Source organism: Gouania willdenowi, chromosome 15, assembly GCF_900634775.1.
Source record: "Gouania willdenowi chromosome 15, fGouWil2.1, whole genome shotgun sequence".
NCBI classification, from domain to species: domain Eukaryota; kingdom Metazoa; phylum Chordata; class Actinopteri; order Blenniiformes; family Gobiesocidae; genus Gouania; species Gouania willdenowi.
In genome coordinates, this window is record NC_041058.1 from 26,766,317 (window position 1) to 26,910,495 (window position 144,179).

Below are 144,179 nucleotides of genomic sequence, written 5' to 3' on the forward strand. Positions count from 1 at the left end.
GCAGTCTCATATCCAAATGGGTTTGTAGTGATCAGTCCTTTTGTCATCGGATTCATGTTAGGAATGTCAATTTGTCTGGACATTTTGATAGCTGATGTTTACTTTACAAACCCACTGAGCAATAGACGGATATTAGATGTCTAGTTTTTTTTTAGACCTAATTTCAACAGTCTAGATTCCATCTCTTTTTAGACGAAATTTAGACATTGCACTTTAATTCATTATTCGATAATTATTTATGTAAAAAAAACAACTGTAAGGTGCATAACTGATCTCCAAATACTGAACTTAAATAATTAAGATAGCCGTTGAGTGATATACAGGATAATATAGAGCCAAGACTTAGACGTCTACATCTCTAATGCATTTCAACGTCTAGATATAGACCAAATCTAGACAATTCAATAGTTGTTTAAATAAAATAATAACTGCACGTTGCCAAATGTAGATCAGTGTTAAATTATGAATAAGCATGACATTAGTATGTTAGTCAGAACATCCTGGGAGTACATGTATCAAGGTAAGCATTGAGGGTAAAGTTTTGTGTCTTTGTAAAGAATCTGGGTCTACAGTACTTTCGACTATTAGATTATGAAAAAATGCATTAATGATATTTTGTCAATTTATTAAAATATTGACAAGAAATCATTGAGCTTTTTTTAATTTTTTTTTTTCAGGTCTAATAGACGTCTAATCTAAAAATGGTCTAACAGTGGTATAGAGTTTTTTATACGTCTAATTTTAGACTAAACCTCTAATAGCTGTCTAATCAACATCTAAGTTTATACCTGGGCTTATATTTGGTATAAGCAGGAACGTCAGGTGAACGTCTAAAATGTAGACGTCTAAAAATATATGTCTATTGTACGTTATTTAAACGTCTTAGATGTTTATACTGTATATATACGTTGTTTGGACATCTAATATACATCCAGTCTACATTTAGACGCCTAAAAAACTTTCATTTCTATACCTCTGGTAGACTAGACATCTAAGGAACATTTAGACATCTATTAGATCTATAATAAACCTAAAAATGCTCGGTGGGAAGGTATATCTATAAATAAAACTATTTTCTTGGAATGGATAATAAGGGCACCATTTGACTGTGTCGTTGTGTGAGTGTGAAGTCATGCACATACAGTATAATATTAGAGCTGCCTTCGTTCACATGTCTGTGGGCCTGTGCTGCGAGCCAGTGTCTTTGTTTATGTCTGTCTGCTGTTTATTAGAGGAAGCATTGGGCTTTACTCTTTTGGAGTTTTTCTCCATAGAGCCTCTGCCTGGCAACTCCAGGTTGATCTGGGAAAGCATCTGAAGTTCCCACGGCACATTGTGGAATCATATCTCTCCGGCCAGACATGATCATTATCTCTCAGGTTTCAAAATACCTGGGGCTTCATTTATAAAACTGTGCCTAGGTAAGATCACTTCAGCTGACGTACTCTAAAAATGAGGAAGTGCATACACAAAAAAACTGTCAGACTTATAAACGAGGGCGCCTATTTCCATTTATAAATAAAAATGAGCTTATAAAACAAATTTCACTCAATGCGAGGTGGAGGTATTATTTGTTGAGGTGGACACACGCAGAAGAGCATAATTTGGTCACACAGTGCGCATTATGAATGCCAGAAAGGTAGATTGTGTTGCGTTGCCTCAGAGCGTCAGACTGTGACTCAGGTGAAAAATAAGTGGTCAGAAAATGTGTGTCACTCTCCATAGGAAGAGCGTCTGTTCAACAGGTGGAGGAAAGAGCGCACTGGAGCTCAGCCTCACATGCAAAAAGCTGGAGGATCATTGGGGAATATCTATAACAATCTATTATAACGGAGGCTGACGGGGACACAGAGGCATATAAGTGCCAGAAGCATGGGATTAAATTGTATTTCTTTGTTTGAAATAATATAAATGAACAGGTAGTAAAACACCTTTAGAACTATATGTAATTCACAATATTGAATTTTAAGTAAAACCATATTTTTAATCAGGGTGTTTACTGTGGTGCTGTGGCTGCAGGGTGAGTGAGACCGGGGGCTCCGCAGCCTCGTCCTCCCTCCTACCGCAGCACCTTGTCCTCACGGCTGGGCCCTGCCAATAGGTCTTGCTGGTCTCTGAAGATCCTCTCCATCCGGAGTCTCTTGTGTGCCACATCCTCCAGCAGTCCTAGATAAGCCACTGTGCATCTTTACGCATAGTGAATGCAATCCTTTTTAAAATAGCTACAGGTGTTGCAACCAATTGATCAGCAGTTTTGCGCAATGATCATGTGATTTTAATTACAATTATTAACATAACACTGTATTTATAGGCGCACACGTCACACACTCGATTATTTCACACAAATGTATCAATTTCACAGAGCAGTCTTTAATTTCATCCTTCTCCTGTTGGGGTCGAAGTTTCCCATTTCTCATGATTTTGTACGCACGGCAGGGTCAGGACTGCCGTGGAAGTGGGCACATTATCTCGCTAAGTTTGTTTTTTAAAAGTTCCAAACATTGCTTATAAGTGGCGTACGCTTTCTGTATGCAGCATTTATAAATGTTGAAACTCACAGTACTCTGGGAAGAGCGCATTGAGGAGGCAAATAAGCGCAAACGCACTAAGTACCAGGAACTTGTAGAGACGTGCAGGAACAGAGGCTGGAGGATGCACAGGCATTGCAGGCCGTTCTCTTTGCAACGTCCTCAGTCGACTGGAGATTTCATGGATAAGCAAAAACAGGGCCATTAGATCAGCAACAGAAGCCACTGAGAAAGCCACAAGGTGGCTTTGGCTCAAGAAGGCTGATCCCTGGGTTGCTACTGGGACGCAAGTCGGGGCCTGATCAACCCCGGCTGGGTCCCCTCAGTAATGGTGTCTGATGTTGAGAGACACAAAACACCCAATAACCCCAGGCCACATCACTGACGATGTGTTCCAGTGCATCTATTTGATGTTTCTTGTGAATGTGCACAGGCAGTGGTTTAAGTGGGCCAGTACTCACCGGTACAAAGTTCCAGGACTTTTAAAAATGTCAATTTAGCATCCTGGCACTTCTCCAAGCGCCAACAACGTAGTTTCAGCGTTCCGGTACGCTCACCAGCACGTCTATTTGAATCCTTCAAATAGCTGCTCTGTCGCTTCTCAGCGCCTCTGTTTAATAGCATTACTATTCTTCTGAAAAGGGTGCCGACCAGCTGGTATGTTGTAAAATTTAAGTCCTGGATTGTTTGTACTCCTATTTGTGCTTCAATTGCGTGGAATGCAAGTACAATGCAGTTCTCCGGTTGTTTTGCACCAAGCCTGCATATGTCACACCAAATGGGTCTATTCATCACCTGGCTTATAAAAATCTAGCTGTAGCGTTATTTTATACACCAGATTCCAGTGAGCATGGTTGCTTCTATTGTGAATGCTGTTACAAAATTTCAATGTTACACACAGGCTGTGAAACTAGAGATCGATATGGTTGGCAGTTTATTGTAAATACCAGATTTGTTCCCACCAATTCCTCATTATCCAGTAGGCTATTCATTCCACTGCACAAGGATACATGTTTAACCTGCTGGGCCGCTGTAATAATGCCTTAACGTAAGATGGATGTGTTGTGCATTTGTTATAAATCAGTGGTTGTACATCCTATTTCCATGTGTGCTACACAGAGTGAGATAAATGACATTGGAAAGTAGGGTATATATCACAACATTTTTAATCTACAAAATGAATTAGAAAAAAAAAAAATCTGGTTATTCATCTTGCTCTTTCAATGACAAGTGGAGTGATCGTGACTCATTGACTTGACTAGTACAGTGCCTGTCGGAAGTATGTATTCATGTGGGAGCATAAGGGGTATATTTGTGGGTGCAAAATGTGGGTGCAATTTTGCTGGTTTAATTCAATGGGACATGTGCATGACTTCATCATCACTTTTATATTTTTTGTATGCTGTATTTTTCTGTAACGTATGTTTTTTGGAGTCATGTGTACTTTTGTATAAATATTGTTTTTGTTGCTATTGTAGTGTGAATCAGGAGTAATTGTGTGTATTTTTCTGTAAATGTATGTTTTTTTTAAGTCGAGTACAGTGCGGAAGTATGTATTCATATAGTTGGAGCTTAAGAAGAGTTGTAGCATTATAAATGGGTATATTTGCTGGTGCAAAGTAAAATAGCGTGTGCAATTTCCCTGGTTTAATTCTATGAGACATGCCCATGATAAATGTGTTGTTTTTTTTTAACTCATTTTTATATATTTTTTTGTTTGGTGTTTTTTTCTGTAATGTACAGTGCCCGTCGGAAGTATGCATTCATGTGGGATTGTAAGTATTTAATTTAGTGTATTTTGAGTCATTTTCATGTTTTTGTTGTCGTTTGGTGTATTTTTCAATGTTGTCTTTTGTGTCATTTTTGTATAAATATTTAGTTTTGTGTATTTTGAGTCATTTTCATATGTTTTGTTGTCGTTTAGTGTGTGTCACTGTCTAACTTTCACTAAACTATCTATTTTCAGTAGTTATGTGTAGTGGCAGGTGTATATTGAGTGAAGCTGCAGTAATCATCAGGCAGGCTTCACTATGTAGCACCGTTTACTGATCTGACTCAACACTGCAGTCACTACCACCCAATGGACGGGTGTCGTGACACAGACTGTAACCGGACTAAATGGTGGTCCGTTACACACACGTAGACGGTGATCGATAGTGAAGCGCACCTGATCGGTGTGTGTGTGTGTGTGTGTGTGTGTGTGTGTGTGTGTGTGGACTCTCATCTCCTCCGTTGGTCACAAACGCGCGCTGCTGAGAAATTCAACACAGCAGCCATTGCCGTCAATAACTTCCGGGTGAGGTCTGTCCGGTCTAAATATCGAACGGTCAAACTAACATGAAAAGAAACGTTTCGAAATGTCATCACCAAATAAAGAACAGTAAAAAAGTATTTTTTCCTCAAAAGAGAAAAGAGAAGTCCACTGGAGCTCATGCATCCACCGGGAGTGAGTTGTGCTGTGAAATGGATATAGATGGTGCGCTAGCGCCCCCCTCACACCCTGAGGTCAAAAGTTAAATAGGTTTCATTTCAGGGCCGTCCAGAAGTGAAATAAAATTAAAATAAACATTTGGAAATGACCAAATTACTCCAAATGAACAGATACACGCACTCGGGGTATTTGGAACCCGTCAACCGAGTTTCAGGTCGAACTCGCACCGCATCGGGGAGATATTTGCTCCACACGTGCACGCACACAGACCTTTCCGTCATTAGTCAGAAGTATGCATTCATGTGGGAGCATAAGGGGTATATTTGCGGGTCCAATTTTGCTGGTTTAATTCTATGGGACATGTGCATGACTTCATCATCACTTCTATATTTTTTTGTTTGGTGTATTTTTCTGTAACGTATGTTTTTTGGAGTCATGTGTATTTTTGTATAAATATTGTTTTTGTTGCTATTGTAGTGTGAATCAGGAGTAATTGTGTGTATTTTTCTGTAAATGTATGTTTTTTTGAAGTCGAGTACAGTGCGGAAGTATGTATTCATATAGTGGGAGCTTAAGAAGAGGTGTAGCATAATAAATGGGTATATTTGCTGGTGCAAAGTAAAATAGCGTGTGCAATTTCCCTGGTTTAATTCTATGAGACATGCCCATGATAAATGTGTGATTTTGGGCATTTTTTTGTATAACTATTGTTTTTGTTACTCATTTTTATATTTTTTCATTTGGTGTATTTTTCTGTAATGTATGTTTTTGGAGTCATTATGTGTATTTTTGTATCTTTCTGTTGTCTTTTTGTGCATTTTTTGTATAATTATTGTTTTTTGTTGCCATGGCAGTGTGATTCTGGAATCTTTTTGTGTATATTTTTATATGTTTTTTGTTGTTTGGTGTATTTTTCTGTAACGTATTTTTTTTGGAGTAATTTTGTGTGTTTTTGGAGCCTTTTTGTATATTTGTATTCATTTCTGTTGTCATTTTGTGTACTTTTTGTATAAGTATTGTTTAGTTTTTAGTTTTATTTTACTCATTTAGTGTATTTTTATTATAAAAACTGTGTGTGTGTGTGTGTGTGTGTGTGTGTGTCAGCCGACTCCTCCGTGCGTTGTCTATCACACATGCACGCGCTTCTTGCACATAATCCGTCGCAGGTTGTTAAGAGAGACACGGTAACTACGATAGCCAGTTAAGTCTATGCTGTACAACCCCTCGACTAACAGAGAAAGTTTGTCACACCAGTGCCACCACTGGATAAGTTTGTGTAGAGCCCTGATAATAATAAATATGTTGATAGGGATATAATATTAATAGTGAAAGTAGTAATAGTAATAAAAGTAATGTTGTAATATTAATGTTAATAATTGCAATAACAAAATAATGCACTAAAAACAATATTAATAATAAACAATATTAAATAATTATAAGGTAATATAATGATAATATAGCAATGCTAATAATACAATGAGAACACCAGTAACTATAATAAAAATATGAATTAATAATAAAAAAGAATATATTGGTAATTATAAGAATGTCAATAACTTTAATACAATAGTAAAATTATACAATAACAATAACAAAATAATATAATGAAAATCCAGTAACTATAATACAATAAAAACAATAACAACATAAAATAAGAAGGTAATAGCAATAAAAACAATACAATGAGAAGACCAGTAACTATAAGATGAAAGAATAATACAAAAAATATATATATATAAGAATAACAATAACAATAATACGGTAGTAGTACGATTAGATAGAGATAATATAATACTGTGTGTGTGTGTGTGTGCATGTTTGTGTGTGCCGATGTAGTGCACGCACGCACGTGCGCATCAGCTGTGTGTGTGTGGTTGTTTACATTGTAGCTGCTAGCATCTTTCTTAGCACATTGAAGAATAGAAGAAGAAACACTCACCTTTGTGCAGAACAAACAATAATCATAGTGGACCCATCTGCTCACAATAACGTTACATTCCTCTGTTTGAAGAATCAGAAAGTTTGTGATATAATCGGCTAACGACCGTCAGCACAGCCACCGCCCACACTCATGGAGATGAAGGAGGAAGTGAAGTCTGTGACCCGAGATTTAAAGTAAGTTTGGAATCACGGGAATAATATTAAATAACCATGAAATATTAACATAAATGACTTTTAGCGGTACAAAAACGTTTTTAATATTGACCTTATTAACCCAACCTGCGACACGGTCACGCCATGAACCCGGAACTGTTTTTTTTTATTTTTACAGAAAAGCTGTACTTCAATTAACTTAGTAGTAGCATAACCAACTTAGCATCTGCATTGTTTCACCCCCTGCTATTAAATTCAGAGGGTCCAGCTCTTATAGTGGGGTCTCCTAACCCTCTTCCCCTGGTCATGGGTCTGCAGTCTACTCTACAAGGAACCATTTAGCCTCATCTCACCTGGATTAAAGTCCTCCTGGAGCCAAAAAAAAATGAAATTGGCATCAAGAAATAAAACAGTATCTTGCATCTTGAAATTCTTATACATCTCAGTTTACATGAACAGTTTACATTTACATGATTTTTTTAGTTAATGTATTTGAAAGGTTACAAAAAGAAACTTGAATTTGATAACACATGCTAATTTCTATATTTAACTGGCACATTGGTAGTTAAATGAATCTGTTCCCACACAATAAAATCTCTATTTTCTTCTAGAATAGTGTTTTTGTTGGGTTAGTTATCTTACCAGGGATTTAAAACTTAAGGTTAGCCACAGGTACAGGAAAGTTGATGGTCTGTAGATGTTGCAGGTGGTGAAGTAGGAAGGTGCTGAGTCATTGCACAACGTGATTTAATTTAGGTTAACAAATTGTTATATCTTTATTTTATTTGTCATTAATCATTAATAGCTTCTGTAAAAAAAATAACTTTATTTCAATAGTTTTTTGTTGTTGTTGTTTTTTTAAGCTATAGGGAGCCATTGCAAAAGAGTCAAAGGGCCACATTAGGCCCCAGAGCCGCGGGGTGCAGACCCCTGCCCTGGGAGAACCACAGCTCAACATCTGGCCTGGCATCATAATCCATCAGTTCTGGTCCCTCCATGCTGGTTTGATGAGCGTGTACGTTCTATCTCTTCTCTCGGCACGTTCTTCCTTCCTTTACTGCTGCACTCAGTGAAGGGCTCGTTATGCCTGGCTCCGTTCGTGGACCGTGCACACTCCAAAGGAGCACATTGGGGGTTATACTCTGCGCATTCACCGTTGCATTACCCGCAGCAAAGTTACGTGAGCGCGCACCGTCTCCTCATCTGCAGCGAGAGAGAGAGAGAAACGTGCACTCTGTGGGACGTAACGAAGCGCTCAGCCACTCCGTCTAAACTAAGGTCACCCATACGCACTCGCACAGATGCGACAAGATAAAATTTTCACTCACACACACTGAAAATATACTCGCATATACAACCATTTTGGTCGCAGTCTCAAGCCCTGAGATGGCAAAATTATTATTATTTTGCAATCTGGCTCACAGTTGAATATTTGCTTTCTGTAATTTGTATCTGCTCCCTCCATCAATCACACAGACATAACTTCCTCTTCCTCCTGACACGCAGAGATGACCCGTTTGGCCCAGTTAGTAGATGGTTTTATCTCACCACTGCAACATTATCGATAATCCAGTCAGGTCCACATATAATCTCCCTCATCCCTGCTTCTACCTCCTTAGCTAATGGTAGCATCAGTGGCTAATCTCACATCTAAAGGTGCGCTGCTGCCACCTTCAGGGCACAGTTGGTTACTACATCACACTACAGCTTAGATATTGATGAGGGACCTCTGCTCGAGTGTATTCGAGTAATCTCCATAATGAAACGCAATTGACAAGTTTTTTTTTAACTAAGGTTAAGCCCAGTACAATTTTCCCCGTGTGTCAATTTCAAATCATCCAACCCTGCATGTTTTAGAAGTGTCTTCTTGTCACCACACCTGTTGGAAATGTAGTTAACATCATCTAAAGAACAGCTTGATGACAAATTAGTACAATCTGCAGGATAGGAGCCACTACTTTTTAATCTATAGACTATAGCTCTTATAAGTGCAATAGGATTATTGTGTCGTCTTTGGTGCATGTTAAATACAATTCTTCAATTAAATTGTAATTCTAAAATTGGTTTTGTAGTTGTCTCTTCGAAATATTTCCTTTGTCACGAGAGTGCTATTTACCAAAAAGTAATGACATAATAGTTTTCACCCCTCCTCCTTTATCAGCTGATACATTTGCTTGCAAACACAATTGCACACTGTCAAGAAAAAAAGGCCCAAAATGTACTATTTTAAAGAATCCAAAGTGTAGGTTTCCTTTTATACTTAAATAAATGGTGCCAAATCCTTTCCCTTCACCCTTTCTGGGAATACCGTAATTACCAAAAGCCACACAACCAAACGGTTTGACTGCTTTTTTAAGGTTTGTTGCAATAAAGCACATGCCACACATTTGACTGTCACATTAAAGCATTTATTTTTCTGCCCCTTATATATTTGGAGGTAAAAAATCATACCGATTGCATCAGGAATGTAAACTTTTTAGATACCGCTGCAATTAACAAAATTTTAAAAAAAAGAACCTTTATATCTAACATAGATTTATATGTAAAGTATTAATATGCTCTATTGATCTGACGGTCAAGTAAAGTTGCTGTACTTGTTGCAATTTTTTATTAGTTACATTTTCACACTGGTGAAGATATAATTGCATTTTTTCCAGATAGGCTCATCAAGAATGTCTTTAGCCTTGGTAAAAAATATAAATGTTTTCTGGTGATTAAAGCAAGGATGTAAGCAGAATATGTACATCCTGGAAATGATTTATGAAAAATTAACTAACAATAGAAGAAGTAATTTATTGAAACTCAACAGACTCTTCATAAAGCATTAAAGAATGTCACTTTTGAGAGTGAAAAGCAAAACTAAATGTTTCAAGAAAGAACTCAGTCGTAAATAGTCTCTGCTCTGGTTGATGTGAGCCTTTCCAGGCAGCTAGAAGTATTGATGCTCCATGTGATGAAAACAGCCACTCGAAAGTAATCCAATATCTTGAATTGACATCTGTTTTTGTAAACTTTCTTTGTTATCCAACGTCATCCTGTTGAAAAACCTTGGCCCCTATTTTCATCACCTAAAACGCAGCTTTGCTCTGCATTTTGATAACAGTGCCTGATTTCATTGAGTACATCAAGAATGTATTTAGCAGGGCACCTTTGGATGAGAGATCATCCATGCTCAGCAGAGCTCAGAAGGAGAGAAAAGGAAAGGCGTTTACGAGACAGAAAATGGCGCTACGTACAGAGTTGACGTTCACAGCAGTGCATACTCGACCAGAGCATGTGTGAAACTCATGGATAATGTGGCGATGGTGAGATAAAACAATAAAAAAAACAGGAAACGCAGTGACACTCTGCATGTCGAGGAGGAAGAGGAAGTTGTGTGTGTGCAGACTGAAGGGAGAGAAAGTTGGAGGAATGCCAAAATACAGTAAGAAATACATTCAACTCTGAACCAGATAACAAAATAATGATAATAATTTTGTTATCAAAAGCCCGGTCTCAGTGTTTTTTTTAAATTATATATATAAGGAAACAATGTTAGAGTTGTCACTAAAGCAAAAAATAGCTTTAAAGTCACTGACAGGGTTTTTTTTTACATAAAGGCTGTTTTCTCAGCTTTTTGCTCTGAAACTGAAGATTTGTGTAAAACTTGCTCTATTCAACGGCTGATTACAAAAGAACGAAATGAGCCAGAAACAAAAGTTGTTTTTTTTTTTTTTTTTTTTTTTTTTTTAAATGAAAGTAGAGGCTTCAATCTTTCAGAATCTGGTGTCAAAATCAGATTTCAGATAGACATCGTGGAAAATATTCTGTGGGTCTTTAAATTCAGTCAAAATGCTCAAAAATGGCTGGCACTGAGGGGTTAGAAAATCTGAAAATGGCTGGCACTGAATGAGTTAATGTAGGCTCAACCAAAGCCTGGATCAACTCATTTATTCGACTTAGATAACCTCAGCATAAATTTAAACATACAATTTCAGAGCACAGCATTGTGTCTGACTTCTCTCGTTCCTCACGTACTTTTTGTATGTTAAAGCTAGGGTAGGCGATTTCCTCCAGATACACTTTTCAAGTTTTTGGTTGAAATTGTCTTTATGTCTTGACAGAAATTAAGAACTTATGTGCTCTGAAAAAGAAATGAAGAAAATCTGTCAACTGTAGCAGCTGTAAACCTGTAAAAACTTCGACCAATGGAAAAAAGACGAACCGTTTTTTTTTTAACCAATCACGTCTCCCTGCTCGTTCTCGACCTCTCGCATACACGAGCTCACACTCAAAGCATGTCACCGCTGACAGAGTTTTTGGTGATGTTTTTTTAACATATATAATGGTAAAGTTTATTGTTTACTTAATGCTGAATGAGACATGAAACAACAATTTTTCTACACAATACAAGCGATGAGCTAAGGTCTGCTTCTGCAGCAGCTTGTGAGCATGCATGTGAGTGAGACAGAGCACAGAGGGGAGGGGCGAGGGGGTAAAGGCGGAGCCATCAGGGAGGCTACATTCAAAATCATGCTAGCTTTTGAAAATCGCCTACCCTACCTTTAATTCTGGTCAAAATCAGATGTTAACATAAAAATATTTAATATACCTTTTAAATAAAAATCATAAAGGGATTCTTCACACTAACAGTACCTGCCTCTCCTTCAAGGAGAATGGCCGTTCGGTCCTCACCTTGAATAATTACCTACCTTCAACTATGGGGGGCGGATTCACTAAGACCTGAAATAAAGGGTGCTACTGTAAACCAGGTGTGTCCCTAAATCCTTTGGTGGCGCTGTTTCCTCACGTGCTGTGGGGAATTCACTAACATTGCGGCACCCACCCTATTTAAATGAATGTTTTGCTCGTTCAACATGGAGAGGTGAGTGCACAGGAGCACAAAATAACATTTGAAGATGTTCATTTGGAGGCTGGTGGACTTCTCCGTCTGCTGCACAAGCATTTAATAATGTAGAAAACAAAATAAACAAAGAAAAAAGTAAAAAAACAAAAAAAACTTGTCAGTCGTACTATTTTCCGGCGCTAAAACAATCACCGCAAACAGTTCCAGGTTTGATGAATTGCATTGCGCCCACCGCATAAATTTAGTTGCATTTTATCTTCCCATTTTTTTTGTGCCCCTAATGAGATCTGCCTACTTTACATATTCATCAGAGGGAAACGCGCTAAATGGATTGTGGGTGCATTGTCCAAATTCCCTGGGGTTTGTACCCCTTATTAGCGCGTGGAGTGATGTTTGCACACGTTTTAATATCTCTAAATCTTTAGTGAAATGTTCATGGCTAGTATGTCCAACTTTAAGACAAGCAACGTGAAATTAACAGTAAATATGAAATGCGCTGAACTGTAAGTTAAATAAACAACTGTGCTTCATATACCCATTTATGTTTTAATTTAGGCTGTATTATTATTACTATTACATTATTAGCAGCGCTAGCCTAGCATAGCCACATCGTGTAACAAGCCAATTATCACGATGACACAGGCCTATGTAGACACAAAAACACATACATAAGCCAACCTTAAAGAAAATATATGCATCCAAGCTTTTGTAAGTCCTCATCTTCTCCATTGTGTAGACGCTAGGGCTGTTAATGAGCTACTCGTGAATAGTTATAATGTTATCAGGTCGTTTTGCTATGAACCTTGAGGTGCTTGGTATGGACATGATTCTAAACCAACCAGATGTAACTTCCCTTCATATCGGTGCTTGGTTTTTAGCTCTAATCTGCTGAAATATTCATACAACATTGAGTAAAACCTTCATGTTGTCCGCGGTAAAATAGCGGTTGTCAGGCAAATGTAAACCCCTCTTAAGGGCGTTGATAAGGCAAATGTCCCAATTGATGATGTCACCGTGAAAAGGTGTATTAACTGTGAGGCTGGTGTGAGGAACAATAGATGTTAGAACTTCTACCACTTTTGCAAAAAAAATTACAGCTTTTTTTAGGGTGATAAAAAAATATATTTTGCACGTTATAAATACCGCTAACAGCATTAGTCAACACACATGGAAGTTGATCATAAGAAATGAGACACAACAGTAGATTTATTACACCAATTTATTAAACCACATATGTGCATGTTTTACATAACATCCATTCTTTTGTTTTGATTTATTTATGTATTAATAACATCTCAATTCACCACTAATGTGATTTATGCAAAAGTCACCAGATTATCTGGATACTATTTGGACCATAACACTGTTCGATAAAGTTGGCAGATATTCACAGATTCAGATTTCCAGCATCAATAACTCTTTAACAAAATGTCATCAACACACAAAGGATACCTCTGCCTCAGTGTGAGGAGGACAACATGATACAAAATCATTAAAATCGGGATAATGAAGTAAAACACAAATGCAAGAATACATTCAAACAAAGACAATAAAAATTTGTTTTAATTTCAAGTTACAGTACAGACAATTGCACATTTTATGAAATTATAAAATGCCTGTCCAAATATAAGCTGCTATGAGAACATACCTGAAAAGAGGGGGCAGGGGGTTCCACAGCTGTAAGGCTCTTCCACCTTCAGTGACAGAATTGTTTAGATAAGCGTGTGCGTGTTCTGTATATTGCACCTTTTAACCGCTAGGTGGCACTGTTTACCTACATTTGTGAATAAGCTTTGTTTTACACAAAGACGAAGAAGGATTTTTTCAGTCTCTAGATTAGAATGTTCCATACAATGTGCCTTGTTATTGCTGCTGTAACTGTTAAAATACAGTGTTTCTGAGTTAAGTAAACTTTTAGTTAAAGCCATTTCTTGCTTACTTGTTGCAAACACCATACAGTGAGTAGTAATTTTTGGAGCAATAAGGATGTAAAAGTCAATAATACACTGTTTTAGAACCTAGGATACAGTACCTTCTTTCTTAGCTTTTATATTTTCATATCTTTGCTAGATGTTAAGTTACCTTAAATGCAGAGTGTTGGCCTAGTGGTCAGAGTAGTGGGTTGGTGGACTGGAGGTCTTGTGATAGAATCCAGCAGTGAGAAAGCATGTCCGCCACCCCACTATGGGTCTCTTTGGCAGATCCTTACCCGGGGTTTCCACTGGATACGTCTCCGCTGCGCCACGGCACCGATCCGGTTTTCCCCGCTGTCCGACGTCTGGTAATCCCAACCGGTTGCATTTTGAGTGTGCCACGGTGCACTCCGGTTGGACGACTGTGACGTCACGAGACAGAGGAGTTCTCACGATATTTATATAATCATGCGAGAACGTCGTTAAATGTATGTGTTATAAACGCAACAATAAACAGATAAACAGGTCAGTGTTCCTAACGAAGGACTACAAGAAGGTTGGACTCTGGATTTGTCATAGACACATTTAGCAACAGCCAACAGAGAAGAGATAAAACTGCACCAGTAAAACATGAACTAAATCAAAGTTGCTGCAGTTTACAGTGTAGTTACAGTATGAGAGGAAACAATATAGTGAATGTGATTTTGTTTTTACACATTATGACATTTTGGTGATGTGGTTACTTGAAACTTGAAGTGTTTTATTTTGAAAAGTCACCGGATATTTTATTGCGGAGTACGTGCTTAACGTCTTGTTTTGCTCTGTGGTGATTGATGCGTCGTGCTCCGGTGTCCGTAGTGGACCTGGTGGAAATAAACACATAGACTAAAGTGGAAACCTATCAGCTCCGGTGGAGTGGCAGAGACGTAACGCAGTGGAGCCGCATCCAGTGGAAATTGGGGGTTAGTCCCTAAGCTTGATCCCTGGTGCCTCCAAAGTGGTACACCACTGTCACCCTTTAGGGAAAATGCAGACTAAGACTTTTATTAATCACTAAGGTAATTTAAAAGTTGTGCACATATTTTCATATGTTTTTTTATTTATTTACTTTATTACTATAGTATTATTCATAATTATTTGTTGTCAGTTTTGGCAACCAATACCATAAATGTGAGTCTCATTTATTGTACATAGCTGTTTGAAAGGAGCTGTGATAATTTTCCCTACATGTTAAAAAAACAAAGCAGAAAAGATGGAGAAGTAAGTATAACCAAGACTGTCGTTTTCACAGCAGCAGCTAAAGGAACTCAGTATTCACTGTCATGCTGTCACGGCTTTGTGAACAGAACAGCGATTGTTAATGTGATTAGGCTCACCTATGCCGTTTCCAAAGTCAAAAGCTGCGCTTCATAAAATTTACAGGTTAAAGTGAAACTCTTTAAGTGGACAAGAGACTTTTTGGGTTAATTCAAATTTCACAACCAACTTCTAGCCACACACACGCACGGCTGATGACGTCACAGGTAACAACGGGGACAGTGTCTCTGAAGGTCCATTTATGTAAACAAAGGCTAAACAAAAGCTTTACCATTTAAATACTTAACAATAAGTGCAGCTGTACTTTTGGTGAATATATTCTTTTTTACATAATAGTTATTTGTTTTATGTCTGAATTAGTTTTGGTTCAAGTTGTTCAAGTTCAAAAGGAACACTATAAATATTCTCAAATGTTCGTAGCCAAAATGTGTCATATGTTGTAATAGTAATAATAATAATATATTAATTTTATATAGCACTTTTGTATTTATTATTATCCAGTCAAAATAATCTATACCTGGTGGATTAAAAAGAGCTGATATTTCTGCAGGAAATTAAAGAGACAAAGATAATGTAAATAAGAGTTAAAACAAACAAATACATTTGTATTATTTCATTCCCTCACCCAATGAGAATCGATAAGAGAATCTGTAAGGAATCGAATTGATAAGCAGTATCGATAATGCAATCGGAATTGCTAAATTCTTATCAATTCCCACCTTGGCACCTTTATCTCTATGGCCGCTACTTCACCATCCGGACTGACCACAAGGCCATGACTGCACTACTCTTGACATCTAGGGCGCACCACACAATTCGGATAGGTTGCATCGCTGGGCTGACTGCCTCCGTCAGTTCAATTTTGACTTGCAGTTCACTCCTGGCAGAGAGAATGTGGTAGCTGGCCTTCTTTCTTTTCCTAGTCACTGTTCCAGCTCCACGTGTGAACTCAAAATGTGCTGAAAAGGACACAATTCAGATGCTGCATTCACCCCTCCAGGCAACCGTGTCACTGCAGGAGCTAAAAGAAGCTTCTGGAACGGACTCTGTCCTTTCACAGGTACGCTCCTATATCCAGAATCACTGGCAAGCAAACAATGGTTTATTTTGTTAATGATATATTGTTATATTTCTGCCCTAGGCTCAGCATTAGGAACAGTCAGCACTGTTCCTATGTGCTGTAATCGTGTGATGCCTGGTAGGAGAAGTTCTGAAGTTAAGTGAGTGAGTGAGAGTTTGTTGTGATGAGTGTGAAAGACGGATGTCTCCCCATAAGTCCACTTTCCTCTACTCACCAGTGTCACACAGATAAATCTCCATTATGTCTTGTATGAGTTTTAAAAGTATAAAAATAATATACGAAAACCAACCAGCTAGTTGATGGTTTCTGGTGCCAGTTATGGCAGCCAATGAGATATCAAAGCCAATATTGTGACGACAATCTTCAAATTGTATCTATCTCATTAAAATTATAACAGCAACGAGTGCTGACATGAAAAAATGAGAAATGAGGTGAGTAAATGAGTCACTATCAGTATTAATACATTGTTTAAAATTAAACACAAATGGTTTAGTATCATCAATGTTGCTTAGAAAACAAGGTGGTGCTGCAGGAACACATGGACTTTTAAAATAGTCCAACCCACAACAGAGGTTGAACAAACATGTTTTGTTTGTCTCCCATTTGCTCTAAAAGCAGCAATGACCTACAATGGCGTTGTGAAGGTCACGGCAGTGGTTCATGTCAAAATGCTCAAGTGTTAAGCTATTCCTCCTTTCTAAATATTGTATGGTTCATATTGACAATAAAAGGTAATGTCGATGTAGTACAGTAACATGGTACGTGCATTAATACATGAATGTCATTGTTCGTTTTAATAAATAATCAAAAACTCAAAACCTTACATTTTGCACTCTAGAGAGTGATTTTGTTACATATTAACAATTTTATACATTGTCAGAGGAGCGGGGGAGGGTTATTCTCTCGACAAAATGAAAATATAGTTTAAGTAACTGAAACAAGGGGGAAATAACCAATCAATCAATATTCTGCCACACCCATGGCCGGGTCACAGGGGCAGCATCCTTAGCAGGGAGGCCCAGACTTCAACGTACAGGCACTGAGTTGGAAGGCAAGAAGTATTGCCACCCCAGCCCGGCGCCTCTCACCATTGGCAACTCAAGAGTGGATGAGAGTCCAACCCCTCTCAAGAAGACTGATTCCAGAGCCCTTGCTATGTGTCAAGGTGAGGTCGACTATATCTAGTTACACAAGTTCGGCATGCGCGTAGTTTGCGGGGGGGCAGGGGGAACACTAACCCCCTGCCCCCCACAGCGGTGGTCAAAAGTTTTCATTACAGTTTTCCCAATTCTTAATATACAAATATTTTAAGTGCTAAGAACACATTGACTAGGAAATGAAAAACGGCTACTTAAAATACAAAGGCTCACAAAATAAAACTAAGTAAAAGAAGTTCAGCAGCCGATGACATTTGACCCTCCTGCTTCCTGTAGCAGCTCAGAGTTTTGTTTACAACATGACGGACACTGCGGGTGCTGTAGACTCATGCACTGAGAAAACAAGCGGTTGAAACAGCAAACGTGCAAACACAGCGATCAGTGTGTGCTTGTCTGGATAAAAAGCGGTAGATTGAAAGGTGCTGTTCCAACCTACTCCCCCCTCCCCAACAAAATCAGCATCCCCTGGCCGCCACAGGAGCACACATGCATTTAGTGTTCAACGATGGCGGAGTAACGTTGTTTGAGACTTTTAATGCCATAATTTACGTTGGACTTTTAACTGCTTTTCATCCATATACAGTACCTGTTGTCTAACTTAGTCATTTAAAATTGCCTGCAAGTCTATCCCTCCATGTTAAAGCATTTATCCCATATTAAAGCACATGTATATTGTGTTGTATTATATATCATATAGAACATCATAAATAATAACACTGCTAAATCTGACCAACTTTACTCTGTCATTCTTTAAGCTACAGGAGTTGCTGAACATTTCAAGCTGCATTTTGCAGCAGTTCATGTATGGTGCTGGAACAAAAATGAAGTAGAAGTTGGCCACTGGCCTGATTTTATCATGAATTTACAACATTAAACGATGTGTCGACGCAACTATTTGTATTTAACATTATCGATTATGTTACTAATAATTTTTGCATTATTGTTTATGTTACACACATTGTGGTTGGCATGAATCTCGAGAGGTTCTATAGATTTAATTCTGTTTATTTATTTTTGCCCACCCTGGCAAGAATCTCAAACTCCACCTATGAAGTTCGGGCTCCTTCCCCTCCGGAGAGGTGACGTTCCACAGCCCTAAAACCAGCTTCCTTAGCTGGGGATCAGATCACCACCTGATCCAGATCGTAAGAGACCTATACGATCCCTCCTGCGGGTGGTGAGCCTATGGGAGGGTGGGCCCACGTCATCCTTTCAGGGCCCATGAGCAGAGACCTGATCACCAGGCGCTCGCAAGGGTGGGGCCCCGGTAGCGCCAAATTGGGCAACGTGCAAGTCCTTCATTGGTTTGTATTCATATGTGGCTTTCGAACAACTCTTGGTTGGACCCATCACCTGTTTGCCTATAAAATTAATGGCAAACAATAATATTTCCTACTTCGTCACATATTGACTATATGATCCCAAATTGTGACAAATGCCTGTGAGGATGATGCATTGAAAATATCTGCAGATTGACGTTTAAGAAGTCGTGAGCAGAAGCCACAAGTGGGAACATACCTACAAAATAAAAGACATTGTCAAATTGTTGATTAACTTAGTTGGGCCAGCATTTTAATATCTCTATGAAAACTAGTGGTGATTATACCATCTGATGTACCCCAGTATAATTTCACAAACTATTTCATTAAGCAAACCCACCTAATCAACAATCTTACCGATCCTTTAAGTATCCTATAAACAACCCACTCACACCGTCAGATTTCTAATACAGCCGTTTCATCACCTGAGCTGAACCTCATCTTTATTGGACATCATGTCTACCTGTAACTGTAACCCACAGCTCTGTGTGGACAAGCTCTGGTTGTATAACTCCATTCAACAAGAGACTCTTAAAGAGCTGCCTATGGTTTTTATGTAGTGCACCATGTTACAATAAATGACAATAACAGCTGATTTATCACTGTATCAACATGTGAGTGCACCTCATGCTGCTTGGTCAATGGTAACAGTGCAGTGCAGTTCTTTTTCACTGCAGTGGGTTTAATGTAAGGGACTGTGGTTTGACACTGCCATCTAGTGGCAGCTTTATCCAACACATCCATGAGTATTGAATAACATGATCGAAAAAAAAAAACACCCTGTTTTTTACACATTAGAAAGAAAACTTGACAAGCCTTAAGATGTGGCTAGTATTTCTCCAGACCTTAATACTCCCTGAGATCAGTCAGCTGCAATTGATCTCAATTAACTTTTTTTATTTTTCAAACTCACTAAAATTTTATTTCATATCAATAAAAGTGCTTTTTGCAGCTTTACACAGAAAATTTAAGGAAAAAGGGGTGAAATATTACATTTTTTTAGAGACAAAGGGAATGCAAACTCCATACATTATAGTCATTGTTTTTACTCTTAGTGTGATTGTTGGTTCGTTATCGGAGAAGTGAAACGAAATGAAAATGTAAAATTAGTTAGAAACAAACAAACAAACAAATGTGGAGATATTTATCACACAAAGATCGAGCAGCTACTGAGCATATGCAGAGTAGCACAGACTCCGAGGAGTTCACAAAAGATTAGATTTCACACTTTATCTTCATCATTTGTTCACCTTTAAAATGTGCACTACACAGTTTGGGGGAGTGGGATTTGTTAACATTTGAAGAGTATGCATGTTAATAAAACATTTTTCTGTACAGTACGTGTATTTCTTAGTACTGATTACTTATATTTTTTCTAACTTCAAACAGCTTCAAACAGTGTTCCAGGGTTTGTTTATTAAATAATGAGAATATACTTTATAAAAGGTTTACTTCTTCGGCACACCCAAAGTTCCATATTGCACCTTTTAGACATTGTTACAACATTGTTTTTAAATTAAATGTATATATTTTTACCATTTTAATGTGTTTAAACTAAAATAAAAAAATATATATATTTTAAAAAAACATGAATGCCTAAATCTATTCTGTGGCTCATAATGTAGTTTATTTTCACTGGAAAATTGGCTGGTGGAAAATGTGATTGACTGGTACATTTAAGAATCTACTAGCCATGCTGGCTGGTGATCTAAAAAGTTAATTTAAAGCCCTGAGAGTACAGATACAGACGGGCATTTATGTGGTTAATAGAGCCAGGGAAATAGATTGAATGACATATATAATTAAAAAAAAAGATAGAGAAAGAAAGGAAAGGAAACATAATAATAATGCATAAATTTTATATAGTGCTTTATCATAGACACTTTACAGAATGAAGGCATTATTCTTTCACTCCACACTTAGTGGTGGCAAACTACTGTTGTAGCCACAGCTGCCCTGGGGCAGACTGACGGAAGTGAGGCTGCCATAGTGCGCCATCGGACCATCCGACCACCACCAACACTCACTCACACACTACGTTCATACTAGGCAATGTAGGTGAAGTGCCTTGCCCAAGGACACAATGACAGATACCACTGCAGCGACTGCCACCCCACTGTGGCACCTGGAATTCTCAGTGGTCTCCCCTTGATCTACTAACCAGGCCCAGACCTGCTTAGCTTCCAAGATCTAACGGGATCGGGCAATGACAGGCTGGTATGGCCACATAAATTAATAAAGATAAATAAATAAAGTTAAAGGGGTGACAGGGAAACACATGAACACTTTTCAGACATATACTGTATGTATATATTACATTATTTACTTTCACAGCTTTTTTTGTTTGTTACATGTTTTAAGGTATTCAAACATAAAGTTTACTTTTTATTGTTGTTGTCCTAGCCACATTTTTTAGCTACAGCCAACAGAGAAGCGATAATATGATGAAATATGATCTGAAGTGTTTTTTTTTTGAAAGTAACCGGATGTTTTAATGTTTAGTATGTGCTTAACTTCCTGTTCCACTGTATTTGCTCTGTGCTGAGTTGTCCGCCAAAAATAGAAGTCCTGCATATTTCTGGCAGAGGGCTCCAGACTGTCGGACAAAGCAGATACGCAGTGCACCGGACCCGGTGGAAATGAACACATAGACTAAAGTGGAAACATATCAGTTCCGGTGGTGTGGCGGAGACGTAACGCAGTGGATCCGCATCCAGTGAATATTGGGTGCTCAGTAAACCCAAGTGTCGCACTGTGACATGTAGCCTCCTGTACATAAGCTAATTAGTGGATTTTTCTTGACATTAAATATTCCAGGGTCGACTGTGCTCTTGCAACAAAGTGGTGAGAGCTTCAAGCATCTGTTTCCCAGAAAGACTAAAACGAACAGGTTTCATTAATGAAGCTGTACAGTTAAAACTGTACTGGTAAAAAGTAGAGGTATTGGTTCAGGAGTACAATACTGGAGTGTGTTACGGTGAAATTTACGGTTACCTCGTCTTTGACTTGAAAACACACTCTGTGGTGATAAATGATGAAGACCAGACAGGAGAGATGATGAAGTAATAAAAAATGATTTAATCTAAACTAAATAAAAAGGTACAAAGCGGGATAGACAAAGAAGTGGTCTCCTCTGGCCAAAGGAGAGACGCGAAGAAGGGCCCAAATGTTCCTTTCACACACTATTATACCCCAATGTCCCACCTCCCCCCCTTCCACAGACAGCAAAGCAGAGACCAGGGGGGGAAGGTCAGTCTGCCGGAGGTGACACCTCCGATGTCGGGGTGAAAGTTAGATGTGTGTGTGTATGTGTATATGATGTGTATGTGTGTGTATGTGATGTCTGGGGTGGGTTTGGATGTGCTCTGGCCTTCGAAATTAAACTGAGGCCAACTGACATTCCTTTAGAGAAGCTGTATTATGGGAGTATCAATCAATCAATCAATCAATCAATCAATCTTTATTTCTATAGCGTCAAATCATAACCAATGGTATCTCAAGACACTTTACAGTAGAGCAGTCTTAAGGACGGACTCTTCATTTTATGGATACACACATATGCATATATACGTATATACACATACATATGTATCCCACACCCAACATGAATTCATCATGGCGGCAAGGAAAACCTTCTGTTAAGCAGCAGGAACCTTGTGTGGATCCCATTCCTATGATGAACAGCCATCCACGTGTATGAGCCCACTGACTTTGCAGGAAGAGGAAAAGACATCAGACAGGCGTGGAAAGTTACAAATTGGGGTATTAAGTTGAATGAGATCAAAAAGCAAATATATGAGTATACATAATTAATCAATTTTGCCACAAGTGCCAGGAAGTATCAAGAAGTGTTTAATTTGTCCTAAAAATCAACTGATACTGACTTAAAGATGATATCCGGAGATTCTGAGAAGCGTCTCGATGTCCCACCCTAAACAGCTCAATTTCCACCCACTGCCTCTGCCAATCTCACAGAAGCCATGCCTCTACTTTTCTGCATTCGCATTGAGGAACATAACAAGGTTGCATTGATATAGGCCAATGGGTCAAGTAAGAGCTGTTGTGATGCACAGCCTTGTTTCCGTCCACAGTTCAGCATTCACATGGATGTTGAGGAGCTTTCTTGTCTTGTTATCAGTGGTTTTATTATTAGTCTTTGACCAGTTTATGATCCGTGGTAGGTATCTGATGACCAGCAGAGTGTACATGTTGGTGGTTGTACGTACTGTATGTACTAAATGGTACTTTTAGAGACCATCCAGCCCCACTTGTCTAACCTGAATGACATCTTGATTTATGTCCTAGTATAGACACTTCCCAGTAAGGGGGTATAGGCCTATGCAGAACAGCAGTGGTGACACTGCATTTTTTTTTTTGGTATACTGTATGCTGCACTTGAGTTGGCCTCTCCACACCTTGTTAATCCAGGTGACATTGTAGTAAGTAAAGTTTGCCTTTTTGTTTGATAAATCATCTTGCACTGTTACCAACTTACCCCTCTTAGCCTCCTCTCTACAATTAAGTCTTACTGTAAATTGCTGCATTATACAATGCTAAGAAACAGGGACAGATAATCAATGTAATAAACTCACTAAATGACTCGCAGTAAACCGCTGTAACCCATAAGAAGAACATCTAAGCCCTGTACAGAACGACACAATTTAATGGAGCACTTTGTTTAAACAATTAGTTTGACATTTGTTAAACTTGGAACGAGATGTTAAATAATGTTAGTAGCTGTTTTCAGGTGTATGTATTAACCTTACTTTCAATCAGATCAAGGAATAACCCAAACAATTTGAGGTACTGTAGCATGTTAGCCCCCACCAGGCAATTTAGCTAATCCCAGGCTTTTTTGCTGTTTTTGAGGCAAAGTGTGGAACACCAACACCTTGGTCACTTCTCAAGGACAGTGATTAAGATGAATTAATTGGTGCAGTTCTAGTTTGGGAAGAACAAGACAAACTCATCTGAAGATTATTCCAGATAATATTTGAGATTGTGTACAATTATGTGCTTCCAAAAACGTGTTGATAATAAGAACATCACGGTGTAAACAGGGAGTTTCCCTGCCTGTCAAGAGCAAATCTGGATCTGGTGGCAGATGGTAAAACTCCACTTGGACAATTGCACCATCTGTCATTAAAATAGGGCTTTTTAACTTCAAATAAAATGAACGTCTGGCATCCAAACTGTTATTATTTTGTCTACTTACTAACAGAACTCTTGTTTCTGCTTCAGGTGATGAGCCAATGACTTTGCCCATAAACTGAGCAGCACACAAAAACAAACTTTCAGCTGAAACACCTTCTCTGTAAATTAGCATTTGTATTTTTTTTTTAAAAAAGTGAATGTTTCGGGACATTCTTACTTTTACTGAAAAAAGACTTTAGGTTTAACCACATTTTTTTGTGTGCAAATACTTTAAAGTCATTAAAAGTGCTATTAAAAGAATCCAAAGATCAAAATACCTGATACTATATGTCTTAAAAGCAAAGCATTTCATCCAATTTGCTCATTAAATGAATTGTGTACATCTCAGATGATCTCCTCTATCTGCACTCTGCTGACTAACAGCAAACTCCCACCCACTAAACCTTATATCATCACCATACTGTGTCTAAAACCAGTAATTCATAGACTTAAAAACATTGGAAGGTAAACAGTTGTCAGTGCACTACTGATATACCATTTTATTACATTTTCAAGCTGATTAAATGACCACCTTTATCCAAAATATTAACATTTTTCCACAACACACGTTAAACCTTTTTTTTTTATTGCTGTCATTCATAATTGTACACTGTTTAAACATGCATAGTGTTACAATTTACTTACAGTGGATTAAGCAAACAGCCTATATCACCGTGGTACTACAGTATTCAAATACAATTTACATACAGAGTTCCAGGGACTAGACTTACGCTTTCTACATCCCACAACATGAGAAGACTAAGCAGTTCATCATCTGCTGCTGGAAAGTTATTCTAAAAATGTTTGGGCATCCTTGAAAAATCTTCAGCGAGTATTTACAACTACCTAAAAGGGGAACCATTCCAGTGTGTGCAGCCAGGGACTGTTATCATACTTGCAATCATGGAGTCAGGCTGTAAAACTAGAGCGTGGTGTTTAATGCGTAAACACACAGGAAGCTTTATGTGGTTGCACCTATGGTTCTTTGGCTCTATACAGTCATTTATTTTACTCGAACATACTCTGAAAAGAGTTACACTATCCAAATTACTGCTGCAAAACTAAACTGTACAAAATCTAATGGTCTCTATATTGACCTTTTCTTTAGGTCACAACTTATTGACTTAAGCCACAAAGTATCTTACTGATCGCTCATTCACAAACTGGACATGGGGGTGGAAGTTCTAGTATACTGCTCTCTGGAAGCTGGGTGAGAGTACGGATCAAAGTAAAAACACATCAAAAGGCCAATCCATGTATTCCAGTTGTGGTTATGGGTTTCCAGATGGAGAACTTCAAAGTAGGGAAACATTGCAGTTTGAGTTTACATTACATTAGCATATGTACGCTATTGGGTTTACACTTCAGCATAGCTGAAAGTAACCAAAAACTAGTTTTGGTAGTGCTAATAAGTTGTTTTACTTAACAGACAAAATGCTGAAAGAACTTTACACTGCCATCAATATGTACTGTTTAACCTTCTTCAAATACAAAACTAGATAAAATGATGGGCACTGCACACTCAGACATCATATTTGTTTGATTGTACACATTCCCCATAAATCTGAAAAACAAACCCTTTCACAAACAAAACTGCAGCAAAATTGGTAGTAAAAAGTATAATTTAGTCACGTGCAATACTAAACTGCTGTTTAACAAGACAGAACAAAAGTGAAACTGTTGTTTTTAGGGTATGTCTAAATCTGTTCCCTGGCTGAAAGGCATGCACCAAAACTTTGCAGACTTAAAATATAGTTGGTCTCCATCAAGTTTCTCTTAGACAAACGGTTTATTGGTTTGGGGACTATACACCTCTTAGCTCATGTGACTGACATATTGATCCAAATCTGGCTTTTAAAGTTTCTCCAATAACAAATCAATTCAACAGAAGATAACAACAACAAAATGTTTCAATGTCTGGATTGACAGTGTATATAAAAGCAGACTTCATTGGGTATGTTAGCCCTCAAACAATTAGAGCTGCTAAGAAAAGCTTGATCCGGTTAACTCATTGTTCATCTCTAGTAACTAAACAACGTTACAGTATTAGTCCAAGTAGCCACAGTATTCTAGCTGTTTGCTTTGCACATATTGGTAGCACTATGAATAGATTTTGTCGATGGGAATTCATTCATTTGCATGGTTGGAAATGTTTCTCCTGTGGAAAACATGAATTGCACTACATTCTCTGTTCAGCTTCAGTTTAGCAGTTAGCCTTAAATCTGCTTTCACTCTAAGCTAAAACAATTGAATGTTGCATTGTATAATCATGCAGGAAGAACAAAGTCTTGCAAAAATAACAATCAATAATGTAGCCAGTAATATATATATTTTAAAAAAGTGGATATTAACATGGGAAGCAAGGAAATTGAAATGCTTGTGTGACTTAATATGCACTCAAGAGTTTATCTGATTCATACAAATTAAGACCAGGCTGTTAAAATGAACCTCTCTTATAATATGAGAGTGAGAGTATGTCACAGAAATATTAACTGCAGTAATTAAAAAAAACATGCATCTCTGTTGGAAACTGAATCCTGTTTAAGATCTGTTCACTGACTGCATGCTGATTAAAACGTTTAAAACAAGTGCTTTAAATCACAGAACAAACTGAAAAGAAGAGGAAAGTTTGATTCAAAGTTGAAATCTTTGGTTCTTTGATTACGCCATCATGATCAAGGTATTGCAATAATTAAAAGACCAGTGAACAGGAGCATAGCAAAGCTTTCTCCAGTTTGGACAATGCACAGATGACGACATCCTCCCGAAATGTTCAGGCTTTTCTTTCTTGTTTTAATCATTAAATTTAACACATCAAAGTCTGACTGCTGATGTCATACAGAATCATTGTGAAGCCCAAATTCCATATCTGTCTTGCTACAATTTGCTGGGCCACACACTGCAGAGCAGATAAGAACCTAACCTTGACAAATGCTCAAATTGCACTGCATGTGTCATGCAGGTCCGGCCCTGGACCCGCATGTACAAAGCATTGCTTAGAATCTGTTGTAAAAGTGTATTGGAAATCTGAAAATGTGCTACGCGATCAAAAGGTTGAGATTTATAAATCTGTGCTGATCATACCTGCAGGTACCTTTCTCTTTATAAACCCCAGTATTCCTAGACAATTCTGTAGGTAAATAACTTCATATCCAGACCCTCGACAAAGCCACATTCAACCTTAAATTGTCAATACCAAAAGACCTCATGAAGGGTTTTTGCAGATATAAAAAGCCTGTTGACAAAGGCATTTATGCTTGATCATAGAAAAGACAAGCAAAAATAATTTTAGAATGATGTACAGGTGCTTCTGGGCGAAGGAAGCCAGAAAAAAACATGAATAAATAAATAAATAAAAAAAACTGACAGCCTGTCGTCACTGAGGTAAAGAGTGTGAGCGCTTAACCAACTTGCATTTACTCAGTGTGAATGGATGATGTGTTAAGTGGGCCCACCGTGCAGGAAATTTGATAAATAATTGATTGTATGCACATTTTCACTGGTCATGTACATGAATTTACTTTCACTTTTCACAAAGCCTAATATGATGATATTAAACGTAGGAGATGTATCTGGCTTCAATTCACCACCTCACCACCAGTTTCCCATGTCTCTATAATGGTTCTACGCTATGTTCAAAGTTGGCGTACTGGTAGGCACATTCTCACGCCAAATTTATTTTTAGAGATCACAACATGCAGGAAATTACTTTTGCTACTTTCAGACCCTGTTTCCTATGTTTGGATTGCACCAAACGGGAATGGTTTGGTGCAACCCAATGATTGACTAGCGCTTTGCATGGCAGCTCTGTCCATTGATGTGTGAATGCGAGTGTGAATGCATGAATTAGCTGATATTGTAAAGCACTTTGAGACTACCTCGGTGGTTATAAAGCACTATATAAATCAAGTCCATTTACCATATATGGTGAAGTCATGACTGTGAAATCCCATTTTAAATAGGTCACATCCTGTTGCACAGTTACCACTGGGGGTACTGGGGATGATGAACTAAAAATCATATCTCAATAACTGATGGTGAAACTTTTTTTCCCCTCTTACCAGGAATGGGTCAAAATCAATGTGGCAAAATAGCACACAGGCACTTTCATTAACAAACAGCTGACAATAGCAAGCTGTGCTATATTTGGCTTTTTCTCTCATAAATGACATGGGTTTTCAAATGCCATTCTTTAGGCGCACTCAGTGCTTCCAACAATGGTTTACCTGAGAGAGTAATAAGATCAGTCGGCAAGAGTGAGCGATTGGGGGGCGGGGGGTCGTTGCGTTGCTCAGAGCGGAGTTTGTGTGAGATACTGGGAGGGCAGACCATTTATAATAAGACTATATCATCATAGGAAAGCTTAGTGGAGCAGATTGTGGAATTTGGGCTTCAGACACACATCATGTATCATCAGGTAAAGGAACCTGTTGCTACGCAGTATAGTCACAACCAGCCATCTTATCACAGAGGATCAAAGGTTCCAGGAGAAAAAGATAAAATATACAAAATTCATATGGAAAATATAAATAAATAAATAAAAAATCAAAATCAAAAATTACAAAATCATTAGTTCATGACAATGTCATGATACATCTGTTATTGTCAACATGCTCACAAATTTTGATTGGTTTCTACAGATTTACAATAGGTTTTGAGCCCATCAGCTGTAACATATAGGAGCACCTGACTTTGTTGAAAATCGTCCCGTATGCAATACACTGTATTTTGTCGTCTGACACATTGTGTTTAGAACAGTTTCATATTATTATGTCCACAGTTCAAATACACTGCACTTTTCAGATGCCAGATACCCTAAAGAACAATTTTGGGGGCTTGTTCATCACCATTTTCAAGCTGCATATTCTCAGCTGTTACTGGCAGCAGAGGTTATGATTTTCTCTCTTGGATTGCTTTTGGATAACATATAAATAATAAATACTAGTTTCATTTTCTTTAACTTATAAAATTGTGATAGCTTATGATTAAATACATTAATAGTTTTGGTTACGTTCATATAAGGGGTAGGGGTGATGTGGTAGGGGGCTATAATGGGGATTGTGTTACATTTAAATCTAACATTTGGTGAATAATATAAAACATAAGTAGAATTTGCTAGTTTTCAATTACCATATATACCCACATGAGTGTCTCTTGTTTTGATTTCCTTTTTTAACAAAAGTTGCCCAGAGTCTGCTGTAAAACATGCAACAGTAAATGTATTTGCTCAAACATGCTGAAATTGTTCCTTGTGGCCAGATTTTGATAATGCAACTAAAGGACACAAAGGCCACTACATTTTTAGCTGCAATGAAAAAGTAAAAAGTAGGCAAAGAGAAACAGCACAGCTCTATGAATCATAAATAACTCAGAGAGGCACAGAATAATAGGAGTTTGAACAGAAATCAAAGAGATTTTGTTGTTTTGAGACATGGTTTGTAGTTCTTGCTGTGCACAGCTCTGTAGCTATTTTTCCTCCTCAGTTATTTGTCTCTACCACCTACCCTTTACCATCTGTTCTTTTTCCAAAGTTATACTAAATGCATCATCTACTCACATATTTATTAGATTCAGTATCTATGATCTGTTGATTAGGACAGAGAAATGGTAACTTCTTTTCAGTTAACGCTACAGGTAAATTAAACAGCTCCATCTTTAAATGAAAATACTATAAAAGCTTTGATGAATTTCCATGATTAAAACTTTATTAAATTTTGAAGTTCATCCTATGATGATTAACGAAAAGGTTTACTGAACTAGTTTATACTTAAACGAATATGGGTCCTGGACATAAGAATATAAATTAAACTGTGATAATAATCAGCAACAATTTTATGTGTACAATCCCTGTATGAATTCAGACGTAAAAACTGTGAAAATCCCTCTTAAGACACACTTAAATAATACTTAATGTACACACTTATTCACTTAATATACACTTTTTCTCGACATACACTTCACCATGCTCACCTTCTCACAAATGCTAAAAGTACAAATAATATGTCCAGTAGAGTAAGTTGACCATGACAAATGACAAGGGGAAACTGACTCTGGAGTAGTTGTCTATGTGGTGAGGATTTTCCACATGACAGCAGTTTATAGATCGTAGAATTTTGCGAAGGGTAGCTAGAGCGGTGAGGCACCAGTGGGTGGGCTCCGGTGGAGACACCTCAGGCTTAGGTTCACTACCCGAGGGGCTTGAGGGGCTGATGGTAAGTTCTGTGGAGACAGGCGCCATAGAAGGAGCTGCTGCAGGCTCTTTGCGCCTCTTGGCTCTGTTATGCGCAGAAATGGTGGTGACGATTCCGTTGATCTCGTCATCTAAATCGTGTATTTGGTGGCCATACTGTGAGGAGTCAGAGAGAAATCAATGAGTTTGTTGGAAAAACGCAAAACAACAAAGGCCGAAAACTGGCTTTCCACTTACCCTGGCGTACTCATTAGGGTCACATGATGATGGAGATGATGACAAGGCAAACATCACTATGAACAAAATGATCTTGACCAACAACGATGAACCAGTGGTGGAACTAGAATCTTATTTATATGGTAGGCAAGGCTTTTCAAGAAGGATCATTAACTGGTAAGAGTTCAGGGTTCCCACGGATCCTTAAAAAGTCTTAAAAGGCTATAAATTCATGAATCTAAAAATAAGGCCTTAATTGTCTTAAAATGTCTTAAATCAATGTTTCAAAAGTCTTACATTTTAACACATAAGTATGATTTTATGATAAGTAACATTCTTTTTTTTTTTAAATATGTAATTTACAGCAGAACCAACTACAAAACAGTGACATGGTTGCAATGGGAAATGTAAATTAAACAAAAATGTGCTTGTCCAACAAAGATTTTTCTTATAGGCTCTTATGTTTTGTATTTTTGTAGTGGTTTTATAGATTTCTGGCTATATTTGTAGTCACATTGGGGAGTGGAGAGACATTTTTGGAGTGATTTTGATTATTTTAGTCTGTTTTATGTGTGCATTTTACAGTCATTTTGTGTATTTTTGTGTGTTTTCTTTGGTGGCCGCCAGATGCACATCTGCAGTAGACACTGGCAAAAAATTACCCTAACCCTATATAAATGATGGAGCTTTTTTTTTTTCTTTCTACTGTGAAGGTCGTCTTTAATTTAATTTCAAATAGCAATAAAAAAGTCTTAAAAAGTGTTGAATTTAATTTGATTAAAACTGTAGGAACCCTGGAGTTACACTTTACTATTTATTATGTAGCTTCAGACATCCGATAAGTTATCTTCACAAGCATCATCATAACTTATCTGTCATTCTGGTGTCCAATCAGGTTTCAAAGGTATCCGATAACACCCCAGCTACCTTTCTAGTTCCGCCCCATGGAGAAACACAAGCTACTTCCTATCTATTGGGTTCTTACCATGACAATGCGCGCATCACAGTGAGTGAGGGTACAGAAGTGGGCAACGGCATACTCAATGAGTGCTCCAAAGATGAAGCTGAAGCAGATTCCTAGGTAGACATCAATGGCCTTGATGAAGCAGTTGGCGTTGGGCAAAGATGTGCGAGCTCCCATCATCAGAGTGGTCATGGTCAGTACTGTGGTCACCCCTGGGAGCAGATGGTTGGTGATTTGTTCATTTGGCCATTAGAAACACTCAAAGAGTTAAGATAGATTGTGTTTGTTTATACAGACTTTTAAAATAATCATTCTACACTGCCTGTGTCAAAAAGGAAAAAAACTTAAGTCATTTGAAAATATATATATATATATTTAAATTTATTATAGTTTATATGTAATATAGTATATGAATCTAAGTCTAGTCAATGTCTTTAAGCTTTACAATGATTTTTAACAGCAAATAACCAGAAATCTCTCATTCCTGTTGTGTAAAATATATGTACATTTGATGTAAATTACCACTTTAATTGACAATTTAATGTAAATATGTCCATAAACAAACATTTGAAAGCAGATATTACCAAGAAACATTCAAATTGATTCATTTTGTTACCACCTTGGTGGTAGGCATAGGCAACAAATCTCAACATTTTTCAGGTTGATGCTAAATGCAAAAGACACCCTAAATATCTATCAATTTTCTGACCCGCTTGTTCCTTTTTTCAGGGGCACGGGGACACCGTAGTGCTCACAAAACATTTTCACCATCTTAACTCTTAAATACATATATGATGTGGAGGAGTGAACAAACGTTTGCATTTTCCTCATATGTTTCTTGCTGTTTTTACTGTTTCTACATACTGTATGTTTTGTGTTTTTATTTCCCAGTAGCACCTGTAGCACTTTGAGATTTTCAAGTGTAAAGTGCAATACATGTTATTATTATTATTATTATTATGCATGTAGTATAAACCTATGGACAGTTGTCAGTTTAATTCAAATTCACACACTTTTTAAAGTTGCTTGTTACTTGTTTGCACTATAAAGCAATGACTAGCTTTGGTGCAGATTTGAAAACATAACTTTTCCTCATACCTATGCAGATGCGTGCTGGAACTGAGGACAAAGAGATCCAAAATGAAACCCATGAAAGAACCACCAGCAAACTTGAGGGGACGTAAGTCTCCAAGATGAAGTACAAAATGCTCCTCCTCAGTTCAAAGTGGAAAACCAGCCTCGGGTAGTGGCCTTGAAAAAAGACAAGCTTGTAAGTTTTATTGAAGTTTCTCTAAAGAATTATTTTGGAATAATTGAAAGTTTTTAACACCTGTTTCATAGATGGCCTCTGAAACAGATGTGTAGTGGTCTTCGACTGTGTATTGTGCCAGCTGCAAAGTATCTAAACCACTGACGGACTCGTTTCCTCTGGTCCAGTAAAACATGACGTCATTGATGTTGTAACCCCCTGCAAAATAAGAAAGTGAAAAGTTATCTCATCTTTAAAGCAATACACAATGCAATAACATAGAATCTGTCTTTTGTCCTTTTGTGTTATGAAGCTTTTAAAAAATCCTTTAATAATTTATTTCAGTTATTGTGGTTGCCTAATGGCTAAAGAAGCAGACTTATTACTGGATGGTCATTGGTTTGAATCTGATGTGAGCCATTCCCAAAGATGACAAGTAGAGAAGTAAAGCTAGTCCATTAGTGTACTTCAGTTGTGGTTTTATTAGGGGGCCAAGCCCGCCGGGCCTGGGGACCACGTATGTAAGCACATGCGGTTCCTAGCACCAGCGGTGCTGGTGCCCTTTACAGGGTTGGTTCAAACCCCCCAGCTTACTTTGGATGCAAAAACTTGCATTGTCCACCAGCAGGTGGCGCTATGACCAAGGTCAACAAGTTTTGATCGAGTTTTGGCCTATAACTCCCACACCACGAGTTGATCAGATTTTCATGAAATTTGGCACATTTTGGCCTGTAACTTTCATATTTTAAATCACATCTTTATAAACTTTAAATCCACGTGTTCACTAAATAGAGTTACGTCTTCTGACATAGGCCACGCCCACTCCCATGGCATATTTCTCTTTGTAAGTCACTACACATCAAAAACCTACTTTTTCGAACTCCTCCGAGTATTTAAGCTCAATCTGCACCAAACTTTGCACTTATAAAACTTCAGACTCTCCTCATCGCCCCAAGCCCGTCATCCTTAGTGACATACTTCCATGGGTTCCACAACTGCTTGAGTTCTAGTTCTTATTACTTAGAATTCATTTTTAAGAAGACCTTTAAATTACTACATTTTTACACATTTTAAAAACTACCCTATTAGTGTCTTTAACTTTACAGAGGAAAAAAAAATAAAAATGTAGAGCAAAAGATGAGACTAAAGTAATGGAACACAGAGAGAAAAGAGGATTGTTAGACGCTGAGTTGCCAGGTTTTGTTTATTGCATCTGAACCATGCATTAATTCAATAAATTATAAGAAAACCTTTGGAAAAAAATATTTCAGGGGGCATGAGAAAAAACAAAAATGGAGGAAGAACACTATGTTAGCATGTTAAATCGTAATACTGTGTCTACATGTTTGATTAAATCTCTTTAGTATTGCTACTAACTGCCAAATTAGCTTACAATAGTTCAGCAGCTCTTGAAATGTTCTGTACCTTTAAATAATAATAAATATTTTTTTAAGGAACATCAGGTGCTTTTTATTTTTTTAAATTTACTTATCAGTGATTTTTGTGCATTTGCAAAAAATTGTTTGGTAGCCAGTTACACCACACTTTTTCCAGTTTTTTGCTGAAATGAAAGCATTGAACAAATAAGCAATTTGAGTTGAAAAAGAAATCTTGGAATCAATTTATAGACCAAAATGTATTCTAAATGTTTGACACATCAAAGTACAGTGTTCTAACACAAATTGTTGGAACATCTGTAGAGATTAGTAGCACCAGCTTTCAAGGCTGATTCGACCTTCATTGCTGCAGAATAGCTTTAAATTGTTAACCCACTTTTGTATAATTCTGAAATTTACATTATTTTTTAGTTTTGGGTGACCAAAGCTTTTTTGTTAATCTCTGGCTATTCAGTATTTAACATTGTAGCATTTCAAGCTGTTCATTGGACTTTTGACTGGCAGTGTGTGTGTGTGTGTGTGTGTGTGTGTGTGTGTGTGTGTGTTTATATACATCTACTTAAAAGCATTTTGCTTGACAATTATTTTCGAATCTGAATTGCTAGTTGCAAGTCACCATACGTCTATTATTATTATTATTATTATTATTATTATTATTATTATTATTAATAATAATAATAATAATAATAATAATAATAATAATAATAATATCACTATGATGGGCCTTACAGTCAGTGTTTTAATTTGTTGGAGGTAACAGTGAAAACAAAGTTAACATCATCCGAGTTATTAGAAACTTTCCCACATATAAACATTGCACTGATGGGAACAGCTGGCACTAGTAATTGCCAAAGCAATACAATTCTGTTACAGCTGACTTGTTTTGAATTGCAACCATAGTGGGTGGAAAAATCTCTCTAATGCTTAATGTCAGCACAAGAAAGGCATTTGGAGAGAATCAAAATGTGCACAGGGAGGCTGAGAAGGAATCCCTGCACAGCACCGACATCTTTTATTTTGCAGCAACTCTAATCCAATGTTAAAATAGTTAATAGTGATTGAGCTACATTCAGCACATTCTTGACCTTTTTGGTTCAACTTGTATTAAAATGCTCAGGAATTCCCAGTGCTTGATATTTCCTTAATTTGCAAAGCACCAGACATATGGAGAAGTGTCATCTTAGTAACAAGCTGTACATTAGCCTTATATCATAGCATAATAATAATAATAATAATAATAATAATAATAATAATAATAATAATAATAATGCACTGGGTCCAAAAGAGCAAAGATAACCCAAATAAAACCTAAATTAAAAGTCAAGCAAAATGAATAGTTGCACATTTAGTTGAGCTATAACTTATAGTAATGTCAGCCAGTAATAGTGGCTTTTTTTTCTTAAACTGAAGCAAAAACAAAGATCTGCAATTAGATGGTTTGGGTGCATTTATTTAATTTATCTGCAGAGGGAGCAAGAGAATAAGGAGCAGGAGAGCACAGATATCACTATAACCACAGATCTCTGTTATCTGCTGAGCAACTAATACTCATTCATTTGTGCTCAACATCTTTAAGTCCATATGGGGAAGATCAGAGCTGTAGTGATGGACGTCCGTGAAAGGTCTTTCCTGTTTTCTCTCATTGTCATTCTCAGAGTAACAATCACTCATTATTTTCCTGACCTCCAGCTCTGGCATTACTGTTCCCATTAGACACAAATGTGTTTTGACATAATGTGCAATAGCAGGGAAAGAATTACATGGAGGTACATTTGGCGTTCTGTTGCCCCGTGGCCCCCTTGAAAGCAAGCAGCCATATCCGCACAAAGAAGGATTTAGACGGGGCACTACTAATGCTTCACAAGGAGGCAAAGATCACAGAAGAACACTGCTGTCTTCTGATTCTTTTTGCTGTCAAGAAGGCATTTAATATTTTACCGCATTTGCAATCTGAACACTCCACTCCCTCCCACATTGCCACACTCTTTAGCCTTTTCCTGTGCAGAAGGATCCACTTTTGGAAGAGGAGGATGAGGAGGAGGAGGAGGAGTGAGACAACAAAAAAAATGAAGCAACATGGTGGAGAGATTGTAAAACAGGGTGGAAAAAAGAAGCTGACAGGAGGGATACAGAGATGCAGATATTAAGCCAGGTTTTACCAAAACACTGAAGGTAGCGTAGAATCCTTCATCCTCTCAGTAAGTTACATCTCCAGATGTCTTTTTTTTTCTTTAGTTGCATCGGACTTCAAGGTATATGTGTAATTTGGTGAGGAGGTTCTGATGGATACTGATAGAGACGAGACTTAGCGTCGCATGGCAAAGCATAAAAATACAAGCAAGCAGAGCTGGAATGTAATGAAAGAAAATAATGAAGGTAGGGAAGAGGGGGTTCTTCTACAAAAAACCCAAATCAAACCTCATTACATACACTCTCACTGCTTATTCTCTCAAAACCAATGCAAATTATGTAACTTGAAGCATGCTTTGAAGAAAAATTCCACTATTTCACATAAACATCAACAAACCCCTGGTACAGCAATTTTACAGTGCAAGGGGTTTGCATCAAATTAGTTTCAAGGATTTGCAGGATTAGCTCGAGGACAGGAGGAACCCTGGTTTGGACAAAAGCTTTATGAGAAGTTAGCAGAAGTATTTATGTTTACTATCTCAAGTCTTAATTGAGATGAACAAATTGAAAAACAATGGGCAGATATTCGGAGAGACAGAAATTATTTCTTTATTCGTATTTAAAATAGCTGAATTTTTTTTTTTTTTTTTTGTATTTTCCATGGCATCAGCAGGGTATTGAGTGCAGGCTGGTGGCAGTCTGACTGTGAGTGAAATGAATAATTTTGGTTCTCTATATCCAAAATGCAGATATATTGTTGCCGTTAAGAAACAAGGATAAAAATTAAAAGCCATGTTAAAAATAAGAAGCAAGACTGCAACCCAGTCTTTACGTCACTGCGAAATACAAAACTAAAAATGCAAGTGACACTCAGAAGTCCTCACTCATGATATTCTGAGGGGTATTTCATCAAACCCAGCTCAGGGTAAAGTCCAGGTTTAACCTGAGAGTCCGGCTCAGTTTAGCCGGGTTCTAACTGGAACAGTGGTTTTATCTAAGAGAAAACACCTTTGTTACCATAGTAACACAGTCCGTGGCGCAAACCTGCTCCTGACCAGGTTTAAGCAACTCAATGAAACCATGTCATCATGATTAAAGGAGTCATTTAGCGATGCTTTAAGACACTCAACAAAGATCTACAGAAAGAAAAAGGAGTAAAAAACACTTCTGTTATACTTTTAAATACCGCTTTAATGCAGTTTTTGAAAAGGAAATGAGACAGAATATCATGATAAATGCTTAATTAAGATTTTAAATTGACACAAATGACTATAGAATCATATTCATTATGCTTTTAATGTGTACCGTATTTTTAATGAGTTTAATTTTAATCAATCTTCATGTGTTTAAACCATCAGTAATAATAATGTGCCTATAGCCTCCGTTTACCGCATGATATTTATCCATATTCATTGATCAGAGATTAATAATTAGAAAGCGCAAAATATACAAAGAGGGAGGGGCTGTTCAGGGACAGTCAGAAGGCAGAGCATTAAGGGCTCCGCGATGACAAACTCCATGAACAGTATCGCTTTTCGGGAGGTGATCAGTGCGCACATCTCCAGTGCGTGCTGCTCACCTGCACCAGGAGCAGTACACAGCTGAGCTGCTCCCACCATTCTTTTGAATTTAATGTTTAGTGCTGAATTCTAAGAAACTATTCATCAAAACACTCACAAGTTTCATAAATTACATACTATTTAATTGTGAGTTACGCATTGTCTTTTATTAAATGCTGACAGGTGTTAAAAACTTATCGAACTCACAAAATCAAAGTGTGATAACAGACTTCAGTTGTTCTCAACGATAAATTGACTAAATAACACCATCTTTAATCCTTTACTCTATGTAAAATGTTCAAATCACAGAAACTTCTTCAACTTTATTCTCACTGCTCAGTAACAGATGATGTCACGTCCCGTTGGTGTCGGCATTGGTTTCTATTGACTGTATAATCAGTAAATGCTGGAGCTTATGCACCCTCACGTCTCTAATCATTAAATCTGTGATCAATCTCGTGGGTCTTATCAAGACGTTCACTTAATCTAAACACTGTCAGATGGCTTGGCTCAGCTGGGGAGCTCCAAGCTGAGAAGAGTTTGATGGAATGGGAAAAGCCAGCATGGTCACGGGCGGCTTTGCTAAACTAGGTTAAAACTGTAGGCCTGGCTCTACTAAGAACACTTTGATGAAATACTCCCCTGGTCTGTTGTTAACTCACTCACTGCCATTGACTTAAAAATACATAATTTTACGTCAGTTGTGTTTTTCGACACTGGTTGCTAGGAAACACTCTGTCGGAGGTCCCTCAACAATATCGGAGCTGTAGTGTGATGTAGTGACCAACTGGAGGCATATAGGTGGCAATCAATCAATCAATCAATCAATCTTCATTTGTATAGCGCCAAATCATAACCAATGGTATCTCAAGGCACTTTACAGTAGAGCAGTCTTAAGGACGGACTCTTCATTTTATGGATACACACATATGCATATATACGTATATACACATACATATGTATCCCACACCCAACACCCAACATGGCAGCAGCGCATCTTTGGATGAGAGATCAGCCACGATTAACTTTGATAAAATCTGCCAGCGACCAGGTTTAGTTCACGGACAATGTTGCCATGGAAACATACTCGAAGAAGAACATACCTCGCTTTTTGGAATGGGATACTCTGAGTTTCCCTCATTTGAGCCTGAACATACTCAGAGTTTGAACATAACCCGCTTTATGGAATACCCCTCTGGACTATTGAGAGTGTTTGGATCGTGAGAGAAAACGATCAACAAACTGGGGCAAGCGGGTCGACTCTGCATGTCCGGAAGTAGGAGGAAGTTGAGTCTGTGGAGACTGGCCTTCATCCAAGTCTCTCCCCCATCAAAATACAGTAAGAAAACCATCGAACTCTGACCTAGATAGCAAAATAATAATATTTTTTGCATGGTCTCAGTGTTGTTTTTGTAGTTTTATAAAAGAAAACCAATGTTGAGGTGTCACTAAAGCAACAAAAAAATAAATAGTTTCAAAGTCACTGAAAGGATTTTCAGAAAAAGGCTGTTTTCTCAGCTTTCTGTCGGAAACTGGTGATTAGTGTGAAACTTGCCTCTATTCAACTGCTGATTACGGAAGAACGAAACAAGCTATAAACCAAAAAAATTCTGAAGAAAGTAGAGACTAATCTTTCAGAATCGAGTTTCAGATTTCAGATAGTCATAGTACAAAATATTCTGTGGGTCTTTAAAAATCAGTCAAAATGCTCTAAAATGGCTGGCAGTGAGGGGGTAGCCGTTCTGAAAATGGCTAGCAGTGAATGATTTAATCAAAGAGGGATTTAAGATCTCCAGAGCTGAGCTGTTCATAGTCTGCAGCAAGGAAAGTGGGGCCAGATCAGGGAGGTGATAATGAAATAGCTATGCATGCAGGGTTTCAAAAATCTTCTAAATGGAAGACATACCCCTATAAGAGGACAGCAGTACTCCAACTACCAGACTGTATTGGTCTAACCAGATAGACAAGGATTAAAAAAGAAGTTGAGGGTTAACCTATTTTTTCCCTTCTGTTTTGAGCTGCATTTAAAGACAAAACATGAGGGAATATGCTATGAATGATGATGATGATGATGATGCTTTTCAATTCAGTCTGTTTCAGAAATGTATTACTTAGGAAAATTGTTTTTTTTTTTTTTTTTATGTGAACGAGAAACATTTCAGATTCAAGCTAATGAAACTATATTTATCACAAGCCTCAGATTTTGTGACAGTTCCTGTCTTGCGTTAATATTTTTTAATGAGCACACTTTCAGAGTAGAATAATACTGACCCCAGTTATCACTGTCTTACAGCCAGGCTTTGAAAATAAAAGGAAAAAGTGAGGTGTGGTGTTGGAGCCCATTGTCTGATCAGACTTGTTTGAAATCCCACCCACTATTTCTGCAGCACAGTTCAGATTTTCTTTATGAAGTAAGATGAGTTCTTACAGCTCTCCAGTTGTAGGGTGCAGGTCTGCTTGTCCATGGGATACTTGGTCAGATCCATGTTGCATGCTACGGTAGTGGTAATCCTAAAAATAGAAATGTTACTATGATTATTGAAGTCCTCAAAAGATGATGTTTCCAGTAAAAACACATGGCATTATTCAGCCAACTGAAATGGATGGAAAAAGCCATATCTTGGCATTGCTGTCATTAAAATTTCTTTGTTTTGTCTTCAGTACAAAGAACAAAGCTGTATGGCTCCTACATTTAAAAAAGTAGGACCAAGGTACACATTTCTTGGAGCTAAGTTTTGTCAGCTTCAAAATAGTCTCATTATATATGAGAACTCTTGATGTTTTGCTTCAGATTCCTGCCATTTATTCAGTACATTTGCATATGCTGAAGTCCAGACAGTCTCAGTACAACTGTGCACAGAAGGGATCCAAAGATGATGAGAAGAGTTTCACACTTATTCCTTGGAAACTTGTGATCTGAAAAGGTCACAAACTTCCCCGTTTAACGCCTTGCTAAAAATTACGATAAGGTTGTTAAATGTAGAAAAACTGATTTTTCCAATAGACACTTTCCTTATGTTGAACAACAGAAAAACAGTCATTTTAAATAAAATTATATTTTCATTACTTTAACCAAAGTTAGTTAATCAATCAGATATCTGCCCTAATAAATTGTCGACCATGAACTTATTCAGGTAAATTTGATGTAATTTATTTGCTTTTAAAGAAGTTACATCTTTTCAATAGCTACGTTACTTTTGTGCTGCCCTGGGAAACAACCTACCAGAAGAATTTTGATTGACTGACGTCGATTGTGTTCTTTATACTGAAAGTAAAGGTTTTGATCCTTTCATTTTGATAATGTTATACATAAAATCAGAACTTCTGTATACCATTAAATTGCCACCCAAAAATACATTAAACGTCCTATATTTATTTCAATGTTGTAACCTTTAGATACCTGCAGTAATTTTCCTCACAAGTTTGGCTTTAAAGCTGGAGTACCCAAATTATTTTCTTTAATAAAAAAAACAAAAGAAGAATTCTCGATAGCATCATATAATATAGCGTAAAAGTAATCATTTCTGAAAAAAATGTACGTCAACGTGCTGCCTGTGCCTTATAATTAATTATTTTAGTTAATAAAACCCCAGAAGACAAAGTCTTGGCGGTCACCCCCTCCACCTCCAATCACAGGATTTAGAGAAAGGAGGGATGAGCAGAACCCACGAAGGAGCCTCCTCATTGGCTGCCACAATATATAGTGAAGCGCGTGCACGGTGCAAACTTGTTTTCAGTCTTGGACAAACTTTGGACACGCAAGTGGCTGTTTTCCTTCTAGACAGGTAATCTAATGTTCCATTTTCCTATATTTTGTGTGCATCCTTTTGCTGGTAGTGCACTTTCAGTTCTCGTGCGCGATTTTGTGCACTTCCAGAGAGGAGGAGACACGGAGGGATTATCAGAGTGAGGGGCGGGACTTACAGTTCGAATTCAGCCATGCCCCTCTGTCATGGTTCAAGATTCAGGTAGTTTGGCTTTAAAGCATTTATCACAGCTGTTATTATCCTCCACCATCTTGCATGTTTCACTTCCTTTTCAGACAGCCTCCTATTCCCAGCAGTGGCCATTACTCTTCTGACAGTCCTTTTGGAGGGACTTGTTATATTCACTTGTCCTGCTCTTTGAACCAGTCTTTAGAGTTTCTTTGCAGCTGAAGCAAAGCTTCTGAGATGCTTTCTGTTCAAGGGTGAAGGTTTAAAAAACTGCTGTCAGAGCTTTAAATAAATAATTGATGTTGCTCCGCAGCATGTATCAATGTCAAAAGTTTTTATGAGGATTAGTAGAGATGAAACTGTAAAACCTTAGATGCAGAAACCCGACAGACAAGTGAGGATTTAAAGAATGATGTAGGACACTTTAATAACGTTCATGAACTAAGAAACACACAATGACAAGAATATTATACAAAGCTAAAAACAACTCTCATTGATGGTTAAAAAACAAAATGTGACCAATAAACAGGTACTTGTACAACTAATCATGTACAGTATATTAGTGCTAATTATCTTTGCCTGAACGCAGCAGGACCCAACGATGTAGGTTCTAGGGTGTCCCGATCAGATATCGATATCGGTCCGATATTAGCCAGAAAACGAATATCGAATATCGGATTAATTTTAAAAAAAAATTTATTTATTTTATTCAATTGTGGAATACTGTTGCTATTAGTTTGAAGGTTAAGTTTTATGTAACCAATTGGTTAATAATAAATGGGTCAGTTTTTCCTAATACCTACTGTTGCTGACTATTGTTCTCTGTTTGAGTGACATCACTTGATTAAGCCTTTTCTGACATTCCACACTACAAAGTAAGTAATTATTTATTTTTTATTAAAGAGAGAAAAAAAAAAGTATGTATGAATCATGCTGATATCAGATTAATCTCGGTATCGGCCGATACGCAATCCTGCAATATTGGTATCATATCGTACATGAAAAAGTTTTATCGGGAGATCCCAATACATCATTTCACATGGGCTCGGGCCAAGGTTGGGGTCAAATATAGTTGTAATTGAATTGCAATTGAGTTTAGATATTTGACTTTGTAATTATAATTGCCATGCAAATTCTATTAAAATAGTCAATTATAATTTAAGGCAAAACTGGTGAACTGTGTTACATTTCTTTGTACAGTTCTACACATAAGTAGAACAAAAAAACTATTATTCTAGGGGTGTACTGACAGAAAAAAGGCTAACCTATAGCATCAGTGATTAGGAAGCCTAACAAGGTAACTAATGGATAGCAAATAATTTAAAACAGTGGTTCCCAAACTTTTCACAGTCATGTACCCCTTCAGACATTTAACCTGAAGCCATGTACCCCCTACTCCTGCACACTTAAAAACATCATAATGTAATATCATATACAATGTAGCCCTACAGCATAAATCTGGCCCAGAAAAAAACATATTATTGTCCAGATTACCAAACAATTCAGTTGTAGATAAATCAGCTAGGATATCTCAGATATCTATATACACAAATTCAATGTATATTCCACAATATTTGGAGAATTGTAATTTTCCCATGTTTTTTTTCGTAATCTTATTTAAATCGTAACTGAACATGGAAGATGGAGAATGTAATTGTTATTGAAAAATACAATTGACCCCAACCCTGGCTCGGGCTGGGCACTGCGTGTTTAATGATCAATCAGGTGGTGCCAATGGATGCTACGTTGTTTTGTCTTTCTGTGAAAGTATAAGTTCAAGTCCCTGTGGATTTCTCCTTAAGTTGTATTTGACTTTGCTTTTGTAAAGCAAATGTTTGTTAGGTTCTTATTATTCTGTTTAAATCATCAGTTTTGTCAATGTTGGGGTATTTTGATCTTCTCTGTGTATGTCATGTCTTCTCTCTCTTCTCTTTACACACAACAAACAATTTGTCTTCCTGGATGCAGACAAGCATTTTTCCCCTTTCCAGCTGTTCTTAAAAGCTTTGTGACTTAAATAAAAAGTACATTTGGTATTCGGAAAACAATTCAATACTCCTCAAAAATGTCCTTTTATGTTATTTATTTAGACACACTGAGGTGACGTGTTTTGATTCTGTCTTCTTCACCAGCAAAATCAATCAAATAGTCCCATAAAATTGACAAAAGTTAAATTCAAACCAGTCCTCCTCCATTAGCCATTTATTTTTCTATTTATAATTTTTTTTATTTGTTTTTACAAAACAGCAGTAATAATCAATGTACCCACCTCAGTGCATAGAGCACAGTCCCATTGGGAAAGATTCGGATCAACCTGTTCTCCACTGTGATGTCATGAAGAAAGGACTTCTTTGAGTCAACGATGAAGGTATCAGGAACCCAGAGGAGCTCCACTAACCGCCCGTCAAGACTCAGGCTCTTGTTTCCCTCAAACACCAACCGCTCATCTGTCCAGCGCTGGCGAAGGAATATGGTAGCTGTGTAGTCCTGAAAGATTCCAAAGGCCAAATATAAACAAATGCATTTCATCAGGTCTGTCAATATTAAGTTGCCAAGACTTTGCATACATTTGAATATCATTCATTTGCTTTGATCATTTCTGTTTATTTCTTATATTGATCAATGCAATAAACTCATTTTAAGAAAAAACGATAGCACAAGTAGAAAACACTGGCTTAAAATATGGGATGTTCTTAGGCAGCAAGGTGTCATTGAGCTATAATGAATATGATGTAAATGCATCATAGCAGAATTAGCCTTTGTGGTTAAGTTACCAACAGTTGTACTGGTGCAAAAATACATGTGCAGCAAGTGTTATAATGGGGTCAGGGAGGGGAACAGTTGACCTAATTTTGATGTATTTAGAAAAAACTAATGGGGGTGAAAGGACAACTATTTTCAAAAGTGTGGTTTCTTACAACACTTCGAGCACTCCCTTGGGTTTAAAACCCTGGGTTAAGTGCTTCACATTGCACGTAATGACGTTTTTCACAAGATCATTTCAAGTGTTAGGTTTTCCCCCCAGAGGTACACATAATATTGGCCCATCTCCAGATATCAAGCAGTATTTGGTGTGACATGAGGTTTTAAGATTTGTGTCCAAAGATGTACGCCTGATGCAACTGGTTAGCAAGAAATCTCCCACCAATCTCAACTGGTCTGCCAGTGTCAGCTTTAATTAAGTCAGAGCCTGAAATGGTTGTATTTTTATTTTTTTGGTCATAAACCACAGATGATACACCATGTTCTGGAGTTGACTGCTGTAATGGGTAACCAAAGTCAAACAAACAATTAGGTAAAAATGTCAAATACAATGTCATTGGTAACAACTGGCCATGTTACGCCAGCCATACTATTACAGCGTCTTACCATGTTGATCTCTGAGATGGTGTCGATGCTGGCAATGTCAAGGCTCATACCCACTGTCACAGGGCCATCTAGACAAAAACAAGAGTCAGTTAAGGGCAGAGTTGGGGACAATTACATATTTTAATTACAATTCCATTTACAATTATCCATATTCAATTATGTTTACAGTGACCAGCATTTTTTTTCCAATTACAACTAAATTACAATTATTTTTTATCCTCAAAAAGTCAATTACAATTATGTTCTCAATTACTAAAATTAAATTACAATTAATCACTATTACTGAGCCTGAAATAAATAAGCTAATTAAAGCTTTCTGCTAGCATCTCTAATGACAACAGTTTGAGCCATGTCTTAAATCAGATGTAAAATACATTAAAAATATGATCTATCATCCATATTGTTTTTCATCTCCTGGATTCCTTGTTAGGCTTCCTAATCAATTAAAATATTGGTTTTAAATAATTTTTGGTGTGTGCATCTGAGCCTGTTTTGTGTCAGTATACCCCAGACTGATTTTTTTAGAGGATAAAATGTAGGAAAGCTTGATATGAAACTTTAATAATTGTTAACTACATATGTGTGTATAGAACTGCAACATGGTTCCCCAGTTTTACATTAAATTATAATTGACAATGGCAATTATAATTACAAAGTAAATGATCTAAACACATTTACAATTCAATTATGATTACAACAGCAACAGTTTTTTTTAAACTACAACTGTAATTAAGCCATATATGTTCATTAATTAATAACAATTATGTGTCAATTATTATTAATAATAATTATTGATTATTAATTAATGGATTAATCAATTACGCGATTACAATTATAAATGACCCCAACCCTGGTTGAGGGGACAAGTTACATGCTGTATTATTATTTAGTGTGTGTTTATGGCATCTCTGATTCAAATGATTTCATGTTCATCAATCCGCCAGGGGAGTGACTGCTTAATGGTTAAGGACGCAGACTTTTAGCTGCACAGTCACTGGGTCAAGGCCCGTATACTGGGTCACTGCTAAAAGCCCTTAAGCAAGACCTTTTCCCCTGACAGCTTGTTGGTGCTGTGACCCCTGAAGGGAACACCCAAAAGGAAAGAAGAAGCATGTTCATCAGTCTGTCATAAGACTATAACTCCACTCAATGAAAGGAATAAATGCAGCACTTTGGAAAAATATGGCATCTGTTTTCCATTTGCTCCTTTTCCTGGTCACGAGGGTCTGATGGTGCCTATCTCAGGGGTCATAGAGCACTAGGCAGGGTCACCCGTGACGCCGCGGGTGACTAAAATGGGCCCGCCCATTCTAATCAAGGCCCACCCGGGTGCTGTTCATCCAATACGTCACACAGGGAAAGCTTTGAGTGAAAGCTTTTCAGCCAATCAGCAGGTTGCACCCCACATGTGGCTATTCAGCCCACCCACAGGCTGCATCGTCACCAGGCGGTTGCGCTCCTCATGCTGCGTTCAATGCAACTCAGAACTGGTATTTAATCAACCAGGGGTCACCACCTGGAGTCAGAGCTCCTACACAGGAAAGTCAGACTTTCTCTAAAATCATTTGTCTGACGTCCCACAACAACAATGGCACCGTGCAGAACCACATGCCAGTGGTAAAGCAGTGATTAAAAGCATTTTAGTGCCAAAAATGTCCGACACTACGTTCACAAATGAATTACTGAACACAGTAATGCAGGCTTTATTTATGTTACTTCCTTCCTAGATTTTAAATGAGTTGTTTTTATGATTTTAAAATTAATGTAAAATGTGTTTTTTACTGGAGCCCTGTGTCTGTGTTTATAATAATGCTGCCTTGCTTTGTAAGGCCAATTAAAAAAAATGCCATTCAGAATAATCAGAGCTTCAATCACACAAACATTAATATTTATTATTATTATTATTTTATTGTATTTCTCTGAATTTTCAACTGAGAAATGCAAAGTTCAGAGTTGCCTTGAATACAGCATTAGTGTCACAGAAAAGTGTTGAAACAGAGATGAAGGGAAATTTGTTAAAAAAAATCTATATATATATAGACTGCCGGGGGGGGGGGGGGGGGGGGTCTGGCATGCTCGGTTGGAGAGAGGTTGGAGAGGGCGTTAAGAGAGAGGTCATTTAGGTTAGAGAGGGACCGGAGAGGGTCCCATTCCTCTTTCAAACACTCCCTCTATGTCTGCTTCTTCCCTTGTGTGTTTGCTCCTGTACTCCTTCTGGCTTTTGTCTTGCAGGTCCGTGGGATCCTCAGTGTGGAGTTACAGAGTCTCAACAACTCTGTCTCCACCCTTTTCTCTGCACACACCCAACACAGCATAACGTGGATGGCTGTTCATCATAGGAATGGGATCCACACAAGGTTCCTGCTGCTTAACAGAAGGTTTTCCTTGCCGCCATGATGAATTCATGTTGGGTGTGGGATACATATGTATGTGTATATACGTATATATGCATATGTGTGTATCCATAAAATGAAGAGTCCGTCCTTAAGACTGCTCTACTGTAAAGTGCCTTGAGATACCATTGGTTATGATTTGGCGCTATACAAATAAAGATTGATTGATTGATTGATTGATATATATATATATATATATATATATATATATATTACTATCTGGCTTAGCCAGTTTTCAGGGTGCCCACCCACAATTAATAATCTGGTGTCGCTACCGGGCAGGGAGAATGCAAAATACACACATTTTACTATAACACAGAAAAACTTTAAAACATTTTTTGCAATTTTATAGGGCCACGCAGTAAAGTAAAGGCAGGCGAATGTGATCTGACAAAACAGATGGTCTATTGTAACCTAAACTGCTGAGAAAGTTATTAGAAGTGTCACAATACACATGGTATCACCGTTTATTGGGATTGGGACTGAATTTGTGAGGCTTAGACAGTGTTAGACAAGTTATCATAACTGTTTAACTGCTATTATTCTTAGCATTACATTAGGAAGGAAGTCATATTCTTATGGATGAATACACATTATACAAAGCTGAAAACTCATACACAAAGCTGTGGAGCGTTCATTGTGTACCAAGAGGTTATTGAAGGACAGCCTAACTCAAAATGCTAAACACCTCATATCTCTGCAGCAGCTGCAGTTTGCTCAGTGTGAACCTCCTGGTGGGAATTTCTTCTTCCTGATTCACCATCAAAGGAATCTTTTCTTCACACTAAATTTCCCCCTAATTTTCTTTTCATTTAATCAATCTTCATATGGGAATGATTAATGAGCACAGTGTTAAAATGCTGATTAACTTAGTGGCGCATGATTGCTTAAAGCTGATATCCAGAGTTTCTGAGAAACGTCTCGATGTCCTGCCCTCAACAGCTCCACTTCCTCCCACTGACTCTGCAATCTACCAGAAGCCACGCCTCTACTTTTCTGCATGCGCATTGCGGAACATAACAAGGTTGCATCGTATTGATATAGGTCTATGGGTCAGGTAAGAGCCAAAATCATATTTACCTGTTTGGTGTTGTGACGCGCGACCTTGTTTCCGTGCACAGTTCTGTATTCACTTTGATTGACAGACTTAGAAACAGGAAATCGAAGCCTATTGGCTGGGTAGCTGGCGATCGTTTCTATTTGTATAGGGGTCTATGGGATGAAGGAGGGACTTACTGTATATACATTAATGTATGAATGACAACTAGCAGTAGACCATAGTAAAAGACTAGTTAGGTATTTTTTCACATTTCAAAAGAATCATACATAAACATAGATTTCTCAGAAACTCCCGGATATCAGCTTTGAGTGTATTCTCTGCATGTAAGTGCACCAACAAGTGCCTCTCTTTCACGTGATGTTTACAAAACATGTAAAGTTATATTCTGATTCAGCTTGAGGCCAAAATGTTGAGTGTAAAAGTCAAAAATGCTGACTAATGGCTTTAATGTTTCCTGCTGGCTCAAAATGAGAATCCTGATTGGAGTCTATGTGTGGGTGTGATGATCGGTTTGAGAAGCCCAAAGTGTTTAGCTAGCAATCATAGATCAAATGGTTATGCTGTGCCTGATAGTACATAGCGTGGGAATGAGAAGCAGTAAAACACTTAACAAGTAAGAGAAAAAAACAACTAGAACTATTTTTACAGTAGTAATTCAAGGAAGGGTCAAATCTAAGTCATTTCTGTCTTTGTAGGGGCTCTGTGCAAAATACATGTAATAATAATTATTGCGTTCTATACATATTCGTAATTTTGGTTTTGCTGCACAAATTTTCGTCTGTGTCGCTCTAGCCTTCCCTAGTTGTACGGAGGTGAAGGATGTGCTCAAACGTTATTTATTATTCGTCTTTTTGTGACAATTTCAGCATAAAGCATTCTCACTCACATTCTCTCTGTAAATGTCATTTGACTAGTTATTACAATGTTTGGTAACACTTTAGTAGAAGTTTTATACATAAGGCTGACATTTCGCTGTCAACATTATGACATGATACCTGTCTATAGCATGAATAAGGTTTCATGAAGGCTGCCATTAAGTGTTGTTTGTTACCCTAACCCTATCTAAACCCACTAACCCAAAAATGCCAACATAGCTCCAAAGGTGTCATAATTTAGCGAACGACACTTAATGACACCTTATTCATGCTAATGACAGATAATGACAGCGTAATGTCAGCCTTATGCTAACTATTTCAAGTAAGTATTTCAAGTGTTACCTGTTTTTGTAGGTTCTATACATAGTCCTAATTTTGATTTTCCCATACATATTTTCAGCTGTGTTGCTCTAACCTTCATTAGTTGGAGGGAGGTGAAGGATGTGCTCACACATTTTATTTTTTGTCTTTTTGTGACAATTTCAGCATAAAACATTCTGACTTGCATTCTTGCTGTTTATCTAGTTATTACCGTGTCCCTATTTTTGGAAGTTTCTTAAAGGAACAAGCACCACTTTTGGCTTAAAGGTGACATCCGGAGTTTCTGAGAAAAATCTCAAAACTCAGAAGTCTCAGAAACTCCAAATATCAGCTTTAAAGGAGTTTCGGGCAGAATTAAGAAATAAGACTCAATAGTGACACAATGGCCACTAGGGTAACTGCAGCCATCAGCCAAGCAGGCACGGGAGAGTCATTTAACGTCACGCCCGCTGCACTGTGAGGGAAATTCGGACCATGAATTGCAGTACACAGCCTGTTCAAGAGAGTGGGGAGATATGTGTGTGGGCTTCATCACCCATCAGCATTAAAAGAATTGGAATATGTTTTATTTTTTTCACAAACCTGCCATCCTTTAAAAGTACTTTTTTAAATTACAACTTACATATTTATACTATCAGTGAAAGGAGGTTTACTGCTTGTGAATGATCCCATATCCTTCCCGGTATCTGACAACTAGGGTACTTGCCATGTGGAACTCAGTGACTTGTAGTGAAGCTGTTGTTACTTTAAAGGGAGTCTCCAATGTTTTTACAAGTTTGGCCTTAAAGCTTATAATTGTAACAAGATCTGATCTTAAGGAAACACTTAATTATGCACCTTATTCATTTTACTCTCTTTTAAAAATGGCTTTATATTTAGTGATCCGCCATCTTAAATTGTCACAAAGCATCATGGGTTGGTGACGTGTTGTGGTTCAGCAGCTCATTATTTGCTATGAAGCACAAAAATCAGTGGAGGTTCTCTTTAAATGACTCAGTAGATTAATAATGTAATTACAGTCACTTGGGAATAGATTAGAAGTAGCAATGATGTTCAGAGCTTGCAAACCTAATTTTGTTTAATTGTGTACATACTGTATTATTGTATCATAATACCTGAAAAATGCATATTCGGTAAAAACTTGGAGAGCAGCAGTAATATGTCTGTGCGATGGAGGTGTTATTAGCGGAGCTGCATTCTTTGTCAAATATAAAAATAACCTTTGGATTCTAAGATCATAATACCTTGCTAAAAGACTCAATAGTTGGTTTGTAAAATAATACCAAATACATCTAACATTGAACACTGAGTCAGTGGAGGATGTCAAAGAACAGGGAATTTGGAGAAAAACACTTAACCCTAGCCTGCAGTGACGGCTAAAATCCAGTACTTCTCTGTGCCAGACAAGAGTTTTGCAGGGTTTCTTTTTTACCATTAGTGTGTGCCAAACTCATGTTTTGAAGTGAAGAAACTCACAATCACATTTAATAGCATTACCGCTGGTAAAGTTTGTTGTTATTCCACATCAATGAGCACGTAAACAAACCCCAATCCCTGTGTGAGGGAAAGCCAGATTGTAGAACAATGACAGCAGTGAGGGATTTGCAGGGAATGATATAATAATGTTTTTCAGACTGCATGTACAGAGAGGCCCCTTCTTTCTATTTCAAACTAATTAGTAAGTGCATCACAGAAAATAATAATGGTTTCAATGCTTCAGAGTATTGTAGGTATATTTAATTTCAGCTTTATAGACATTAAAAAGACAGAGCTTTCCTATCGCAAAGATACATCAAATTCCGAGTTGTTGAAATGCATGTGTGCCACAAAATATGACTCCAAATGGAATTAGATACACAAAATTGCAATATGAATGCATCTCATTCTTTGTCAAATACAGTTTCCCTGAGTATGCTGTCATTCTCATGGCTGTATGTTTCTGCAGAATCTTACTGTCAAAGAATGGCCTGAGGTACTTATTGTATCCTTTCATCAGCTTCTGAATTGTTGGGGGAAGAATCTCTCCTTCCTTTACCTCTGCGTTGAGCATCGAGCATTGTAACAATCTGAAAGAAAAAAAAAGAAGAAAAAATACATCTTTAAAAAGTTCATCAATTGAACTCCAAATCAAATATTTCTTTAGATCTTGGTGACCCCAACTACTAAATGATCATTGTAGTCAGGTTGGACGTGTGCGTGTGTGTGTGTGTGTGTGTGTGTGTGTGTGTGTGTGTGTGTGTGTGTGTGTGTGTGTGTGTGTGTGTGTGTGTGCGCGCGCGCGTGTGTGTGTGTGTGGGGGGGTTCTTGTTTTGCTTCATGTATGTGTGCTTTTATATAAATCAAGCTCTAAATACAAACCGCCTGCTCTGCAGAGAGCGAGAAAGGCCTGAAGCGTGTGCTGTGATGTAAGAGAGGCTGAAGCAAAACAGATCAGGCCATGTGCAGAGGCATTTCTTTACACTGGCAGCCTGTCAGAGCTCCCTCTGTCACTTTTTCCAGGCTATATTTATGACCAGAATATAAGAAAAAAAATCAATGAAGTCGTAATACCTTATTTTTACTCAAAACATGCTCTCCAATATCTCAAGTACAAAAAGCTCACCTAACAACACTATGGAAGCTAATTTGGTTTGCTTTTCCCTTCAGTGCCTGCGTGCTCAAAGCTTATTGCTCTATATGCTGCCACAGGCATGTCCCTAAATGGTGTAGAGTTTGTGGCACAGTTCACGGCACACCTTGAGCTACCATTCTTAAAGGAGAATATACTTAGCAACAGGGCAGATGGTGCAGGGTACGATGCAGGACTGGCAGACATACATGGCACAGTAATTCCACCAGTAGTGCAGAAGCTTGCTGCAGTTGGCTTTTAAAATGTAAAGCAAAGATGCCTTTCTGGCCTCTCAGCTGATTACACAGTCTATACAGATTACATTTAAAATTGCAGGCTGAAGTTCCCAGAATCAAATGTGTCTCATTCATTACTTATTTATTCTATTTGATTTTCATAGGAATTAAGGCTGGATGAGACAGGTGTGCAGCCAGGTAACTATGAATTGCTTAACAAACAGATACTGGACCAGTGCATGGTGGTGGTCCTTGGAGACAGCGGAATGAGTTTCTTTAAAAGGAAAATAGCTCCTTTAAGACAATTGAGAATGAAATGGCCAAGTGGTTACAGAAGTGGGCTTGTAATTGTTGGGTTGCAGCTTCAAATCCACTGTGGGCCATCACTGTGGGACCTTGAGCAAGTCCCCTATACCTAGTTGCTTCCAGGGCTCTCTTGAAAAAGAGATAATGAATGTCAATGAGACTTTCCTGGTCAAATAATCGTAAAAAAAAAGGTGCTCTGCCTAAAAATGCCAAATAAACCTTCTGACCACACCTTAAATAATAATTAAAAATTTGTTTTTGGTTGTGAAGTTCAAAGCAATAACCAGTTTACTCAAATTATTGATTTAATAATTAACCCAGTGGCTTATTAAAGAAACTTTAGGTTATTCACATAACCCCGGTTCTCTGATCAATATAAGTGAGATGTCTCACTCTGGGATACACGCCTAGGCCTCCAGCCCTCAGAAACACAATCTCATTACGCCAAACCTGATTGACTGATGAAACGTATCCGTCCGCACCAGGTAGTCCAACCTACCATAAGTAGCATGGGCGGAGGATACTACGTCATTCAAAAAAAAGCAACTCTTCTCACTCACCCAACAAGAAGGGTTGTCTGGTGAGACATCTCATTCATATTAATCAGAGAACCAGGGTTATGTGAATAACCTTAAGTTCACTTTCATGATATTTCATTCCATGTCTCACTATGGGATGTGGTATCTTCAGAATTGCAGGCAAGCTTACACCAGCCCACAGGACAAGCACTGTTCTGATCAGGACAGGAGAACCGTCCGTGCCATGCAAGAAGCGGAGACATCCAGCCTATAAAAACCTACAAAAGTGATGGGCGAGGACCAGCTCTGGTACAAAAATCCTCACATCACCTGGGAAGAGCTGAGCACACACCGGGTGCACTGACAGCGCAATTAATGTCACTGACCAGCTTAGTTGATGCCAGATTCAGTAACAACACTGTTTTCAGGGACACAAACTTCAAGTCTGTTTCCAACAACAGTTGAAAAAGGACATTTATGTGCCTTTAGAACCACAGTCATCCCACGATTGGCACCAGTGTCCTGGACACGAGGAGGAGTCTGCATGCTCCTTTCATAAAACGGCAAACCAGCGGGTGGGCTCATTGTTTTATCCTCTTACACTGTAGAGAAGAATTTTTGTTAGTCAATCAGGTCCTGCAGGAATGACAAAATCACTCCCACCGGACACTGGAAGGGGGTGTGTCCCATCTGGTGACACCACCCCTCAAACACCTTCCACTTACAGTCATACAGAGACCTAGAGGAGGAGGCCCGAGCAATCCGTATGGTGGGAATCACACACTGTAAGAGTCCCACGGCTGACTCGGGGGCCAAGCCCACAGCGCCAGGTGGCCTTTTTTTAAGTCATTATAATATTATTTGGCTTTTGTGCTCATTGAAATACCAAAAAGTATGAGAATTATAGACAAAAAAAACACAAAAAAGAATTGAAGCAGTCTTTGGGCTAGCTGTCAGTAGCCCTAAAAAGTATAATAAATATACAATAAAACAAAAGTAAAAGCTGTTTAAAGATCAAAAGTACACGAGCCCAACAATTTAGTTTAAGTGTAGTGTAGTCTGTGTCTGTTATATAGTGCAATCATGTGTGTGACACCCCTTGTACTGTTTGTTTGTAACTGCATGTGTATCACCCTCTGTTTCTAACACAAGAATCCGAGTTTCTAAAGTTTGGTATTTGAAATGTTACTGCTGCCTGAAACCTCCCTCTCAGCCTTTAGGTCCTACAACACCTCCACTCCCTGACCATCAACCACTTGAGTTCCACTCACTCACTCTTTTAAAAAAAAAGTATAATAGGATTGTGTTAAAAAATTACCAGCCAAAACATTATCTAATATTATTCATAAATATTGAAAACAATTATTTTATTTATAATATATTATGTATATCCAATTTTAAAAGTCACAGAAGACTAATGGATGAAATAAATCTAATAATGACACCAAAAATCTGCTGAAAATGGTGCAATTGTAATGATAACTAGAAGCAATTAAAATGAATAAAAAAAAAAATTCTTTTTTGGCAGTCGATTTTGTTGAATGAAAATTGGATATTCTTGAGCTTCAAACAAAAAAAAAAACTAATACGTAGTTTCCTTCATCCTATACTTAGGGACATAAAATTTTGTTAAATACATTTCTGATTCTAGATGCTCAAATGAGCTTCCTTTGCACCGTGGCCTTTGTAATCCATCCAGGAGGAGCTCAATGTAGAGCTCCTGGCTTTTTGGGAGGGGTTGAGCTTATTGTTGGGGGTTTAGACAATCGATAAATTGTAGATTGGCAGAAGTATAAAATGATTTTGTTCGTTAGTTATTTGTAAATTTATTAAAATCGTGCTATTGTGCTGGTTCCATCCTAACTCTTCATTTTATAGGAACCACACACCTCAACTTGACAGGCATCAATAATTAAGCAATAACACGGCATTCAAAGCTCGCGCTACCTCACCATGTCGACAGAATAACTCACTCTGAGTGCACTGTTGCTATGCTGCATGAAGTCTCACACACATGGCTCACAGCAGGCAACAGGCAGCTGCCTTGGCTGGGAAATTTAGCGATGGCAGTGACAGCACACTGCCCAAAGTCTGCAGCATTATCAATCTGGGTCACTCTGCCAGACCCTCATTACCCTACCAAATATTTGTGCATTAAAATGAGAGGGCATGTGTGTGTGTGTGTATATATACACACTCACACATACACACAAATTTCCGCACACACATTCGTGTATGATACATTGAAGCAATAAGCCCTTTAATCGATAAATTATTGACTCACTCTATGATGTAATACAATTATTACACTATTAGGAGAAAAATGTGTGCCTGCATGTGTGTGTTACTGTAAGGCAGCATTTGTAGGGATTTATCTGGAGGGTGCCAAACTTTAGGACAATAGTGCGAAAAAGAAAACGTGTTGAAAACAGTAAGGCAGCAACACTTAAAGGTCCAGTATTATGCTATTTTTCACCCATTTTCAAAACTAAGAACCCCAACAACATAGTATTTTAGGTTTATTTTCCAAACTCGCCCGTTTTCTGGAGTTTTAGCCCTTTGAAAAGTCACTTTCAGAGCGCTCCTATAAACAGGCTGTTTTTTGGCCCTTCAAGCATATTCATGAGTAGACGTAAACACACGCGTTACTTCAGTGCTGCTTCAGCGTGCGTGTTTATCACAGCAGCAGCAGGAAATCATTAACTCGTCTGACCACAGGAATAGTCCATTTAAGACAATAGTCCAGTGTTTTGTCGTACCGCTGCGTCGCATTGGGTAATAAACACATCAGATCATCCCATAAAAGTAATACGAGGCAGTATAACGGCTACTAAAAGTGAAACTGTTGTGAGTGCTCTTTGGTTATCTATATTCTGGATTATCTATATACTAAACACAAAGATACTAACAGTTATATTAACTGTAATATCAACCTGCCTTCGCTATGTTTGTTTTACCTTATTTAGGAGGAGGAGCCAGGATTGTCAGGAGGAGGAGTTTCTGCCTTATGACTCATAAGGGGGCAAAAATCCCAGTCGCCCATTTGGAGCTGACTTTTTACAAAATGTGGAATAGCAAGGGAGGGAGGAAACAGAACTATAACAAAACCATTATAAAGTGATTTTTTTTCATGATATGGCTCCTTTAATGTGCAATTCTGATCTGATTTCTTATTAGATGAATAGATGATCCAACTTTGGACACTTTCTTTCTAAGGTTACAGTGAGGTAACACTTAAAATGCTAAATGATAAGAAGCAAAATTTATAATTTAAGAAGATACAGGATGATAGCCTACCTGCTGCCTAACGCACCTCCACCAGTGCTTCCCGTGCATGTGTGTTAATCTGAACACCAACCTGGGCGTAAATGGGTCATCAGCTGGGGACCACCCATCATAGATGTTTCGCTCCTTTAACCCCAGTACATCTCCTGGTGGCGGAGCGATGGCAGGGAGCTCTCCCTGCCACCCCCTGCTGATGCCCTAGGTGTTATCTGCCCCCCAACTCGTATGCTTGCTCCTCAGCCATAGCGAAAAGCTGCCCATTTCCACCTCCTCCGCCAGTTCTTTAATGGCTTTCCGACACACTGCTCCTGTGCATCCCATATTGCGCAGCAGGCGAACCATTGAGGACCCGACGAAGCCCCTGCATCCCACTTCGACGGGTCACATGATGGCTTTCCAGCCAGCCTCCCTGCAGTCTTCATCCAGGTCTGCGTACTCAGACCGCTTCTGCTCGTTGGCAGCCTCCATACCCTCCTCTTAAGGAACAGTTAGTTATAATCCTTAGTTGTGAGACGATTGGCAGGGCTCACAACACATCAATGATAGTGGGCTCATGATACGATATGACATTTGTGTCCTGGAGATAAAAATAAACACTAGTTTATGATAGATGTAGCCGGGATGGAAAGGTATGTTTGACCCCCCTCCACCACCGCTTTGCGATAGCACTTGTATGATATAATGGAATTATTTAGCTCTATTAATCATTACAAGGTTTTTGGAGACTTTGGTTTGTATGTGTTCTCCAAGTCAGTTTATTGTGTATAACACTCAAGAATATTATTTCTGAAACTTTTTCAGCATGTTTAGTAAAGTTGGATTTATAATTTCCAACTTACTTACTTTGGTTTTGTTAAGATTCAAGGATAATTTATTATTTTCCACCCATTTTTTTTATGTTGCTCAGTTCAATATTTACAGTCTTAATAAATGCATCAAGATTATAACGACTATAGAAAACGTTTGTGCCGTCTTCAAATACATTTTAATACTTTGAAAACGTAATTATTATTATACAGATTATAAAACGTGAGGCCCAATACTGACCCCTGGGGGACATCACAAGCAATGTCAAGACCTCAAGAAGAGAAAGCTCCCGCACTGTTCTAGTTTCTTGAGTAATATTTTGTGACTAATTGTCGAATGCTTTTTGAATAAATGAAAATGTTAAAACTGACGATGATTGTACTAAATAAATCTTAAGATATCATTGTTTTCAAACCTAAAGCTACACACACATCTTATAGAAGGTTTTTATCTTTGTGTTGAATAATATATCAGTATGTTTATGCATAATAAAAGTAATTTTTTAAACTATAGCTTCTTAAGGTGTTAAAGCAACTATTCATCATGGTTTATCAGTCTTTTGCTATTTAACAGTGCAACATACAGTATAAACCTGAAATATTTGAAACTATCAGTTTTCTCCAGCCAGAAGTGTTTCCTTTTGCTATTCTAATCCTTCACCTGCAGGTGAGTTTAATGCTGCGTTCACACCAAACATGTTTCGGGCGTCAAAATCGTGCCTAACACCCCTAGTTGGATGCTTGTGCTCATTGAATCAGACGCTTGTCACCAATCGTCGAAGATGCTCTGGACGCGCGTCCAAACAAGTTGCGAAGGGAGCACGTTTAGGGGAGGAGCTTCTCTGTTGCTGGTGGTGTTCTTACAATGGATGGTATTGTGGCAATCAGTTATGCTTGTAATTCACCCAGTGACTGTGAAGTGGTGGGGAACATTGTGTTGAGAAGGCTGTGTCCGGTCGGATGTATTTTGGTGTGACTTAGAAGGCTATAGAGAAATGTGTTTGAATGGACAATAAAGTTTGGAGTTCCTTGCTGAACACGCCGCCTCCGACTCCCGTTCATCGGCTCTACATTAGCAAGAGAGTGGCTTGGCTTTATTTGCGCCTCGTCGTCGTTTCTGGGTTCATCAGAGTTGGCCTCGGATGATAGTTGCTTTCAGCGCTACTTCCATCTCTCCCGTGCCCAGTTTGACGGCCTGCTGACCTGCATCGGCGCTCGCATCTCCTACCAGGACACCAACAACAAGCGCTCTTTTCCAGCAGAAGAGCGCCTGTCCATCTGCCTCCGGTTAGTGTTTTTTCTTTCATTATTCTGAATAAGTCACATTTGGGGAAGGCTCCTGATTGGTCGACACGTCGCGATATGCCCCAAAAGTTTAACAAACCCAACTCCAGTGTCGGCCACATTGGAGGTGCGGGAGGCACAGTGGGACCTCTCGACGCTCCTAGAATCCACAATATATTGTCTGTCAACCTGATGCTGTTGACACTTTGGACGTATTTACTGTGAACGTGCCATAAGACCTCACCTAGTCAAACTGCCAAGCTGTCACTATCAAAATGAATAATAAAGATAGATGTTTTGTAAAGCTGTAAGACTTTTTACATTCAGGAAAACAGGTAATATTTCATTTCATTAACACAATAATTAAAATTAGAAGCTAATTGTTGGGAGAACAGTAAAGCATATTAAGTTAAAATTGTCCATGGATTCAGTCAGAGCAAACTACAAACAACCATCACTCATATTTCAACCTCTAAAAAGATAAAACTACAGTGTCAAGAGGCTTTTTTTCTTTGTTTGACTTACAACTAATGCCCTCACATCTTTACATGCTGGAGAAGCCAGTCAAATGCTACAACACTATTCCCAAGTGCTGTATTCAGTAGGGATATCCCGATACAACTTTTTCACTTCCGATACGTTACCAATATTGCAGCCTTGAATACTGGGCGATACCAATATCGATACGATATCAACATGAATCATACATACTTTTATTACTTATTTTGTAGTGTGGAATGTTAGAAAAGACTTGATCATGTGATGTTACTCAAACAGAGAACAATAGTCAGTAGTAGATATGAGAAAAACTGACCCATTTAATATCTACAGTATTCTATCGTTGAATAAATATAATATATATCGGAGATTTTAGATGCAGTCCGATAAAATCCAATATTCGTTTTCTGGTTGATATCGGACAGATATCCGATATCAATATCGGATCGGGACACCCCTAATAAAGATGCAATAAATGAATGATAACACACGTTTTTAAGAATCTAACTTAAATAAGTGGAATGAAACAGTCCCAAGCAGTTTGATATTAACAGTTTTTGAAGGTTATTCAAATCCACTGTATAGATTATGACAATTTAATTTTAGGCTTATTGTTACAAATAACAATACAGTTTACCAGAAATCATTCAGGCCTGCACTTTAAAAAACTTCACGTCACAAATTGTTAAAAATATATTAATTTGAACTGTTTTTTAACTGTTACACAAACCAAGATGACACGAAACAGCTTTTCATGTATTTAAAGCTAGCTCAGCGGTAGGTTTCATTTAATTTAAAAACTATCAACAATACTGTATAGATTATAACAGTTTGTCAACAATTCAAATTCACTTCAGTTATTTTTACTGTTAATATATGGTGGGAAAAACGTAGGGCGGGGACAAAAACAACAAAAACTTATCGGAGCACTTATATATCAGAGGCTTTAGATGCAGTTCAGTAAAATCCGATATTCGTTTTCTGGCTGATATCAGATAGATATCCGATATCAATATTGGATCGGGCCACCCCTAGTATTCAGAACCCCTTTCTGAATGGGAAATCCTTGTAAATGATCCTAAAGTCAATACAGTAATGGACACTTCCTGTAAAATGCCAGAATTATCCAAATACCAGAGTAGATTTTACTACTTCGCAGTTGGATTTCAGAAACAGTGTATTGTAACACTTTGAATTATGGAGGCTTGCTCTGTTATGACACTTCTAACAACAACTTTATCAGCAATGATAAGTGGAACTGTGAATCCGAGAGACACATTTAAAAGCGCTAATTATCAAGTCACTATTTATTATTTTCTAATGTTTTTAGCTTATTGAAAGAGAACAAGAGAGGAGGAGGTGCTGATCACTTTCTGTTTGTGGTGATGGGATGTTTTCTACTGTTCTCAGCAATTAGTCTTGTGTTCGCTCACACTGATTTACTTCTCCTCCTCACTCTCATCTTGTGTTTCCCTATTAATTATCTCATTTCTTGCCCTATCTCTATTGGAGAGAAAAATACTGCTCAGAATAATAAAGGGAACACTTAAACACCACAACGTAACTCCAAGTCAATCACACTTCTGGGAAATCAACCTGTCCAGTTAGGAAGCAATGCTCACTTTGAATCAATTTCACCTGCTGTTGTGCAAGTGGAACAACAATAGATGGAAATAAAAGGCGATTAGAAAGACAACCCCTGTAAAGGAATAGTTGCAGGTAATGACCACAGACCATTTATCAATCCTTATCCTTTTTGGCTGATTTTTGGTCACTTTTGTGTCCTCACAACTAGAGGTAACGCGGGGCAGTTGCTCATGTATTTCAGCTCATTCAGTCAATGCATGCTATAGCAAGTAGGTTTGCTGTGTCTGTCAGCACAGTGTCAAGAGCATGGAGGAGATACCAGGAGACAGGCCAGTACACCAGGAGACATAGGATGGGCTGTCGCGGACAACAACCCAGCAGCAGGAGCTCTATCTGCTTCTTTGTGCAAAGAGGAACATGAGGAAGCACTGCGGTTTGGTAGCATTAGAAACTTCTGTTCCATTACATAGTCAATGTCCTAGAGGTTTTAGTGTGAATGTGTGGGTGGAGGAATGGGTTCAAACAATGTTATAGCAGGGTGACAGGGTGACTTCGAATGAAGGACTCAAACCCTGTGGGAGGATTTGCCTTTTCAGATCCTGTTTCATGACATGGCTTCCCCACGGATTTCTCTACCCATCCTCTTCTTTTTCTTTCCAATCTCCAGTGCACACAAGACATCAGTCGAGGCAGAACTTGCACATTTCACAACAGATTAATTCAGCTGAACATAACCCCTGCAGAGAGCTGAGTAACGATCTCTGTGGTCCGTTCCATCTTTGACTACTCTTTGCTCATCTCGCCACTCAAAAATGACCTGTTTCTCAATCCGATTCCATTGATTCATGCTGTTAATTGCTCAGACAGGAGGAGTCCTAGAGAGTTCCCAAATGCCAAACGCATACAAAGAAGAAGAAGCCTCAAGAAGAACACGTGTATTCTATCTTCAGAGGCAGTCATGTCACTGAATAATTCAGGAAAATGTACAAATCCAACGCAATGTAACGGGGATCATGAAACTCTCCTGTTAATTATTCTATTGTTTTCATGCATTCCAACACAATTTCCTCATTCTTTTTGTGCTGCTTCGAACAACTTTTATACATGCTTGTTTGAATTAATATGTGGCAAAGACAGTGGGAATCAATCCAGTGCTGCCCATGTGACAGACAGACAGACAGGCCTTGACCACTGCACTAACTCAAGTTATACAATTTGATGTGGTTCAGCTAATAATAGGGGTTGGTTAGGATTAGGGCTGGGGGAAATGGTAGGGGTGATGATTATGGGTATAGGAAAGTGCTTTCAATTTAAAAACATGTTAGAAATTCTGTCTCTCATTCCCTCTCACTCTCTCCATGAATGGTCAATTGTTCTGCATGCATGTAAGCTGTATACTACAGTATCAGATATACATGTATATGCCATGTATAATGGCCTTTACAGCCAAATAACAAGTGGTGCAATAGTTCCTCAGAGTTCTCCAGGTTGCACCAAATAGCCTGTAAAATATTCCCTCCCACATCCTCCCCCAACCCCTTGTCCACCTTCTACTTTCTCTTTTCCACTGGATACAAATTAAAGAAACCTCTGGGCACCAATATCTTTCTTTTTCTGCCACACAAAATTAGATCCCCATAGACAAGGCTTTATATTCTTGCTGACCACGTGCAGTAATATACAGATACAGATGTAAGCACACTCGGACAAATACGTTTCTATTACAGTATTATTTTTCTACACAAAGGACAGGTAAATACAGGAGTCTTTGATGTTAATGAATTAAATACAGATGAGTCAAGTACAACTGAGTACAACAAAAAATCATTGTCCATAAAAAATGCTGCTTGCATTGGCTGCAAATAGTAAGAAATTGAGTGACAGGCGAAACCTGTTCTATTTTAACCCCTGACATTCACGCTCTTTTGTTCTAAATCCTAGGAAAATGTTTACCATCTTATTGCAAAGACCTGTAGAGCTCTGAAAGACCATCAACAGATTATTTGTGCATGTCTTCAAGCCAAAGGACCTCTAAAGGACTTTAAAAGGATCTCTAAAGGACTTCAAATCAGTCATTTAACGTGGGGGAAAGATTCAGGGGCTTCAGAAAAGTTGAAATCTTATCAAGGATTGACGGCTGTAGAAAATAAAGACCGACAGTGCATTTTTTCTTTTCTTTTTTCTTGCTCAACTGTTTAAGAACTACCGTACCTGCGAGAGGTGTTGTGGTTGTTGGTCAACAGTCTAAAATACATTGTGCTTATACATTACTTTAAAAAATCTTCAGACCAAAGGATATGTCACAAGTAATTACATTGTTCATGAGTGGGACATAAAGTGTAATGAACAACCATTTAAGACAAAATAAAGAAACAGAAGCAGATACAAATAAATAATATAAAAACAGTAGATCTCAAACAACTGATTTATTATAGATGAATTTTTTTCCTCCTCCTTCTTTTTCTTGCATTGTACTTGAAAGCTTGCTTTTTTCTAGCATTTCTAATTGCAAAATGGCAGATTTATGTATTAAATAAAAAAGTCCACACTACTGTACATTCCTATAAGAGATTTTTATTCTCTTTTGACAGATGTGCTCGGCTGGAGGATGGGTAACACATGCTGCATTAAGTCACTCATAATCATAAAGGTGAGCTATAATTCACGCTGGATGCGTTGCCTGTCGAGTTTCATTAAATGTCTTCTTTTCTTCTTTTACTGAGGATACTTAATTTTTGTAACTGTGAAATGGGATTTGAGAAAAGTCACCACCACTCTCAAATAAAGAGATTATTCTCTCACTCATCAGGGACTTTCGAGACTTTTTCAGACACCCCCCAAGCCCCGACACTCCAAACTTGGAGACGCAGAGGAAGGCAATGTATCAGCCACAAAAGAAAGAACTCCTCCTGAGTTCATGTTGCAGGCGTGTGAATAAAAGCAGCTGTTTCTCTTTCTAATGACACCTCAGACAGCTCTCACAATCCATCTACACAGAGGAATAAAAACTGAACATTTACTGTGTGAGTGAGTTCACTGATTACTGAGGAAAGTCAGTACAAATGATTGATTTAAACCAAGTACTTCTACAAATGCTTAAGTGTCTTTCCTTTCTGTCCCTAACACTTAAAGATAACATATATAAGAAAGTGGGTTGGAATGTGCGACTTAGTCTAAATTGGTCCATTTTACATTAACCTACTTTGTGTAATCATCTAAGAGTGTTGCTAGTTCTCTAAAAATATTCTAACTGAGACCTCATTAATAATACATCCAGACCTGAAAGTTGCTGTGCATATTATTGTAGCGGCCGAGTGAGAGGTGTCCACGTCACACTCCATCCATCGCCCCCACAGCCAATTAAACAGTGGTATTGCTCACTTTGCACTGTAATCTTGTCATGCCCTCCACACAGCGTTCAATCAATGACAGCACCAGCACAATCAGAAATTTGAGTGACTCATAAATTATGCAGTAAATGAAGTGGAAATTAACAGCATGTTCCTGACTCATTATTTTTAATATGCGCAACAGTTCTGCCCTAAAGGTTAAAGATTAAAATGGCAATATACAGTATATGTTTCACAGCTTAAGTTATCGGAATTTTTTTTTCTATGCCAGTAGCAAATCTCAATCATCCTAAACTGAAAGTATACTCTTTTTGTCAGAATTTTACTGTGATTATTAAAACTGGAGAATGTTTGAAGGAGCAGGAATGTTGTGCAATTTCTAGTTTCATAATAAAAGCCTTTATAAAGAAAATACCCCTTTAATGAGTATTTCACCTGATAAACTTATACTTTTTAATCTTTCCTATGCCAGAGTTACATATACTGTATATACATTTTGTAATATTATGCTGTTCAGGGTTGTGCGTCGATGCAGCATATTACAGCTGACACAGGGAACACCAGGTCAATCACAAGGATAATTTACAGGCTACAGGCAAAACACACACACACACACACACACACACACACACACACACACACACACACACACACACACACACACGCACACACACACAAACACACACACACACACACACACACACACACACACACACACACACACACACACACACACACACACACACACACACACACACACACACAGGAGTATTCCATAAAGCGGGTTATGTTCAAACTCTGAGTATGTTTGGGCTCAAATAACAGAAACTCTGAGTATCACATTCTCTGAGTCTGTTACCATGGCAACATTATCCGTAAACTAAACCTGGTTGCTGGCAGGTTTTATCAAAGAAACCCTGGGTTTTTACCTGGCTCCACCCACCTGAACACCGCTTCTTAAGGAACAACTTTAGTGTAACTTGACACTCTTATCTGACCATACATTTAACATTACACACCATAGACGTGCTCATATCATTACTAATGTTGTGCCGCTTTACATTTTATTTTTATTTTTTTGCAATCAGTAGTTTTGTTTATAACATTGTGGATGCAGAGCATTTTGGGAAAAACACTGAGATGTTGATCTGCATTAAAACGCCTACTAACGTCTGCAGTAAAGTTCCCTGGGTACAAACCTGTGGCAAATGTAAAGGAGAAAAGGTCAATTTAAATGAATACACATTCATGGCTCGACATTGACTTCATGTTGTTCAATACTGTAATATAGGTGGATGTATGAAAATCCTAGCATAAAAGTTACTGTGGTGAAAGGAGTTAAGGCTCCCTTCTTGGGAGCACAAGTTCAGGGATTCGATCCCAGTCTCAGTTTTTTTTTTTAATGATGTCTTTTCGGACGTCGACATGACTCTGACGACTACATTACATTAAAAATCTATATAAATGACGCAATGTCAAGCTGCCTTCACTGTCTTTATAGCCACTGTAGCGGGAGGGCTCCTCAAACACATTTTATTAGAATTATTAAACGGTCGTCATGTCCTTGGCGCGATGAAGTGACCAAAAAACAGGACAAATCACAAGCAATTTAAAAAACTGTCACTGAAGTGACGTTCTTAGTGAACGCACCTTTAGAACAGGCTCATATTCCACAAACACCAGCTTATTTCATCCATCAGGGTGAATAAATCATTCTCTTCCGTGTGGTTGCCATGGTAGCATGAGTAATCTCTACTCCATTGATGATGGCTTTTTATCACGCGCGTGCACGTCAGTGTAGGGAACCAAACCACATCAAGCCTAAAGACCCTCTTACTAGCAGGAATTAACCAAGGAGCCTGTTTCTTTATCACAAACTGTTTACACAATAACTGCCCCCGCAACTTTGAGGTGCATAGGTAACCCCACTATGTGGCCTTTGAACCCAATACCGTAGCCGAAAAGACTGACCCAACTTTTTGAAATATTCAGTACAAACTCTTTTTACGACTCCACACGGGGGAAGAACATCCGTCTTCTCCCTCCTTTACAAACAGATACTTTTGGGATGCTGTAAGATCACAGAACTGTCCCAATGACTCTTTGACCCCCTGTGGTGAAATGTCACAGAAGGACACTTTCTAGGCCTCTTCTCTGAGATGTGTCCCAGTGAAGAAGGGAGAACAAAGATATTGTATTATGTTTGAAAAGTTACAAATGAAAACATTATTGGAATGGTTTCTACAGAAATTGAAATTGCAAATATTGTCTGTCCTATTCCACTCTTTTCAGATAATTTTATACCCACAGAATGCTATTTTAAATGTTCCATCATTTAAAAAGTGCTTAAAATACCAGAAAACATCACAAAAGTTAGTTTAAGGTATCTACTGCAACCATATAGTAAAGAAGAGGCATAACATGATTTTTGACATTTATGTTTATGAGTAATTACAAGTAAAATTCATTAACCGGTTCCTAAAGTGATCCTAGGCTATTTTCCAGTCGTGTTTGGTATCAAACCGTGTACTCAAAACATGTAATAATATTTGATCTGGTGTGCTGTAGTTATGCAGAGCTAAGATTCAGAGGGCTCTCCTTCACACAAATTCTCTTTCTAAAGGTTCAAAGGCTAAAATCTTACTTCATTCCGCCGGCTGCCCATTTAACGTGGCTCTGGCCGTCTGCTGGGCGTGGGCCTTGGCTCCTCAGCTGGGGTCTCATGCGGGGGGCTCTTTGGGCCCTCCCCTCGGGGGGTTGGGTGCTTGGGTGTGGTGGCGGGATTCGCTGGGTGCTCGGCTGCTTGGGGCTTCCTCGGATGTGTGTGTGGGGGGCGGTGGCTGCCTCTCGCCCTGGGATCTTGGGGGCGTCTGGGGGGCTGCTCGGCCGTGGGGGGTTGGCCTGGGGCTCCCTGGCCCCCACTCTTTCTGCTGGCCTGGCTGCATCTGCGGGCCAGGGGCAGTTCCTGGGTTTGCAGTAGCGGTTTTTGCACATATACTGGTATACGATGCACTGGCACGCCTTGGGATGTGGGACAGAACTCATACTGGGCTTAACTTTAGACACGTTAATCCCAATTACCTGCTTTAGGTACAAACACTCACTCATTCCCCCTGTCCACAGCCACCAATTTTATAGCTAAGCTTCACACACTTCACACTACACTGGCTTGATTACACAACATAAGCACAATATGTTCTACAACATTCACATCTCACCCTCACTGTAAAATAATCTATTCTTCCCCACCCTTTCTATTTCCTACCTTGAGTCTCTCCTCCCTGCTCCCCCCCACCTCCACCTAGGTGTAACACTGCTCTCCCTTTTTATATCCTCCCTATAATAAAAGATTTCTTACCTTTCCTTAGGGAGGGATGGTGATGGTCACAATTAAGCAATAAAAAAAATAAAGAAAAATAAGTTGAAGTCATACATGTTAACCTCAGAAAGTATTCACCTGTTCGCCAACAATAACTAATCTTTACTAAAATGTAAAATGATCTTTACTAGTAATCTGTAGTAATATCTCTGAGGATATGTGAAGACAAAAGCAGGGTTTCCCCCAGTGCTTTATCGGCCTGGTGGGCCACCGGGCTTTCCTTGCCCGTCCGCTAGGCTAAGCGGCACTAGTTTATTTATTTTAGTTTTTTTTGTGCACCAGTAGTTTTTTTGTGCAGCAGAACAGTGATACGGGGATGTCCAAAAGCGTAAGCGGCAGGTTAGGGTTATCTAACCCTAACACATGTTCATAAATTATTCCTTACCCATTTAACATTGAAAGAATTAGGGATGTCTCGATACAACTTTTTCGCTTCCGATATGATACCGATATTTCAGCCTTGCGTATCGGCCGATACCGATAATGACCCGATATATCAGCACAAATCATACATACATTAATTACTTATTTTATAGTGTGAAATATCAGAAAATTCTTTATTAAGTGATGTTACTCAAACAGAAAACAATAGTCAGTAACAGTAGGTTATTTTGTTGGAGTGTGAACCACAGGCATCTATAGATAGAAGTGCTGGAACAGAACATTTTATCGGAGAGCTTTTATCGATGATTTTAGATGCAGGCCGATAAAATCCGATATTCGTTTTTTGGCTGATATCGGATAGATATCCGATTTCAATATCGGATCAGGACACCTCTAGAAAGAATATATGTAATATTACACTTATACTTGTAGCAAACCGGCTACAAGTGTTTCCGCAACAGAAGGCTTTTCGACGGACGGGTATTATGATATGATAGCCTGATATGAAAAATATAAGAGTATCCTGATCAACTTTCATACGCGTTTCGATGTCTTCTTCTTGTTCTTCTCTGTTCTGGTGGGTTAAAAACATCCGCCAGAAACGTGTCCGTCTGTAATACCGGTCCGTCGCAAACACTTCCGTTGTGGCCATTTTGCATTCGTGTTGTGACCTTTTTGCATTTGTGTTAATTTCTTTAAATGCATTCACCTGACACTTCCCAGCCACCATAGCTTAGTGGCTGTTTGTGTGTTTCTGCCGGCAGAATGAACTCCATAAAGACAGATCCACTTCGACAGAAACTTGCTAAAAAATACAACAACAAGCTAAAGTTCTGTCTCGCCTGGACGCGTGCACGGCATTGGAGGCTGAAGTGTTCTTTTAATTATTTTTAATTCTGTCCAATCGAAGAATGTTTCCTCTGCGTGATGTAGTTCAGAAAGTTTGATGTGCTTGGCAAATAGAATGTGTGAAATTAATCAAATTAAAATGCAAAAATGTGTGAAAGCACCCTTACAGTCACAAACACGAGACAACACATGGCAGAAGCACCGGGCCCGAGAGGCGAGTCTGCCGCGTCGCTCAAAAAACCATTTGGAACTACAGTATTTTGGCTTTAAACGAGGCAAAGACGGTAAAGCAATAGGAGATCCACTGTTCAGGCCACCAGCTATAGGAGCTATCATATATGTCTATGTATGTATCTATCTATCTTATCTATCTATCTTATATATCTATGTATCTATCTTTCTTATTCTATCTATCTATCTATCTATGTATCTATCTTTCTTATTCTATCTATCTATCTATCTATCTATCTATCTATCTATCTATCTATCTATCTATCTATCTATCTATCTATCTATCTATCTTATCCTATCTATCTGATATATCTATGTATCTATCTATCTATATCTATGTGTCTATTTTTCTTATTTTATCTATCTATCTTATAAATCTAACTATCTATCTATCTATACTCCAAAACTTCTTCTAAATACAGTATTAACAGTACCGTCTGGATCATTATTCTTCTTTTAGACATTGTCAGCTCACCGTATCCTGATATCCTGCTTACATTATCCACATTAACAGACGGACGGACACACAAACACAGGTGAAAACATTACCTCCTTGGCGGAATCAAACGACAAAAGCTTTTATGAAAAGCACAGACAACCATGTTCTCACACACAATCACTCCTCTGAGCAATCTGTCACCTCAAATAGGTCTGACATTAAAACTGAAGTAACCAGAGAAAACCTTCTCATGCTTGGTGTGAACACAAAAAGTCTGCACCAAGAAATCAGGGCCAATAAAACTTTTACCAACATGTGCACCTTTGACTGTGAGTGTGTCAGTGATACTGTATGTGTTATCCTAAAAATAAATCCTGAGTCATCTCAAACATCAGTAGAAGTGGATGTGGATCACATAAAATAGACTACTAATACAGTTTTTCTCAGTCAGTTTGGTGCTTTTCTCAGATCAGAATGAAAACTCTCATAACTATTAGTTCAACCTCCATGACATTTAGTCATGTGTGCACATCATAGTAGCAATTTATCCTTCCTCTGAACAAATTGCAAATGCTTTTGGACATGTATCAGTTGCTTTCATACAATTCTCTGCTGTTTTATAACATTAGCATTTGCTTATATCATGTCAGTCAAAATTACCTATACTTATGGATACAGAATAGTCGTTCCCAATGAAACTAATAGTCTTCATGTCATTGCTTGATTCATTACATACAAAATTGTTGAACGAGTTATCAATTTCTGCCAAGCAAATTTTATACCTTTTTTTATCATTTTTTTCTGGAAATGTCTCCTATATTTAACAAGGGATGATATCCATTTTAATGTAGATGAAAATATGTGGCCAGACAGACAGGAACGTCTGATGTGCCAGAAGGATTTACCTATGTTTACATATGTACTGTTACAGTATATTGTTCATATTTGTGCACAGCTCTACCAAAAGGGTGTTTCTTATGTTTGTTCTAAATAAGAGACAGTAGTGTTTTTTTCTATTGCACAAAGCTGTAGAATTGTAAAGAGCATATACAGTAAAAATGTGAAACGTAGGTAGTCATTGTCTTGTACTCACTTCCCTAACTACAGCAATGTGTAACTTTACTGTAGTTTTCAAATGGATGTACAAGTAGTGTACAGTGCTGTCTTGAGCATTTTCAGGTTGCGTCACTGAGTTCTGACGATTTTTTGCATTGGAAAACAATGACAGAATAAACTGTCATAATGAAAACATGACAAAGCCATTTGACTACCTTGTTCATAAACGATGATGCCAAGACTTCTCATTTTGATGACACTGGCAGTTTCATTGACATGGTTACTTGATTTTGAGGAATAGACTATCCTTTATGAGCAAGTGACGTGCTTTTGCAGGTTATCCACTGGGTTTTGCAGTTTGCACTAATTGTTTTGAGAACTACACCAACTGCTGTGCAAATGTTATCAGTGATGTGAGAAAATCACCAAAGTGACTGAGAAGAACTGTAATAATAAGCTAAAATAATATTCCTCTTGGTCAGGCTGTGCTTTTCAAAATAAATATTCTTCGATTAAACATTTCTGGGAAACATTACAAAATAACACTACACAGTATAACTTTTATAATAAACTGTTATCTGTCATGCCAGCTTTGCAGTTCTGTAATATGTGTGAAGTTTTTGGGGAGTAAAGTACCAACACTGAATATACTGTATGAGCCCATCAGCCAAAAAGACTGTAACTAATCAAGCATGCTAGACCACAACATTTTAATCAATTTCATAGTTTTAGGGCTTCAAATTTAAATACTCCCCAAATCCAAGATTTTGGTATTGATACATCCATCACATTTTTTATCTGGGGAAAGAAGCACCGGGGCCGAGTGGCAAGTCTGGCATCACTGATTTTGCTCAAAAAACCAAACTCCAAAAGTCCCATTTGGAACTATTTTGGCTTTAAACGAGGCAGCGAAGGTAAAGCAATAGGAGATCCACTGTGCAGGCGCTGTCACCAAGCTATAGGAACCACAGGAGGTAACACTATTTTTGTTTGTTTTTTCCGCACGGACTCAGACCAATCTTTTTTATATATTTTATACATATATATATATATATATTTTTTTTTTTTTTTTTTTCAACAGAGATATTTACAAATAATATACATGCAAAAGAGGGATCACATCCATTCTCATGAAATACCAGTGACATCACCCAGAGAATGCAAACAAATATAGTTTTCTCAGGGAATCAGTTCCTGTTTATTGTATTGTATACTCTATGGTTTATTATGTCGGGAAGAAACCTTATTGTCAAATAGTTTAGATTTTTTTTTAAAGACAGTGGATTTGTTATCCTAAGTTGATTATTTATACTAGTTAAACATAAATTGATGTGCAAAGGAAACTGAATGATTTTTTTTTCAATTTCAACGAAATAAATTCTAACTTAATAGCTTTTTTATTGCTTATATGCTTTTGTTCATGTACTCTTATGATGCACCAAACAACACTATAAGCAATGAATACGTTTTTCTAACTTGTACAAATACACTGCAGTTCATAAAAATAATAATAATAATAAAAAGGCTTAAGTATCGCAACATCACCCAGAACCGTGATACTTTGTCTGGTATACTATTGTGGTTACTCATTTTGGTATCGTGACAACTCTAATAGCAGCCTTGTATTGCTGCGTGATTTGTTCGCTCCCTTGCTTGTATGCTGTAATCTCCGCCCTCGCTTTAATTGCAGCAGCTAACAGTGCTTCACACTGGTATCCTGTACCACACAGTAAAGGGAACAATGCACTGATTATCAGGGCCAGCAATCACATTAATCACTGACAGCTGTGTCTGCTCCACCATTAATATCAAATACATAAAGCGGGAAAAATTACCAACGTGGACAATTAACTACAATAAGTAAATTAACATAATAATCAGCATGTGAATGAGGTTCAAACATTTTAAGCTGTGTACATGAATTTAATTGTGCTGAATTAAATTAATTTTATGATTACGCATTTCTTAATGCAGTCCAAGTTTTTTTTTTTTTCATTTTATTGTTTATTTCATTCATTTAAAAAGCAAATGCAACAACAGCATTTAACATATGAATGAAAAGGAGCAGAAGGAACAGTAACGTGTCGTCAGGGTAGGCAAGGTAGGCAGTGCCTACCCAAGGGTGAATTGATATCTTGATTATTTGTTTTAATAATAATATAATTATAAATGATTTATTTTTCCATTTCCAATAGCCTAGAGTACCTATACGTTTGAAAGTGTTCGCATTTTATGCGTTTCATAGCCCAAATTACTAAACAGAGCTATTTCCTGGAACAGTTGCACAGCCTCACTCCGCTGTAAGGCAGAGGGAGGCCACACCCCCTCCCAAAGGCACATTGCTCCTCTGCCTCCATTCCTATTGCGTGTTTTTACTTGTTTGTGCATGCGCAGTCAGGTCCCCAAGATGACAACCATTTACGTCCAAAGGCAGCGTAGAGAACAACCTTTGGATGTAACCGCGCTATGCTAAATGCTATACGTAAGTCCATAGTACATTAGTGAATTGATATCACGTGACCGCTGCTGCAACGTTCTCCAGCTAGTGGGCGGGATAACTCTACAGTCATGATGACAGCGCTAGAGACGATAAAGAAACTTTTTTTTGAGGAAAAACAACAGCTTTTAAAAGATGGGAGGCCAACACCTGAGCTACCAGACCTTCAGCAAAGGTAAGGTCAGAACATTGTTAGTACTTTTCACAGTGAAGGGAACAAAAGGAAGGATTGACTTCTGAGTTGTTGTTGTTGTCATTTTCTCTGTGTTTCTGTGTTTCCAACACAAACAACAGATGTGCTGCCGTGTCATGAGATATATCTTGTTGGGAGAGTATGGAGGCTATATTAAATAATTGTTTATGTTTCTTTAATGGTGTTTATGATGTTGATTTTGTTAGATGGCTAAATGCTTGTTCTTGTGGATCTTGTTGGGTTTTTTCTTTCTTATTATGAATTTTATATTTTGATAAGCGCATTGAGATGATTTTGTTGGAAATTGCTTTATACAAATAAAGTTGATTTGAATTGAATTAACACTTGCCAGCAGAAACATATGAAATTGTCATTAGTGGTCTCGATTTGCAACGTGCCTATCCAACCCTAGTGGTCACGGCATGTCACTGAGAAGGAAGCAATGACTAATGTCTGCCCCCTATCAACACAAAATCATTAACAGTTCCAGTTCATTTAAGCTGTCTGACATCAATACACAATTTACAAGACATCAATATAGTATGATCCATTGATTTTATTCTCCATTCATTAATAGGAGCACAGAGCTCTTTTATCTCTTTTCTTTTTTTACCTTTCCTAACAACCAATCACAGCTTTTAGCAGACTGCATCATACCCAGCAACGGGGTCAAAAAATTCTCCTTGCTCAGACTTGCTCTCAGAAACTTCCTGAATCACTTTTAAGCTCTCTGAGAGGACTCTGATAAGCTTCATGAATACAGGCAAAGGACTTTAGCTTGGGTCCTGCTTATGGAGAACATCCTTACACTGCAGTTAATTTAAAATTAATTCATTTATCACTTTGATGAAATGCTTCTTTACAAGGCTTGACTTACAAAAAAACTAAACATCCGCTTCTTTGAGAGATAAACATTCACACTATTAGGATTATATCTGCACTGTTTAATCAATCTGTCACTTAAAATAAGGCACAGACAGAATATTTGTCATCAAAGTTATTAAGAATTCTCTTTCCTTCTTTAGTTTTAGGTAAAATTAGAAAAGCCCTTCTGTCTGACCTTCGAACATTGTTCCTTTGACTCAAACTGAAATGGCCTTTGGCAACAGTTCTAAAACATCTGCTGAGTTGTATTTTGGTATTTCCTGACATCAGAGATTATCTTCAAGCATCACCAAATCAGTCTGTCAAGGCTCAGTAAAGTCTGGTCTCTGATCTGACCCGTCATTTTGATGTGATCTATGGGGAATTCACATGACAACGTGTCTTCTGATGTTACTTTAGCAACTCTTTCTGCAATCATCTCCCCGGTGACAATCACAGAACAGAAAAAAGTAATCTGTACAGAAGGAAGTTGCTGCATTCCAGTTAAAGGGGGCAAAAGTGTTGTGTAAGCTTTTATTTTTGCAGTAATAGGCTGTGCTTTGGTTCTTGTATACAGCAATGCAGTGCTTCACAGACTTTAGCCTCGATTGAGCGATATAACTGAGCTTTTATGAGAACGCTTGGATGCTTTGATCTGTTTTTAATTGTTGGAGAAGCAACTTGCAGGACTACATTGCTGCATACCGGGAACTTGTTTACACCACTGATCACAGAGGCAGTGTTTCTCTTCTCTGCTTCTCATTTTTATTACTGTGAAATTCTTAAAATTGAAAATACTTTTTTAGCAAGTAATAAGTTCTGCTGGGTTACCTTGATCTTTTATCAAGTATTCTGCTTTAGGTTTTGCTGCTAGGGAAAAGTTTGTGGTGCACACAGCATTAATAAATAAATAAGTACATTAATATTTGAAAAAGAAGACTGTATGGTCTCCATGACTTTTAGTAAATGTGTATCCTCCATCTGGCACCGTGTACATAAAAAGCAGTTATGGAAGACAGATGAGGATTCGAATAATAATCCATATTTGATTTCTTTGGTCAAAATTATGCATTTACTCAATATGATACAATTCCTATCTTATAGCATAAAATGTTTTCTACTTTTTTGTTTCTGCCTTTACAAAATAATTTTTTCCATGTAAGTTTCCCAATGAGCTTGTGTTGTTAAGTTGCAGTTGGTTTTCTGCAAATAACACCTAAAAACCAAGGTATTGTGTGAAACTCATAGATTAGTTTCCCTTACACTCATTTATTACACTCACTTATTGGTTTTTCCACAAAATATCTTTTGGGGCACTGAACTTGAGGTAATCAAAAAAGGTCTATAAAAATATAATTATAATGTAAAATAAGAAGCCTTAAGTGTTTCCCACACTTGCTGAAATAGCAAACCCTCATGAAGCACACTTGTTTTGTCTTCTTAGAAAGCACAAAAGCCTTCACTTCACTGGTCTAATGCAATGTAATGGCTTTGTGTAACATCCAAACTTGTGTGTTCAGCCTTAGTGTGATCATCAGGTTATGGAACTGGAACAGAAAATAAAGCACGTGATTTAATTGGTCGACCAGCAATGGAATCAGTTTCCTTACCGTTCTAAAAAAAAATGCAATGCGCTTATATAGGTAATAAAGATTAAATATACAATCTAATGTATTTAATGCCTAAACATTATTATATGTCAAACAACAGCTGTGTAGGTGAGTGCTGACTGCAAAAACAAAAAAGTGTTGCGCTTCAGCTGTCACTGCGCAGTGCACTGTCCTCAGAGCAGATCAGAGAAGACAGGCTTGAAGCACAAACATCCACTATTGAATCAATCCCTTTTCTGCACATGTCAAGAACATGGGTTATCCTTATATTTGATACGTGGAATATGTAAATAAATCCACTGTCTCTGGTGCGGTTCACTAATAATAGTATCTAATGTCTGTCGGACCTATAGGTTTCACTTTTGCTATGTCGGGTTCTGGTCAAAGCTGAAACAGGGTTCATATCATAAATGGTCTGCAAAATGGTGTTTAAAAGCAAACTTGCAGCACAAAACAAAACTTGTTCCTTCATCCTCCTCTGCACCTGCTCATTCATTCTCCATTTTTAATTTTTTTTATTTTGGTCCACTAATCGCTGTATGCCATAGTCTTGGTTGACCAACCATGTCCTTGGTTAACCACAGCCCGAGAAAACACCTAAGTGTTCAATCCAGGATTTTAAACTTTTTGTTATGAGGCAGATGTACTAACCAATATATATCACTCTTAAACAATGTGTAAATACAATTTATATAGCAGACAAATTGATGGAAAAATTGATCATTTTCCATAATAACACGTTCAGCTGTGATCTTTAATCTCAACTGTTCATTTGAGGGGAACTTTAAATCTCAGATAACTGACAGCGTTTTCTGTGTTTCTCAGTGAAAACTCAACAAACATTCAGGCATTCAGATGGCTGAGCTACCAGTTGCAGGGTCTCTGCAGTTTCTGCACAGTCATGGTTACACAATGCCTTTATGAAGCGAAAAGGTCAATAAACCTGTCCTAAATGTTTCATACTTGTATTCAGTAAGAGTAATGGAAGCGCTCCTTCCTGATCAGCCTACTGCAAAAAAAAAAAAAAAAAAACAGCTGCAGAGCTGAGATTCAGAAGGCTCTCCTTCACACCAATTCTCCTTCTGAACCTTCAATGCAGTGGGTAAATTTTGCTCCATTAATGTTATTGCTGTTGTATCTTTGATTAAAAAAAAATGACCTTTTAATGAAGTATTTTGATGGGAATGGTAGATGTTTGTTTGAGTAACTGCCAAATGCTGCAGTGTAGATTAACCCCATCATTATGTTTTTGTTGAGAATCAATAGCGGCATTTGTCATGTGCTTACAGTTTCTGATACAAAAATGAAAAATGCTCATTTAATTTAATTCAAGCCAGCAACCTTATTAAACTAAAAGTTCAGTTTCAAAAGGCCTCAGGAGTATCTGCTCATTTCTGATCATAAAATAATGTGTCCTACAAACTCAAAATTGCATATGCGTTAGTTAAGGAATAATAACAGAAGCTTTATGGATTTGCTACATTTTTTTCTTATATAATATTAATTGAAGGTTGAATTTATATGCCAATTAAGTATAGTCAATATCTATTACTGATGTTGAAACAGGCTTGACGTTGCATTTGAAAAAATGTATCACGTTTACACACAACCAATTATTGTAGCTTTACAAAATTCTTTGGAAACAATGAGAAATTGAGCACGTCGAGCCATTTACCAATACTTACATAAACAACCAACCCAAATGTTTATGAATTCAAACTGATAATTAGCAAAAAAAAAAAAACACTGATAACAGTCAATATTGGTATGCCTATTAAAACCTTTAGGTTATAACTGCAAGTAGAACAAGTTTCCTCTAGAATGAAAAAAGATATCAATCAGATGGCAATCTGTACCAATTCCTGCAAGCTATTACCACTAGCAACCCAGTGAGATACAGATAGATACACAGAGTTTCGAGCTGCTATTAGTCAACCAAAGCTTTGACAAGAGTAATTTATTTTTGTTTCACTGGCGTTTTTGGAAACAAAGATGCATTTAAAACACATGAATTAGATCTTCAAACAACCCTTCTCTGACAGGCATTTGGAGCATTGGGCAACGAATCAGGGTAACAACTAGGAATGTGCAATATTTTATCATTTGTGATTTATTGTCAAAACCATTCTCACTGGTAAGAACATGTCATCCCATGATATAAACGATAAATTCCCATGTTGGAAATTAGCGAGGGCCACGAAATGCCACAAAAAAACCTTGTTCCACAGGCCAAAACTGCCCGTTTGTTGTCAACAACTTATTATTCTATGGAGCTCTGCCGCAGTGTGCACTGCCAGCACCCCCTCACACACCACCGTGCTCGTTTCTGCTACCTGAAGCTGCCGTGCTGCGATACATCATGGACCGCTACTTGGTTAAAACCAGATAACATCCATCAAAAGGAACCGATTCAAGTTCCTCCATCAGATCCACCCAAAATTCCACAAACACGGGGACAGAGATGAACCTGTAGCAACGATTATGAACTGGAAACTTAACTAAAGCTAACTATGCTAAGCTAACACACCGACACACAGACTGGGCTAAGAGCTAATGCTAATGACTCCATCAAACTGTCATTAAGCCACAGAGAGCCATCGATTTGTTTATGGTCAGATTTAACACTTGTATGGAAGGATAAAATGTTAGCATAAATAATTTGTCCCAACTTGTGTAACGCAATTTTTTTATATTATATTTCACGTGTTCAGAGACAAAGCTGGTCCCATTAGACTAATGTAACTATTGAGATTATTACACCTAAATATACTGAATGATTAAATCATCAGCTTGATTTGGTTTAATTATGTGAAATCAGAGAGATATTTATTAACCATAACTTTATGTAACTCATTGTCAAATATGAAATAAACAAGATTCATCAGCAGTAAAAACACTATTGGAGTTATTTGTGCTTTTTATGTGCTTTTTTTTTATTAAGACAATACATTAATTTTAAGTGAGGAAAGAAATAGATTGCATACATTAAATTCCATAAAATATCAGCTCATGAACACTTTGAGTCAGCAGCTATTGTAGCCTTTTTTAATGTGTCTAGTGTTGATGTATTGAGATGTATCTGTATTTGTAATGAACCTGTTTACACTTTAATTTGGGCTTTTATTTATCATTATTTTTATCATTATTGTGATAATAATCGGGATTTTTTTTTAGTCAATATCACCCAACTCTAGTAACAACTACTGTAAATATGCTACAGCACAAAAATCCCATCAGAACCACTTGCTTGTGGAAGGCATCTCATTAAGTAGGATTCCATTTTATCTAAAATATCCAAAGTTCACTCTGTGCTTCGAAAATGACTGCAGGGTGAACAGATTATTCTCTCTACAACAAAAGACAAAAGCATTTTGAAACATCCCATCATTCTCTCCACAGGACCACTGCAGAAATCATATTACCAGTTCATAACAATAGCAGATGCACGTGGTGCTGCATCTTTCCTTCTCGGTTCTGCTCAGAGTACCGCTGCCTGATGCCAGATGAGTGGAATGTTATTGGCATGAGATGGAGTTGCAGTACTTTCCTTCTCCTATTGCAACAAAGCTTTGGTGCACCTTCATAATACAACCTGGACCCTTGCCGTCTAGTAGATTAAAGTAGCTTCATAGTCAAAACAATATATTCTTTGTGTGAAAGAACTTACGTGCTAATCAGGAGGACAGTGAAGATATTCCCTCCAGATATGGTGCAAGCCATGGTTGCTGAAGAAGTGGAGAAAGCCACCAGGATTTTTCTGCAAATAAGAACACAAGTAAAATCACGCTATAAGAAATTTATGTTACATTCAGATAATACAGCATTCAAGCTTTAACTCATGCTGTTGAGCTCTATTTCACTCGTCCCATTTGATGGGTGTCTACTGTCTACACTTTTTTCCACAGCCACTAAGGGTGTACTCACACTGGCAACCTGGGCAGTTCCTAACCAGCTCTGTGCATGTGTGAAACCATGGGGGGCCATTGTCTGGCCTGCGTAGGTGTGAACTGCACCGCAGGGGGTTTAACGGCCCGATGGTCCTGCTAGAAGAGGTGGTCCAAACACCGTGCCAGACTGCCACAACTCGACTCGACCCGCGCGCAAAATGTGATGACGTTGGTACCGCGCGACGCTTTACGGCACATAAACATCGGCATTCCGCAATGATGGCGGTGTCAGAAGTGCTCGTTAGCAGATGAAAAGTTCAGAGTTGGCGTTACCTGATATATATGAACAACACCACAGAGAACTCATGGAGGAAGAGAACAACATGACCGTCAGGACTTCTCTTTGTTCAGCCGACAGCGGGACAGTAACGGAGTGTAGCAGCTCATCATCAGGTCCGGGTATAAATATACATATAAACACATATTACTGGTATATTAACCCATATAAACCACAAAATATGGAAATGGAACATTTTACTGCTGCAAATGTGTAACATATTACTGGTATTTTGTGGACAGGACACATGTGGTTGGCTATTATATAACACAGAAAAAAGTGGAAATTGGACATTGTACTGCTGCTAATGTATAAATAATATAAATATATATATATATATATATATATATATATATGGTGTTTCAGTGTTCTGGGACACATACTCACAAACTCTGTAGAATGAAAACAAACAAAGTGTCTTGGGGAGCAAAGAGTAGTGTATTAATTTATTCATCTAAATGTAACCAAAAACAGAACATCACAAATACAAGCCCAAATAAATGAAATGTCTGAAAGAAAGGGTAATAATTTTCCAAACAAAAATCAATAAGCCAGAAATAAAGTGCAACCTTTTGCAAAATGTAACATGAACCTTAAAAACAAAACATTTAAACATTGGAAGTACAAGGATGGGAATATTATGACAGCAGAACCTGGAACAAGACTGCAAATTGTTGCAACTATTTATTTATTTTTAATCTTATTTTAGTTCTCTTCTTAGGTCGTGTCGTGTTAGTGCACATGTGGCAATACCAATTATCAGTATGTGGAGTTCCTGTTAGTCCTGCACAACTATAATGAATTGCTCATAAATCTACATGTGTCCTGTTCTCAAAATACCAGTAATATGTTACACATTTGCAGCCGTAAAATGTCCCATTTCTATATTTTTTGGTTTATATGGGTTAATATACCAGTAATGTGTTTATATGTATGTTTATACCCTCAAAATTACCATGGAATTTTGGGTTTTACTCGGACCCCTCATCATCACGTCTCTGCAGAAGAAGACCCTCCACTGCACCTCAGCACTTTAACAACTCACTAATTTCATAATTAAAATACACTATTTCTACCTTTGTTTTTCTGTTTGCATGTCGTTTGCTTTGTATTTAATAAAATGGTTTCTCCAACAGTTGGTTAAATCTACACATTTATACTGTATATAATGCACATGCAGGATGATGTGTAACAATAATCAGTAAAATTAGCTGTAAACACATTTTGTAGAACTAAATATAAGGTTATGCTGTGAACAGAAAGAAAGGAAGACGAGCCAGATAATTCTAAACTTTAGAATATAATACAATCATAACTTTTAATCATAAATATGACTCTTCTCAAAACAATAAACTTTGATATCTTTGTCACACAATATCTAAGCTTCCAGTGAATAATTTACAAAAAAAAAAAAGTTCACTGATGGTGACATTGAGATCTCAATGTCACCATCAGTGAACTTTTTTTATTTGTAAATTATTCACTGGAAGCTTCTCTGGTGGTGTGTGCAGTGGTTATTATTATTATTATTATTATTATTATTATTATTATTATTATTATTATTGTATGAAGCCAACATTACTGCAGCTCTGCACATCATTGTTGTTAAAGTATTTTTATACAAAGACTTAAAAACAATCTGAAATTAGTGCTGACTCAAGTAAATCACCTTTATTATACATTATAACAATCTGTTCCTTAAGTCTCTAAATTATTGAAACAAATAAAAACATCTCCTAAAAAATAAAATTACAGAAAATTAAATAATCATTTAATATACATTTCAATAAATAAGTGCATCCCATGTTGACTCTGAGTTTTATTCTGTCTGTTGTCTGTAGAAGTGATGGGTCTAAACCAGATGATGGAAACTAGGATCAGCTCATGGTTTTAATGTCCAGGGAGGGGCGTGTCCACTCTGCATGGACTTAAAGAAGAAGAAATAAAAGAAGAGTTAGATAATGTCATGTTCATCAAAAGGAAAACTGAAAGTGATGGAGATAAATATGCTCAGATGGACACAGACACATAAAGTTTAAACAAACACACAAATAATCTGTCCTAAATTGTCTCACACATTAAAAGCATCTATTTACACTTATATTAATGTACACAAAGACTAGCTCCACAAAATCAGAACAACATTTATTGATCCAGAAATTAAACTGATCTTACCTTTATAGGCTCAGTTTCCTCCTTTGTTTTCAAATCCATTTGAACCTCCATTCATGGTGGTTTTTATCGTCAGAGAGTCTTTCATTTTTAATAAATCCACTGTTATTTGGTCTGTTTTCATCTCTTTCTTTCTCACTCACTTGGTTCTCTCTGTTCCTTGTGTCGATTTCGTCAAAACAAAGCAACATCTTTAATGTTTCCGTTACTTGTGAGTAAAATTACCGCAATGTACCGACACTGGCTGTAAAGAGCAACTTATTATCTTTCATAAACTGGCGGAATTTCTCCTATAGAACAAATATGAGCAGAGTTACGGTCATTTAAATTAACGTGATGCGTTCAGGGGCCCTGGGAAATCCAGTCCGTGAAAAGAGCACATGTCTGGGTAAATCTTGGTTTATAGTTACCCTACGCAACAGAAAATATGAAATTAACAGAATGTACTGTCAACAACAAACCCAGAGTCGCTTAATGGTGACGTAACGCCATATGTGTGTCATAAATTAACGTGATGATGTGTTTCTCTGTGGGAACCGAGTTGAGCTGGTGATCACGTCCGTTCTACCGTGTCAGAAAAGGGACAGGGAGGGGGGGATTCCTGCTGTGAGCTTGGAACGGCCCCAGTTGCCAGGGTGAGTACACCCTAAGATGTAGCACAGTTCTTCTTGTGGCATTTTCAAATCACACACCCCGGGGACTCTCTCTGAAGAGATTAACTACGTTTCCTTAATGACTTCTCCCATAACTCTAAGCCTAGCACTAAGACTTGGGTGAAAAGTAATCAGGTATTTTACTCTCTAGACAGTGTGTCTTGTTTCCTATGTGCTCTCTGCTATGCTTCTGCTCTCTGCCCTTCTTAAGATGAAAGCTGACAGAAAACCTTTAGAGACCAGAATGCTTAACCGCTAGGGACCCTACAGGCTATGGAAGAGAGGCCTGGTTGCTATTACATAACACTAGGTGCATTATTTTGAAGGAAAAACATCGGCGTATTATGATAGTAATAAATAATTAAAGTCAAACAATCTGTAGTCAACGCAGGTTATAGCAATCTAAGGTTTATAAGACCTTAAGACCTTGATGTTATTAGTAACTGTTCTTGATTCAAGACAAAACTTTAAAGAGTGGGAAGAAGCTGGAGGACCACAGGGCACTGGCATTTAGACCTTGGAATTTGATAGCAGATCATTTGTCACTTCATTTATTGAGGTACTGAGCACCATCAAGATGTGGGGTGTCATTTTTAAATGTTGTGTTGAGTCCAAACTAAGGTTGGGTACCAAAACGCGGTACCAATATGTCACCGGTTTTTCGACATGAATGGTTGTAACCAGACCGAACATTTTGGTGCCCCACCACCCTCCAGTTGTTGATCCTGACGTCAGTGCCGCTACTCAGCATATTCAGCACATCTATTGCCTATAACTGATAGCAAGAGGATAAAAGACCACATGGAGTTTACTTAAAAGCCAAACAATGCACCGTGTTTGATAACCTACGTGACCCGGAGCCAAGCACATCAGCAACAGCCAGTGTCGGCCTCCCCGGACAAATTGAAGTGAGTCCCGCTCCCAGCGCTGTCAGTGTGGCGGACATCATCACAGATGATGAGAGCAGCTTTTCCTCTTAGGGTAAGTTTAGTAATTTAATGCTAACTAATGGTAAGCTAGCAAACACTGTTGCTATTCAACGTGTGACAACATCATATGAGCTATGTCTATACTTCAACTCAGTGTCCGCTGACTTTCTGTTTATTGTTAAGCTCATAACAAGATGTGTTTGATTGGCTAGCTCAGGGGTTTACTGCAACCGGCTCAGGAGCCACATGTGGCTCTTTGACTCTTTTGCAATGGCTCCCTATAGCTTTAAAAAAAAAATATTGAAATATAGTTTATTTTTTTTACAAAGGCTTTTAATGATTATTGACAAATAAAATCCAAACATTATTCAACTCCAGTATTATATAGTTTAATACAATATTGTTTTATTTGATATTATTTAAATGTTTTTGTATATATTATTTCCATATGTTTCTTGTATACTGTATATATTATTTAAGGTAATACTGTGTTCAATCTGGCTCTGAAAAAAGTGTATGCGGTTTAATTTTTTTTTTGTTTTTTTTAAGTACCGGGTTTAAGCATCATTTAAGCAACGGAACCGTTTAAAAAATACCGAGTAGGCACCGGTATCGGATAAAACCCAACCGATACCCAACCCTAGTCCAAACTATAAGTGTGCATGGACCAAAAATCAAAAAATGTGCTGCGACGAAAAAAATCTGATTTATAAAACTGTGCTGACCTCACCGGCATGCACTTTTCCTTTTATAAATCAGAGCCCACCTAGAAGTATGTACAGGTGAATTCACTTCATATCCTGCCCTCGACACACCCACATTCTATCATAAACGATCAATGCAAAGAAGCTCATGAATGGTTTTTGCATCAAAACGAGTCTGCTGACCGAAGGGATTTTATGATTGTACATGGCAAAAATGACACAGAAAATGAGTTTCAGAAAAAGAAAAAGGTGCCTGTGAGTGACGGAGGCCAGAAACAAATATTTATTTGGTGGTCACAGAAGTAGCATCAATAATAAATGAAAAGAAAAAACATTTAAAGCAGTCGTCACTTCTGTAAACTGTGAAATCTGTCAGAGGTGAAGATAAAGCGCTTTGAGAGTCTACTACAGGCCACACTAGAGCCCACACCATGTCAGACCATGCACGAGTGTAGACATAGCTTACCTCTTCTGCGCTATTTAGGGTGGTAAAGCATGCAGTGTGTCAAACAACTTTCCATACTGTTTGTTGCAATCGCACAGGCACTGCTTAGCACCAGGATAAATGATTAATGTGTTGATGCCACTGTTTGCAGGATTTGTCCGATTCCAGATTGGTTGGGTGCTCATTTTATGGTTCACGTACATGCATTTATTTTCACTGACAGTCTTAATATGATCAAATTTGCATATGTGGACCTAATGGCTCACTGTTCACACCTATAACACTGCAGGCTTGGCTATTTATGATTTTGTGGAACTATAATTGTGATATGTGGGGACATTAAAGACATGAGATGATTCTGGCTTCAATTTAGCACCTCACCAACAGCACCGTGGCTTCTACAAAATGTTTGTGCGCCAGAGTTACCATACGAGTGCGCACATTTAGAGTAAGGATCAAGAATCCCGCTAGCATTGATGCAATTTGGAGTTTTACCTACTGCCACTTTTCTAGGTACCCCAGCTCATCTGGGGTCAATAAATAATGACCCATTGAACTAGTTATTAAGTCATGCAGATGTCAGGAACAATGTAAGTAGTGGTCGATTTTTGCGTGTTTTACGTGTATCGGCCGATGAGCGCTGCTGTGTTCTCCGATCCACTTTATAAACAAAGCGGCTGCTCCGTGTTACTGCAGACAGAGTGCATAGAGCAGAACCCCTCCCCCCACTAGCAGAGTTAACAAGTAGCTGGCCGGAGGTTTGGTGTGTGTTTCTCTTTCTCTCTCTCTGCTTCTCACTCAGTGCTGTGCTGAGAAGTTTTTAACTTTGAGAAGCAGTTTACTACTTGTTTGAATATTTATTCTTGTTAATGTTGATGTAATTTAGAACAGAAACTTGATCAGTTTGTTGGTTAATGCGCATCTAGTTATTTTCCTCTGCAAATTTATGTTCTGGGGTTGTGTTGGAATGGACTATTATTCATATTTTATTTTTGTGTTTAATACTATCATTATATATCTTTATACTCAATAATCCTGTTAATAAAATATATCTTCAGTCAGGACAACTTTTGTCAAAACTATTTTCAGGACAAGGACGAACAGTTCTCTTTTATAGTATTTCATGAGATCTCTCACTATTTTTATACTTGTTGTCATTCTACCTTACCTTTGTTAATTTCAATAAATGTTCCTTTTTTTAAATTTAACTTGTGCCATTTGTTATCATCATTGTGTAAGCTTTATGATGTGTTGGTCATCGGCTAAGGCTGATGGAAAAAAAATCGGTATTGCGATTGGTCCTAAAAAAACCCATACCGGTCGATCCCTAAATGTAGGGTAAATATTTATTTTTGCAGACACTGGATGACTGCCTGAAATTCAAACTGAGCATCAGCTGTAGAAAAGAGAGAGGTAGTTTGAAGAAACATGGCTGTTGGAGTCGACATGCTGATTTAAGTATTTATTAAAGTTGTCCTCTACTGGAATCTTGAAACACAAACAAAAAAAAAGAGTATATAGAGTTTGGTTTTGAAAAAAAGATATTTAGTGAGATGCAGATATGAAGAAACTTCTTGAATGAGAGGTGATAGGCCTTTAAGCAAAGCTTCAAATAAGTAAATTTACCCTAATTCGGCTACTAGAGATACCAAGACCTGAATGACTGAGAACCTGACTTAGACTAATGCAGTGGTCCCCAAACTAAGGGGCTGTCGTCAAAGGTCAACACTACATGAAGTGTAATCTTTTTATGACAGTAATGCCTGTTTTGTTATTGCAATTAAATAAACAAATTTATTTTATTGCAAATTGAGACCAGCACCAGTCCTCCCTAAGGAAGGGTAAAAACACTTTATTAAAGGGAGAATATAAAAAGCGAGAGCATTAGCTCCAAAGGGTAGAGGCTAGGGATGTAACGATTCACTCAACTCCCGATACGATTCGATTCACGATACTGGGTTCACGATACGATTGTCTCACAATTTATTTTACAAAATGGGACTGTACATAAATGACTGAAAAATATTCCTTTATTTTTTTGGGGAAAATACTATACTATTTTCCTTTCATTTTTCATTGTCAAAGGAATCCCTTGATAAACTTTTCAAAACAATGCAATTTAACTAAAAATAAATCTTGAATGAAAATGTTAAGGTGAAATTATTAGCTTAATAATATATTTACTCATATATTTTTAATCCTTAAGCCTTGGGTAACTTTCCATTGTGTGATTCTCATGTCTTCAATTTTGCTTCTAGCTCTGGGTCAGGCCACCTTCTCCAAAGCACACGATATCTTCTCAAAGCAACCACAAGGCCAGACGGATAGGCACCCTCTGTGTCACACATACACACCCCACACACATCCATTCATACACACAAACACATAAACGCACACACCTCCGTCTCCATGACAATCAAGCAGATACCAGGGAACAGGCTGTTTGACCCAAGAAGAAAATGTCTTTTTCTTTCTGCCTGTCCCCACCTCCTCCACTCTGTCCTGTCTTTATCTCCCGGGGGGGGGAGGAGGGAGGGGGAACTGAGAAGGGATATACGTGATGTGTCAGATTTTGTCTCTCTCTGTGTCCTCGGATCGCCTGGCCGGACGGTCACTAATTTTTGTTCCACTTTGTTCCATCTTTGTACTTTTTTTACTTAGTTTTATAATAAACCTTTTTTTATAAAATCATCAATGCTTCGCCTGGACTCCATCACTCAACCAGAGCAATAAATCATGTCTCCAAATGAGGTCAACCGCAAATCTTGCCGTAACAAAATAAATAAAGGAATAATACAAATGAAGAAGCCTATTAATTTAAATTCTGGTTCTATAGTAAACAATACAAAACTGCATAATAGTTCTTTTTGTATATAGTTCTTTGTAATGTATTTTGTGCCTTAACAATTGGACTTAAAAAAACCCCACTCATTGCACTGTATGTGCGACAGATATTAGTTTGGACCAGCAGAGGGGGCTGGTAACCCAGTGGTTGGTTGGCATGCAGATATCTTGCAGTGAAGAAGAGATGCTATGCTAGCAGACAGAGCTAATAGAAAAACGTGACTTTTACAGATATTCAAGTAATATTACAGATATTCTTTTGGTGCTAAAGGGGTAAGGAATCATTTATGAACATGTTTAACAGTAGAAGGCGGCCAGAAAGAAAGTAATAGCAGATTCTGCCCACCGCCTCTACTTCTGGATCTCTCTGCTGGTTTAAAAAAAGTACTGCGATTCAATTTTCACAGCATCGATATGAACCATGATACCTATAAATCGATTTTTAACTGCCTTACGATTAATCGTTACATCCCTAGTAGGGGCAGTAGTTGTACGCATCAGGGGGTGGTGTGTTGAGGTTTGTCTAAAATTGGAGGGATTGGCAAGGCAAATTGAGGTGTTATTTTTATGAGTTTTTAAGTAGAAATGCAAAATATTTACCTTTCTCAATAAAGGATACTTTTTTTTTTACCCATTTTGTTAAAATTTTGTTATGGGCCAGGAATTTTTTTTTTTTTCTTGAAAAAAGTTTGTGAACCACTGGTCTAAAGAATTGCAGGGCAAGGCTAAAGGGTTTTGTGATAAGAACAAAACTTACATACACGACATGCAAGACTGCCTCTTACAGGACAACAGCTAAAACATGAATTGATGAAGTAATTGTGAGAAATCCAGAAACATGTCGGCCAGGGGCCTTTTGAGTTATTTACAGATTCTGAAAGTTTGAAGTGGTTAGGAAAAAACAGTGTAATACTGTCTTAAATTCATTATTTCTGTGGTCAATGAAGTGAGCAGGATAAGGAAGCAATGTGTCTGCAAAGAGTGAATCTGGTGTGTGTTTCAAACAGATGACTTTATGGTTTCCTTTGCTACTGCTGCTATAAACACACACTTAATGAAGCAACGTTTGTCATACTCAAAATCAGAAAAGATGTTTAAGTACATGGTTTTTATTTCAACGTGTAGTTTATTGGACAAAACTATTAACAAATGTGTTTGAAAGCCAGTATGTTAATAAGCTGTTGTAATTCCACACCCCCAAACAAAGTTTACCATTTTAAAACCTCTAATATGGTTATTTGAAGCCCTTTCAGACTGTGGAGAATTGAGACCTTCCACTCATAATGCATGAATGACAAGCATAAACTTTGTAATGCCAAAAAGTCAACATTTGTATTCAAGGCTTCCATTTATTTGTACAATCTGTCTAAAGGAGTATGCACGGTTCTAAAGGAAAAAAGGTACTAGCAAGGTGTACTTAAAGTCTTGGGATTAGTTAGTGGGAAAAACAAAAACACATGGAGATACTACTGATTTGAAATGCTTGATGTAGCAGCGAATGGAGGCCAAATGTGCAATTTTCAAAAAGACAAACAGCAGCAAGGTAATTGAAAATACAATACTGCATGGTGCATTCAAAAACCTGCTATCCACCCACTCACCTGGAATCAATTTAGTCATTGCTATCCATCCATGAACAGAACCCCAGGGAGCATTTCAGGCTAACCAAGAACACCCCCTTAAAACCTGTTCTGTAGAGAGCACAGTGCTAATGTTTGAGTGATTTTCACACAGGTTTCTTTAGAAAAGCATGCTAATAGTACATGTTAAAGGTAGCTAATTGGATAAAAATCTTGATCGAGAATTTTATCAATGAAAAAGTACAATAGCATGCTCTGATAGTCTCTATATAGACTATACGAGGGGCACAGTAACACTAGCTCACTTTAATCAACTTTAACCAAACTGCTTTGTTTTCTCAGATAGTTTACTATCTGAGTTTACCCTAGGGCTTTGTGGCACAAGTGCTGGACCAATTTCAACAACAACAAAAATCTATTCATATTGATCCATGTGTTAAAGAAATGGAGCAAATTTTCCCTACTGGAATTTTCCCAATCAGTTACAGTACATACATTCACTCCCATTGCCTAAAGGAAGTTCTTTAGAGTGTGGGAGGAAACCAGAGCAGCTAGGGTCAACTAATACACACTCAGAGAAAACATCAACACACGACTCCCTTCTGGGTTTGTGTGTAAGGCGCAGACATAACACTAGTGATAGACAGCCGATATTATCAGCCACTTTTTGTGTTTTTAACGTGTATCGGCATCGGTCGATGCGAGCTGCTGTGTTCCCCAATCCGCATTATTTACAAAGAGCAGAAATATGTTTTACTTGTTCTTGTTCTACATCACCTGTTTTTAATATTTGTTAAATATTTTTTACTTGTTGTCGTTCTATCTCACCTTTGTTAATTTCAATAACTGTTCCTTTTTTAAAAATTGAGACTCGTACTATTCATCAGCATTGTGTAATTTTTATGATGTGAATTGATGGAGAAAAAGTAGTATCGGCTCAAAATATCAGCTCAAGAAAATCAGAAGTCTGTATCAGTCATCGGGTAAGGCTGACGGAAAAAAAATCGGCCATAAAAAATTAATGTCTGTCTTTCCCTACATAACACTAATGTAAATACTTTCTAATTGATATACCGTAGTAATTATAGAACTCTCTCTCCTGGTCAGTTCTGGTTAGACTGCCCTAAGAAAGCCAGATACCACAGCACATTGGTACTTCAATCTTAGTAAATCAACCACAGCTGGTAGGAAAATAGTGCATAGTATATATGTACTGTACGTAAGAGATTTTGCATGCTTTCTTAGTTTATCAGTATTTTGTTCAAAATACCAAATATTCCACTGCTTCTTACTTACATGGAATAACACCATTTATATTGTTTCCCCAAATAAGCAAATTAAAAATGTTTTAGCTTAAAGGGTACCTATAGTGAACTTTAATGGCAAACTCTCATACATATAGTAGAGTTTAGTCAGGTAACTTTCTTCAAAGGTCCTGGTAGAGCAGCTAAGAAAAGAAAAAACGTGCTTGTCATGGAGAGAAAGTCTTACCTACTTCAGAGGTTTGACTGGTTTTTTCAAGCAAGGATTAATGCTGTGTGTTTATTTTTAGACGGATCCCTCAAAAGGCTGCAGAACAAATATGGTTTGGGTCATGAAGTGAACAGCTTTCCACAGTACTTTGAAATAGAGAAAAGGAACCTGGGACATTGTCAATTCAATTAATTTCTGAATACATTCAGTTTTCATAATAAAACCTTCTCCAAATTGCCTGGCTTCAACAGCTGTTTATTTGACCGAGATATTTATTTTTGCGCCTTGAGTGTTACAATGCTGGTAAATGGATGGATAGGGTATTTAAAAGTCTCATTATGACAAACATTGGGGGAGGAACTGTGGCTGGGACTGATTTAACAAAGACAATTGGTATATGTATATATCAACTTATATACCAGCCTACCCATGCTGTGTGATGAAAAAACATGGAGTGGCTGTAAATCCTATAGAACAGACAGAGGAAACACCAAAACTTACCATTAACTCAATACTAAACAGAAAAACAACAGAGCAAAAAATAAAACTTAAAAAAAAGGGGAGGGGGGGGGGAACTGTTGATGATACCAAGTTATTACTCATCTCTGTGTGGCTGATATATTGACTAAATCAGCTGATTGTTAGATCATATTATTATACAGAAATCACAGATACTTTCATGCAGGAAAATACCTACAAAATAAAACACAACATTATTGTTGTATCAAATTGTTCTGTGTGGGTGGGGGGGGACCATATGACACTGATCTCAATTGTTATAGTTCAATTACAATTAATTACAATTACCAAGCCTGAAATAACTTAACAGTTATTTTATGCCTAATGTGAAAGAAAATATATGAGTAAATATTCAATTCAGTTTTATTATTAACATCATCATCATCATTGGCATCACTATAAACACAAAAAATATATACTTTACTCAACTTTGAGAGTATCACACAGCTTTGTTTTATCAAATAGATTTTCAAATGCTTAGCCAAATAAACCCCAAAATATCTCTCCAGACACAAAAAAAATCACCTTAACGGATAAATAAAATAAATTATGAACTTGATAAGGTTTTTTCAAAATGTGCATGTATTTACCCAGTGTCATTGAGATTTCCTGTCAAATACAATTACAAAGGCAAATATTCAAACTCAGTTATAATACAAGTACAATTACATTACAAAAAACAAACAATTACTATTATATTTACTCTGTAAATAATTTACCAATTTCTGTCATAATTGAGACCATGGTTGTTTGCATTGCCCCGATCCACCACCTGTATACTTTTCTTATATACCTATGCACTTCAGGTAATGACTTTCCAATTTCTAAGTTACTACTTTTCAGCAGAACTGGCAAGTTTACATCACATCTCTTTTGTGTATTGGTATTACAAAAAAACACAATCGATGATGTAAACATTAATAGTACAAGTAACCTTTAATTTAGGGCTGGGTGGTATGACCAAATGTATATCACGATATATGACGGTATTTTTTTTTTCATGCATAATCAGGTGTTCACAGCATTTTTTACTGGTTGAGAGAGGAACTACTGCAGTAGATTGACTTATGGTGGTTTACTTTACTGTCATGATGAGTGAATATTGTAGAATAATTCCACACGATAATACAAGATTGCAACAGCAGCCCAATGGCTCTTTGCCCTGCTAGCTTAGCTTTTTAGCTTGATTTCTAGCTTTAAATGCTGCATACTCAGTGGTGTGGTGGTTTCTTATGATGAATAAGGTAGCGTTTTGTTTGCAGCTCCACCAGGACTTATTTCTGCATTATAAGAATAACAAATTGCGATCCTTTGCTCTCTTTTTTTGTGTATTACTGCCAAACTGCCGACATGCTAAGCGAACCGTGCCTCTGTGTCCATGAGTGTTGTTCTCCTGTAGCAAAGGCATATGCACGCAGGCAAATGCTCACATGCAGCTTCAGAGCTTTCAATTGTGTCTTTCTTATCAATTTACACCACAACTAACACCAGAGTGCTAAGCCTTCCTATTTAGAAGTACAAAGTTGAAAAGGGTCCAGTCTGAAATGCGGCGCAGCGCTCCGAAAGTTGTATAATCAAATACACCAGTAGGGCGGTATATTCAAAATTCAAATCATAACAAAAATATTTACCTATATTCGGTCTGAACCGGTATACCGCTTAGCCCTCCTTTAATTCATTGCCATTGTCATGTTTTTTTTTTTTTATTCTTATTTTTTTGGGGGGTTGGGCAAAACTGTCTTGGTCTATGCCCAAACCGACTGACTCTCCCAGTAAAGGACAAAGCAATGTAGAAAGATGGGTTGAATTCCTCCAAAATGATGTTTGTCTTTCAGCTGTGACTATATGATTTTAAGCTGGCTTGAAAAGGACAAATGTAAAAAAGAAAAGTCAAGCAGAACTGAGTCACTTCATTTATTTATTTCTTTTTTTGTAGCTCTTAGAGGTGCTTTAAAGTCATACTGAGCGAGTCAAATCAGTGCCATGTCAACCTTTGTGAACCTGCAACCAGTGAGCAGCCAAAACAACTCTGAAGGTATTCCCATTATTGGTATTAAAGTAAGTACGGTATTAGTGGTTTCTTCAGGAAAATATTGATTTGAGTTGTTGTCTAAGTAACTGCTCCATCCACAAAGCATGGTCAGTGCCATGTGGCCTTTTTGGGTGGCTGTTCCAGCATTAGTCGTCCAAGCGGTTCACTATGAGTTCATGCTCTTTACAACAGTAAGATTCCATATCAGTTCTTATGATTGAGGTCCGCCTGCTTCACTGCCTGTTTCAGCACCATGCGATGGTTATAGCCACCGTCATCATGCCCAATTCTAGCTGCATTTCCTTTTTTGGAATCTTTAGAGTGTGATGACTCACTGTCCTCACAAGCATCATCCCTCTCTGCCTTGAACAAAACACCATTCCCACCCTTTTCATCACAGTTGCTGGTTCACTTTTATAACACTGTCATTGTTTATTAACATGCAGTTCAGATTTGGTGTTAAGGCTCTGTTCTGGGACCCCTCTGCCCTTCCACTCCGCTACGTGGAAAGCCCAAAGCTCTTCCATGAGCTACATAGAGAGGCATAAGCAGAAAGAGCGGTCAGGTGGGACCGGAGCACAGATTATAAATGGCAACAGGAGACACTGTTTAATTAGACAGAAGAGGAGGAGCTGGGTTGAGGCATTTGCGGACGAAGTGTGCAGAAGTAGGTGTGTTGCAGTGGTTGAAATACAGTGCCGTGACTAACTCTAACCAATGGAAATCATGGAAAATGTTCCGCTTGATGATTAACAGCTATGGTCAGCTGATGAGGCTAGGCTAGCTTGACTTCCGTGCCTGTCTGAACAAACGCAACGCTCAATTTGTTTACTTGTTCTATGTAACCAGGAAACAATGTACTTTCTTAAGAAATAAAATGTTAACCTGCCTGGCTGGTCTCTTGGGTCTGGTGTGGCGCAATGGCATCCAAAAGCATTTCTTACATACAGGCATGTGTGGGGCTTCGGGATAGCTAACGTTGTTACATAACTTAGAAATATTTGTTGCCAATAAATAGCTGTCACACTTATGAGCACACACTCACTCACTCTCTTCACTCTTATCTTCATATTGTCTAAGCATTGGGATGTTTTCCTCCCAACTCTCTACATGTCACTACACTGGCGCAGTAGATTTCACTCTTCTAAACAATTGTAGCATCACATTATAACAACAGCACACTCTTGTCCTTCTTTGTCCTTTCCTCCCTAACTCTTTTACCCGTATATTTCACACCCTGCTGTCTTTTTATATTGTTTGCCATAATAAAATCTTGCTCACCCTTCATTATGGAGGGCCTGTGACAGTCACAGTTATGCAAAATAATTATGTATGTATTTATTTATTTGCAATAATAAAACTTGCATAGTTGTCACAAAAAATTGCACTCCATGTGTTAACCTGTTCACATATCTTTTTAAAAGGAAATCATTATTAAATGTATATAACAAAGTTACATTATAGATATAAATACTGATGCTGTATTGATCTCCAGAGGGGAAATTTAGAAAATACCCTTGAAATTATTAAGAAGGACTAATCAGATTTATAAACATTTATAAACACATATCTCATTGGACTGATAGTCAACGCTTGATAATAAAAGCAGACAGTGGTTTGAAACATAAATATTAGCATAAAAATCCTGTTAGCACAGCTATTACTACTCTTGAAAACAGTCCTCCGCTATGGGAGTGTTTCACAAACCTTTGCTTGAAAACTGCAGCATTTTCAAGCTCCTGCACAACTGAAGCCAAATAGTGGTTCATCATCACATCCTGCAGAGTCCTGATAACAAACTATTCATTTAAGGCTGGTGTCCTGGAAGATGAAGAACATCTCAAATTCACTATGTAGGGATTCCTCTGGGCTAAAACTGTTATCATTGCTCAATGTGCTGACTAACTGTCATGGATAATTGGGACACCATTCAAGTTTGGTGGCACACCTGTATTTGTAGTTGAGACTGATGAAAACATTTTGCCTTTGAGGACCTATTTACACATTTCTAATTGGAATGCACAACAGTGGCAGATAATGCTGCAAGTCTGTTTTGCCACATACTGGTATAAAGTTAAAAAAAAACATACTCTGCTATAGCAGAAACAAATAAAAATGCTATAGACCGAATAGGAATGGTCAAGTAATTGAGATAATATTATTTCAGTTTCTAAAAGTTTTGTATGTGTACAGTATGTCTCTTGTTGTCAGATCCTCCTGAGACACTGCAGTTCATTTCTGTCTTCTGTGGTGGTGATTTCTCTAAATCAAGCACTATTTATTTTATCAATGTCAATCCCATTGTACTGTAAAGAGAACATCTTGGCCTTTTCAACAAGGAATCACTTGTTGGGGTGTGGCTAAATGAACACAGACTGTCTTTCCAAAATGGTTGGTATCTCAGCTTCCTCATTTTATGACACCAAGGGGGTTAAGTGATCTTTTTTTTAAGACATAATGCTAATATTGTTAATAATCAAATTGTTTCTTTGATTTTTAAAAACATAGGAGTAATTTATACAAAACATAACTTTTATTGTGTCCTTTGAAATAGACATTTTTTCACCATTTTCTAGACTTCAAGAAGCAGGAGCCTGAGTGAGGCAGGAATGATTTTGCTAAGAATTGAGGAGGGGGGTTCAGATTTAGATCTGTCAAGTTATATGTACTAATGTGCAGTAGTTCTGACCTGCTTGCTCCTTTTCCAGGGTACAAGGCAAGGCATCCTATTGGCAATCTAGAGACTCCAACATTCATGTTTTTAGATTGTGGGAAGGAGCCGAAGTACCCGGAGAGAGCCTACACAAGCACAGGGAGAACATGCAAACTCCACACTGAAAGGACACTTATTATTACAATTTAATGGTGTCCAAAGCAAAGTACAACACAAGCAGGTAGGGTTAATTAGGGCCCCATAAAGTCCACGTTAACAAAATCGCGGACGGAATCACGAAATCGACCAATGAAAAGGGTTAAACATGGAAATGGACAAAATCGTCATGAAACACCATCACCGTGGGGCAAAGAACGTTTTTTTTTTTCATGGGGAACAGTTTCCAGGGAGCGCTTATTAGGTGCACTGCCTTCCATCCTCCTGTCTTGGCTGCATTAAACTCATCTTAAATCACCACAAACACCCTCTGAAACAACGCAAATCATCACTGACTCCTAAATACAGAGCCACCAGTGCCCGTTTAACTTTGGCTGTGCCTGTAAAACTCTGTCCAGTTTCCGTGTGGCGCAGCAGCGCTCTGTGAGAACGTGATCAGCTTTAATCATCTTCACCTGCTCAGTGTTTGAACTGTTATGCCTGGCTAACTAAGAATAACTCGGTCCGTGTTGTCCTTTAGTTCTTTTTATTCCAGCCTTTTGTCCGTGTCTCGTAGGTACACATTCACAGTCCGCAAGCTACCTCAAGTACAACCGTTTCAGTGGAAACTTCCGGTTTAAATGGAATGGTAAATGGTAAATGGACTTCATTTATATAGCGCTTTATCCCCACACTGAAGCAGTCTCAAAGCGCTTTACATATCAGCTCATTCACCCAATCACTCTCACATTCACACACCAGTGGGACAGGACTGCCATGCAAGGCGCTAGTCAACCACTGGGAGCAACTTAGGGTTCAGTGTCTTGCCCAAAGACACTTCAACACATAGTCAGGTACCGGGATCGAACCCCCAACCTCTCGATCAAAAGACGACCCTCTACCACCTGAGCCACGGTCGCCCCAAAACAAAACAAAAGTCCATTGGAGCAACGTTATTAGAATGTTACATTCTAACAACATCTCATCAGAGCTACAGAAGATAGGATAATTCAAATCAGCTTCATCTAAACTAAGTTGATCTAAACTTAATCAACAAACCTGATCAGATTCAGTAAATCATTGATCCCTGAGAAGAAATTTAGTGACATTAATGCTGTTCTCATACATCTTTATAAAAAATAAATAAATAAAAAGGAGCAGTCAGAAAAATCCATCTTACTACAACTTATATCTACCTTTTAATTGTATCTTACTTTATTTTTGACATACATTTTTGTCTTTTTATTTATAAGTATTTATTTTGTTTCCTCACAGGAGTTAAAAACTAATGATAAATATTGTTAAAAAAAAACAGAATTAAAAAAATTAAAGTGGAAAAAATATAATTTGGGAAAAAATGAAATGGAATTAAGGAAAAAATAAGACGTGAATTGTGTTTTTCGGCCGGGGTTGCTAGGAGACAGCGTGACAAAGCTCTCCGATGAATATCTAACTTGTACCATGATGTATTGACCAGCAGTGCACCTTTAGATGAAAGATCACCCGTGATGTGCAGAGCTCACAGAGAGAGGAAAACAGTTTACGGGACAGAAAATGGTGCTACAAGAGCATGTGTGGAACAAAGTGGACTATTGAGAGTGTTGTGATGGTGAGATAAAACGATCAAAAAAACGGGGTAAGCGCTGACACTTGGCATGTCTGGGAGGAAGAGGAAATTGCGTGTGTGGGGACTAACAGGGGGAGAGACTTGGGGCAATGCCAAAATACAGTAAGCAAACCATTCAACTTGGACCCAGATAGCATAATAATAATAATTGTGCCATCAAAAGCCTGGTCACAGTGTTGTTTTTGTAGTTTTATAGAAGGAAGCCAATGTTGAGGTGTCCCTACAGCAAAAAATTGCTTCAAAGTCACCAATGGGTTTTTTCACAAAAAGCCGTTTTTCTCAGCTTTTTGCCACAAACTGGTGATTTGTATGAAACTTGCCTGTATTCAACTGCTGATTACAGAAAAACAAAGCAAGCATTTATTTTTCTGATGAAATTAGAGACTTTAATCTTTCAGATTCTGATTGATGAATTCAGATAGACATAGTACAAAATATTATGTGGGTCTTTAAAAATTAGTCAAAATGGCTGGCACTGAGTGGGTAGAAATTTTGAAAATGGCTGGCACTGAATTAGTTAAGAGACTTGCTCAACATCCCACATGGATGATAGACCAGGTTGGATTAGAACCATTGACCCTCTGATTAGAAGTCCGCTTCATTAACCGATACTCTACCACCCCAGGGCTTGAACCCATGACCTCTGTGAGATGAAAAACAATTGTTGTGTTTAGATGTGTTTCCTCTATCTAACTGTTGTAAATACATTTATACAAGAATCAACAAAAGATAATGCATTGTCATTGCATTTTAAAGTTATGTTTTGTATCAACTATAGACCCAATGTCCACTACAAATGACAGATAATAAATATGAAAATGAAAACATTTCTGAGAAAAATTGTGTAATATCAAAGCCTTTTCTCTTCTGTGTGTCAGGAGGAAATAACAGACAGCGCTAGCCAACTGAGCTATCACCTCTGATATATCAACACGGACCCTGAAAGGTGGTGACTCTGAGGAGAGCGCATTGGACTCTCTGCCAGCTTGTGTTTCCTGGAAACTCCTATTCATGTCTTCAACCATCAGTCCTTATCTTTGGCTTTTTCTCCTTCAATCCACTTAAATAATAGGAGCTTTTTATCTGTTTTCTCAAAAATACAAGATGCACAGAACAATGCTTTTAAAAGAACAGATACAGGTCACAATTTAATGTTGAAAAACATTAACAAGTTTCAGTATTGATGTGTCTGTAAATCTTAGCTGGAACCGTGTTGTTTTAATTAATCTACAATTTTCCAGGGTATTTAAAGGACACCTATACTAGTCATATAAACAACCTGGTGCTTTTCTCCTCATTTTTTTTAAAATATAGTTTTATTCATTACCGCATACAACACAAGGATGTTACAGCTACTTCTGACATGTCTGGAGTTTTTATAACAAGCTCTTGTTGTGCATCGCAGCAGGCAGTCTTCTGCACTATTTACATATGAGATGCGACAGTATGTAAGTAGTGTAGCATGACACGAGTAAGTAGAAGAAATAGGACATAGAAGGACATAGAAGTAGTTTAGAGAAGTTCCTGTTGGCACAGCTAATGCAACATCAAGACATCTCTACAAGTGTCTCAGGAGCAAAATGGCAGAGACAGTGTCTCCCTAATGACCAAGCTTATTTCTAGGTATGCACCAAATATTCGGCCATCAGATATATTCGACCGAATATTGCAAAAAAAGCAACATTCGGCCTTCGGTTTAGTGAGTTAAAAGCAAGGCTGAATAGTAGCGTGTGACGCAATGACGCAATCAAACAACGTGCAGTGATTTTGAGTCGGAAAAGCGTGTGCACGTTGCTGCAGAGGCACAGCAGCAGCATCTCCTCCTTTCCGCACACAAACATAGCCAGACTCTCTCCTTACCACACTCCAGTGTCCGTTACCGCGTAAAAGTTGGAAACCGTCCATTTCCACAACCGAGTCCATTGTTAGTGTTGTGAGCCACGAATCTGTAAACATCCCCATCGTTTACTCCTTACACTACACCTGGTCTCGCTGCATAGGCTGGTGTAGCATTAGCACGGAGTGTTAACAGCTGATGTGTAAACAAAGGGTCCGTGGCTCCAAGCAGTGACTCCCAACAAGATCGGCAGCAGAAAAAGTAGTGCAGTTTGGGCGTTTAGTAGTGCAGTTTGCATTTACATATATGGCAATAAAGAATAATATATATTCTAGAGGGAGGAGCTCACATTCTAGCAGGCGTGTTAGGTGACGTCACCTGCCAACGTGGGCAAAATCCAACAGGCCCGTTTGGAGCTGACTTTGGTTTTACAAAATGTGGAATAACAAGGGAGGGAGGAAACAGAACTTTTTCAACTTTGGCTCTCTGAATGAGGCTATCAATACCATTATAACGTGATTTTGTCATCATACCTCCTCTTAAATGCACTTTAGCTTTTTTTTGAATGCATGTTTTGTTTTATTTGAAGGGCTAATATAAATCAAAAGCTTTGTTGTGCTTTTTATGAAAAGCAAAGACTACTGGAATCTTTAAAAAATGTCATAATATTCAATAAACATTCACTTTCTTTAAAAACATGTCTAAAAATGTATTCTAGACTATTTATGTACTATTTAAATAAACATTCAATACTCGGTATTCGTATTTGGCCAAGCATTTATATTTTATTGGCTTCGGCCTCAAATTTTCATTTCGGTGCATCCCTATTTGTATTTCTGCCCTGGCAGCTCAACACTTTTAAACAAAGGTAACCGACTAAACCTATAGTATTACATTGGGGTGTAATGAAATAGTAAACTTCCGATATAATATGGAATTTGATATAGGGCACACGATACAAAATACAACCGATGCGATATAAAAAAAATGTAAGAAAAATTTTCCCAATGAAGAATAACAAATGTGTAACAATTCTTTGTTGATGGAAAACAATTTGACTGCAAAAATGTGAGACAGTGTGTGGGAGTGTTTAGCTTCACAGATAAGGAATGAAACCAAATGTACCAATCGAACTGTTTTAATTGTTATTATGATTTCTCATTTCTCTGACATAAAAGTTTTGGAAGCTGTATTATGGACCTTCCAAAAACATCTAAAATGCAGCTTGAAATGTTCAGCACCCTCTGTAACTTTAAGAAAGAGTGAGTAAAGTTGCTGAAATTAAGCAGTGTTATTATTTATGATGTTCAACGTGATTTATCATACAACACTTGATACACGTGCTTTAAAGTTAGACAACAGGTAAGATATTTTAAAATGATACATAAGGAAAAAAAACATATAAAAGTTCAACACCGTAGATTTGATTATGGTATGAAAAGTTTCCAACAATGTAACTCCATGGACACGGGATGCCAATTTTGAAGGGGGGGGGTAGATAGTCACAGCACCGCTCAACGGACACGTTGGCTTGTATCCAGACAAGTGTGTGCTGAGCGCGGTGTTTGCTCGTTCACTGTTCTAGCCCAGTTGTTCTTTCGATGCATCACGACAAACAACAGACTGATGAGTCTACGGAGCACCCGCGGTGTCATTGCAGCGTTTGAGCAACTACAGGAAGCCGGAGGGTCAAATGTCAATATGCTGCTGTACTTTTTCACTTGGTTTAATTTCATTAACCTTTGAATTTTATATCGCCGTTTTTTTTAATTCCTAGTAACACATGATCATTTGGGAGAGCTTGCAATTAAAATTAACAAGAGACACCCTTTAAAAGCTTGCCAACACAACTGTTTATTTTAATGTTTGTGTGGCCAACATCTACACTCAGCATGTGCCAACACCCACAAAAAGTCCAAATACATTTGCTATTTCTAATATTTACAATTCAATGTCTCACTGCAACCTACGTAGGTCATATATAAGATAAGAATTTGGATAGCTAATATGTCAAGTAAACAATTATTGCAGGGCCACATTGGTCCTGAAAAAAGCTTAGTTTACACTGAGCCTTTCAATTCAAGCATAATATTTTCTATTTCTATAACTTACTGTATCTTTAGATTTAGATTTTTTTCATTGGAAAATCTCGATGCTAGTGCTGCAGTACACCTTGCTGTCATTGTTGCAGTCATTGTTATTTGTGGTTAAAAAAAGAGTATGCAACAAATACAAAAGAAAAGATGTACCCAGAGTTGCATTGTTAGAATAGCACCAAAATGTTATCAAAGGCATGAAGGACACTGACAACTGCAATGACGCAAAGTGAATGAAACTTCAATCAAAGAACCAGTTGTTTCCAGCTGCAATACATCAGTTTGGTTCATCACTCAACTTCAGCGCTCATGTGGTGACTTTTTTTGCTTAAACAGATCTCTGATAAAAAAGTAATTTCACGCCTCCGTCCTATTTTATAAAAACCATGATAAAAACATACTAATTAAAAGTTGTTTCATATTCCACAAGTTGAGCAGTCATTAACTACATTATTTAAGCTATAACAATATCAAAATACAGCTAAATATATTGAAAAAAATAGATTAATAAATCAACAGAACAGTCGAACATTATTATATTTATATTGTGTGCATGTGACATATCACAAATGTGATATACTGTAAATATCCTTGGCACTAAACATTTGAATAGCTTCACCTACCCTGTAGTAAAACTAGCAATGTTAATTCTGCCTACACCAACTAGTACTACCATCAGGAAGAGCTCAAGTTCCTCCTTAAGCTGAAGAAAAACATCATGATTCTGGTCCCGGCATAAATTAGATCAGGCTTGGTATTGTTAGAGTTCAGTGCAAAACGTAGATCCGAGAAGTATGCTCTGAAAATGTTACATTAGTTGTATTTACACGTTGGTTTTTTTTTGTAATTTAGTGGCACTTATTTTATGTGGTAAAATGAAATAGATTTCTTGCCATTAGTAGCGCAGAGAGACATTTGTGTGATACTTGTATCACATCTTTTGACGCCTGCGTGCTAGAGCTTTTCGTTCCCTACGCTATTGCAGGCGTGTCCCGTGGTGTAAGGTTTTGCTGTGCAGCAATCACTACCGCGTGTGGGATTAGAAAACACACTGCTCCAGGGAGAATGGTGTTCTAAATCAGAGGCAGGCTCCAGTGCATATCGCAGACACACAACTTGTTTTCACCTACACAAAGACAAACAAACATCTTTTTACGTTCATCACCTAATCTTTTATGATTTTTGGGGGCAATAATACAAACACACACACATATGAACATGCACTCATCTGTACACCCTTCAGCTGTTGTACGTAAACCTAGTCCAGGGACAGTATCGCCTTGCAGCGACATCATGCACAGGGGCTGCACCACTAGCATGATAGATTACTATTATAATATTACACCTCATTATTAGGATAAAAATAATCTGCCTCACAAGCTCACATTTCTTATTAATGGGAAAACAATACATTCTGCTTCACAATGACAGGAAATGTCCCCGTCAGAGGATCATGGCTGTGATGTAGCTGTGATGTGCGATGAGGGTTGTTGTTGTGAGAGTGATTGGGTGAATGAGCTGATATGTAAAGCGCTTTGAGACTGCTTCAGTGTGGTGATAAAGCGCTATATAAAATCAAGTCCATTTAGCATTTACCATTTGTCTTTGTAAGACAGCTGAAGGAGCTGGGAGTAAGTGTGTCCAGCTGAATGAAGTTGGCACAGTCTTGCAGCATGAAGGTGCCATTCCTTTACTTCAAAAAAATTCAGGTTTGGACCATCCATCCATTTTCTGACCCCTTTGCTCCTTTTTTGGGGGTCACAGGGTCTGCTATTTCCAGCTCTGATTGGGCGTTAGGCGGGGGTACACACCCTGGACAGGGCGCCAGTCCATCGCAGGGCAACCCACACAACCACTCAGACTCCCAATAACTCTTGGGCAATTTAGAGACTCCAATCAACCTAACAGTCATGTTTTTGGATTATGGGAGGAAGACGGAGTACCCGGAGAAAACCCACAAAAAGCATAAAGGCAGGCATACACAGTGCGATTTTTGGCCCATTTTGAGCAGATTTTCGACTTGTGCGACTATTTTGCGACTATATCGTGCGAGTCTCTGCTAGATCGTGTGTCGTGCATTGTGTAGTATACATGGGGTCACGAGAAGCGATTAACACCTCACAACCAGCTCCCGATCAGCAATCGTAGGTCGTAAAGATTTCAAACATGCTTGAAATTCAGTCGCTCCTCGTGAGGGTATCACACAGTTGAAGCAGTGCCACGGACTGGCTTACCGTAAACACTGCACATGCGCGAACACCGTAGGACCGCTGAAAAATTGACAGACTGTTGCGCCCACGTCTGTCCAGCAGGCTCCTGGTCCATCACGTCACCGTCTTTTCTTTTTAAAGCTCTTTTTGCTGAGATTTGCGAGTGTCTCTCCACTTCCGGGTTTTAATGGCGATGCTTCAGAGTTCTTCTTCTTCTTCTTCTTCTTCTTCTTCTTCTAATTTGTACATTGCATTTCCTGAAACAAGACCATGACGTGTCGTGTATGAACGTACAGTGTGAGCAGTCAGATCGAGTCAGAGTGTCGGACCGTATAGTGTGAGAAAATGTATCGTGAGCTGCAAACATTCGGGCTCTGCATCTGAGTCGCACAGTTTGAGCTGGAGCTGAGCGCAACGATTGAAAAAATCGCACAGTGTATTCCAGCCTTAAGGAAAACATCTAAACGCCACACAGAATGGATCCAGGTTGCATGCGCGTGTTCAAACAACTCAAAGTTAGTATTAATAATTAGGGGTATCCCGATCCGATATTGATATCGGATATCAGTCTGATATCAGTCAGGAAACTAATATCGGATTTTATCGGACTGCATCTAAAATCTCCGATATAAGCGCTCCAATATTTTTTTGTTTTTTTTGTCCCCACCCACAGTTGTTACCACCATATACTGACAGTAAAAATTAACTGAAGTGAACTTGAATTGTTGACTATAGTTCTCTGTTTGAGTAACATTGCTTGATCAATCTTTTTTTATAACATTCCACATTACAAAATAAGAAATAAAAGTAGGTAGATTCGTGCTGAGATCATATCGGATTGATATCGGTATAGGTCAATACTCAAGGCTGCAATATCGGTATTGTATCGGAAGTGAAAAAGTTGTCGCGGGACATCCCTATTAATAATCAATTTTTTTCTTGTGTGTCACAAGCTTTATTATTTGTAGATATCCTAAATCGTGGAAATTAGTTTTATTTAGCAAATAAAACACATGTATAATTGAAAAAAATATTATTTTTTCTCGATTATGTTATATTTGTAATCTTTGAGTGTAATGATCAAAATCATAATTGAATTTACATGCTGTTGAAGGTCCACACTACAGCTATGCATGTTTTATTATTGCTTAATTGTGACCATCGGCAGCCCTCCATAAGGACGGGTAAGCAAAACTTTACTAAAGGGAAAGATGTAAAAAAAGAGAAGGCAGTGTTACACTTTGGTGAGGGGGAAAGGAACAGGGAAGAGGTAATTAGGGTGGGACAACAGAATGAAAGGTGGACAGTAAGAATGTGAGATATATCGTCGTTCACGAGAAGTCGTCAAAACCATTCTCACCGGTAAGAATATGTCATCCCACGATAGAAACGATAAATTCCCATGTCGGAAATTAGTGAGGGTCACGGGCCATTTGTCCCTCAATTTAGCCAAGAATGCCATAAAAACCTTGTTCCACAGGCCAAAACTGCACCTGTTTGTTGTCAACAACTTATTATTCTCTGGAGCGGAAAGTTGTTCACGGCAGCTCCGCAGCAAAGCCTCCTCCACGGTGTGCACCACCACCGCTCCCGTCCCCAGCCCTCACATACAGAGACGGCGGCGATCGTCATGGCTACCAGAAGCTGCCGAGCTGCGATACATCATGGACCGCTACTTGGTTAAAACCAGACAACCATCCAACAAAGTGAACCAGTCCAACTTCCTCCATCAGATCCACCCAAAGTTCCACAAACACAGGGACAGAGATGAACCTATAGCAATGATTATGAACTGGAAACTCAACTAAAGCTAACTATGCTAAGCTAACCCACCGACACACAGACTGGGCTAGAGCTAATGCTAACCACTCCATATAAATAATAGACCAAGTAAAAAGTACACGTCTTACTGTCATAGAGCCACAGATTTGTTTATGGTCAGATTTAACACTGTATGGAAGAATAAAAGATAAACATGTCACATGTTGTGTGAAATAAATGTTAGCATAAATATTAATGTCACTATTCATTCGTCCCAACTTGTGAAACACAATATTTTTTTAATTATATTTCACGTGTTCACAGACAAAGCTGATCCCATTAGACTAATGTAACTATTGAGATTATTACACCTAAATATACTGAATTATTAAATCATCAGCTTGATCTGGTTTAATTACAGGAAACATAGAGATATGTTTATCAATCATAACTTTATGTAACTCATAAGATAAATGAAACAAGATTCAGCAACAATAAAAACACTGATGGAGTTATTTTTGCTTTTCATGTGCATTTTGTTTTTGAAAATAATTTTATTTTAAGTGAGGAAATAAATGAAGTACATACAATAACACTAATAGAGTGGCCCACATGCAGTAAAATATTCCATAAAAAATCAGCTCATGAGCTCCTAGAGTCAGTAGTTATTGCAGCCTTTATTAATGTGTCTAGTGTTGATGTATTCAGATATATTTGGGTTTGTAAGGAAACTGTTTACAATAAGTTGTGATTTAAAAAAAATAAATTACATTTTTTTATTTATCGTGATTTTTATTGTTATCGTGATAATACCAGAAATTATCGGGATATTTTTTTTTTTTTAGTCAATATCACCCATCCCTAGAGTCATGTAGTGTTTCTTCAAGTAAGCAGTTCTATAGAGATGCTTGGAGTACAGATATCTATGACTTTTATCCTCATATAAAGATGTCCAATGGGGTTCCTTTTTTAACAATCTTTACACATTTTTAAATTGGCATTGAAACCAAAAACAACTCTAAAAGAATCATAAACGTGAATTTGTTTGAATTGGAACTGAGTAATAGAGCATTTTGCTGTGCAGTGAAATAGCCTTTATCCTGGTTACGATGCTATGTTAGTGATGCTGTCATTGTCAAGACCTCTGGGCTTCTCCCTCAGCCCACCCAATATCATTCCTTATATAAACGCTACTCAGCTCACCTCTCACAGAGATCTTTGCACAGTCTCATTCCTCACTTTTTCAATAGCAGCAAAGCACTGCCTCAAAGCAACATTAGGGCCTGCGATCAGACTCGGACTGACTACCATATTATTATTTTTTTTTATCAAGTGAGAAGAATCTCCTGTGTCCATCACTCTGCATTATGATGATTATAGTGAACAAGCATCATTACTGTTTAAACCCACATCATGGACAGGATATTTGCAAGCTTGCAGTTTATGCAGTGTTGACAGTTTGGAAGATGGTGGAGAGGGTGCAGAAATATTGTTTAAAAATAATTGTTTAATAGAAAAGCGTGAGTGACAGTGACCTTGTTTACTAACAATACTATTTAAATAATGGCATGCAAATAAGAGAGCGCAAACTTCCGCCCAGTGCTAAACCTTCTCTTTGCCAGATATTTTCAGTTATCTGGATCAATGATCCTGATCATGGTATCATGATCATTACACTTTAAAGGCACACACTCACCAGCTGGAGGTGCTGTAGAACCAGTTCAAAGACCAGAACGTGTGGATTTTGCTTATTAAAGAATAAATATCCATCCATCCATCCATCCATTTTCAGACCCACTTATTCCTATTTATCAAGGTCACGGGGGTCTGCCAGTGCCAATCTGCGGCTCTCTATGGTAGTTAGGAGGGGGGACACCCTGGACAGGGCGCTTGTCCATTACAGGGAAACACACAGACATACAACAACTCACTTTCCATTATGATACCGATATTGATCCGATATCAGCATGAATCATTCTTGCTTTTTTTTCACTCTCTCTTTTCTTTAATAAAAACATAATAAAAACTTATTTTGTAGTGTGGAATGTTAGAAAAGGTTTGATCAAGTGATGTCACTCAAACAAGGAACAATAGTCAGCAACAGTAGGTATGAGAAAAACTGACCCATTTATTATTAACCAATTGGTTACATAATTTTGAACAACTGAATCAAATAAATAAAAAATGAATTGTAAAAAAAAAAAATTCGAAATTTGAATCCAATATTAGTTTTCAGGCTAATATTGGACCGATATCCAATATCGATATCGGATCGGGAAATCCCTGTCTAACAGTCATGTTTTTAGATAGTGGGAGGAAGCCGGAGTACCCATAAAAAACCCATGCAAGCACAGGGAGAACATGCAAACTCGGCACAGAAAAGTGTCCACCCCAGGGCGTGAACCCAGGACCTTCTTGCTATGAACGTGCTCACCACTAAATCACAGTGAGCCCACTTTGCGTAATTTTTTTTTTAAAACATTAAACTTTAAACGTCTACACAGGCTAGATTTAAGATTTGGACGTGTTCTTTTTTACCAATATTTGAAGTCTACATTTTCAGGTAGCAATTGAGAACTATGGGCAAATGCTGCAAACGTCTCCTGTAGTTGAAAAGAAGACACGCTCGCTTGGGACAGATATAGTAGTGATGGAAAGGTATGCATCTTGTATTGTATACTTAGGACCAAAGATGAACAGAGGGGTTGAGAAAACATCTCCCAGACCCCCCACCCAATCACTGACCATTTTAAAAAGGCCAGACAGTCGAGGACAGGATAAAACTAAATGTTCTACCGTTTCTGTCCCTAAACAAAATGGACACCCCTCCCCAGTGCTTGAGGCAAAGCGAGCTCTATATCTGTGTGTAGCTAGTGCTCCATGTTTTTCAACAGGAGATTTATACAGTACCCGCCAGCTGCCATTAGGGGAATAATCTGAACCCAAAGTGTCTGTCCATTTAGACTCTCGCACTCCTTTAAGAGAGCTGATGTTGATCACCTTTTTACAGCTGGAGTAAAGCTGTTTCCCTGTTCAGGAGCTGAAGGTTTCCAAGGATGGTGTATTGAATTTCAGCAGCAGAAAGAAAGAAAGAAAGAAAGAAAGAAAGAAAGAAAGAAAGAAAGAAAGAAAGAAAGAAAGAAACTATAGGGCTGTAGACATAAAGGCTGTCATCTATCAACCCGACATGTTTACGACAATTTCCACAGAATCTTCAGCATTGATCAATTTTGACGTGATCAGATCTCACGTCAAGTCTAAGCTCGTGAACGCACAGCAAAATCTGACTATAATTTTGATAATTATCATACAAACCTCAGCTGTCATCTAAGAATCTTTTCACACACATATTCAGAACAGAACAAAACCGATTATTAAAACGAATAAAACAAGATGCATTTTGTTTTCAGAAGCCCACATATTACTGATACCACTTTTTTGGTGATCAGATTATCCACTCACTGAATAGCTGATAACCCCACTGGCAAACCCAGCCACTGAGCAGGAGTGTAGATTCAATAGTTTGCGCACACGTACAAGGATCAGAGTGGAGTGCTGCTTCGGCTCTGTCGTGGACTCGTAGGGTGGACGCTGATTTAAACAAAGATGTATACCGCCTGTTCAGTTTCGCATTGCGCTGGTAAATGGAATTACCACTGGGGGCTGTACGGAGGAGACCGAACCTCATTCATTGCTTTTAAAATGTAAACATTAAACCATTGCGAATGTGCTGGAGTATTTAGTCGTGTGATGAAGTATATATCCTCAGTGAAATTGGCTAAATCTAAACTAAATACAGACAACATGACGTAATTTAAACATTTATTTTTTGTTAATTTCATTTATTGGGTCATTTATTGCCTCAAGCGTGTGGACAACTGAGGCCGATAAACTGCATATTTCTGTTTGTCTCTCCAGGGGCCTCATGTACAAAGACTTGTGTGAAAAATAACCGTGCGTTTCAATCCAGAGACAGGCGTAGGCTCGTAAAAATCAGATGTTTGATTCTGTGCATAGGACTCGATTCACGCACCTATACTCTGAACATCTGAATCAGAGTGAATGTGTCCTTGCCCACATTTACATATGTAAATCATATTGAAATGAGATCGGCACCGGGATTCCCGCGTGATCAGACAAAGCTGCGCTCTTACCACCAGTAACACAGAAAAGAAGTGAAGTCCTTTTCCCAATACGTCAATCGCCAACCCTCCCGCCTCCCGCCATTGCCCGATATGCCAAACTCCCGCCCCCCCACACACGTCACGCACCAGATGGTGAACAGTCTGTTGGAGTGTGTGTGTGTGAGAGGCTGCTAAAGATTCAGAACCCAGAGTAGAGAGCTCTGACAGGTAGTGAACAACATGTGTCTGACTCACATTAAACAAACTGTAGCTCACAAAAAATGTGTAAATGATTCATGTCAACAGAGTCTCACAGGTTCATGTGTGAATGTATGGTATTACTTTGGTAGTGTGTCTAATAAAACCTTAGAATTTAAAGCATCAACTATGTAGACATGTATGTACGTCAAGGGTTGGGTATGGGGATCGGGTTTTATCCGATTCCAGTGCCTACTCAGTATTTTCTAAATGGTTCCGGTGCTTAAACTACTACTTTTAAAAAAAATAAACCGCATAGAGTCAAAATACAATATCCTTTTATTTTGAGGGCCAAATTGAAGAGAATAATACCTTAAATAATATATATACAAGTAACATATGAAAATAATAAACATTTAATAAATATCCAATAAAACAATATTACATTAAACTATATAATACAGGAGATTAATATTGTTATGATTTTATTTGTCAATAATCATTAATAGCCTTTGTAAAAAAGGAAAAAGTAACACTTAATTTTAATATTTTTTTTAAAGCTATAGGAGCCATTGCAAAAGAGTCAAAGAGCCACATGTGGCTCCTGAGCCACATGTAAACCCCTGAGCTGCATTCCTGTGTAAATGCAAATCTGTGCCTTCTAAAACTGGTGTTAAAGCTTAAGTTCAACATTCTGTCTACAAACACAACTTGTTATGAGCTTAACATTAAACAGAAAGTCAGCGGTCACTGAGTTGATATATAGACATAGTTCATATGTTGTTGTTTACTTAGAGGAAAGGCTGTTGTCATCATCTGTGATGATGTCCGCCACACTGATGGGACTCACCTCCATTTCTCCGTGGAGGTCGACTCTGGCTGCTGTTGTTGACGTGCTTAGCTCCAGGTGCACAATGCATAGTTGAGCTTTTAAGTAAACTCCATGTGGTCTTTTATCCTCTCGCTATCAGTGATGAGCCAGGGGGGTGGCGGGGCACCAAAATGAGCCAACGAAATATTTGTTCTTCTTCGGTCTGGTTACTACCGTTTATGTCGAACCGGTGCCATATTGGTACCGTATTTCGGTATCCAACCCTACATACGCCACCTCAGGACTTGACATTTCCACGCTCACTCCAGTTTCTGAACGTCAGGATTTTGCACGTTTTTGAGGTGTACGTACCTTTTGTACATGAGTCTCCAGGACCTTTGCCGTGATGATGTTTGGTCGCAGTGTGCTGAAGGGGCAGACGGCATGCACTCACACTTGCACTTGGTCGCGTGGCTCAGCCACTTTTTTTATACCTAAATGAAAAGAATTGTTCTAATCAATTAGCAGGCATTAGGGCTGAGCGGTATATGTCGGTATTTTTCTAAATTCTAACAGTCTCACTGTATTTTTTTTCCATACATAATCAAGTGTTCACAGCATTTTGTACTGGTTGAGAATCAGAAAGGTTTATTTTGCCGAGTACAGTTTTTAAAAAAAATAGCACATGGAATTGCACTTGTTAGTCAGTACGCGGAACAAAAAACGAAAATACAGGCCAGCAGCAATAATAATAATAATAATAATAACAAAAATATATAACGGTATTGCGTATGACCCGGGTATACCGCCCAGCCCTAGCAGGCATACGTTGTTAGGATGTTATTCTCTTCTACAGAGTGTTTTTATGAGATCCTTTAAATCCAATTTTAACAGTGCCAAATAGCACATCTTTTTTCTTTTTGCTCCTCCTCAGATGTGAGAAAAAGTGTCTGTTTGACCTCAGTGGACAAGGCCTCCAGACCGGACACTTGCATGTCCTCCCCGTGCTTGCATGGGTTTTCTCCCAGGTTCTCAGATGAAAAACATGACTGTTAGGTTGAATGGAGTCTCTATATTGCCCGTAGCAGTGAAAGGGAGTGTGAGTGGTTGTCCGTCTGTATGTGTGTTGCCCTGCGATGGACTGGAGCATTGTGCATGCTGTACACCCACAAAGCAATCAATGACAGCTGGCGATAGGCTAGACCCCCACGACCCCTAAAAGGAGAAAGTGGGTCAGAAAATGGAAATGAGTCTCAATACAAGACCATGCACCAATAGCAACACAGTGTAGAAGCTAGGGATGGGCAAAAAATTTCCACCATAGTTTTTTAGGACTTTTTCGCGTTCCGTCCTTGTGTTTTACCGTAGTGTGATGTGAGCCAGCCCCCTCTGTGTTTACATTTGTTTACCCTATGAGTAGGTTATATGTGTGCCACAGGCATGTTTACTTTTTCATTCACACTATGCTGAGATGCTAGGGAAGAGTTTATTATTTTTTTTAGATGTAATGTTATAAAATATGTAGTTATCTGATTTCTTAATCAGAAAATTTAAACTACTGTGATGTTGCTGTTGCACTTTTTCTTAAACCTGGGTTAAAACTTGAACTTGTTGAATGACAGAGCCTCATTTACTTTTTATTTTGGGATTGTTCTATGCATTTTAACTCTTGAGGACAATCACAGCAATAAAGTTGCACTTTTATATCTCAATATAATTGAAAATCGAATCAAAATTCAAAAATCGCCCATCCCTAGTAGAAGCACTACTGAATAGTGAGGGTTCGAATACTGGGGGTGAAATACTGTACACAAGAAAACAAACACAGATAACGTGCATGTTAACATCAAACAAGTCAGTAACACATACAAAACATGAACTGAAGCAAAGCCAAACCCTGGCTGAATAAGAGCCCCCAACCCACTGCACTAGAGGCAACACTTTGTCTGAATACTTTTCTCCATATACGTAGAACGGGGTCACCAACACACGCACGGACCATGTGAGCTCTAGTCACTAATGAGCTCCGTCTACAAATTACTTTCCAGGATTCAAACTCACAAATATAAATACATATGACAGATGTAGTTAGCACTTAATAGAGTTAAATACTGATAAAGTTTAAGTATTAAATAACCATCTTTAAATGTTTATTTTAAAACACTGTGACCAATGTTTTTAAGTGCTGCAGATTTGGTGTATGGCCAGTGTGGTATGTTATATACCACACTATAAATATATAAAATATATTTTAAAAAAGTAAGGTGGATTTTAATAAAATATGACATAATTGTTACCTTTAACACGTTACGTGTTATACGATCAGTTAAAAGTTGTTAGAAACTAGTAAAATATGATCATTTTTTATGAAATGTAATGAAAATGAAACATTTGTATAAATTAGGAGAAATAAAGTGTTGCATGTTGAAACTTAAACATTTCAGACCTTTTTTTAGTTACTACTAGCCTTCCTTCTTATCTTACCCTCTAATTAAAGTGAGCATGAACATTTAGTATTTAAGAAGTTTCACAAAGGTTGGTGACTCCTGATATAGAATATAGTTAATTTCACCATTCACTCAAAACAACAGATATCAGTGTAGTTTAGAAATGTATCACCCAGAACTAGTTGTGCTCACTCCCCCAAAATAGTTAAATCACTCATAAATGTGATGTGATTTCATCAATCATTCAGTTTTAGCCCTGAGAATGGAATTGGTTTTGACTCTTGTAAATCTTGCATAATGTTTGGGATTTTCTATAAGCCAGCCCAGCTGATAACCCTATACACAAAATACTTCCTTCAGGTTTTTTCCCCTATTAAATAGATTTCTACATTTCATTTTATCTATCCAGTGTTAATTTTGAAGATAAATATCATTGTTTACACTGACTAGATATTTTCACCTCGACTAAAACTAAAGTAGGAAAAAGGCAGGAAAGCAAAAAAAGAATGAATATTAAAATGCAACATGTCCTTTATTACATTCTTTGTCATGAATGGGTAATATTTAGTCAGGAGGTAGGTTAGGAATGTGATGATAAATGAGCCAATCAGAAGTCATCTCTGTGAGGGAAGATACAATACACCACTACCAGTATAATAATATATTTGGGGATAATTTTCGTCAACAAACTAATTTCCATCAAAAACTAAAATAATAGGGGAACACCTTTAGAACAGAACATTTGCTCCATTTGCAGATTCTGGAAAAGACAAAATAATGCTTGAGCTGAGGATTTTTGCCCGAAACCGACGGGTTGGGTTTGGTCTTAATTTCTATCATTTTACACAGGCTCATGCATGGTAAATGAGGGAGATGTGTTTCGATTAGTGCGAGAAAGATGCACAAATGGATGCTGAGGAGGTGAATTGAAGGCTGGCCTCTGGTTTATAAATCAATGATGTTAAAAAACAAATAAACAACTCATTCCTGACTTGTTCTTGAGCTGTGTGCATGCACAGATATCAATATTGTTGGGCTGTAACAGGCTTCTGCTTAAAAAAAATTGGTTCAAGCAGTATTTTGTCTCTACTGCACGTATTGTACAGTAGGATAGCATATCTAAATAGAAATAATGACTCATTGTTATCTTGAAAGTAGGGCTGGGCAATATATCTGAGTTTTCTATTTTGGAGATATAGAAAATGACATTATCGTCTAGGCTATATCGATACATGTATATTTTATTTTATATTAAAATACTTGTTTTAGGAGTCACTGCTTTTGCTACTTCTCAGAACAGCATTAAAAGCACAGTTAGATGGATTTCTGAGTGCGTCCTCCTAACCAAAACCTTCCCCTAAACGAGCCACACTACAGAACTCACTCACACGTGCTATCCCTTAGAGGAAAAACAGACTAAAGTGGCACATATTGAGCAGCTGTTTGTTAATAAATGAGCCTGTGTGGCATTTTGCATTAGCAAATTGTCTTTCTGTTCAGACTTTGATGAGTTAAAAACATTGATATTAATATAATATATCATCATTTTGAGAAAAAATATCAAGATTTTGGTCCATATGGCCCAGCCCTACTTGAAAGTAAGTAAATATACACATTTCTAGTTCTAGTGTATGATATATTTATGTGCATATTAACAATATCATTAGGAAATATAGAGCTACAGTAGTTTCAAATCTGAACCAATTCAGGACTATTTTTTTTTTTACATAGTATAAGCCTTTGTCTTAGTTGGGATGTTTTGGTAAAGATAGCAACCTATAACAGGCCTTTAAATAAACAATATGAAAAACTTTTAAAACTGTGGTTAAGGTAAGACATCTAAATTCATGATGGCATCCATGAGGCATCCATAAAGATACTAAAGAGGTCATACTGGACGTCTGGCCATTGGCCAATTCATGAAAGTCATTCAATCGTAAGACAAGGCAAGCAATGACTTGTGAACTCAGATATAAATACTAGCACAATGTGACACTGTTCCACAGCAGCTGCTGGAGGTGGCATCCTACTCATACACAAAATAACCGCACAACAACTGACTAAGATCCAAAAGCAGCACCTGACACGGTAGATAACTTTTAACAACTGTGATTCATTAACTTTGCACTAAAACAGAGCCACGCCCTTTTGAGTTTGCCAGCCCACAGAACACAATGAATAAGGAAATGAAGAAGCATATTGAGGGTAAAAGACAATTAATAAAGAGACAAAAAACTGCAAACAAAAACAGCTATCACACGTTTCAGACGGCTGCACTCTGACCCTTCAATCTGTGTTTTCCCACAGCATTTTTTGCTGATTAGAATAAAAATATGGGTAACTGATGGAAAATTCCAGTCTCAGCTAGGGCTGCAAGATTATGGAAAAAATGATTATTTTAGTCATAATTGAAATCACGATTCAAACGATTATTTGTTAACCAAAAAGTTTTTTGTTTTTTTTTGTACAAAAAAAACATAAAATATATTCTTTAAACAGAAATAAAATTCTTCAAACACTAAAATCAAGTGTGTTCACTTTTGCACAAAACAAAACACTTCTTGCACGTGATGTGTGTTTGCTCTAGGTCTTCATCATCAAACCCAAATTGTTCACATATCAGCTAATTTGAATTGCCCTGCTTATAGGGATGCACCAAAATGAAAATTTGTGGCCGAAGCCAAATAAAATATAAATGCATTTTTGAAATATTCCATTAGTCTTTGCTTTTAAAAAAAACACAACAAAGTTTTTCATTTATATTAGCCCTTCAAATGAAACAAAACATGCATTCCAAAAAAAACCTAAGTGCATTAAAGGGGAGGTATGATGAAAAAATCACTTTATAATGGTTTTGCTACAGTGATATACATCCCTTTAGCCTCATTCAGAGGGACAAAGTTGAAAAAGTTCTGTTTCCTCCCTCCCTTGTTATTCCACATTTTGGAATTCGGAGAGCGATAAGGAGACAGTCTGGCTGTGTTTGTGTGTGGAAAGGAGGAGCTGCTGCTGCTCGCACACACACTTTTCTGACTCAAAATCACTGCACGTTGTTTGATTGCATCATTGCGTCACACGTTACTATTCGGCCTTGCTTTTAACTCACTAAACCAAAGGCCGAATGTGGCTTTTATTGCAATATTCGGCCGAATACATTCGGTGGCTGAATATTTGATGCATCCTACTTGCTGGTTTACCAAGTGTTTTTGCTCTGTTTCTCCTGCCATGTTTCAAGACCACTAGCAACATCTTTCCTAGTGTTGGCCTGAAGGCTGGCTTTGGCTTTGAGAGGGGAGGGGGAGCTTGCATGTGCATGGATTAAACAACTCAAAGTTAGTATTAATAACATGTGTGTGCCAAGCTTTATTATTTTTAGATGTCTGAAATAGTGGTTTTGCTTTATTTAGAAAATAAAACAAATGTAAAAAAAATAAATAATAATAACGAAAATAAAAATAAATTATTCATCGTTTTTTTCTCGATTATGCTATTTTTGTAATTGTTGGGTATAATATTGGAAATCGTAATCAAAAATTGATTAATTGAGCTGCCTTAGCCTCATCATGATCTTCACACAATTCCAGTTATGTAAAACTCAAACTCTTGCCTTTCATGCACAACTTTGACAGCAGGCCTCCCTGCATGCTGACTGAGTCTTTATTCTGAAAAGCAGATGGCATTTTACACAGAAAGGGAGAGCTAACAACCTTCTAACAGTCTTTGAAAGCATAGTTATAAGTGATTACAATTATAGACATGATCACTGTGGTAACTTAAGTTATTAAAATGAGTGAAGGACTCCACTGAAGTTATCACAAGGTTTCATGGAGCATTAGCAGGGGTTTAATTACAGTTTTATCGCAGTGGAAACATTGAATTGCTAGAAGCATCTGTCTGAACCTGACAGCTTACAATTGTCTTGTCTTTTTTTATCTGATGGACCAGCTAGCTGCTGTGTGGAAAGAGGCCAATGTAGACATCATCGTTGATAAGGACTGTGTGAGATTGGAATGGCTTGTAATCACCCACAGGGGAAAGTAGTAAATCCTTATAAATCATGTCTGTGTCTATCAAGATGAACCTTTTATGTATTATTAAAAACCAAACCTCCACCACCATAGAGGTCACTATTTATTTATTTATGTATTTATTGATTGATTTAGGTATACGCTATACCTCAGTGGTTCTCAAACTTTTTTTGGCTCAAGCCCCCCTTTCTCTTTTTTCTGATTCCAAGTACCCCTTTGTCAGACTATACCATTTGGCCCAGAATACTATTTAAAAAAATATATATATATATACGTATATATATATATATATATATATATATATATATATATATATATATATATAGACCATTAAGAGTCGGGATGTCACAATACAACCTTTTCACTTCCGATACGATAAAGATATTGCAGCCTTAAGTATTGGCCGATACCGATATGGATACGATATCAGCACGAATCATACATACTTACTTGTAGTGTGGAATGTTAGAAAAGGTTTGATCAAGTGATGTCACTCAAACAGAGAACAATAGTCAGCAACAGTAAGTATGAGAAAAGCTGACCCATTTATTAATAATCAATTTGTTACATAAATGTTAACCTTCAACATAATGTCAGATCAGGACACCCCTAATAAAGATGCAATATATGAATGATAACACATATTATGAAGAATCTAACTTTGTAAATAAGTGGAATGTATCAGTTTCGAGCAAATTATGACAATTTAACCTTAGGCTTACTGTTGTTGTTGCAAAAATAACAATACAGTATACCAGAAATCATTTAGGACTGTGCTTCAAAAAAAAACAAAAAAAAAACGTTTTTTTAACTATTTGAAACTGTCACAAATTGTTACAAATATATTAATTTGAACAATTTTTTAACTGTGCTACACATTTCAACATGACACAAAACAGCTTTTCATTTATTTAAAGCTAGTTCAGCTAGTTTGTCACAGACACTGTCATTTTTATCCTCAGTGAATATTCATTCAGCATAGGCCACTCCTTCAAACAAACTAACAAAGCAGCAGCTTCAACGTTTCCACCTCAATGAGTTCATTTGTTCATTCATTATGATTTTTAACCAAAAATACACATTTTGAAATCCCCATATTTTTCATGCTTCTGTTTGGTAATTTTCCTCTTTCTCGCTCTCATGTACCCCCTGACCCCTGTACGTTACACGGTGTAAGCCTATGGGTACTCGTACCCCCATTTGAGAAACCCTGCTTTAATGTATTTATTTTTATTTGATTTATTTATTTGTACTATTTTGAAACACAAGCCGTTTGTGGTGCGCTCATGTTGTAAATAAATCCTGGCACTGATGTGTTTGACCACAGAGGGATCACTGATGCTTCTGTGGGTTAAAAAAAGCCTTGTTCACCATCTCACACTCAGTCACACACGCACTGACCGTGCGTACAGACACCGACACATCAGGGCGCAGTTAAATAACACCGACAGACACACTATTAGAATTCGAATTTGGTTCAAAAATATATGAATGTGCGTCCGAGTTGTAATCGTGGTGTGACTTTTGAGTGCAGTCTGTCTTTCTGATTCCCTGTCTGTAGATGCCAAGCTTAGTTTAAAGGCACTACGGATGAAACACGCAAGAAAAAACAACTAAGAAATGCAGGTCATTCTATACAAATACAAATATTGTACTGTTTCCGTGCACATTACAATAAAAATAAAATCATGTACCTGTGTCAGCCAGTCGTTGCAAGCATGTCAGTGCATCCTTGGGGGGGGAAAAGAGTCCGTAACGCAGGAGTTTTCCCTCGGATCTGAGACCTTGTTTACTTCCACACAGCAATATTTAGCTGTTCATGTGGAGCAGCACCTGCTGATCGGCGCGCGCACACACACGAACAACTGGTTGGGCTCTTGTCGTGGATTCCCATTAACCGCTATGGGTTGGACGCGCCGTTGCGCAATGGCACACACCAGGGAGCAGAAGCGTGTTTGGAGTCTCCAAACCTTCCCAAGATGAAACCCAGAAAGTTGACATGATGATGCCTCCTGCAGATACAGGTTAGAGTGAGGCTAGAATAATGGGTATACAACACAGATGTCTTATCGAAACACATTGACATCTTTCAATTAAACGCGCTGACGGAATCTATACTGACACACGACACATGTATAACTTTATGTTATCTATTTTGGTGCTTTAGAGAACTCAAGTGACAGTAATCGCGTCAGTGCACGTTTAACGCTTGGCAGCAGCACTTGAAGCCATTCTCCTCACTGATCAGCTTCATACAAAGCAATGTAGGTTAAAACAAACTAAGCCAACTGGGATCCTTGGCAGTAAGTCAGAAGGAGAACCTTTGGCTAAGGTGTTGGTGTCTGATGGATGGAGTGTGACAATAACGGCCACCCTCACCCTGGAGCTTCATCTCCATCCCCAGTGCGTGGGCGAAACCAGGAACACTTCCATCAAAACACCCTGAGGGCTTTGAGTGATGGTCAATCAGGCAGGAGATGATTGGATCTGCGTTCACATGTGTGCCCGAAGCTCAGTCAGTGTGTGGTAGGGCAGGAGTGCACCACTGTTGATGTAAATAGGTCCACCATCTACAGGGAGGGGCAAGCCACTTGTTGGCAAACAGCCATTCAACCGAATGCATTAGCAGAAAAAACATCTGTAGATGCAGAGGCAGAACTTGACTTTTATACAAGAGGTGGCCAGAGGGTGGGCAAGACATTATGAGGGGTCTTTAAAGAGACATTTTCTCTTCCTCTAACCTGGTACCTAAGGAAATTGACAAATTCAACAATCTAGTAACATTGTTCTAGCCTGGATTTCATCCTAATCTCCTTGTATTATTTAATGTTGAATACATGCGATTAGTCTGGAAGTGCTCACAAGGCGTTTGAGTTCTAGGGGGCTGAGCTGGACGGGACAAACGTGCAGAGTAACCAATCAAACGAAGACAAGAGCACAACAAGCATAGTTCTGGCAGAGGTAAATGGTGTTATACATTACAGAAGTAGGCTTCAAATCCTCATGTTGTGGTTTCAACAATATATCCAGGTCTTTTAAAACAGAGCAGAGCGCAGTTCCTAACGTCTTCTCCATAGTGGGCGCCATATTTTTTTGAACAGGCGCAGGAGATATCTGTACGACTGTGATTGGCTCGGTTTATTTCAAACCGAAAAAGTTTGCACAAACAGCGGCATTACCACACCTACTTTCTTACAAAAAGGTGTGGCTTATCGCCAGTCTAACATTGTTCAACACACGTGCCCAAAATACACACGCTACGTAAATAATTTCAAGCCAAATTGCTTCAGGGGTTTAGGCTAATGCTAATGCTAACAGTTTAGCTCACTCAGTTGGTTAAGCCTAAGTATTAAAAAGAAAAACTTCTCATTTGCATCCAAAAAAACAAGGACAATAAATACATGGACTGTATACATACAATGACAAACCAACATACTTGTTTATGTGTCATTTGTTTTTAAAATATTGAGCAGTTTGTAGCAGCACAAAGATAAAGGCACTGGCCTGGAATGAACTTTCCCCGAGTGTGCGACATAACTATAATATTCTTTGATCACATGACCTAAGGGGATGGCATGTAGTTTCGAGGCTCAAGAGTTTTATGTTCTTTTTTATGGGAGTTGACCATTAAGGCCTTTAATAGTGAACACTGAAGTCTTAAATTGAATTCTACATTTAATGGGCAGCCAGTGGTGGGTAAAAGTTACTATGTGTTCACTTTTTGTGCTGCTGTCACCAGTGTAGAAGCTGTAAGCAGGCAGCAACACTTTTACTTTGACATGTAGAAGATCATTTTCATTGATTAGTCGATATTATTCTGATCAGAATGAACTTTTTCTCCTTTGTACCACTGACGAGGCAGAAGTATCGCTTTGCGTCGCCTTTTTCAGAATTAGCCAAGGAGGCTATTTTTCTTTACAAATATTTTCCTTTATGGACAGTAAAAAAGAAGGAGATAAGTATTTATTTATTTTTTTGTGGTAAAACATTAGTTCATTAAGTTTGTGTTGTTTACTTTGATGGCATCTTTCATGTTTTGCCACTTCTTCAGACAACAGAAAAAGCCTGATTCAGTTGATATTTGATGCCTTACTGGAGAAATAAGTTGTCATGGTAACTAAAGTTCAATACCTAACCTGATCTGGATGTGCAGACTGATGGGAGAGAAAGTTGGAGGAATGCCAAAATACAGTAAGAAATCCATTCAACTCTGAATCAGATGGATAAATAATAATAATTTTGCTATCAAAAGCCCGGTCTCAGTTTTTTTTGTTTTTTTTTTGTTTTTTTACATATAAGGAAACAATGTTCAGATGTTAAAGTTGTCACTAAAGCAAAAAAAAAAAAATAGCTTTAAAGTCATTGACAGGGTTTTTTTTACAAAAAGGCTGTTTTCTCAGCTTTTTGCTCTGAAACTGAAGAGTTGTGTAAAACTTGCTCTATTCAACAGCTGATTACAACAAAAATGAAAGGAGCCAGAAACAAATGTTTTTTTTTTGTTTTTTTTTTATGAAAGTAGAGGTTTTGATCTTTCAGAATCTGGTGTCAGATTTCAGATAGTCATAGTAGAAAATATTCTGTGGGTCTTTAAAATCAGTTAAAATGCTTTTTTTTTTTTTTTTTTTTTTTTTTTTTTTTTTTTTTTTCTTTCACCTTGTTTGCACATGCTGTTGAAGGTTAACACTACAAGAAGTGCAATCTTTTAACAGCAATGCATATTTTATTATTGCAATTAAATAAATGAATTTATTTCATTGCATAATTGTGACCATCACCAGCCCTCCCTAGGGAAGGGTAAATACTTTATTAAAGGGAGGATGTAAAAGAGAGAGGGCAGTGTTACACCAGGGTGAGGGGGGTGGGGGGGGGGAGTTAACAGGGAGGAGGGATACAAGATAGGAAAACGAATGGGTGGGGAATAATCAATAAGTTTCAAGTGATGTGATGTGAAATTGTGGTTGTGTATATTGTGCTTATTGTTGTGTTATCAAGCCAGTCTGGTGACCAGTGTGCGGCTTAGGAATAATGATGGTGGCTGTGAGCAGAGGAGGAAGTGAGTGGAAGTTACATAAAACAGGTATTTGGGAACAACGTGTCTATGGTTGAGCCCAGTATGAGTGTTATCCCACAGCCCGAGGCCAGTGCGTCCATGACAAATGTGATTCCAAGAGCCGCTACTGCAAAACCCATAAGCCGCCCCCGGGCCCGAAGAAGCAGTCAGGCCAGCAGAAAGAGCGAGAGATCTAGGGGCCCCCGGCGACCACCCCACGGCCAAGCAGCCCCCCGAACGCCCCCAAGGTCCCAAGCCGAGAGGCTGCCATTGCCCCCCCCATACACACCCGAAAAGCCCCCAAGGAGCCAAGGACCCAGCGCACCACGCCACCGACTCCAACCCCCAACCCCCAGGCCCCCCAGCCCCCCACCCCCCCACCACCACCCACACCCCCGCGCCCAGCCCCCCGAGGGGAGGGCCCAGAGAGCCCCCCGCCCGAGACCCCAGCGGAGGAGCCAAAGCCCACGCCCAGCAGACGACCAGAGCCACGCCGAACGGGCAGCCGGCGGGCCCCCGCCGGTGAGCCCAGAGCCAGCAAGGACCCGACCCCAGGCCAGGAGGACCCGGAATGGATGCAGCACCAGGAGCAGCCCGCCCAGGGCGAACGACCACACCCAAGCCGCATAAGGCACCAGGGGCCGCTGGGAGTCCCCCCGCCGGTCCCGAGGCACCCCAACCTAGCCCCCCCGGGCGCCCCAGATGCCGATGCCGCCCGCGCCACGAGCTTCAGTTCTTTAAAGCCAGGGCCCCCTCCAGAGGCCAAGCCAGACCGCCCCGCCGGGATGTGGCCCCCTAATTTAACCCCGACACTCTTCAAAATCAGTTAAAATGCTAAAAAAAACGGCTGGCACTGAGGGGGGTAGAAAATCGGAAAATGGCTGGCACTGAATGAGTTAAATACGGTTTGACTTGTTGGCTGAACATAATACAATAGTGGAAAGCAGTTCCATCCAAAGCAAATGCATTGATTTAACAGAAAGTATTTGTGTTTCAGTATCAGGTCAACATAGTAAATGTGATTTTAAATTACATAGGTCAGGCCAACTAGCTTTGTAATAGTCATTGTAACACATATTTAGCATGGGTGGATCAGACATAGACTTGGGTTATTTAAAATTGTATGATATGATTGTGTGTTACTTCATTTAATATTGTAGTTACAATGTAGGAGGATGAGCTTGGACAAGGAGTGATAAGAATTATAATATTAATTATTATTAATATTACAGTAATTTGCCAAGAGGTGCCATCTGAAATAGAGTTAAAGTGTTTCAGATCACTTAATTAGTCATTAATACCTTGTCATCCAGGGTTGTGAGCTCTTGTCAAGACTGTCTACTCTCCATATAACAAACCTTATGATTGTAATATTTTCATAAACCACAGACAACTTCTCAAAGTATAAACATTTATTAATCAAAACAAGTTAAAACCTACTAACACAATAAAGCTAAAAGAGCGCTATGCTCACCAAGCTAAGGATAAATGTATATACACTTTAAAGGTAAAAGCTTAGTAGAGACAGAAGGAAAGAAAGAAAGAAAAGTAGCATGAATTCAGTGTATGTGTGTGTGTGTGTGAGAGCTATAATAAGATCAGTTTGGAACCATGTGGCTGCAATTATTTTAGGCCCGTATAGAATTTGAGATCCAGAGTACCTCGGTTCTGATGAGTCCGTGGTCGATGATCCTTCTCTTGTGGCAGAGCAGGCTGGCGAGAGGAGTCTGAAGCAGCAAAGCGTGGCTCTGGACCGCTGGAGTGTGTCCAAAAGGGTCCTTTCCTGGACCTGGTTCTGGCCTGTGTTAGGCCTGTCTGGCCTTTGTTCAGTGTGTGCAGGCTTAGTTCCTGTGGTTCAGTGTTCAGCTCCTTCAGGCTTTGTTCTTGTGGTTCAGTGTTCAGTATCTTCAGTTGGAACAGGAGGTTTTATCATTGGGAAGAACAGCTTATTTAAAAGGTCTAATGAAGGAATAATGAGGTTACAAAGAAAATAAAAGATTAAAGAAGACGTACATAACACTGCAGTGGGCATCTTAGCGGCCAGCACTAAAATCCAATGATTTGAATTTTGCGCCTCGGTTTTATCGCGGTCTAAGCGATTCTATTAATCGACGTGTTTTCGGGGGCCAATTAGATTGCTTTGGATGTTTTGTGGGTTGTGGCTATCCTGTATGTGTGATAAGAGATGAATGAATATAGCTCAGAAACCAGTTAGATTATAACTTCCAAAAAGAGACGAAAGCAGAGATCATATTTTTCCGGTTATTCTGGCACCAAACATGATATACTTTATGCAAAGTTAATGAGAGATTCTTTAGGGACACTTTAACTGTAAAAACAATTATGTGATCTCATTCTAAGGTTGTCCTTGACTTCCTGTGAATAAAACAGTTATTTGACAGTGTAGAATAATACATTTCAAACTTTTATCAAAAATGTGTGTCCTTTTAGGATGTTTCATTGTTAATTCTTGGAAAAAGTAGAGCACAAAGGGAAAAGATTCTGTCATGTGCTTCAAAGAGCAGTGGGGGAAGAACACATAGTCGTAAATTCCTGTACTCAGCTCTTTTGTCTGTGTTTGAGAGGGAAAAAGGAGGAAACTGTTTCTGACCAAAGTGGTCAAAAAGTGTGCCGTGGTGTCTGTCATAGACATGACCTCCTACAGCAACAACTAATGTAATATATGTGATAATGATAACGGTACTATAATACTGTAATATAGCTGCCACTACCTCACTACGTCAAACTAAAACTAAATATTCATGCTAAATTTATGTTACTCATCAATTGATGCTCAATCCATTGTATAGAGTTTCTAGCCTGCATGTTTTAGATGTCTCCCTGCTCCATCACCTGATTGTTTGGTGTTTAATAACAGGCCAATATTTAAAAAAACAGCAGGGCACCCCTGATGTAAGACATTTCGATTTAAACCTGTTTTCATAATTAGCATAATTTAGACCCAAAAGGTATTAAACATTCCTCAATCTTAACAATGACAGTTAACCCCCGCTGTTAGGTTTGGAAATGAAAACTCTCTAAATGAATTTGCTTGAATAATACTTTTTTAATAAAAGATGGAACTGGCTCTCTTAACTTCTTAGAAACATGACACGTAAATGTTTAAACACGCAGATTCCAAAAAAAATTAAGTTCACATTTAACTTGCCATGTCCCATCAAAAAAGAAGTGCATTGAAAAAAGCTGAAAATACAGCAAAGTGCATTATTTAAATTCAGGATTTAAATTTGTTCTTTAAGAGCACATATTCATATGGATTTAGCTATCATCAGAATACAGACATATCCAGAGGAGGTTACTTTTTTTACAGTGGCTCTAAAAAGTAAAGATAGAGGCCAAGGCAATGATTATTATTATTATTGTTATTATATTATACATCAATTTTATATAGCGCTTTTCTAGGTACTCAAAGTCGCTTTACAATGAAGGGAGCAGTGTTCGGGGTCGGTGCCTTGCTCAAGGGCACCTCGGCAGTGCTTGAGAAGTGCCCTGGCACCTCTCCAGCTACCAGAACAACTTCCGTTCTTTCGGTCTGTACTGGGACTTGAACTGGTGACCCTCCGGTTCCCAACCCATGTCCCTACGACTAAGCCACTCCAAAGAATAGCCCTTTTCAGCCGGCTGGACATTTCTAGCCGCTGAATTGGAGAAATGGCACTTTGGCGTACGGCGTCTAGCTCGAGATCACGGGCAGGGCTATCCCACCGGCTGTCACATGCTCGCGACCGTCTGTGACTCCGCTTTGTAAGATGGGTTCATCTGAACCAAACGAGCTGGTGGTTCCAAAAATCTAACTTGTAATGCAAAAAAATGAAATTAAAACGAAAGGAATGGATGATAAATGAAACAGGGTGAGTCTCAAGATGACCAGTACCCAGGAACTGAAGAATACCTAACAAAACGTCCTTTAAAAATAACTTTGTGACTCCTAAAGGATGGGTTTTTGTTAGATATTCAAAAATAATGATTGTGACTGGTCAGTGATCTCCAGCGTTTCCTCTTACAGCTGAATATTGTGGTCTTGTGTATCAGTGTGACAGACAACAAAGGGAAGATTTTAAACATAAAAAACCATACTGATTCAGCGTTATTCAAATCTTCTCTTCGATATCAAAAAGGAATATATCGTCATTCATAGATCATTTTAATACCACATTTGGTTTATGAAAACAGTATCACTTCAAGAAATTAGGCGTGGGTATTACCGGTGAAATATTGCTCAAAAATCATGTTCTTCTTATTAGATGAGATTAAACAGTGGGTTATCTTTTGAAACAACAGACTAACAGATACTGGATGGTGTGTCGCATGCTCCCAGAGATAAATTCCAACCCCTACTGGTGAGTAGACTGTTCTTTAGGAAGTTTGAACAAATTCCGAGGACTTTCGCAGTCAAACACACATTTTTGGTTACCAGACATTATCTTTTAGTACAAAAACAAAGACCGTGTCTTTTCCCTGTGCAGACTGGATAAAAAAAGGACAATGACTATCCAAACAGATGTTCTTCGCATGCCTCTAACACCAGAGAGAATGGGCATGTATGTTCACTGAAGGGGACGGTTCAGACTTCTAGTGACATCACAAAATTTGAACCGCTTATTTTTCAGAAGAGGGCAAAGAAGCAGCTCAGAGAGCAGAATTATTGAGGATTTCTCAGAGATACAGGAAGGAAGCCTAATAATACTTTGGGGGTGTTTTTGATAGGGAATTAACATTGTAACAAGGTTAAAAGCTCAAAAAAGTTGATTTGCATGATATAGGACCTTTAGGCGCACGCTTTGACCTATAGATGAGAACCCACTTCTTCTCATTTACATTGTCTAGTGAGATACAGTAAGTCTCTACTCCAGTGCCCCAAGACGCTTAACTCATGCAACTGCATCAGAGGCTGTTTGGAGAAGATCAGACCATATCCAAACACAAACCATAACAAATCAAGGTGATAGATTTACCAGCTCTTCTCCGCCCGTTCAGCCCAAGTCCAAGACTAGTGTCCACACAGAAGTTTGAATAATTTATGATACACTCTGTCCTCTGTGTGGCTCACAGAGTTCCTGCCAGTCAGTAACTTCAAAACATTCTTGCAGTGTCTGATATGCCTCCTCCTACCATCTCCTTACTGTTCTTTTGGACCAAACTTGTAGGCCACTTTATTGAGGATAGAAAACATGTAAGTACAGTACTTCTTTATTTTTTGGGGTTTTCTATTGACTATGTTTCAACTGAAGCTCTTATAGGATTTTTTTTTCTGCAAAGCTTCACAGGTGCATCTTAGGTAGGCAGTGGGTTGGCCTTGGACCAATAGCTTAGTGGTCAAAGAATCAAGGATCAAGTCTCCCCCTGATCAACTTCACTATAGGTCCTTCAGAATAATCTTCAAGTACGTAAGTAAGTAAGTAAAATTTATTTATATAGCACTTTTCACAGACCAGGCTCACAAAATGCTTCACATTTTACAGTTTAAAACAATAACAATAACAGAGTACATATGTCAGTACAGTGCAGTGTCAGTAGAATGCAAGAAATAAAAGGGTACATACACAGCCTACATTGGGCAGATACAAAAGTGTGGCTAGATAGCCTCCCTTATAAAGTATGTCTTTAGTTGTTTTTTGAAATCATCCATGGAGGCTAGCATGCGCAGAGTGTGTGGAAGTTCATTCCAGAGGTGAGGAGCTACCGCTTTTAACGATCGATCTCCTCGAGTTTTAAAGCGAGTGCGGGGGACCATCAACAGGTTCTGAGAAGAGGACCTCAAGCTCCTATTAGAAACATAGGGCTGGATCAGGCCTTTAATGTATCCAGGCTGACCATGGAGAACCCTGAACGTCAGTACCAGGATTTTAAAATTAATCCTGTATATGACAGGGAGCCAATGTAAAGGGTGCGGGTCAGGAGCCGCGCAGCAACTCGCCACTTTGACCTTGTCCCCTAAAAAGAGTGCCAGTGAGCCTTAGAGCAGAATTGTAATGATTGGGGTGTATTATTATTACCTTTATTACAAGTAATTATAATTATTACCTATGGAATTAACTAACACACAATCATATCCATATTGTAAGTTAATAAACCCAGGAAGTCAAAGTGTAAAATTCACTTTATAATGGTTTTGCTACAATGATAAACATCCCTTTAGCCCCATTCAGAGGGCCAAAGTTGAAAAGGTTCTGTTTCCTCCCTCCCTTGTTATTCCACATTTTGTAAAAAGTCAGCTCCAAATGGGCGATATGACATCACAACTCGGAAACTCTTCCTCCTGACAATCGTGGCTCCTCCTACCCTATATAAGAATGTGCGCTCCTCCATCTCAAACTGCCTTGCAGGTAAAACAAACACTGCAGTTTAATATAGATTTAACCACTCCCTGAGAAGCAGTGGGCAGCCACGGTGTAGCACCCAGGGAGCAATTACAATCAGTTCCATTTTTAGTAACCGTTATATCGCCTCGTATTGCCTTTGAGATGATCTGCCGTGTTTGTGATCTAATGCGACACTGCGGCTGGACAAAACAGTGGACTATCACCTTGAATGGACTACTCCTGTAATAAGAGGTGGTGAGGATGACAAGAAAGCAACGTAGAAGCTCTGTTGAATGTTTGAAACAGCTGATTAACGCCGCTGCTGCTGATGTGATAAACACACACCGTGGAGCAGTGTTTGTCTGACCCACAATCACAATAGCCACTTAAATAGACATGTGTTCTACTGTAATGTGCAGTTTTTTGGCTGAAAACAATAACAAGAGTGTGTGCATAGCAAAAGAAAATCGCTATAGTGATCAGCTGTTGTGTCGAGTCAGCGTCTACAGACACTTCCACTCATGCATATGCATGAAGGCCCTATAACAGCCCGTTTTTAGAAGCATCATTAAACTGACTTTTCAGAGAGTGAACTCTGGAAAACAGGCGAGTTTGGGGAAATAAACCTTAAATACTATGTTTTTGGGGTTCTTAGAACAAATGGAGATGAGTGAAAAATAGCATAATACTGGACCTTTAATCTAGTTTTTGTTGTTCATCTGCTTTTCTCCTGGTATCTTTTTATTTATTGCAACCCCTGTCTTGTCGATGTGTAAGTGCAGATAGTATAAGTAGAATTCCCTATGTCCCTCTTGTCTCCACAAAGGTGAGCTCATCCCCTTAATGCTCTGGCTCCAAAAGGAGTGTTTGAACACTATCTGTTTCCGTTTCTGTTTCACAGTTTGCTTGTTTTTTCCTTTCAGTTTGGTTTTCACTTCTGTTGGTTTTTGGCAGGATTTGTTTGTTGTTGTTTTTTCCTGTGAGGGCTTTTGATTTGTATGTTGTTAGATCTTTTGATTTTGTGTTTTTCTGACTTGAATTCAAGTTCATTTAGGAGAAGGATATCAGTTTTTAAACATGTTTGAGAATGGAAAAGAAAGATCATAAAATAGTGACATTAAAATAAAAATGTTTTTAAAGTCACCTTAAATAAAATGAAAAAAACACATACTTTGTTGTTATTCCAGGGTTTAAAGTAAATTCTTGCACTAGGGAAATCATTGTATTTTCTTTTTGTTTCACCCATTTCAGACATGCATTACTACTGGCCTTGTTGCTCTGTAATCTTGTGATATCCTTACAATATTACTGATGGTCCACCCAGCAGTAAATCTTAATGCAGAGTAGAGGAGATCTTGAAGGCCATCAGGGCCTCGTCTGATGACAATCCTCTGTTGTATTGGATTGTCCCCTCATATCTCTTCCTGTCACATTAGAATCCTGCCAGGGTATTTCACTACATCCACCTGAGCTCCCATTCAGCGGCTGCTTGCCTTCAAAGCCATTTTGCCCAGGGTTATGTAGCCACGTGCATGTTTTATGCATGATTTATGTGTGCTGGGTTTCATCACTTTGACCCAGGTCATCACAAAATACCAGATTAAAGTGGCTCCCAGAAAGCAAAGCTTTCATGCTTTTTATAGCGTGATCTCAAACTCTCACTGGGACATTTGTAAGCTGAATAGTTCATATTTTATGAATTTAAAAGCTACTGTGTATGTAGATCTGGCATAGTCTCATTTTTTCCCCCCTGTGGTGGTAGGGTAAGTCTTTCAGTGAGACTCAGCTGCCAGCCAAGCATCAAAGTCATTGCTTTATTTTGCTCATACATGTAACATGTGAGCAAAGTACCAGCAGACATTGTCAGGTTTTATTTTTTTTAAATGTGGCATGCATTATGCAACATACCCAACAAATGGAAAAAAAAATTTCTATATAACATTTCATCCATTTGGAAAAAAAACTAAATAAAGAACCAACCAGTTACAAGGTGACCTTGCTGTATTCAACTTTAAAATGGATCTCTATTGAAAGCCCCAGAAATCCTTCATTCATATTGTATCAGTGCATGTGTTGGCTTTACAAGTGTGTTGTAATGTAGTGGAGCATCAATCTAGCTGAAGAGCCTATTAACATTTTGTCTTCCACTGAAGTATGTACCCTTAAGTACTCAGTGTTATAAGTACCCTCATAGCACTACAGAATGTATTGTTTTAGACTTGACTGGAAAAAATAAAGCAACAATTATATCAGTTACACGCTGGGAAAAAACTTAAGATTGTGACCTTTTATTTAAGAATTAAAACCTTACATGTTGAGTCTACAAACGCACATTGTTCTGTTAAGCCCTTTATTTCATTGTATTTTTCTGAAAATATCTTACGTTCAATGTTCAGTACTCTGCTTCACATTTACAATGTAGATTTATTTCAACACAAGTGCACATTTCCAACACATACAACCTTTCCAGCAATACCAAAATCTACACATCAAAAATTAAGGATTTGATTTGAAGTTATTTTATAGTAGCATGTAGTTATAACCTGTTTCAGATGAAAAACAATGACTCTGTGAATTGAACCCCTGATGCCTTAAGGACACAATCACTACACTAACTCCAGCTGTGTACAGCTAATTGTTACAGCTAATGAAAACCACATGGTGTATCATATTGTATCAACAGCATTGATGTTTGCATTAATTAACAAGCTATGTGTAAGTCCAAAATTTTTTTGTTTAAATATAGTGTCTTTATTTTTTTGAAAGCATAGTTGAGTAGGGATCGTGGATTGTGAAGCTAGCGAAGTCAGCGGGCATCATGAGGTGCATCCCAGGGGCCAGAGCGGGCGACATAGAATCAAATCTAAAGTTGCTGGCAAAGAGTAATCGTAAGTTTGATAGGATAGTCCTCCATGTCGGCACTAATGACTCCCGACGTCGTCAGTCGGAAGCAACCAAAGTGAACATTGAATCAGTTTGTGCTTATGCTAAAACAATGTCGGACTCCGTAATTTTCTCTGGTCCCTTACCAAATCTGACCAGTGATGACATGTATAGCCGCATGTCATCATTTAACCGCTGGCTATCGAGGTGGTGTCCAGAAAACGAGGTGGGCTTCATTGATAATTGGAGATCCTTCTGGGGAAAACCGAACCTGATAGGAAGAGATGGAATCCATCCTACTTTGGAGGGAGCATCTCTACTATCAGAAAACATGGCACATTTATGACATCTCATGAATGAGACCATGTTACAGAGGGGGAGTCCTCCACGCCCCTCTGCGCTTGCCTTAGGACAGTTTCCCTCCCATTGCTATCAGGATAGCTGTGTTCATCGCCATGACAACTGTTGTGATGGTGATGAATATTATTTTATGGAGACGGTGTCAGTCCCCCGACCCATATTTCACAATGATTTTAACATAAAATCAAATAAAAGAGCTATCAATTATAAAAATCTGAAAAAAATTAAAATCTCAAATCTAGAAACACCAAAACATAAAACCATTAGATGTGCTCTATTAAATATTAGATCACTGAGATCCAAATCTCTACTAGTAAATGACCTTATCTCAGAAAATAACCTTGATTTATTCTGTTTAACTGAAACATGGCTGTATCAAGATGAATATGTTAGTTTAAATGAAGCCACTCCTCCCAGTCATTTAAATACTCATATGCCACGAGACATAGGCCGTGGAGGTGGTGTAGCAGCTATTTATCATTCCTCTCTCCTAATCTATCCTAAACCAAAGGCCAGTTACACTTCCTTTGAAAGCCTGGTTCTAAATTTATCTCATATCGAATCAAAAACCTGCCAGCCAGTCTTATTTGCGATAATTTACCGTCCTCCAGGCCCTTATTCTGAATTTCTATCAGAATTCTCTGAGTTTATATCAAACTTAGTCCTCAGTTCTGATAAAATACTGATAGTAGGAGATTTTAATATCCATGTGGACAAAGATAGTGATAGCCTGAGCTCAGCCTTTATGTCCCTAATAGACTCAGTTGGCTTTTTTCAAACTATTAATGAAGCTACTCATCGTTTAAATCATACTCTTGATCTTGTTCTAACATATGGCCTTGATATTAATGAACTAAAAGTCTACCCTGAAAATCCTCTGCTATCAGATCACTTTTTAATATCTTTTAACATTATCCTAGAGGATCTCGCACTGTGCAATAAAATAGTTACAAGTAGAAATCTATCCAACAGTGCTGTGGCTAAATTTAAAGAGGCCATTCCTGCTGCCTTAAACTCAGTGCACCATCCAATAAATAACTATGATATTAATTATAACCCCTCTCAACTGGATCTGCTTGTCGATAGCTCTGCTAGTCTACTAAAATCCACCTTGGACTCAATTGCCCCATTGAGGGAAAAAACTATTAAACGTCAGAGGAAAGCTCCGTGGTTTAGCTCTGAAACTCACACACTCAAACAAACAACCCGTAAATTAGAGAGAATGTGGCGCTCCAATAAAACAGAGGAGTCACGAATACTTTGGCAAGAAAGCCATAGTAAATACATGACAGCCTTACGACATAGTCGATCTACATACTACTCCTCACTAATTGAAGAAAATAAAAATAATCCGAGGTACCTTTTCAGCACTGTAGCCAGGCTAACACAAAGTCAGAGCTCTATTGAGCCCATGATTCCTCTAGCCCTCAGCTGTGAGGACTTTATGACATTTTTTAACGATAAAATTCACAAGATTAGAGATAAAATTAGCCACTCCCTGCCTTCACCTGGGCCTGCTGTACCATTAAATGTAAATAGGCCTAACCTAAACTGTTTCACACATATAGGACTTCAGGAACTTAACTCTATTATTTCATCCTCCAAACCATCGACCTGCCTTTCAGATCCGATCCCAACTAAGCTGTTTAAAGAAGTTATTCCCCTAGTCTGCCCATCTTTGTTGGAGACAATAAATATATCCCTATCAATAGGCTACGTGCCACAGTCCTTTAAAGTAGCTGTAATCAAACCCCTTCTCAAAAAACCTACTCTTGATTCCAGCACTTTAGCAAACTACAGGCCTATATCTAATCTTCCTTTTATTTCAAAGATTCTTGAGAAAGTTGTGGCGGCTCAGCTCTGTGAATTTCTTCAAAACAACAGCCTGTTCGAGGACTTCCAGTCAGGCTTTAGAGCTCAACACAGCACAGAGACTGCTTTAGTTAAAGTAACTAATGATCTACTCTGGGCTTCAGATGAAGGACGACTCTCAGTGCTGGTTTTATTAGATCTTAGTGCAGCTTTTGACACTATAGATCACTATATTCTACTAGAGAGATTAGAGAAATTACTTGGAATCACAGGGACTGCCCTAAACTGGTTTAAGTCCTACCTATCTGATAGGTACCAGTTTGTACACGTGAATAATAAGTCTTCTGTGTACACTAAAGTAAGCTACGGGGTTCCTCAGGGCTCTGTGCTAGGTCCAATCCTCTTCTGTATCTATATGATCCCCCTTGGTAATGTTATGAGAAAATACTCTGTTAACTTCCACTGCTATGCTGATGATACCCAACTGTATGTATCAATGAAGTCAGGTGAGACAAATCAGCTATCTAAACTTGAGGCCTGTCTAAAGGACATTAGGGCCTGGATGGACCAAAATTTTCTTCTTCTCAACTCAGACAAGACTGAGGTCATTGTACTGGGCCCGCGACACCTTAGAGAAACCTATGCTAGCCTAACTGCCCTAGATGGCATTACTCTGGCACAAAGCACAACTGTTAGAAACCTTGGGGTTCTATTTGATCAGGACTTATCCTTCAACTCTCACATAAAACAAACTTCAAGAACTGCCTTCTTTCATCTCCGTAACATTGCTAAAATCAGATCTATCCTGTCTCAGGGCGACGCCGAAAAACTAGTCCATGCTTTTGTTACCTCTAGACTGGATTATTGTAATTCTCTTTTAGCAGGCTGCCCGAGCAAGTCGCTTAAGACACTTCAGCTGGTTCAAAATGCTGCAGCACGTGTACTGACTAAAACTAGGAGAAGAGATCACATTACTCCTGTATTAGCCTCTCTGCATTGGCTTCCCATAAAATATAGAATAGAATTCAAGATTCTTCTTCTCACTTATAAAGCCCTAAATGGACAGGCACCAGTCTATCTCAAGGAGCTTGTAGTGCCATACAATCCCCCCAGAACACTACGCTCTCAAAATGCTGGACTACTCGTTGTTCCATTCATCTCTAAAAGTAGTATAGGAGGAAGAGCTTTCAGTTATCAGGCCCCACTTCTCTGGAACCATCTACCAACCACGGTTCGGGGGGCAGACACCCTCTCTACCTTTAAGGTTAGGCTCAAAACATTCCTCTTTGATAAAGCTTTTAGTTAGGAACCAGCTCATAGCTCATAATTAAGATGCAATAGGCATAGACTGCCGGGGGGGGGGGGTCTGGCATGCTCGGTTGGAGAGAGGTTGGAGAGGGCGTTAAGAGAGAGGTCATTTAGGTTAGAGAGGGACCGGAGAGGGTCCCATTCCTCTTTCAAACACTCCCTCTATGTCTGCTTACTCCCTTGTGTGTTTGCTCCTGTACTCCTTCTGGCTTTTGTCTTGCAGGTCCGTGGGATCCTCAGTGTGGAGTTACAGAGTCTCAGCGGCTCTGTCTCCACCCTTTCCTCTGCACACACCCAACACAGCATAACGTGGATGGCTGTTCATCATAGGAATGGGATCCACACAAGGTTCCTGCTGCTTAACAGAAGGTTTTCCTTGCCGCCATGATGAATTCATGTTGGGTGTGGGATACATATGTATGTGTATATACGTATATATGCATATGTGTGTATCCATAAAATGAAGAGTCCGTCCTTAAGACTGCTCTACTGTAAAGTGCCTTGAGATACCATTGGTTATGATTTGGCGCTATACAAATAAAGATTGATTGATTGATTGATTGATTGCGGAGAGTGGTTGTGGCTGCAATCCCCCTGGTTCCTATAACACCAACGTGTTATATAAATATACTGTATATAAATGAAAGAGCTACCAGTGCAGGACACCCAGTGCGATGGAAGCACAGAGGATACATGCAACATCTCTATCTTAGTACAGTGATTGGTAGGTGGTCAAAGCAGTGAACCAATAGGCTAACGGTTAAAGAAAATAATACTAATAAAATGAAAGATGTAGGACTGAGTCGCACCCTGATTTCACTTGTCCTGGGTACGATCATTTGTTCCATTTCTCTGGGAGCATTTCTGTTAAGGTACTGGAGTTAAGACTACAGCTGTATGTACTGCAAAAATTTAATGATAAAATGATCAATAAAGTGATATTTTATCACATACATTATATAGTTGTACGTAAATAAGTAACACACATCTTACAAGCTTCAGTATCCCAAGAGGTTAGATCCTACCTTTCTAAATACAATTATCCTTAAATATATAGTAAGGGTGGGGGGAAAAACGATTTTTACAACATATCGCGATTTTTTGGGTGCCGATTTTAATAATCAATTCTGCTTCCCAGTATCCATTTTTTTTTATTGCATTTTTTTACATTTTTGTGGGCGACCACTGGGTGGCGGTAATGTAATGCACCAACAAGTGAGTGCAAACACGAGGAAGACTTTCGGCACGAAGTAGACTTGCAGTAGCTGGGATTTCCCTTGAGCAAACAAACCAACAACCATGTATGACCTGCACCTGTATGATTTTAAGAAATGGCGAACGGATTTAGACATGACTAAGGCTGTAATAAACTCTGCTCCGGACAAGTAGCGCATTGTGCAACACAACAAACATTTCCGCTCATCTTGTTCGTCACCATCCAGACATAAAGCTAGAGCAGCAAGATAAGACACCCGGCAGCAGACCAACGGACCCTGGATGGGAGAGTGAATAAACTTAAGCCAGTCAAGGTGGCTATGTGGTGCGTTATATCAGATGAGGCAGAAGGATGGTGGCTGCTGCGTCTCAGAGCAAATCAGCTGTGTGCCACGGTGCACGCGTCAGCTGCAGCTTGTGAAATGAAACTGACAGACCTCAGAATGATGTCTACGCTGGTCAACTATTTTAACACGGTGTAAAGCCACAGTTTAATCACACTACAGAGTAAATAACAACTGTAACATTGATGACAGATGATGATGATGATGATGACGACGACTAATGTGCGTTTAATATTTCTGAATGTAAGAAGTTAATAAAATCTGTCCTTCCACACAAACAAACATTATTCTGTTGTTAGTATGAGGGGAAAAATAGATATTTTAGATGTGGCTCAGACAGGAAAATGAGGCCGATCTTCACACTGCACTACATTGTGACTTCTTTTTAGGAGGAGAATAACTACCAGCATGTTAAGCAGCTCCTGTTTCCAGGGGTCTGCCACCTGCGGCTCTGGGGCCTAATGTGTCCCTTTGACTCTTTTGCAATTGTCAGGGACTAGGCTGAGGATCACCTTCAGCTAGTGGGAGGGTCACATGTTCTGGGCGTTCCTGTCAGCACCACACCTGTAGTCAATCTGCTATAATCACATTACCTATATATATCCTGTCTGTGTGTATCTTCCTTGTTGGTCTGTTAGTCTTTCACGTCTGGTCCGTCCTACTCGTCAGTCTGGAGTCCAGGTCGGCCGCACACCCCAGGTTGAGGATCGCCCTGTTCCTCACGTCAGTCGGTGCTATATGTGGTTAAAATAAAGACTTTGTAACACAATCCTGCCTCTGAGTCCTGCAATTGGGTCCTGTCTGCTACCCGTGACAGAACAGACCAACCATGATGGACCCAGCAGACTCTGACCAGCTTCAAGGAGCGATCAGGAAGCAGGGGAGCCGCCTCACTCAACATGATGAGCAGTTGGCTGGGTTAACGGCGGGGCTCCAAGATCTTTCACGTCGACACGTTTCAATGGAAACACAGTTAACTCAACTCACCGAACAGGTCCAGATGCTCATCACTCGTTTCTCAGCTCCGGAGGCCCCGATCCTCCCATCGGTTTCGCCGGCTGCCGCCGCCGCAGCGATCCCGTCTTCACAGCTGTCAAACCCAGCGCGCTTCTCTGGGGACTCCGGAGACTCGCGACCCTTCCTGGTCCAGTGTGGTCTCCATTTCGAAATGCAGCCAGGCGCATTTCCAACAGAGAGGTCCAAGGTGGCGTATATGATTTCCCACCTATCGGGGAGAGCAGAGGCTTGGGCCACCGCGGAGTGGAATAGCCGATCTCGGCTGTGTGAGTCTGTGGACGTGTTTGCTGACGCGCTGTCAAAGATCTTTGATAGACGCCCTGGTGGACAGGAGGCGGCACGGGCGCTGGCAGCGCTGCGTCAGGGCAGAAGGTCAGTGATTGACTACGCAATCGAGTTCCGGACTCTCTCCGCGGACTGTACCTGGAACGAGGCCTCACTGAGGGACACTTTCCTCTATGGGCTGACCGGGCCTGTCCGTGATCAGCTGTTTCCGATGGATCTCCCGGAGGACTTGGATTCCCTGATCGCCCTGGCTGTCAAGATGGATAATCGTCTGGCGGTTCGTGAACGCCTCAGGCAGACGGACGCGCCGAGAGGAGGAGCCACGAACGCACGTGAGGACCACGCCCCTCTCCGCCCCGCTCCGCAACAGGAGCGATCACTCACCGCTGCACAGCATCCAGACGAGCCGATGCGGCTTGGCCGCACCGGCATCTCCACACAGGAGCGACATCGGCGTCTAACCAGCGGCCTGTGTCTGTACTGCGGCCAGCAAGGGCACAGAGCTGCAGTTTGCCCGTTAAAAGATCAGTCTCACCTGGGTTAAGGTGGGCTCCGGTGAGACTTAAGAATTCCTCCACTGCACCTTTAAGAAGACTGACGCCTGCTAAACTCAGGTTTGATAGCACCACTGTAAACGTTGACATTTTCATTGATTCAGGTGCAGATGAGAACTTTATGGACATTAAGTGGGCTGAGCAACACAATGTTCCCACTGTACCGTTACCATCGCCTTTAAAGGCTTTTGCTTTAGATGGACATGAAATTTTTTCCATTGATGAAAAAACACTTTCAGTTGAATTATTGTTTGGATCCTCCCATGTTGAAAACATTTCTTTTCATTTAGGTCTGAGTCCATCTTACCCAGTTATTTTGGGCCTTCCTTGGTTACAGATACACAAGCCCCATATTGACTGGGAGTCGGGAGTGATTTTGAGTTGGGGAAAGGAATGTCCTGAACAATGTCGGCCTTTAGTTAATATTGCAGCGATTGATATTTCAGAGTATCCAGACCTGGATCGAGTTCCCAGCTGCTATCATGATCTGAGGGAGGTTTTTAATAAAGATAAAGCTACGTCGCTGCCACCTCATCGTCCTTATGACTGTGCCATTGATTTATTACCGGGAACCACTCCCCCCAGGGGTCGTATTTACTCACTCTCACAACCTGAGAACCAAGCTATGAGGGAGTATGTTGAGTCTGCTTTAAAGGCAGGTATTATTAGGCCCTCATCCTCCCCTGCAGGAGCAGGATTTTTTTTGTCGGAAAGAAGGATAAAACACTTAGGCCATGCATTGATTACAGGGGTCTGAATGAGATTACGGTTAAGAATCGTTACCCACTGCCCCTTATGACATCGGCTTTTGAACATCTGCAGGGTGCCAGAGTATTTACTAAACTGGATTTACGTAATGCTTATCACTTAGTCCGGATTAAACAGGGGGACGAGTGGAAGACTGCTTTTAATACTCTGTCAGGCCACTATGAGTACTTGGTGATGCCTTTTGGGTTATGCAATGCTCCTGCAGTTTTCCAAAACCTGGTCAATGATGTGCTGAGAGAAGCGCTAAATAAGTTTTTGTTCGTGTATTTGGACGATATTTTAATTTTTTCTTCTGACCTAGCTAGTCATGTCGGTCATGTTCGGTTTGTTTTGGAGCGCCTCCTGAGTAACCGTTTATTTGTGAAAGCAGAGAAATGTGTGTTTCATGCTCTCTCAACTTCTTTTCTCGGACATGTAATCTCTGAAGGTCAGATTGAGATGGACGAGGGGAAGGTCAGAGCTGTGGCTGAATGGCCGATCCCGGGTAACCGCAAACAACTTTTGCGTTTTTTGGGGTTTGCTAACTTTTATCGGAGGTTTATTAGAGGATTTAGCTCCATTGCTGCGCCTCTGCATGCCTTAACTTCTCCCAAGGTTCCGTTTTCTTGGAATCCCTCGGCTGAACGAGCATTTTCTGTACTCAAGGCCAGGTTCACATCTTCACCTTTGCTGTGTATTGCAGATCCAGGGAGGCAGTTTGTGGTGGAGGTGGATGCTTCAGATGTGGGTGTTGGGGCGGTTCTGTCTCAGCGGAGCGTTGCAGATGGTAGGGTGCATCCGTGTGCCTTTTATTCCAGGCGCCTGACCCCTGCTGAGCAGAATTATGACATTGGCAACCGAGAGCTCCTGGCCATAAAGTCTGCATTAGAGGAGTGGAGGCATTATTTGGAAGGTGCGGAGCACCCCTTTGTGGTATGGACTGACCATAGGAACCTTGAGTACATAAAATCAGCCAAGAGATTAAACTCTCATCAGGCACGGTGGGCTCTGTTTTTTACCAGGTTCAATTTTGTGGTGTCATATCGCCCTGGTTCAAAAAATGTGAAGCCTGATGCTCTTTCCCGTGCCTTTGAGCCGGATCCGGCTCCTCGTTCCCCCACGCCTATCTTGCCTCCTACCTGTGTGGTGGGGGCGGTGACGTGGGAGATTGAGGAGCGGGTTCGGCGGGCTCTGGAGGGGGCAACGATACCACCAGGTTGTCCTCCTAATCGCCTGTTTGTGTGTTCCCCACAACGATCTGGGGTCATTCAATGGGCCCATACTAACCGTTTGTCTTGTCACCCAGGAGGTCAGCACACCCTGTTCACGGTGAGGCAACGTTTTTGGTGGTCAGGAATGAGCAGGGATGTCCGTGAGTATGTCAGTGCCTGTCCTGTTTGTGCACGTAACAAAACCTCTTGTTCTCGCCCCTCTGGTCTTTTACAGCCACTCCCGGTACCCACCCGGCCATGGGCAGACCTGTCCATTGACTTTGTCACTGGTCTCCCTGAGGCAGAGGGGTTTACTACCATTCTTACTGTGGTGGACCGGTTCTCCAAGATGGCCCACTTTGTGCCATTGGTGAAGCTCCCATCGGCCAAGGAGCTAGCAGAGGTGATGTTGACTAATGTGTTCCGCCTCCATGGGTTCCCACGGGACATAGTATCGGACAGGGGACCTCAGTTTGTGTCTCGTTTTTGGAGGGAGTTTTGTAGACTGTTGGGAACGACCGTGAGTCTTTCTTCCGGTTACCACCCCGAGTCTAATGGCCAAACGGAGAGGGTAAACCAGGAGTTGGAGTCCATCCTTCGTTGCCTGGTCTCTGACAGCCCGGCTTCTTGGTACAGGCAGTTGGTCTGGGTAGAGTATGCCCATAATTCTCTTCCCTGTTCTTCCACTGGGCTGTCTCCCTTTGAATGTGTTTTTGGTTACCAACCTCCCCTGTTTCCTGCCTTAGAATCAGAGGTTAGTGTACCGTCTGCTTTGATGTTGGTGCGGCGTTGCAAGCGTGCTTGGCTTAAAGCAAGAAGCAGGCTCCTGCAGTGCTCTGCAGAGCGTAAAAGGCTCGCAGATCGGCGTCGGGTTCCCGCCCCTGCTTACTCTGTCGGCCAGCGCGTGTGGCTCTCCACCCGGGACCTGCCTATCCGCTCGGAGGCCAAGAAGTTATCCCCTAAGTTTATTGGACCCTATCCGATAGTTAAGCTGGTTGGTCCCTCTGCAGTTCGCCTTCGCCTGCCTCGCTCACTCCGCGTCCACCCCACCTTTCATGTTTCCATGGTTAAACCTGCTAGGGTTAGTCCACTGGTTCCCTCCTCTAGGGCCCCTCCTCCTCCCCGGGTTGTAGATGGTGAGGTGGTTTATACTATCAGGCGGCTCCTGGCAGCTCGTCGGCGGGGACGTGGTCTTCAGTACCTAGTTGACTGGGAGGGGTATGGTCCTGAGGAACGTGCATGGGTTCCCTCTAGGGACATCTTTGACCCGGACATGGTGAGGGATTTCCATCGCCAGCATCCTGAAATGCCTGGGCCGTCTGGGGACGGTTGTGGAGGGGGGGGGTACTGTCAGGGACTAGGCTGAGGATCACCTTCAGCTAGTGGGAGGGTCACATGTTCTGGGCGTTCCTGTCAGCACCACACCTGTAGTCAATCTGCTATAATCACATCACCTATATATATCCTGTCTGTGTGTATCTTCCTTGTTGGTCTGTTAGTCTTTCACGTCTGGTCCGTCCTACTCGTCAGTCTGGAGTCCAGGTCGGCCGCACACCCCAGGTTGAGGATCGCCCTGTTCCTCACGTCAGTCGGTGCTATATGTGGTTAAAATAAAGACTTTGTAACACAATCCTGCCTCTGAGTCCTGCAATTGGGTCCTGTCTGCTACCCGTGACAGCAATGGCTCCCTATAGCTTTAAAAAAAAAAAAAAAACTATCGAAATGAATAGTTAATTTTTTATTGAGGCTATTAATTATTAATGACAAATAAAATGAAGATACAAAAATGTGTTAACCTAAAATAAATCACGTTAACCAATGTATCTCCTCCTGCAACATCTTCATACCATTAACTTTTCTTACACCTGTGGCTAACCTGAAGTTTTAAATCCCTGGTAAGATAACTAAACCAACAAAAACACTATTGTAAAAGAAAATAGAGATTTTAATTGTGTGGCGACAGATTCATTTAACTACCAATGTGCTGGTTAAATGTGCATGTTTAATGTGTGGCAGGAAATGAGCCAACCCTAACCACCGTGGTATTATCTGCGAACTTAATGATGGTGTTGCTCAGGTGGATGAGGGTGCAGTCACAGGTGTAGAGGGTTTAGAGTAGGGGGCTTTGTAAACAGCCCTGGGGAGAACCAGTGCTGGTGCTCAGTGCTGAGGACAGGTGGTGTCCTACTCTCAGTCTGTCAGGAAGTCCATAATCCAGTTGCAGGATCATGGTTCAAGTCCTGCTGATGACCCCTAATTTGTCTGTCAAGCCCTGCAATACCCAGCCGTCCTCCTTTCCAGGGGGTTTACACTGCCTTATGCCCTATGTCTCCTAGGACAGGCTCCAGCATCCACTGCAACCCCGTACAGAAAAAGCGGGTATTAAAGACAAGATGACAAATAGAGAGAAAGAAAGCAAAGCTACTGCACATCATATGGATACGTTGCTATGTGTTTTATTCTTCTTTAGTCCAATAAACTGTATCCTATAAGATTACCTTAAAACAAGACATAAACATGTTTCTGTATGAATGTTGAAATAGATATATGAAATTTAACAAGGCACCAGGGTTTTGGACGTCCCTGAATTAAAGATCATAAATAATCACATCATCCTCACAGAAACTCTTGTGCATCCTCATTAGACAGATATTGTTGCCAGAGGCGACTGCTGTGTCTGGGGTAAATTGTTTGTGGCATTCCTATTTTCCGGATGTCAGAGGGAGTGAGACTGCCTTGTCAAGCCACCTGAGCATTCTATCCCTCATTTCCTTTAATTCCTGTGTGTTCGAAATGTGTTGTTTACTGAACATCTCCTGACATAGTGGAAACCGGGACCGGAATAACCCAGACTACCAGGCAGAAAGATGCGTCACACAGCAGTGGGTACTGAATAAATAAATATCTGCATGTTGCAATAGTGTGTCATTAGTCATTAGGAAGGAAAATAAATGTGAAGCTTAAAATGGTCAGGCTTTGTCATTTAGTCTTTTATTACTTAAAGCTGAATTCAGCTCATTAAAAGTGCACAGTAATATTTTATAAAAACAGAGAATAAAATAATCTGATTTAAAGAGAGAGATAGTCCAAAAGATGCTCTAACCCATGACTAATTTAAAGCTGCAGTATGTAGAATCATAAGACTTAGAAACAACTACGTTACCCCTCCCCTCCCTGTTTTGAAACCTATCGTCCCTTACCGGCATCCTTATGAACACACGCAACTGTGGAGCCCTTAGCGACTTTTTCTCAATAAAGACTAGTGACAAATGTAGGAACTTTATCTTGTGTTGTTGAAGAGTTTTCTGGTGTTTTAGAGACTCAAACATGAATGCATGTATCACTCAGTAGTTACTGCCCTGAGCAGCGACTGAGCTCCTCCCCCACCACAAGCTCACACAGGTGGTTGCAGTGACGTTTTCCCCACCTTTCATTTTAAAAACGTACATACTGCAGCTTTAAGTGTGACAGACAGATTGTATCATGGATTTCCTTGTCATTTCTTCCTTCTGTTTTCTGACCCATAGAAAATATTTGTTTTGAACTTCATTCTGTACATATCAGTTTAACATTATTTCTTTTTTATATACCATGTACCATGTACCAGTAGTTGGACAATGACAGGCAGACAATGGATGTTGATCGTAATTGTGGTTGAAACAAATATTCTGTCCAGACATCTTCACTCAGTTTTGTCTGCATTAGGCAACTCTTCAGCAATGCATTTTCATGAGCTGTAATTAGGACGCACTTTTTGTAGAACGTGTCACAGTGGGGAGGAATTCATCACACTGATGCTGTCGCTATACAAAAACAGAGACAGAAGCATGGCTAGTGTTATGCAGTACACTGCTGTGTTTGTGTATATAGCAAGTAAACATGTCAAATTGAGTAAATATTGCCTTTCAAAGGTATTTTGGGCATTATGTTTGTCTATGATTATGACTAATTGAAATATTCACGGAGGACAATAATGACTCACTGAAATTGGATGGTAGGAAGGCAAAAACAAATTAACCTCAAATCTCAC

General features: G+C 38.7%; 1 protein-coding gene and 1 pseudogene across 2 annotated transcripts; both read right to left on the reverse strand.

The window, feature by feature from the left end:
• Window positions 1-20,799: 20,799 nt before the first annotated feature.
• On the reverse strand, window positions 20,800-20,917 carry LOC114477353 (uncharacterized; annotated as a pseudogene).
• A 3,531-nt stretch (window positions 20,918-24,448) lies between these two features.
• Window positions 24,449-118,987, reverse strand: LOC114476745 (gamma-aminobutyric acid receptor subunit pi). Of its 2 annotated transcripts, XM_028468614.1 has the most exons (11): window positions 118,735-118,987; window positions 110,938-111,059; window positions 79,185-79,274; window positions 51,491-51,603; window positions 44,889-44,956; window positions 43,789-44,006; window positions 40,013-40,095; window positions 32,580-32,717; window positions 32,348-32,500; window positions 31,271-31,461; window positions 24,449-30,225 (listed from the first exon to the last, which is right to left on the reverse strand). In XM_028468614.1, the coding sequence occupies exons 2-11, from the start codon at window positions 111,009-111,011 to the stop codon at window positions 29,863-29,865; spliced, it is 1,491 nt and encodes a 496-aa protein (XP_028324415.1). In that variant the 5' UTR covers window positions 111,012-111,059; window positions 118,735-118,987; the 3' UTR covers window positions 24,449-29,862. The 2 variants fall into 2 exon arrangements, with proteins under 2 accessions (XP_028324415.1, XP_028324417.1); XM_028468616.1 differs by lacking the exon at window positions 110,938-111,059 and having other exon boundaries at window positions 118,735-118,983.
• Between the last annotated feature and the right edge of the window lie 25,192 nt (window positions 118,988-144,179).

Bases quoted from the DNA above. Each gene is read 5' to 3' on its own strand.
- LOC114476745 (XM_028468614.1), bottom strand. From the start codon at position 111,011: ATGCCGTCTGCCCCTTCAGCACACTGCGACCAAACATCATCACGGCAA. The intron at 51,604-79,184 runs GTAAGTTCTTTC...TTTTTCTTTCAG, and splicing joins ACTGTCCTCCTGATTAGCAC to ATTGTTACAATGCTCGATGC. The intron at 44,957-51,490 runs GTAAGATTCTGC...GTTTTTGTCTAG, and splicing joins CCTCAGGCCATTCTTTGACA to ATGGCCCTGTGACAGTGGGT.